The following is a 144,179-nucleotide window of genomic DNA, read 5'->3' on the forward strand; positions in this document are numbered from 1 at the left end:
ATTTTGTCGGCCGAGGATTTATTGATTCTGGTGCGGCCGCAAATGTTGTGAATTTTGAGTTTATTAAGCCCATGTTTCAGTGTCTGAAACTCCTGAGCCACCCTGTACGGGTCTCCGGAATCTACTCCACTCCCCTGTCTGCTGGTATTGTCAGGAGAAGAACTCCGGAGCTTCAGTTCTCGGTGGGGGCGTTACACACCAAGACCTGTTTCTTTTTGGTGATGAAGAATCTTTCTGTAGATGTGCTTCTGGGTCTGCCGGGTCTGGGACTCTATAACCCGCAGATTGACTGGGCTCACTCCGAGTTGGTCCAGTGGGGCTCAACTTGCAAAGATCACCTGGTTTTGGTTCCGGTTCATTCAGTTAGTGAGGAGGTCATGTTACCTAAATATCTTGAGGGTTTTGAGGACGTGTTTTCTAAACAACTGTCTGAAGCGTTACCCCCCCCCCCCCCCCATCAGGAGTAGGATTGCAAGATAGACCTAATTCCCATGAATAGGATTCCCAAGGGGGGAATATATAATGTAACTGTTCCCAAACGAGAGGCTATGAAGAAATACATCACTGAGAGCCTGGCCAAGGGCCATATTCGTCCTTAAGGGTGGCTACCCACTACAGGTTTTTTTCACGCAAAATTGCAATTTACCGCGAAATCGCGATTTTAACATTACAAGTCCCATAGACCCCTGCAGAAAAAAAACGCTGCAAATTTCACTGTGAAAAAAAACTGTAGTGGGTAGTCCCCCTAAGAGTCTCCAGCTGGGGCAGGTTTTTTTTTTCGTGGAAGAAAAGTATGGTGGTCTCCGGCCATGTGTTGATTATAGAGCCCTGAATAAGATTACTATCAAGAACCAGTACTCTCTACCCTTGATCCCGGATCTCCCAAATCAGATTGTGGGGCCCACGTGGTTCTCCAAACTCGACCTCAGGGGAGCCTACAATCTGAGTCGTTTCAGAGAGGTAGACGAATGGAAGACTGCCTTTAATACACTGCTAGGACATTTCGAATGTTTAGTCATGCCGTTCGGGTAATGTAATGCTCCGGCAGTTTTTCAGGGCTTTATGAACACCATTTTTCATGATTTGTTGTGCAGATTCATAGTCATATATCTCAAAGACATTTTGGTCTTTGGTCATTTTTGGAGTCCCATGTCGAGCATTTGTGTACTGTCTTGTCACGTCTCTGGGAACATCATTTGTTTGCTAAGCTGGAGAAATGTCTGTTTGGGGTACAGGAGATCTTGTTTTTAGGTTATGTCATTTCTCCTTCAGCCATACGTATGGATTCAGAGAAGGTTAGGGCCATTACCGAATGGGTGCAGCCCACCAATTTAAAGGCGTTGCAGGACTTTTTGGGCTTTGCTAATTTTTATCAAACATTTATCAAGAATTTTTCGATAGTGGCCAAACCCTTGACCGACCTTACTAAGAAGGGAGCGGAGGTTGACTCCTGGTCTCCGAAGGCTGTAGAGGCTTTCGTATGTCTCAGGAGGGCCTTCTCTTTAGCACCGATTCTGGTTCAGCCTGATCTGAACCGCTCATTCATCATTGAGGTCGATGCCTTGGAATATGGAGTAGGGGTGGTTCTCTCCCAGGAATCATCAGGTCAGGCCGGTCTCTAATCTTGTGCCTTTTTCTCTAAGAAATTTAAACCGGCAGAAGGCAATTACGATATTGGTAATAGAGAATTGTTAGCTATAAAATGGGCCTTCGAAGAATGGAGACACCTCCTGGAGGGGGGCCGGCACCCTATTACGGTCCTTACGGACCATAAGAACTTGGTTTATTTGGAGTCCGCTAAGCGCCTTAATGCCCGGCGGGCACGCTAGGCTCTGTTTTTCAATTTTGTTGTTACTTATCTGCCTGGATCTAAGAATGTGAAGGCAAATGCCTTGTCGTGCAGTTTTGGGGTCCCTGAGGTGGACGATTCCCAGCCAGAGAGTATTTTGCCCCCGGGAGTTGTGGTTGCAGCTCTGACATCTGACTTTTACACTCAACTCCTGGCAGCCCAACAGGCGGTTCCAAAGGATCTCCCAGAAGGGAAGTTGTTCGTTCCTAGTGCACTGTATCTCCTTGTGCTGAAGGAGATCCATTCATCTGTTCTGGCTGGTCATCCAGGGGTCCGAGGGACATTGGAACTGTGTGCCCGGTTGTATTAGTGGCCGCAGATGTCTTGGGTTGTCAAGGAGTTTGTTAGGTCATGCTCCACTTGCGCCCAGGGAAAGAGTGTATGAAGACGGCCTGAGGGGCCGCTTCTCCCTCTTCCTGTTCCAGATAGACCGTGGTCCCATCTGTCGATGGACTTTATTACGGATTTACCCGTGTCTCAGGGCTGTTCAGTTATTCTGGTGGTGGTTGACAGGTTTTCTAAAATGGGCCATTTTATACCGTTGAAGAAGCTTCCCTCAGCACCAGAATTAGCCGTCATATTTATCAAGGAGATTGTGCATCTTCATGGTGTTCCGATTGACATAGTTTCTGACCGAGGAGTTGAATTCGTTGCACGGTTCTGGCAGGCCTTCTGTAAGTGCTTGGGAATCGGGTTGTCTTACTTCTCTGCCTTTCACCCCGAAACCAATGGGCAGACTGAACATATGAACCAGGAGCTTATGCAATATCTCAGAATGTATGTAAGTGACCAGCAGAATCTTTGAGCTGACTATTTGGCGCTGGCAGAGTTTGCCATAAACAATCGCACTAGTTCTGCGTCAGGTGTTTCTTCTTTCTTCTGCAATTATTGGCGCTACCCCTGTTTTTCTGTCTCGTTCCCCACCTCTTCCACCAATCCATCGGCAGACATGCTCTTGCAGAACCTGCAGGAGGTGTGGGGCAAGGTGCGTAGTAACCTGGAGCATTCGTGGGTGGTGATGTAGGGAAGGAGCATGAGCCGACGTGCAGTTTCAGAACCATTTTCCGTGGGCCAGGTGGTGTATCTGTCTTCTAAAAATTTAAAATTAAAGGGGTTGTCCCGCGCCGAAACGGGTTTTTTTTGTTTTCAAACCCACCCCCCGTTCGGCGCGAGACAACCCTGATGCAGGGACCTAAAAGAAAATCCGCACGGCGCTTACCTGAATCGCCGCGCTCCGGTGACTTCTTACTTACCGGCTGAAGATGGCCGCCGGGATCTTCTCCCTCAGTGGACCGCAGGGCTTCTATGCGGTCCATTGCCGATTCCAGCCTCCTGATTGGCTGGAATCGGCACGTGACGGGGCGGAGCTACACGGAGCCGCTCTCCGGCACGAGCGACCCCATTCATAAATCTGGCGATTAGACGCTGAAAATTAGACGGCTCCATGGAAACGAGGACGCTAGCAACGGAACAGGTAAGTGAAAAATTTCTTATAACTTCTGTATGGCTCATAATTAATGCACAATGTACATTACAAAGTGCATTAATATGGCCATACAGAAGTGTATAGACCCACTTGCTTTCGCGGGACAACCCCTTTAAAGGTACCCTCACTAAAGCTAGCTCCTCGGTTCATGGGGCCATTTTCAGTCACCAGAGTCATTAACCCCATGGCATATGAGTTGGCCCTGCCAGACTTGTGTAAGGTCTGTAGGGTTTTCCACTAGTCACTTCTTAAGAGATATGTCCCTCCAGTGGTAACACTCTGTGCCACACAAGGAGTGCTTGCTGGTACTTGCAAATGAAGTTTACATGAAATATACAATTTCAACATTTAAGGCAATCCTCCGGAACTGAACAAAGATGGCCACACCGCTTCTCTGACTACCTGATGCACACTGTGCATTACTATGCAGTGTTAGTCTGAGGGTGTATTCACACATGTGTGTGCAATATCAGTCTTAGGTATTGCCCTGTTTAACCTGTGGTTCTGGCCTGCAACTGCTCCGCCCCCATCCCACCCACTCCCACTGCAAATCGCTCGGAGGGGGAGAGAAGCAGAGAGTCGGTGAGTGGGAGGGACAGTGTATATCGGCTGGGCATGAAAACACGGCCGAATACGCACGTCTGAATAAGCCATAAAGTAGAGATGAGCGAGCACCAAAATGCTCGGGTGCTCGTTACTCGAGACGAACTTTTCGCGATGCTCGAGGGTTCGTTTCGAATAACGAACCCCATTGAAGTCAATGGGCGACCTGAGCATTTTTGTATATCGCCGATGCTCACTAAGGTTTTGGTTTGTGAAAATCTGGGCAATTCAAGAAAGTGATGGGAACGACACAGCAACAGATAGGGCAGGCGAGGGGCTACATGTTGGGCTGCATCTCAAGTTCCCAGGTCCCACTATTAAACCACAATAGCGGCAAGAGTGGGTCCCCCCCCCCCCTCCCAACAATTTTTACTTCTGAAAAGCCCTCATTAGCAATGCATACCTTAGCTAAGCACCACACTACCTCCAACAAAGCACAATCACTGCCTGCATGACACTCCACTGCCACTTCTCCTGGGTTAAATGCTGACCAACCCCCCCCCCCCCCCCACGACCCAGTGTCCACAGCGCACACCAAAGTGTCCCTACGCAGCCTTCAGCTGCACTCATGCCACGCCACACTCATGTTTATTTATAAGTGCGTCTGCCATGAGGAGGAACCGCAGGCACACACTGCAGAGGGCTGGCACGGCTAGGCAGCGACCCTCTTTAAAAGGGGCGGGGCGACAGTCCACAATGCTGTACATAAGCAATGAGAAATCCAATCCTGTGCCACCTTCAACTGCAGCTGCACACGTGGGCATAGCAATGGGGAACCTATGTGCCACACACTATTCATTCTGTCAAGGTGTCTGCATGCCCCAGTCAGACCGCGTTTTTTTATAAACAGTCACAGGCAGGTACAACTCCACAATGGGAATTCCGTGTGCACCCACAGCATGGGTGGCTCCCTGGAACCCACCGGCTGTACATAAATGTATCCCATTGCAGTGCCCTGGACAGCAGAGCTAACGTCAGATTAAATGCAGGTGGGCTTCGGCCCACACTGCATGCCCCAGTCAGACTGGGGTTCTTTAGAAGTGGACAGATGCAGTTACAACTCCGTGTGGACCCACAGCATGGGTGGCTCCCTGGAACCCACCGGCGGTACATAAATATATCCCATTGCATTGCCCATCACAGCTGAGGTAATAATGTCATGTTTAATGCAGGTTGGCTTCGGCCCACACTGCATGCCCCAGTCAGACTGGGATTCTTTAGAAGTGGACACATGCAGTTACAACTCCCTGTGGACCCACAGCATGGGTGGGTGCCAGGATGCCACCGGCGGTACATAAATATATCCCATTGCAGTGCCCAACACAGCTGATGTAACGTCAGCTGTAATGCAGGTGGGCTAAAAATTAATTGGATTACACTGCAGGCGAGGGCCCCCCAAAATTGGTGTACCAACAGTACTAATGTACCTGAGAAAAATTGCCCATGCCCAACCAAGAGGGCAGGTGAAACCCATTAATCGCTTTGGTTAATGTGGCTTAATTGGTAACTAGGCCTGGTGGCAGCCCAGTAAAAAATAAAAATTGGTTGAGGTGAAAGTTTCAACGCTTTAATGAGCATTGAAACGTATAAAAATTGTTTAGAAAAATGATATGACTGAGCCTTGTGGGCCTAAGAAAAATTGCCCGTTCGGCGTGATTATGTGAGGTTTCAGGAGGAGGAGCAGGAGGAGGAGGAGGAATATTGTACACAGATTGATGAAGCAAAAAGGTCCCCGTTTTGGATGGTGATAGAGAACGATGCTTCCATCCGCGGGTGCAGCCTACGTATTGTTTAGGTATCGCTGCTGTCCGCTGGTGGAGAAGAGAAGTCTGGGGAAATCCAGGCTTTGTTCATCTTGATGAGTGTAAGCCTGTCGGCACTGTCGGTTGACAGGTGGGTACGCTTATCCGTGATGATTCCCCCAGCCACACTAAACACACTCTCTGACAAGACGCTAGCCGCAGGACAAGCAAGCACCTCCAGGGCATACAGCGCGAGTTCAGGCCACGTGTCCAGCTTCGACACCCAGTAGTTGTAGGGGGCAGAGGCGTCACCGAGGACGTTCGTGCGATCGGCTACGTACTCCCTCACCATCCTTTTACAGTGCTCCCGCCAACTCAGCCTTGACTGGGGAGCGGTGACACAGTCTTGCTGGGGAGCCAGAAAGCTGGCAAAGGCCTTGGATAATGTTCCCCTGCCTGCACTGTACATGCTGCCTGATCTCTATGCCTCCCCTGCTACCTGGGCCGCGGAGATGCGCCTTCGGCCACTAGCGCTGTCGGATGGGAAGTTTACCATCAGTTTGTCCACCAGCGCCCTGTGGTATAGCATCATTCTCGAACCCCTTTCCTCTTCGGGAATGAGAGTGGAAAGGCTCTCCTTATACCGTGGGTCGAGCATTGTGTACACCCAGTAATCCGTAGTGGCCAGAATGCGTGTAACGCGAGGGTCACGAGAAAGGCATCCTAACATGAAGTCAGCCATGTGTGCCAGGGTACCTGTACGCAACACATGGTTGTCCTCACTCAGAAGATCACTTTCAGGATCCTCCTCCTCCTCCTCCTCCTCCTCTGGCCATACATGCTGAAAGGATGACAGGCAAGCAGCATCTGTACCCTCAGCAGTGGGCCAAGCTGTCTCTTCCCCCTCCTCCTCATGCTCCTCCCCCTCCTCCTCCTCCTCCTCCTCCTCTGGCCATACACGCTGAAAGGATGACAGGCAAGCAGCATCTGTACCCTCAGCACTGGGCCAAGCTGTCTCTTCCCCCTCCTCCTCATGCTCCTCCCCCTCCTCCTCAACGCTCTGAGATATAGACATGAGGGTGCTCTGACTATCCAGCGACATACTGTCTTCCCCCGCCTCCGTTTCCGATTGCAAAGCGTCTGCCTTTATGCTTTGCAGGGAACTTCTCAAGAGGCATAGCAGAGGAATAGTGACGCTAATGATTGCAGCATCCCCGCTCAGCATCTGGGTAGACTCCTCAAAGTTTCCAAGGACCTGGCAGATGGCTGCCAACCAGGCCCACTCTTCTGTAAATAATTGAGGAGGCTGACTCCCACTACGCCGCCCATGTTGGAGTTGGTATTCCGCAATAGCTGTACGCTGCTCATAGAGCCTGGCCAACATGTGGAGCGTAGAGTTCCACTGTGTGGGCACGTCGCACAGCAATCGGTGCACTGGCAGATGAAACCGATGTTCTAGGGTCCGCAGGGTGGCAGCGTCCGTCTTGGAGTTGCGGAAATGTGCGCAGAGCTGGCGCACCTTTCCGAGCAGGTATGACAAGTGTGGGTAGCTTTTCAGAAAGCGCTGAACCACCAAATTAAAGACATGGGCCAGGCATGGCACGTGCGTGAGGCTGCCGAGCTGCAGAGCCGCCACCAGGTTACAGCCGTTGTCACACACGACCATGCCCGGTTGGAGGCTCAGCGGCGCAAGCCAGCGGTCGGTCTGCTCTGTCAAACCTTGCAGCAGTTCGTTGGCCGTCTGACTCTTCTCTCCTAAGCTGAGTAGTTTCAGCACGGCCTGCTGACACTTGCCCACCGCTGTGCTGCCATGCCGCGCGACACTGACTGCTGGCGACGTGCTGCTGCTGACACATCTTGATTGCGAGACAGAGGTTGCGTAGGAGGAGGAGGGTGGTTTAGTGGAGGAAGCATACACCGCCGCAGATACCACCACCGAGCTGGGGCACGCAATTCGGGGGGTGGGTAGGACGTGAGCGGTCCCAGGCTCTGACTCTGTGCCAGCCTGCACTAAATTCACCCAATGTGCCGTCAGGGAGATATAGTGACCCTGCCCGCCTGTGCTTGTCCACGTGTCTGTTGTTAAGTGGACCTTGGCAGTAACCGCGTTGGTGAGGGCGCGTACAATGTTGCGGGAGACGTGGTCGTGCAGGGCTGGGACGGCACATCGGGAAAAGTAGTGGCGACTGGGAACCGAGTAGCGTGGGGCCGCCGCCGCCATCATGCTTTTGAAAGCCTCCGTTTCCACAAGCCTATACGGCAGCATCTCCAGGCTGATCAATTTGGCAATGTGCACGTTTAACGCTTTAGCGTGCGGGTGCGTGGCGGCGTACTTGCGCTCGCGCTCAAACAGTGGCGCTAGCGACGTCTGGACGCTACGCTGAGAGACATTGCTGGATGGGGCCGAGGACAGCGGAGGTGAGGGTGTGGGTGCAGGCCAGGAGACGGTAGTGCCTGTGTCCTCAGAGGGGGGTTGGATCTCAGTGGCAGGTTGGGGCACAGGGGGAGAGGCTGTGGTGCAAACCGGAGGCGGTGAACGGCCTTCGTCCCACCTTGTGGGGTGCTTGGCCATCATATGCCTGCGCATGCTGGTGGTGGTGCCTCCCCAGCTGATCTTGGCGCGACAAAGGTTGCACACCACTGTTCGTCGGTCGTCAGGCGTCTCTGTGAAAAACTGCCACACCGTAGAGCACCTTGACCTCTGCAGGGTGGCATGGCGCGAGGGGGCGCTTTGGAAAACAGTTGGTGGATTATTCGGTCTGGTCCTGCCTCTACCCCTGGCCACCGCACTGGCTCGGCCTGTGCCCACACCCTGACTTGGGCCTCCACGTCCTCTAGGCCTACCCCTACCCCTCAGCATGCTGTATTACCAGTAGTGCAGAAACAGAACGCTGTAATTAAATGTGCCGCTTATTGGCCTGTGGTTGGAGGCTGACTTCGCTTATGGAACGCCAGGAAATAATTTTGTGCAAGCCTGTTGTAACACTTAGCTGGCTGCGTATGAATTTGGAGAACTACTACACCCAGCACAGACCCAGAACACTGAGGACACTCACAGGCAGCCCAAATAGATTTTTTCCCACAAATTTTTTTGCAAAGGCCCACTGCCTATATTCAATCAATAATATGTCTTCTGTCCCTGCCTAAGCACTTCTGGCCCTAGGGTATGTCACAGAACTGAAGAGTGTTGCACTGTGAACTGCAACACAGCGGTGATTTCAGAGCCCTGACAGAGCCAGGAAATAATTTTGCGCAAGCCTGCTGTAACACTTAGCTGGCTGCGTATGAATTTGGAGAACTACTACACCCAGCAGAGACCCAGAACACCGAGGACACTCACAGGCAGCCCAAATAGATTTTTTCCCACAAATTTTTTTGCAAAGGCCCACTGCCTATATTCAATCAATAATATGTCTTCTGTCCCTGCCTAAGCGCTTCTGGCCTAGGGTATGTCACAGAACTGCAGAGTGTTGCACTGTGAACTGCAACACAGCGGTGATTTCAGAGCCCAGACAGAGCCAGGAAAAAATTTTGCGCAAGCCTGCTATAACACTTTGCTGGCTGCGTATGAATTTGGAGAACTACTACACCCAGCAGAGACCCAGAACACTGAGGACACTCACAGGCAGCCCAAATAGATTTTTTCCCACAAATTTTTTTGCAAAGGCCCACTGCCTATATTCAATCAATAATATGTCTTCTGTCCCTGCCTAAGCACTTCTGGCCCTAGGGTATGTCACAGAACTGCAGAGTGTTGCACTGTGAACAGCAACACAGCGATGATTTCAGAGCCCAGACAGAGCCAGGAAATAATTTTGCGCAAGCCTGCTGTAACACTTAGCTGGCTGCGTATGAATTTGGAGAACTACTACACCCAGCACAGACCCAGAACACTGAGGACACTCACAGGCAGCCCAAATAGATTTTTTCCCACAATTTTTTTTGCAAAGGCCCACTGCCTATATTCAATCAATAATATGTCTTCTGTCCCTGCCTAAGCACTTCTGGCCCTGGAGTATTACTGCAGGGCGCAATGCTCTGCACGGCCGATATACCAAAAAAAAAAAAAATGTGCAACACTGCAAAAAGCAGTCTCCACAGTACTGCACACGGTTAGATGTGGCCCTAAGAAGGACCGTTGGGGTTCTTGAAGCCTAAAATACTCCTAACGCTCTCCCTATAGCAGCTCCAACAAGATAGCACTGTCCCTGATCTCTGTCAGAATGCATCTGTGGCTAGCCGCGGGAGGGGCCGATTTTTATACTCGGGTGACACCTGATCTCGCCAGCCACTCACTGCAGGGGGGTGGTATAGGGCTTGAACGTCGCAGGGGGAAGTTGTAATGCCTTCCCTGTCTTTCAATTGGCCAGAAAAGCGCGCTAACGTCTCAGAGATGAAAGTGAAAGTAACCCGAACATCGCGTGGTACTCGTTACGAGTAACGAGCATCTCGAACACGCTAATACTCGAACGAGTATCAAGCTCGGACGAGTACGTTCGCTCATCTCTACATAAAACCCATTTTCCAAACGTACGCTCTACTGGCAGAGAGCCAGCTGAGACTACGTATTGCTGTGTGTGCCCTGCTCATGCGAGTGTATCACAGGCACATGTGCAGTGTAACTCTTTTTACTTTTTATTGTGTATGGACAGCGTTTCATACACAGCCTATACAAAAGTACAGGGCTGATGCCGCATGATACGCTGGGAAATAGAGCATGCTGCAATCTATTTCTCATACGCAGTGTCTACACACACATGTAAGGTGACCAGATTCCCAATGGCCTGTGGTGGCCCCACCTGACCAGCGGCGCTGCACCTGACCAGGCTGCTGGGAGCCGGAAGCCGGGGAGTGCTGACAGCGGGATGCCTTCGGAGGAGGTGAGGGGGAGCGCCACATAGTATGAAATCAGCTGCAGTTGATTTCTAGTCAAAATCCGCACTAATGGTACAGATTTTGACTGTTTTTTTAGATGCAGAATTTGCTGTGGAAATTTCTGCCTCGGACATTCTGCAGCATTTCTGCCATGTGTAAACATCCGCTAAGTCAGCATGAGGCAGGCTGTCATGTGCAGAGTGGCCTCAGTAGTATTATCACTCCCCTATACCAGCCCCAGCAATAATAGTGACCCTCACAGTACCCCAATAGTATAAGCGCTCCCCCATACCAGCCCCAGCAATAATAGTAACCCCCATACTACCCCAGCAGTATTAGTACTCCCTTATAACAGCCCAAGCAATAATAGTGACCCCCCGCAGTAGCCCCAGCCAGCAATAATAGTGACCCCCTATACCAGTCCCAGCAAGAATAGTGACCCTCATAGTACCTCAGTAGTATTAGCACTCCCCTTTACCAGCCCCAGCAATAATAGTAACCCCCACAGTACCCCAGTAGTATTAGCGCCCCGATATACCATCCCCAGCAATAATAGAGATCCCCATAGTAGCCTCAGTAGTATTAGCGCTCCCATATACCAGACCCAGCAATAATAGTGACCCCACCATAGCCCCAGTAGTATTAGCGCCCCTTTATACCAGCCCCAGCAATAATAGTGACCCCCATAGTGTCCCCAGCCAGCTATAATAGTGACCCCGCACAGAAGCTTCAGAAATAATAGTGACCCCCGACAGCAGCCCAAGCAATAATAGTGACCACCCCACAGTAGCCCCAGCAATAATAGTGACCCCCGATGTTAGCCCAAGCAATAATAGTGACCCCCCCCACAGTAGCCCCAGCAATAATAGTGAACCCCCACAATAGTCCCAGCAATAATAGTGCCCCCCCCCCACAAAAGCAAAATAGTATTAGTGCTCCCCCTAAGACCCATATACTTACCTCCTCCTGTTCTTTAGAGCACTGCTGCTCTTCTCAGTGCTGCTGCTGGCATTAGTATGTGCCCACAGCAGCATCTCCTCCCCCTTCTCTTCTCTTGCAGAACCAAAGAGGAAGGGGGTAGGGAGGGGACGAAGATCCTGGATGCACACACTGCCATCAGTGTGTGCATTCGGCCCACAGCACAGCAGAATGATTACCGGCTGGGAAGCTGCGGCACCCCGGCCTGTAATCACTATAATGGTGACCGATGTCAAGGGACAAAAGCAGGACAACTGTCCTGAAAGCAGGACAAATGGCTGTCCCACTGGGGTCCCGGTGGAAAGCGGGACACAGGGTTCCAAAGCGGAACTGTGCCACCTAAATCAGGATGTCTGGTCACCTTACACACGTGCATGGATCAATGAAAATCCATTGACTCCATTCACCGAGTATCACACATCCATACAATGGACGCGTAATACGCGGTGAAAACAGTTGTGGACATGAGCCCATAGACATTAAATGCTGCTACTACTGGCCAGTGGTGCTCACATGGATATCACTGTTCAATCAATCAAAGCAGGTGTGGTGTCTTAGATTAAGGCCTGTTTCACACGGGGGCGACATGATATGGCTGCAAGAAAATCACAGTGATATCTCATCTGTGGTCAGTGCGATATTGCTGCATTTTCTCGCGGTGATACTGCGATTTTGTGGTGCTACAAAGTCACACGACTTTGTAGCACGGTGTTCGAGGATTTTCAGGGGAGGAGGGGGGTGAGCTTGAAATATAAGCCCTAGCCCAAAAATAAGCCCTAGCTGCAGTAAAAAAATAAATAAATAATACATCACCTAAGAGGCGCTGCCATCTCCAGCACATCTTCACCTCTGAAGCTCTCCGGCAGGCTTGCCTGAAGTATTCTGACAGTCCTTCCTGGATTGGAGGATCAAAATCCCTGCCTCCATTAAGGGCTGTCTGTGATTGGTTCATGCGCACTGTGGCTCAGCCAATCAGAGCCGTCGCTTGATAAACCCATCACAGCCATTCATTGAATGGCTGTGACTGGCTCATCGAGTGTTGACTCTGATTGGCTGAGCCATGGCGCTTGTGAACCAATCCCAGCCAGCCTTTCCTGGAGGCGGGGATTTTAATCCTCCAATCCAGAAGGCCTGGCAGAAGAATTCAAGTAAGCCTGCTGGAAAGCTTCAGGGGAGAAGACGTGCCGGAGATGACAGCGCCTCTTAGGTGATGTATTATTTTTTTTGGTTTTTTTCTACAGCTAGGGCTTAGATTAGAGCTTTGACATAATGATGCATAATGATGCACACAATGTGCATCAGGTAGTCAGTGAAGCTGGTGCAACCATCTTTGTTTGTCCAAGACAGAGGGTATCTCCTGCAAGTAAGACCCTTAGGGCATGTTTACCATCTTCACTTGCATACTTGGATATGTTTGTATATTCCTTTTATCTTTTTCCTGAGTTGCCTTTTATCAGACACAAATATGATAACTATAAAGTATTTATTTCTATTTTATATTTTTTTAGTGTCCCCAACATTTCTAATTGATATTAATGACGCATACTCTGCATGCTGGAGACTTTCTGTCAAGCTACACACAGCTGCTACGTAGCAACTATACAGTGGATGGTAAGAAGTAGAATGCAGCTGTTCACAGGAAATTGGACTTTACTGCACACCTCTGTAATGGATTAGTTCAAATGATTCTCATTAAAACTATTCCCTAAGCAGCACATTTTGTAGGAACAGGTGCCTAATTTGTGTGGGCAGCTCAAAACAACACTGGAAGAACTTTGCAATCTTCTGAAGAATTTGAGGACCATAAATAATTTGGACTATTTTAGCAATGTTAATGTACTCTGCATATACTGTACCCATAACAAGGACAAGTATGATGAGAGAACATATGACATGTATAGATTCATAACTCAACTGTGCGTAAAGACTTCCCAAGATTACATTAGAATCTTACCCCAACTAGTGTGCCACTTTCTCTGATGCTCCCAATGGTTTGGGGCTTTAAATGGGTATTCACATCTCTGCTTTTCAAAGCCAAGGTGGGAAAACCTGTCTCTGTTTCTGACCACCTATCAGAAGCAGCGGAGCGCTTTAGCACAGCGCAGTTTGCATAGCGCTTATTGAAGTGAATTAGAGTTCCGGAATTAGAGTTATTTCAACGGGAGCTACGGAAACGGTGCTACACTGAAGCACTCGGCTACTTTTGCAGTTACCGGCTGAGTGGCCGGCAAATGTAGCAATGGTTTCTGATCTCGGCTATAAAAAACTGAGATTGGAATACCTCTTTAAGGGTGATTTCACAGGGCAATAAAATAGCGCGATTTTCACACAATGCGAGAGTGCGTAGAAATGCTGAATTATTAAAACAATGATTTTCAATGATTTCCTTCACATTTGCGATGTTTTCACTCATGCGATGTTGCGATAAAAAAAAAAAAAATCGCAGCATGTTCTATCTTTCTGCGTTTTGAGATTTATTTATTTTTTATCGACCATGTTTCCCTATAGGCCCTCCTGTGGAACAATGCGTTTTTAACATTAGAAAGTCCTATTGACTTTCGCGCTATAAAACTGCGCGAGTTTATCACGGGCAGCAGCGATGCAAGATTATTCTCAAGAAAGAAGCATCACTGACACTCAAATAATGCCTGAACACAATTGCAATTTTGCTGTGATTTACTAGCGGCAAAATCGCGGTCGCTAGTGTGAAGGAGCCCTCACACGGGCATTTTTTTTGCAGTGCGCTAAGCCTCCATTCATTTCAATGGGCTTCTCAGATGAGCGTTTTAGCATGGCGCTTCCAACACACGCTAATACAAACACTCTATTTTCAGGCGTTGCAGCGTGTTTTTGATGCCATGCATCGCCCAGTGAAATGAGTGTACAGCATTTTACAGCATTTTTAACGCTGCTTACTATGTTCTCCTTCAATGGAAGTCTTCAAACAGAGGCAAGACAGATATCTGTCAGGGATGATTTAGTGATCCTGCATTGAGCAGGGGGTTGGACCCGATGATCCTGGAGGTCCCTTCCAACTCTAAACAACCTCAACACAATGTGTATGAACAATCCCTTGAACTCCCACCACCCACTGCCTTGGAGAGCCCACTCTGGGCAAGAGTCAGCCTCATCCTGCTCCCTCTTCTGCTGTTGTAGCTGTCTCTTCTTCCATGTTTCTCCCTGTTCATGCAGTAGCCTCTGAGCACAGAAAGGCAGTTTTGTTTAGCATGCCTACTTTAGGCCTCTCCTATGCAATTGGCGATTTGAGCCATCAGTGGGAAATGGAGAGCAGAAGTTGAGCCGGCACCATCACCACCACCTTCACTGACATTGACATCTACCCCATATTCCCTGTCCCAAGTTAACAGCCCCCATTCCATTGCCCAGCTATGGGAATGTAAAAAAAAAAATACCACTCCAACCATTCATGAGCAAAAAGCCTGAACGCTAGCTAGTGGACACAGACATCTTTTGCAATCTCATGCTCTGTACTAATCCATAGTACGAGATGGCTAGCCACCATTTCTTTGCCCAAAAAGCTGTCCCTGCTCAACAGCACCATGTGAGTGATAACATGTCCCTGGCATTGAAGAAAGCTGTCAGTGGCAGGGTGCACCTGACCATGGACACCTCGTCTAGCAAGCATGGCCAAGAGTATATCCTTCACAGTACACTTGGTCAATGTCCTGCAAATGGGGCATGATGTGGAAAGTGGTTGTCCATGGTACCCCCAAGAGTTGTAGGACATTCATCCTTGTCTGTCCCATCACCCCCCTCCTCCTACTCTTCCTCCACCTCTTCATACCGCCTTTCACATTGACACCATTATTTGTATGTGACCAAATCAGATCTCCATTCAGCAGTGCATGTGCTAAACACCAAAATGCTGTCCTAAAACTCATATGTCTAAGGAAGTGCAGCAACATGGCCATAGAGCTGTTGACAGCTCTACAGGCACAGGCTGACACATGGCTGACCCCGCACAATTTGAAGACAAGCAAGGTGCTGTTTGACAATGGAGTCAACCTGCTGGCAACCCTTCGCCTTGGTAAGCTCACACGCATACCTTGCCTGGCCCATGTAATGAACCTGATAATGCAGTGTTTCCTAAACAATTACCCAGTTTCACATCCAGTGCTGGAAAAGACAAAGAAACTGTGCTCACACTTTTGGCATTCACACCCAGCCACTGCTCATCTTGCAGAGGTGCAGCGACAGTTCGGGCTATCACCCAACCATCTCATCCTTAACAGGCCTACAATGTGGAATTCTACATTGCAGGCGTTACAGAGACTAACGCAGCAGCTGAGAGCGATCCCAGAGTAGGAGATGTTGTATGCCAATTCATCATTACTCAACACTGCAGGGAGAGTGGCTTTGGGCAAGAAATGGGGGCATCTTCTCCAACATGTTTCTCCGCTCATAGGAGACGTAAAAGAGGAAGGGGATAATGTATGTCTAAAGGCAGGGGAGGGTTAGAGTTTTAGGGTTAGGGAACGTTCCTTCCATCCATCACTAACCACAGCTGTTCTATGTGGATGGCATGCCTGCCAGAGAACACTCTTAGCCCTGACTCCCAGGAATGTGGGCCATCTCGCAGTGCTTTTAGAAGGACTTTCGCATAGCCCACATTAAAACCTTAGATTATGAGTGGCCATACACCTTGATCTCCGCTACAAGACCCAAATGACAAATCCTATTCCTGCAATGGAGAGGGATTTCAAAATGCCCAACTATTAGGATAGCCTGTTAAGCAACTTGAGCACAGCATTTCCCCATGGCTACGGGGATCGATGCGCAATGGATCGCAGTTCTGAGGCTCATGGCGGATGGGCGGGAAGCTGCCGCAAAAGCACCACCACTAGCAGTGGAAGTATAATAAAGTTGTGGCATAGTTTTTTAGCCTGTGGCAGCCTACAGAAAAAAAAAAACACAGACTTAAGGCTGAACGTCACAGGCAGCACGATGGTCCAAGAGTATGTCATATCTCAAGTGGATGTACTCAGACGTAGCATTTGACACTGGCATTGACTGTCTAAGCTGTACAAGTGGCTAGAGCTTGCACAACATGCTTTAGAGATGCCTGTCTGCCCCGCTTCCGGTGTGCCATCAGAAAGGGTGTTCAGCACAGCTGGGCGTGTGATAACTGACAGACGCATTTAATGGGAGTCTGAATCAATTGTCCAGATTCTCAATGATTTTCATGAAATTGGCCCAATACCAACGCAAACGAATTATTCCACTAATCGCCCATGACTAATAGTAATCTAACATAGTTAGTTCAGACTTCTGTTCAATGCAATGCATGTATCATCAATGAAAATTAGAATTTTGATTACTAAGTGCACATATGTTTTTGTCTCATTTATTGATACAAATTTTACAACAATTTAAAAATACAAGTACTAATAGAAACAATCATGAAATATACAAGCTTTTTAATTAAGCAATACAATAAATGTTCAGCTACATATTGTAAAAACTAAATCTGTTTCCAAATACATTTTTCAATCTTTTAAGGAATCTATAGATCAAGTAAAGACACTGCTTGCTGTTTGCTAAAAATAAGCTTAAGGGCGCCCACCCACTGGCGTTTGCGATTTTCGTGCGTGAAAAACGCAGCGTTTTCCCCGCGTTTTCCCCGCATTTTTCGCGGCGTTTTTTGCCGCGTTTTCGCGGCTTTTCCATTAATTTCCATTGACTTTCATGGGTGCATTAGGAGAAAAATAAGGACACATATGCAACTGACAGTTCCTATGTTAAAAAACGCAACGCAAAAAAAAAACGCCAGTGGACAGGAGTACATTCAATTCTAATCGCTCTTGAGAAAAAACGCAAAACGCAAAGAAAAAAAAATCGCCAGTGGGTGGGCGCCCTAAAGGGGGAGATTTAGAAGCATTTTCTTTGCGGAAATAAGCCACAGAATTTGGCAAAAAAAAAGTTTCACAGGTACATCACCAAAAAGGGGAGTGGCTTGTCGAGAAGAGGTGTGGCTAACACATTTAAGTATAATTTACACCAGAAACTGGTGTCAATTATACCAGCAGTTTACTGCAGTTCCAAGCTGGTATAGACTTCTGTCTGGATGTATCGAGCAGCCAAGATGTGCCCGAGGCCCAAGGCGTCTTTTACAGGGTTCAAACTCTAGGCTAAAAGCTGTAAACGCCTCAAGGGGGCTTCTTAGACGAGCGTTTAATCACAATTTTTGTGCTCTATTTTATTGCGTTTCAGTGACTTTTAGCGCATCTCATCACCCATTGCAATGATGTGGTGCGTTAAACGCTGTTCGAAAACACTGTAAAATGCTGCGTTTTTACAGACGCCTGTGTGAGAGCAACCTAAAACCAGAAGAGGAGTGTGCCTCTTCATATATTAGGCTCATCATGCACTGATGGGGATAATGTTAAAACTTGCATATGAAACGCCAGTCCTAACGCTTTCCAATCCACTGTCTGACGTCTAAAGACATTATGATTTAAGCCTATACGGCTCTGATGTTGGAAAAAAATCCATCAGGGTTCTCTTACTGTATATTGCCAGTACTGGCTTTAGCCAGCAGATGGCGCCATTGTATAAGAGCAGAAAAAGAGTAAGCCCCCTAGGAAAACCAGGATACAAATTGGATTGGAAAGGGTTAAAAATCTCCTCCAATGTCTTTTTTTTCCAAAGCTCAAAACACCCTTCCAAGCTCCGCACAAAAATGGCCACTGACCTCTTTAGGTGAAGGTGGGGTTCACATGGAACGGAATTGCCGCGCAGACCCTCTGCACGGAAATTCCACTGCATTGACAGTAGCAGCAAAGTGGATGAGATGAAAATCTCGGCCACCAGCTGCGGAACTAACCCGTGAGAAAACTGACTTGCGGAATGGAATTCAAATCCACGGCATGTCAATTATGTCGCTGTGGAATTCATGATGAAACCTGCTTCAAACCCTCCACCGAATGGTGCAGGTTTGGAGGCAGGCATTCAGCAGCTGATCTGCCGCAGAGTGTCCGACCCGTGAGGACGCAGCCTTAAAGACTTGCCAAAGTATAGCAAAACAAATGGCAAATAATGAAATATGCAGCCCATATTCAACAAATCTTAGTTCATTGCACTTTGCATTACGTATTAGATCTGCGAAATACAGCGGTGCTACATATTTCTACTAATATCATGGCTGCAGAAGCAATGTGTCGACCCTGTTAAAATTCCATAGGACTATTTGCATTACACCAAATCCATAACTAACAGAAACAGATGGAACTACTGACACATGCTATCACTAAGGACCCCATGTTGGTCTAAGACGTGTCAGAAGATGCGCTGTACCTACGCTGTTGGGATTTTATTTATTATTATGAGGACCATGTTTGTAATGTATGCTGGGTCAACACATACTGTTAGGTTTTACCACTATAGAACTTTATAACTAATTGGATATGTAAATAAACAATCATGACAATCTTTTTCTGCATTGGTTGCTTTCTTGTTATGATACACATTGAGTCTGTTATGGTATGTTGGATGGAAATCGGTTTGGAGGAGCGTTATACATAATGTTCGTTTTCTCATCAGACTCTTCATTTCATTTGTGAAGTTCATTTTCATTTGTTGTCAGTCCTTACATCTCCAAGCATTGATCTAAGGAAAAGCAGAGGCAGATTTAAGGGATTCAATAAAATCTTTTAAAGCCGTCTTCACGCACAGCAGAAATGCTGTGGGATTTCCACAGTTCGAATAAAAGCGGAAATCCACAGCTTTTACGGTACAAGGCAATACTAAAATCTCCTTCACATGCAACAGAGAATTTAATATAACAAAGCCAAACATGTTTGATAAACGCTGCAGATTCTCAATCTGTATCATGTCTATTTCTGCTGCAGATTTAAACCCTTGAAGGGTTAAAACCCCGTCAACGGTCACACTTGGGCGTATGAGCAAAAATGCTCACATAAGCACAGTGCAGTAAGCACACTTTTGCGCATGTTTTTGTGCATATTACTTTACGTTTTGCGCTTGCAGCGTCATTTTACATGGGTATAACGCACGGCTGCACAATGATTTAAAAGGCTATATAGCCTAGGTAGTTCCAGATGTGTTCTTTTTCCTGCAAAACTGCACAGCATATTACACAATTGTGTGAGTATTGAGTGTGCAAATGGGGCCCTATAGGGCCTTTGGTGGACAAATGCACACAAAAATAGAGCATGTTGCATTTTATTCAATTGTGCAAAAATACTACTATGAACAAGCCCTAAATCTGCACCATTTAGATGTAAATTTGTCCTGTGTATATTTAAAGCATATTTGCTGGGGGTTTTCCACTGTGAAAAGCGTGCAGCAGATATCCTTAGTGTGAAGGTATACCAGGCCTTCTTTCACATGTACTATTTTGGTCTCATTTTTACCCTAAATGAACATGCAAAAAAGGCTACAATTTCTCATGTGTTAGAGGTGTTCGGTACTATTGTATCTTGTCTCCACCGGAAGTATGGGTGGAGACAAGATTTAGGCTGCTTGACAGCCCTGAGTGGATGATTGGCTGATGCAGTTGCTCACTGTCCCCGAACCTGTTCCACTGTGAGCCTGCATCATTGCCCCGCTATCACTCTACTGGGAGCCCTGGGATATTTTCTGTAGGCGGCCACCGTGAGCATTGCTCCGCTGTCACTACCACCAGCCCTATGATCCCCTGGGTCACACAGCGGCTATCAGGGCAGGATGCTGACTTCTGCATGGATGTAGTGCCTGCCGACAGCCTTCAGAAAAAGCGAACAATGGCCCTGCAGAGTAGACCCCAACACAGACTGAGCAAGGGACGGAGCTGTCAGCAGCCACCGCAGCAGAGAGCTGGCGGGTGGAATGCAGCAGTGAGGCACCACAGCAGCAGAGAGCTGGCGTGCAGGAAGGAGCAGTGAGGTTCCACAGCGGCAGAGACACGGAGGGTGGGATGGAGCAGTGAGCCGGCATAGCAGCAGAGACACGGCGGGGGACGGAGCTGTGAGGCACCATCAGTGAAGCACAGTGGCAGACACCCGGCAGGGTGGAATGGAGGTGTGAGGCAACAGTGCGACAGAGACATGGGAGCTGAGAAGGCAGTGCGGCGGCAGTAGCAGAGTCGAGGGTACAGTTAGGGTTATTCTCAGTGTTAGGCTTGCATTATTAGCTGTACATGCTTCCATGTGACAGGGGCGCTCTGAAACGGAAGCATTTACAGCTAAAAGTGTAAGCTTGACACTTAAACTAAGCCTAACCTTCCTCCCAGGGAAACATCCATCTACACGCTGCTAGGACCTTGTGGCAGCCAGCCAATCAGCAGCTTGTGGGCGTACACTGGGTGTATACAGCCCATCACTAGGTCTCCACCCACACTTGTGGTGGAGACAAGATACACCAGTACCAAGGTTTTTCTTTGGGGGGGGGGGGGTAGTTTTTTTTAAATCACACATTGCTTACATGTGTTTTTTTTTCTGCAGATTTTCTTTTCCATAGAAAAGTCTGTGAAAATGTCTGCAAAAAAATATTAACCTACAGCCTTCTGTGATTGCAAAAAAAGCTGCAATTCCAAATAACACAAGTGGAAAAAAAGACAGCACCAAAGAAAATGCCTGAGAAGTAATGTGTTTTATTCCATTTCTTATTAATTTTAATCCTATTCACATCGTAAACTACTGTAGAGACCATTTTATCCTTACAGCTGTGCAGACTGCACACGCTCTTATTTATGTGTCAGTGGAATCTGTGGTTGAAACCTGATGCAGATACATTATAGATTTGTCACCATTTTCTCATCTGGAACTACTGAAATATCTATAATAGTTTACATAAATGCATCAAATATTTCCAATAGAAAAAGATTTGTCACTTCAGTCAAAAAAAAAATTAAAATTCAGCTTTTGGCCAAAGTCCCGGAGTTCTACAAGCCCCCCAAAGTTTCATTTTACCTGAGTGGTGCCATTACAGAAATCCTGTGCTGCCTTATACCAGGCTGCAGCAGAAGCCTTTGCAACAGGAGAGCAGTGTTGTTGTGATTGATTCAAAGTGAATATAGGAAATATACCCAAAGGGCATCTGTTATGTCTGCAAATGACGTGCTGGACCTGCACCTGCGATTATGCACAATAATAGCCCAAAGTGCAGCAACTGAAATAAACACAAAATAAACGGGAAGTCTTCCTAAACACGTGACAACGAAGGAGTGGGCCCTGCCTAACACGTCAGACTGATCGCTTCGATAGATGCGGGCCTGCACTCGTTCCTGGGACCTAAGTAACCCTACTTGGCCAACAAAGTAATGGACAAAGCAAACCCCAAAAGGAAACACAAATGAAACACCACACTTAGCTGGTGGTGAAATCGCAGCACACAGAGCCGTCTTCTGTTCACGTCCCAGCGGAAACCACGCTATCCACGGAAGCCACTTACTACCAGCTCAGACAGCGAGCAACTGGCAATTCACAGCAACCTAGCTCAGTATCCAGCCTAGGTAAATACCCAGCTAATTACCCACAGATGTGACTACATTACGTCACACCTACTGAGCTAGAAGGGGCAGAACCAAATCTAAAACCCACACCAGACTCTGTCAATCTGGCAGCGATCTCAGCACTCTGCAACAGCATCATGTGATTCCAAAGATGACTGCTTGTCTATAAGATTCTAATCAGACACTAGTTATAATGGGGCCTGGAGAATACAATGATGTATTTTTGTTAGCCAAGCTCCATAGCGCATTGTTTGTTGCTGCCATTTTTACTTTTTTCTAGCTAGGGTTAGTTGTGTGCCCCTGACCACTGAGAGCTCATTAAGGAGAGGTAATTAACATACAGGATGCCCTGATTAATTACTGTCCTGGAAAATATTGAGTCAGAGATATAGCAAACAGTTGATGCAACAATGTGGAAAATACGTTGTAACGGCAAAGGATAATAAGCAGAAAGACAACAGGAAAGACTGGAACACGTATAGACACAATGGGGGCATTTGTGAAACTGTTCGCTGTGCTGACTGATTTTTCAGTTTTGACCAGAGTGTTCCTTTAAAGGACTCTGTAATGCAATCAGTTGTTATCAAGTGACAGTTCAACGTGTGTCTTGAAGATAACAAACATGATTCTGCAACAGAAAAACATACTGTAGGAATATGTTCTAAATGCCAGCACTACATATAAAGCCAGGTGACACTAAACCACATAGGTTTTACCACAGATATACCTGTTTTACTTCACCTGTCTAAACAGGATTTATGTTTAGCTTACAATATGTGTATATATATATATATATATATATATATATATATATACTGTATATATATATATATATATATATACATATATATAGAGAGAGAGAGAGAGAGAGGAATTAAAGTATATATATGTATACAGTGGGGGAAAAAAGTATTTAGTCAGATACCAATTGTACAAGTTCTCCCACCTAAAAAGATGAGAGAGGCCTGTAATTGACATCATAGGTAGACCTCAACTATGAGAGACAACATAAGAAAATGCATCCAGAAAATCACATTGTCTGATTTTTAAGGAATTTATTTGCAAATTATAGTGGAAAATAAGTATTTGGTCAGTAATAAAAGTTCATCTCAATACTGTGTTATATATCCTTTTTGGTAATGACAGAGGTCAAACGTTTTCTGTAAGTTCTCACAAGGTTGGCACACACTGTTGCTGGTATGTTGGCCCATTCCTCTATGCAGATCTCCTCAAGAGCAGTGATGTTTTGTGGCTGTCGCTGGGCAATATGGACTTTCAACTCCCTACAAAGGTTTTCTATAGGGTTAAGATCTGTAGACTGGCTAGGCCACTCCAGGACCTTGAAATGCTTCTTACGAAGCCACTCCTTCGTTGCCCTGGCGCTGTGCTTGGGATCATTGTCATGCTGAAAGACCCAGCCACGTTTCATCTTCAGTGCCCTTGCTGATGGAAGGAGGTTTGCACTCAAAATCTCACAATACATGGCTCCATTCATTCTTTCATGTATACGGATCAGTCGTCCTGGTCCCTTTGAAGAGAAACAGCCCCAAAGCATGATGTTGCCACCCCCATGCTTTACAGTAAGTATGGTGTTCTTTGGATGCAACTCCTCCAAACACGACGAGTTGTGTATCTGCCAAACAGTTCTACTTTGGTTTCATCTGACCATATGACATTCTCACAATACTCTTCTGGATCATCCAAATGCTATCTAGCAAACTTCAGTCGGCCCCGGACATGTACTGGCTTAAGCAGAAGGACATGTCTGGCACTGCAGGATCTGAGTCCCTGGCGGCGTAGTGTGTTACTGATGGTAGCCTTTCTTTCGTTGTACCATGTTCTCTGCGGATCATTTACTAGGTTCCCCCGTGTGCTTCTCGGATTTTTGCTCACCGTTCTTGTGATCATTTTGACCCCACAGGTTGAGATCTTGCCTGGAGCCCCAGATCATGGGAGATTATCAGTGGTCTTGTATCTCTTCCATTCTCTAATTATTGCTCCCACAGTTGATTTCTTCACACCAAGCTGCTTGCCTATGGCAGATTCCGTCTTCCCAGTCTGTTGCAGGGCTACAATTTTGTTTCTGGTGTCCTTCGACAGCTCTTTGGTCTTCACCATAGTGGAGTTTGGAGTGTGACTGCTTGAGGTTGTGGACAGGTGTCTTATATACTGATAACAAGTTCAAACAGGTGTCATTACTACAGGTAATGAGTGGAGGGCAGAGGGGCCTCTTAAAGAAGAAGTTACAGGTCTATCTTGCTTTTTTGTAGGTGACCAAATACTTCTTTTCCACCATAATTTGCAAATAAATTAGTTAAAAATTAGGGATGAGTGAGTATACTCGCTAAAGAACTACTCGCTCGAGTAATGTGCTTTAGACGAGTATCTCCCTGCTCGTCCCTGAAGATTCGGGGGAGCTGCGGGGGAGAGCGGAGAGGAACGGAGGGGAGATCTCTCTCTCCCTCTCTCCCCCCTCCCCCCCCCCCCCCCCCCCCCCCCCCTCACCCCCCCCCCCCCCCCCCCGCTCTCCCCTGCTCCCCGCCGCGACTCACCTGTCAGGGACGAGCAGGGAGATACTCGGCTAAAGCACATTACTCGAGTAGTGCTTTAGCGAGTATAATGTGATTGTTCTCAGCAAGAGAAACGACGTAATCTTGTAGATATGATACCTTTTAATGGCTAACACGGTACCAGATCTTTGTTTTCATTAGCGAGTATACTCGCTCATCCCTATTAAAAATCAGACAATGTGACTTTCTGGATGTGTTTTCTCATGTTATCTCTCATAGTTGAGGTCTACCTATGATGTCAATTACAGGCCTCTCTCATCTTTGTACGTGGGAGAACTTGTACAATTGGTATCTGACTAAATACTTTTTTTCCCCACTGTATATATAAAAAAGAGAGAGCGAGAGAGAGGGAAAGGAGTTATAGTATTTCACGTGGTGGAAATCCACGGCGTTATCCCGCAGCTATTAGGATCAATTGAACCTCATAGCTTTTTGCCTTGCAATGTTCACGCTGCGGAATTCTACCGTGGAATTTTGCAGTGTGAAAGAAATCGTGGCATGTTCTAATTGCCGCGAAAAAACGCACGTCCGGCTTCCATTGTAGTTAATAGAAGCAGTCCGTCACACAATATTTCGGCTGTAAGCACAGCAAAAGTATTGCGGGATTACGCGTCACTGCCCACTGCCAGTGTGTCATGCGCTGCACTGCGCACCGGTTCGCTGGACAGGACTCTGTAGAGGTGAGTATTGGGTCTTTGTGGGGTGCTGTATCGGACTCCGATGCAATATTCCACTAGTGGAGTCTGCCAGCGCCGTGGGCAGGAGGCCTTACACTAACAAAAGCAGAAAACTTGCTTTTGCGTGAATGTGATAAGTATAAATAAATAAACATATTAATTAGAGATGAGCGAGCACCAAAATGCTCGGGTGCTCGTTACTCGGGCCGAAATTTTCGCGATGCTCGAGGGTTCATTTCGAGTAACGAACCCCATTGAAGTCAAAGGACGACCCGAGCATTTATGTATATCGCCGATGCTCACTAAGGTTTCCATTTGTGAAAATCTGGGCAATTCAAGAAAGTGATGGGAACGACACAGCAACGGATAGGGCAGGCGAGGGGCTACATGTTGGGCTGCATCTTAAGTTCCCAAGTCCCACTATTAAGCCACAATAGCGGCAAGAGTGGCCCCCCCCCTCCCAACAATTTTTACTTCTGAAAAGCCCTCATTAGCAAGGCATACCTTAGCTAAGCACCACACTACCTCCAACAAAGCACAATCACTGCCTGCATGACACTCCGCTGCCACTTCTCCTGGGTTACATGCTGCCCAACCCCAACCCCCCCCCCCCCCCCGCACGACCCAGTGTCCACAGCGCACACCAAAGTGTCCCTGCCCAGCCTTCAGCTGCCCTCATGCCACGCCACCCTCATGTCTATTTCTAAGTGCGTCTGCCAGACAAACCGCAGGCACACATTGCAGAGGGTTGGCACGGCTAGGCAGCGACCCTCTTTAAAAGGGGCGGGGCGATAGTCCACAATGCTGTACATAAGCAATGAGAAATCCAATCCTGTGCCACCTCCATGTGGAGCTGCACACGTGGGCATAGCAATGGGGAACCTATGTGCCACACGCTATTCTGTCAAGGTGTCTGCATGCCCCAGTCAAACCGCGGTTTTTTATAAATAGTCACAGGCAGGTACAACTCCGCAATGGGAATTCCGTGTGCACCCACAGCATGGGTGGCTCCCTGGAACCCACCGGCTGTACATAAATGTATCCCATTGCAGTGCCCTGGACAGCAGAGCTAACGTCAGATTAAATGCAGGTGGGCTTCGGCCCACACTGCATGCCCCAGTCAGACTGGGGTTCTTTATAAGTAGACACAGGCAGGTACAACTCCCTATTGTGAAGTCCATGTGGACCGACAGCATGGGTGGCTCCCTGGAACCCACTGGCGGTACATAAATATATCCCATTGCAGTGCCCATCACAGCTGAGGTAATGTAATAATAATAATAATCTTTATTTGTATAGCGCCAACTTATTCCGCAGGCTTCGGCCCACACTGCATGCCCCAGTCAGACTGGGGTTCTTTAGAAGTGGACACATGCAGTTACAACTCCGTGTGGACCGACAGCATGGGTGGCTCCCTGGAATCCACCGGCTGTACATAAATGTATCCCATTGCAGTGCACTGGACAGCAGAGCTAACGTCAGATTAAATGCAGGTGGGCTTCGGCCCACACTGCATGCCCCAGTCAGACTGGGGTTCTTTATAAGTAGACACAGGCAGGTACAACTCCCTATTGTGAAGTCCGTGTGGACCGACAGCATGGGAGGGTACCAGGAAGCCACCGGCAGTACATAAATAAATCCCATTGCATTGCCCAGCACAGCTGAGGTAATGTCATGTTTAATGCAGGTGGGCTTCGGCCCACACTGCATGCCCCAGTCAGACTGGGGTTCTTTATAAGTAGACACAGGCAGGTACAACTCCCTATTGTGAAGTCCGTGTGGACCGACAGCATGGGAGGGTCCCAGGAAGCCACAGGCGGTACATAAATAAATCCCATTGCATTGCCCAGCACAGCTGAGGTAATGTCATGTTTAATGCAGGTGGGCTTCGGCCCACACTGCATGCCCCAGTCAGACTGGGGTTCTTTAGAAGTGGACACATGCAGTTACAACTCCGTGTGGACCGACAGCATGGGTGGGTGCCAGGAAGCCACCGGCGGTACATAAATATATCCCATTGCAGTGCCCAGCACAGCTGATGTAACGTCAGCTTTAATGCAGGTGGGCAAAAAATTAATTGGATTACACTGTAGGCGAGGGCCCCAGAAAATTGGTGTACCAACAGTACTAATGTACGTCAGAAAAATTGCCCATTCCCAACCAAGAGGGCAGGTGAAACCCATTAATCGCTTTGGTTATTGTGGCTTAATTTGTAACTAGGCCTGGAGGCAGCCCAGTTAAAATAAAAATTGGTTCAGGTGCAAGTTTCAACGCTTTAATGAGCATTGAAAACTATAAAAATTGTTTGCAAAAATTATATGACTGAGCCTTGTGGGCCTAAGAAAAATTGCCCGTTCAGCGTGATTACGTCAGGTTTCAGGAGGAGGAGCAGGAGGAGGAGGATGAATATTATACACAGATTGATGAAGCTAAAAGGTCCCCGTTTTTGATGGTGATAGAGAACAATGCTTCCCTCCGAAGGTGCAGCCTACGTATTGTTTAGGTATCGCTGCTGTCCGCTGGTGGAGAAGAGAAGTCTGGGGAAATCCAGGCTTTGTTCATCTTGATGAGTGTAAGCCTATCGGCACTGTCGGTTGACAGGCGGGTACGCTTATCTGTGATGATTCCCCCAGCCGCACTAAACACCCTCTCTGAGAAGACGCTAGCCGCCTGACAAGCAAGCACCTCCAGGGCATACAGCGCGAGTTCAGGCCACGTGTCCAGCTTCGACACCCAGTAGTTGTAGGGGGCAGAGGCGTCACCGAGGACGGTGCTGCAATCGGCTACGTACTCCCTCACCATCCTTTTACAGTGCTCCCGCCGACTCAGCCTTGACTGGGGACCGGTGACACAGTCTTGCTGGGGAGCCAGAAAGCTGTCAAAGGCCTTAGACAGTGTTCCCCTGCCTGTGCTGTACATGCTGCCTGATCTCCGTGCCTCCCCTGCTACCTGGCCCTCGAAACTGCGCCTTCTCCCACTAGCGCTGTCGGATGGGAATTTTACCATCAGCTTGTCCGCCAGGGTCCTGTGGTATAGCATCACTCTCGAACCCCTTTCCTCTTCGGGTATGAGAGTGGAAAGATTCTCCTTATACCGTGGGTCGAGCAGTGTGTACACCCAGTAATCTGTAGTGGCCAGAATGCGTGTAACGCGAGGGTCACGAGAAAGGCATCCTAACATGAAGTCAGCCATGTGTGCCAGGGTACCTGTACGCAACACATGGCTGTCCTCACTAGGAAGATCACTTTCAGGATCCTCCTCCTCCTCCTCCTCAGGCCATACACGCTGAAAGGATGACAGGCAAGCAGCATGGGTACCCTCAGCAGTGGGCCAAGCTGTCTCTTCCCCCTCCTCCTCATCCTCCTCATGCTCCTCCTCCTCCTCCTCAACACGCTGAGATAGGAGGGTGCTCTGACTATCCAGCGACATACTGTCTTCCCCCGCCTCTGTTTCCGAGCGCAAAGCGTCTGCCTTTATGCTTTGCAGGGAACTTCTCAAGAGGCATAGCAGAGGAATGGTGACGCTAATGATTGCAGCATCACCGCTCACCATCTGGGTAGACTCCTCAAAGTTTCCAAGGACCTGGCAGATGTCTGCCTACCAGGCCCACTCTTCTGTAAAGAATTGAGGAGGCTGACTCCCACTGTGCCGCCCATGTTGGAGTTGGTATTCCACTATAGCTCTACGCTGCTCATAGAGCCTGGCCAACATGTGGAGCGTAGAGTTCCACCGTGTGGGCACGTCGCACAGCAGTCGGTGCACTGGCAGATTAAACCGATGTTGCAGGGTGCGCAGGGTGGCAGCGTCCGTGTGGGACTTGCGGAAATGTGAGCAGAGCCGGCGCACCTTTCCGAGCAGGTCTGACAAGCGTGGGTAGCTTTTCAGAAAGCGCTGAACCACCAAATTAAAGACGTGGGCCAGGCATGGCACGTGCGTGAGGCTGCCGAGCTGCAGAGCCGCCACCAGGTTACGGCCGTTGTCACACACGACCATGCCCGGTTGGAGGCTCAGCGGCGCAAGCCAGCGGTCGGTCTGCTCTGTCAGACCCTGCAGCAGTTCGTGGGCCGTGTGCCTCTTCTCTCCTAAGCTGAGTAGTTTCAGCACGGCCTGCTGACGCTTGCCCACCGCTGTGCTGCCGTGCCGCCCGACACCGACTGCTGGCGACGTGCTGCTGCTGACACATCTTGATTGCGAGACAGAGGTTGCGTAGGAGGAGGAGGAGAAGGTTGGTTTAGTGGAGGAAGCATACACCGCCGCAGATACCACCACCGAGCTGGGGCCCGCAATTCTGGGGGTGGGTAGGACGTGAGCATTCCCAGGCTCTGACTCTGTCCCAGCCTCCACTAAATTCACCCAATGTGCCGTCAGGGAAATATAGTGGCCCTGCTCGCCTGTGCTTGTCCACGTGTCCGTTGTAAAGTGGACCTTGGCAGTAACCGCGTTGGTGAGGGCGCGTACAATGTTGCGGGAGACGTGGTCGTGCAGGGCTGGGACGGCACATCGGGAAAAGTAGTGGCGACTGGGAACTGAGTAGCGCGGGGCCGCCGCCGCCATCATACCTTTGAAAGCCTCCGTTTCCACAACCCTATACGGCAGCATCTCCAGGCTGATAAATTTGGCTATCTGCACGTTTAACGCTTGAGCGGTCGGGCGCGTGGCGGCGTACTTGCGCTTGCGCTCCAACACTTGCGCTAGCGACGGCTGGACGGTGCGCTGAGAGACATTGGTGGATGGGGCCGAGGACAGCGGAGGTGAGGGTGTGGGTGCAGGCCAGGAGACGGTAGTGCCTGTGTCCTGACAGGGGGGTTGGATCTCAGTGGCAGGTTGGGGCACAGGGGGAGAGGCAGCGGTGCAAACCGGAGGCGGTGAACGGCCTTCGTCCCACCTTGTGGGGTGCTTGGCCATCATATGTCTGCGCATGCTGGTGGTGGTGAGGCTGGTGGTGGTGGCTCCCCGGCTGATCTTGGTGCGACAAAGGTTGCACACCACTGTTCATCGGTCGTCTGCACTCTCAGTGAAAAACTGCCAGACCTTTGAGCACCTCGGCCTCTGCAGGGTGGCATGGCGCGAGGGGGCGCTTTGGGAAACAGTTGGTGGATTATTCGGTCTGGCCCTGCCTCTACCCCTGGCCACTGCACTGCCTCTTCCAACCTGCCCTGCTGCTGCACTTGCCTCCCCCTCTGAAGACCTGTCCTCAGTAGGCGTAGCAAACCAGGTGGGGTCAGTCACCTCATCGTCCTGCTGCTCTTCCTCCGAATCCTCTGTGCGCTCCTCCCTCGGACTTACTCCAATTACTACTACCTGAGTGATAGACAACTGTGTCTCATCGTCATCGTCCTCCACCTACTGAAAGCTCTTGAGACAGTTGCCGGAAGTCCTCAGCCTCATCCCCCGGACCCCGGGAACTTTCCAAAGGTTGGGCATCGGTCACGACAAACTCCTCCAGTGGGAGAGGATTCAGAACCATTGCTGCCCATTCTGGGCAGGGGCCCGAGAACAGTTCCTGGGAGTCTGCCTGCTTCTCAGAATGTGTCATTGTAATGGAGTGAGGAGGCTGGGAGGAAGGAGGAGCAGCAGCCAGAGGATTCAGAGTTGCAGCAGTGGACGGCGCAGAACTCTGGGTGGTCGAAAGATTGCTGGATGCACTTTCTGCCATCCACGACAGGACCTGCTCACACTGCTCATTTTCTAATAAAGGTCTACCGCGTGGACCCATTAATTGTGAGATGAATGTGGGGACGCCAGAAACGTGCCTCTCTCCTAATCCCGCAGCAGTCGGCTGCGATACACCTGGATCAGGAGCTCGGCCTGTGCCCACACCCTGACTTGGGCCTCCGCGTCCTCGCCCGCATCCTCGTCCTCTAGGCCTACCCCTACCCCTCAGCATGCTGTATTGCCAGTACTGCAGAAACAGAACGCTGTAATTAAATGTGCCGCTTATTGGCCTGTGGTTGGAGGCTGACTTCGCTTACGGAACGCACAGCAGAGTCAGGAAAGAATTTTGCGCAAGCCTGCTGTAACACTTAGCTGGCTGCGTATGAATTAGGACAACTACCCCCAGCAGAGACGCAGTACACTGAGGACGGTCACAGGCAGCCCAAATAGATTTTTTTTCCCAAATTTTTTTGGAAAAGCCCACTGCCTATATAGACTGGATATGTCTTTCACTGTCCCTGCCTCACCACCACTACTGGCCCTGGACTATGTAAAATTACTGCAGACTGTTTCACTCTGGACAGGATGACAGCGGTGATGTAAGAGGCAACGCAGAGCCAGGAAAGAATTTTGCGCAAGCCTGCTGTAACACTTAGCTGGCTGCGTATGAATTAGCACAACTACCCCCAGCAGAGACGCAGTACAGTCAGGACGGTCACAGGTAGCCCAAATAGATTTTTTTTTCCCAAATTTTTTCGGAAAAGCCCATTGCCTATATAGACTGTATATGTCTTTCACTGTCCCTGCCTCACCACCACTACTGGCCCTGGACTATGTAAAATTACTGCAGACTGTTTCACTCTGGACAGGATGACAGCGGTGATGTAAGAGGCAACGCAGAGCCAGGAAAGAATTTTGCGCAAGCCTGCTGTAACACTTAGCTGGCTGCGTATGAATTAGCACAACTACCCCCAGCAGAGACGCAGTACAGTCAGGACGGTCACAGGTAGCCCAAATAGATTTTTTTTTCCCAAATTTTTTCGGAAAAGCCCATTGCCTATATAGACTGTATATGTCTTTCACTGTCCCTGCCTCACCACCACTACTGGCCCTGGACTATGTAAAATTACTGCAGACTGTTTCACTCTGGACAGGATGACAGCGGTGATGTAAGAGGCAACGCAGAGCCAGGAAAGAATTTTGCGCAAGCCTGCTGTAACACTTAGCTGGCTGCGTATGAATTAGGACAACTACCCCCAGCAGAGACGCAGTACAGTCAGGACGGTCACAGGCAGCCCAAATAGATTTTTTTTCCCAAATTGTTTTGGAAAAGCCCACTGCCTATATAGACTGTATATGTCTTTCACTGTCCCTGCCTCACCACCACTACTGGCCCTGGACTATGTAAAATTACTGCAGGACGCAATGCTCTGGACGCAATTCTCTGCACGGCCGATATACAAAAAAAAAAAAAATGTGCAACACTGCAAAAAGCAGCCTCAACAGTACTGCACACGGTCAGATGTGGCCCTAAGAAGGACCGTTGGGGTTCTTGAAGCCTAAAATCAATCCTAACACTCTCCCTATAGCAGCTCCGGCATCAGCAGCACTTTCCCTGATCTCTGTCAGAATGCATCTGTGGCGAGCCGCGGGAGGGGCCGATTTATATACTCGGGTGACACCTGATCTCGCCAGCCACTCACTGCAGGGGGGTGGTATAGGGCTTGAACGTCGCAGGGGGAAGTTGTAATGCCTTCCCTGTCTTACTATTGGCCAGAAAAGCGCGATTTTTTTCCCCAAATTTTTTTGGAAAAGCCCACTGCCTATATAGACTGCATATGTCTTTCACTGTCCCTGCCTCACCACCACTACTGGCCCTGGACTATGTAAAATTACTGCAGACTGTTTCACTCTGGACAGGATGACAGCGGTGATGTAAGAGGCAACACAGAGCCAGGAAAGAATTTTGCGCAAGCCTGCTGTAACACTTAGCTGACTGCGTATGAATTAGGACAACCACCCCCAGCAGAGACGCAGTACAGTCAGGACGGTCACAGGCAGCCCAAATAGATTTTTTTTCCCAAATTTTTTTGGAAAAGCCCACTGCCTATATAGACTGCATATGTCTTTCACTGTCCCTGCCTCACCACCACTACTGGCCCTGGACTATGTAAAATTACTGCAGACTGTTTCACTCTGGACAGGATGACAGCGGTGATGTAAGAGGCAACGCAGAGCCAGGAAAGAATTTTGCGCAAGCCTGCTGTAACACTTAGCTGGCTGCGTATGAATTAGGACAACTACCCCCAGCAGAGACGCAGTACAGTCAGGACAGTCACAGGCAGCCCAAATAGATTTTTTTTCCCAAATTGTTTTGGAAAAGCCCACTGCCTATATAGACTGTATATGTCTTTCACTGTCCCTGCCTCACCACCACTACTGGCCCTGGACTATGTAAAATTACTGCAGGACGCAATGCTCTGGACGCAATTCTCTGCACGGCCGATATACAAAAAAAAAAAAAATGTGCAACACTGCAAAAAGCAGCCTCAACAGTACTGCACACGGTCAGATGTGGCCCTAAGAAGGACCGTTGGGGTTCTTGAAGCCTAAAATCAATCCTAACACTCTCCCTATAGCAGCTCCGGCATCAGCAGCACTTTCCCTGATCTCTGTCAGAATGCATCTGTGGCGAGCCGCGGGAGGGGCCGATTTATATACTCGGGTGACACCTGATCTCGCCAGCCACTCACTGCAGGGGGGTGGTATAGGGCTTGAACGTCGCAGGGGGAAGTTGTAATGCCTTCCCTGTCTTACTATTGGCCAGAAAAGCGCGCTAACGTCTCAGAGATGAAAGTGAAAGTAACTCGAACATCGTGTGGTGCTCGCCTCTAGTAACGAGCATCTCGAACACGCTAATACTCGAACGAGTATCAAGCTCGGACGAGTACGTTCGCTCATCTCTAATATTAATCTCTTCAGCTCTAAGGTTCTCCTTTATGCGTTGTTCTCTGTTAAAAACATAAACAGGTGGACTGAGGCTTTAATTTGCATCCATTGTTAGTTGCAATGACCTATCCTGTCTTAAGGCCCTTTTACATGGAAAGATTATTTTGTTCAAAAAAATCATTAAAATAAATCATAATCTCGCAGTGCAAACGCAGTCAACAATCGAATGACAAATGAAAAATAGTTCGCTTTTCATTCAGTGTTTGTGTTATGCAGGGCTAAAAATCATTGTTTTCTCGTTTACTAATCGTTGGGTTTAAATACTGTTCACTCAGTCATTCACTTATACAGCAAATGTGAACGACTGAAGCACTTCTCGTTTGAACAAGCCAACGATGTATCTGCCTGTATGAATAGGCTGCCTGGGGAAAAGAGTGAACTCTGACATTGTTGGCTCGTTCAAACAACAAAAAGGTTATGCAAATCTCTAATATATGTTGTTTCCATTTCTTTATATGTTACCTGTGTATGACTGAGGCTGAATATAGGCTAGAATATATTAGTGTAGGTAGAGTGTATTAGGCACCACATTCATTTGCTCTCAGAGGGTTGCCTAAACTGGGTACAGCTGCATAAACCCTCAGAAGTACAATACATCCTCTCAAATTTGCAGTGAGAAATATATTTTTTTTAAGTTTAAATAAAGGCAGAAAGGACTGAGGTATTGCCCCCTGCTGGAATATTGCAGACACTTTTTGATGCAAGCACAAAGAGGCTCAACACTCTTACATAGTAACATAGTATGTACGGCCGAATGCAGACAATGTCCATCTAGTTCAGCCTGTTATCCTCCTGTGTTGTTGATCCAGAAGAAAGCAAAAAACCCCAAGAGCAGAAGCCAATTAGCCCTTTTGGGGGGGAAATTTCTCCCCCACTCCCAAATGGCAATCAGACTAATCCCTGGATCAACCCCTAATAGTTCCTAGTTCCATTTATTAGTTTAGTTACCCTTCTTTGAACCCCCTCCAGCACTGTTACATCTTTCCTGAGCACCGGTGATCAGAACTGTACGCAGTATTCCATGTGAGGCCTGACAAGTGCCTTATATAGTGGAAGGATAATGTTCTCGTCCCTCGCCCCTATACTTCTTTTAATGCACCCCAAGACTTTATTAGCTTTTGCAGCAGCTGACTGGCATTGGTTACTCTAGTTTAGTCTACAATCCACTAGTACCCCCAGGTCTTTTTCCATATCACTTTTCCCTAGCTGTACCCTATTAAGTGTATATTGGTGATATCCGTTTTTGCTGCCCATGTGCATAAGCTTACATTTTTCAACATTGAACTTCATTTGCCATTTTTCTGCCCAAGCCCCCAGTTTATCTAAGTCCTAAGAGTGAGTATTCTAAAGGGTGGAAAGCTTCAAGACCCTTTTACACAGGCTGATCATTGGGAACAAACATTTGTTCACCCAATACAAAAACTGATTGTCAGACACAGATGTAAATTCACCCTCACTTCTTCCAATCACAGCACATGGTCACACATTCTATTCTCCGTGGTTGGCGCGAGTGGTCTTTGCATGTGCAAAACCGCCTGTCTGCAGAAGCCCCAATTAGAAAAGATACAATGTAAAATACGTAGAATATTAGATGTTCTCTTACTTATGCTTTAACATTGTTCAGTGGAATTCCTGCTTCATCTGGAGATTTATTTGGAGGTTCAAAGGAATAACTCTGAAAAGAAAGCAATGCATTCATAAACATGTTTGTATAATTTATAATGAATTCACTAGATGCCCTTTTACAGAGGCCAATTATTGTGAATAATAGTGAAGAATTGCCAAGTCTAAACAGGGCAGCAATCAGCCCACAAACGCTGGCTTGCTGGCTGATCAGATATTTTCTGTTACCGTAAAAAGCATTGGGGGGATCTCTCTCTCCCTCTCTCCCGCCCGCTCCCCCCCGCAACTCACCTGTCAACCGCACCGGCCCCTGAATCTTTAGAGACGAGCGGGGAGATACTCAGCTAAGGCACTACTCGATCGAGTAATGTGCCTTAGCGAGTATACTCGCTCATCTCTAATCACTAACCCTTGTGGATCAGGTGAACAGAGCAAAACTGAGCTGGGCATTTCTGTCCCTTTGATCCAGCAGTCAGTGGGACCTGACAGAACCTGAATATGATGCCTATCTAACACTGTGAAGTGCCGTACACATTGTCTGCTTGGAGTTATGTAACTTACATTTAGTTTCTTCTTTCTCAGTATGGTTATCAAAGCGAAGATGATCAGTATGATGAAGAGCCCCACAAAACATCCAATTATGATACCTGCAAAATAAAATAGCATACAGTATAAGCAAATTAGCAAAATCCAAGTTTTGAGTGGCTTCACTCCTGTGTCGGGGGCTCTGCTTTCCTGCTCTGTTCCGTCGCAGGATGGGACTCAACAGCTCCAGGCGGACCCTGTTGATTATAACAAGGTCAATTCGGTTTCCACTTAGTTGCCCGGCTTTTAAATGGAAGAAAAGGTTCTACAAAGAACGACTTTTCTTCTGGTATTTTCAGCCGGATCTGCGACGGAACCTCTGACCAATGTGAAACCGGCCTTGGACATTGTTATGTAATAAGGTGTCCAAAAATATTTTTGCTTCTGCATTGAATAATCTTTTTACTGTACTTTGGGCACTTCTTTATGTTGGGAGGCCCATTTACACTGGCATGTAAGCAATCAATTTTTAAGAATAGTTAGCTAGTGTAATAAAGGGCAGTAATTAGTTCTGTCTTTGAACTTTAGTCTTCATGTGTCCATAACAATCGTAATTAGTAGAAGCACAATCAGTACTTGGAAACGATGCACATAGTAACATTAACAAGTGGAAAAGCCATTGTTGCCTAGTACACAAGAGCCACCACTAGACGACAATGCTGCCTTTTGCCCAGCAAGGGGGACTTTGGTAGTTTATAAATTAATTTGGTGTAAAAAAAAGTCTTAAGTGATATATATTTAACCCTATGTTAATGATCTTGGTTACCTAAGTCATTTTTAAAAAAATCTATGAACTCTCGTGTATGTTGGTCAGATACAAACTTCCAAAAATACTTTTCATCTATTATACAGTAAAATCACCAGAACTGAGAACTGAAATTGATAATTATAATATCTGTGTTGCCACTACTTAACGGTAGATATCATTGCTTAATAAGATTCCTGGTGTATTGCATCCTATTTTGTATAAGACAATTATTTATTGAAGGTTAATGACTTACCTGTGGCATTCATGGAAGAATTTTCATGATGTTCTACAAATAATTAGAAATAAGTAAATTAATTGATTCATGTTATACCATCATTATATATGTACTGATACATTTTACATTAAGGCCTTGTACTTATAAGTGTACATTTTTCAGATCAACCTAAGGGTGGGGTCGAGCATGTACGAGCAAAAACACTCGTGTATGCCGCTGCGTGCTTGTTTGCAATGGAGCTGCGGCTGCTGCTGGCGGCTCCATTGAAAAAATGCTCTGCACCCCTGCATTCTTTTTCAGGGAAGGGCTTAACATATAAGCCCTTCCCTGAAAAAGAAACATTTTAGTGTAAAAAAACCCAACAACTTACTTTTCCGCCACTGCCGTGACCCCCGCGGGCATAAAGGACACATCTGCCGCATGTGGCAGATGTTTCCTTCACCCCCACTAGTTAAAAGAATTCCCTGCTGCTACATCTGCCTCATCTGTGGCAGATGCAGCAGAGGAATTCTTCAATTCTCAGCCACAGCTGTCACACATGACAGCTGCGGTAGAGAATCCTGCTGCCGGCATCCCCGTCAATGGTTTTGAGGGAAGGGCTTCATAAGCCCCTCCCTGAAAATCTATTTAAAAGTAGTGTACAAAAATAAATAAATAAATACTCACCGCGACTTCTAACGCTGTCCCCAGCTCTGTAGTTCTGAGCCATCAGCAGCCGTGGATTTAAAATCCCCGCCTGCTGGTCAGCTCTGATTGTGATTGGCTGAGCGCTTCAGCCAATCACAATCAGAGCTACCAGCAGGCAGGGATTTTAAATACCTGCCTGCTGATAGCTCAGCAGCGCTACAGAGCTGGGGACAGCGGCAGAAGTTGCTGCTGAGCCCCGGGAACCGTCAATGGCTTTTCAGGGAAGAGCTTCATAAGCCCTTCCCTAAAAAGCCATTTAAAATAGTGTGTGCATTCCCAATGGTGCACGCATGTCCTATCTTTGCAGGCACGCACCTGCAAAGTACAGACATGTGCACACACCATAGGGAATGCAATGTTGCAAATACAAGCGCTTGTGTGACCCCCACCCTTACAGTCTGATTTATTCAGTGGCATAATTATACACTGTTGGTAGTAGAACCAGACCACCCTCTGCCACAGATAAGAACATTAGGGCTTATTTACTATTCAAAATTAGTTTTTTGGTGGAAATTACGCCAGATTACCTGTCCTGTTGACGGACCATCTGTAGTTTACAACTGGACCACGCCATTTTAGAATGTGCCTAAATTTGTCCTTCAGGATGCAGCATATTTTCTATCCTAAGTTTTTTCTACTTTTCTTACTGGATGTGTGAGGCCCCATTTCTTTCTTTTTGGAGTGTTTTTTATTTTAATTTTTCAGCACATAAAAATTTAAGTGTTAATTGATACTAATTTTCCAAGGTGGAGTATGGATAATTCAGTTCTCCACTATTTTTTTCATTCTCTGAACAACCTACTGTACATTATGTTTTCAATTTATTTACCCAGACATATATAAATATGAGGTTAGAATATGATTTTGATTTTATAACCTACATTTTTTTGCATGTATGTTAAAAATATGAAAATTTCCTGGCAGCAAAAGAGTTCATGGCTAAACATATGCCCAAATTAAAAAGCTGCGGAATAAGTTGGCGCTATACAAATAAAGATGATTATTATTAACGGTGTCATTTTAGCATACATTTACTATATCTAGTATGTTTAGGAATCCTGCAGCCCTAGCTCTATTGAAAATTCCAATTGACTATGTTTTTTTTTAAATACAACTGTATATAATTATAGAACTGTGCATATGTCTGGGGATATGTTGAGAGAGACTGGATTTAGCCTTATGAAGAGTCCTTTATTTGAACTTTGCACTTACTAGTTTCAATAGTTGCAGTCATTATGGTGGTTTGCTTCTCTGGTTCTGAAGACAAACAAAAGAATAACAACATATTATGATGATAGGTTAAATATATTGTAGCTCAATCACTAAGGCTGAGTTCACACTAGCGGTTTTTGGCAGATCCGGTATTACAAAAAATGCTAAATAGTGAAAAAATAGTGTTGCAACTCAGGTAGAAAATGGAAAATGAAATTTGGGACAATGCCGTCTTTTTAGAGGGTAGCAGGCTAGAAAATGTTTATAGAAATGATGGAAAAGCGTCCCTATACACAGTAGGTGCAGCCGACTCCAAGTCCTGTTATACAGTATTGTTGTACCTTGTCGACACCGGAAGTGCTGGGTGCCGACAAGGATAAGGCTGTTTGACAGCCAGGTGATGCCCCCAGTTCCTGATTGGCTGCAGGGCTGGCTCCCATCCAGGTCCTGGCACTCCCATCATTCGTCGACCTCTACGGTCCTGCCACTCATCCCCCCCCCCCCATCCCCGGTCTCCCTTCTCCGTTCGCAGCTCCTGTGGTGCTGGAGGGGAGTTGCGGCAAGCTCCTAGCAGCATGGGGAATGAGTTATGGCTAGGATAGAGGGTTAGGGTTAGTTTCAGTGTTACAGTTACATTATTAGCTGATAATGCTTCCATGTTACTGCATACTGATTGGTCACAGCCCTGAATGACAGCTGAGAGCTGCCCCTGATTGGTCCCTGCGCTGAGCCAATCAGAGGCAGCACTCACTCACCCATTCATGAATTCATGAATGGGTGAGTGAGAGCTGCCTCTGATTGGTGAGGGCTGTGACCAATCAGAGGCAGCTCATTCAGCAGGCGGGGATTTTAAATCCCCGGCTGCTGAATACTACTCACAGCCGGCCGCGGCTGAACTCTGTCTGCCGGGACAAGGTGAGTATATAGATCTTTTTACTTTTTACACAGTTTTTTTATATTTTTAAGCCCTTCCCGAAAATTCATCCTGAGATCGCCTGCAGCCCATTGCTTTCAATGGAGCCGGCTGTATTGCCGGCTCCATTGAATTCAATGGGCAAACATCATTCTTCTCTTCCACAGCTGTTACAGCTGTGGCAGAGGAGAATGATTTGTCCAGTATATGTTCTCAATGGGGTCGGTGCTTCTGCAGCCGGCCCCATTGAGCGCATATAGAGAAGAACAGGAATCGCCTGTCGCAGATAGGCGTGATCCGCGATTTCTGTTCTATAACAAATCGGACAAGCGCATAAAAAGCGCTCATGTGTCCCATACCATTGCAAAGCAATGGTTCTATAAAAACGGCGATCGCATGCGCATCTGCAGATCGCACCAAAAATCGCCCGTCTGACCAAGGCCTAACACTGAAACTAATCCTAACCCTCCATCCCAGGCAAAAATAAATGCCCACACTGCTAGGACGTTGCTAAAGGCAACCAATCACTTGTTTGTGGGCGTACAGTGGACGGATACAACCCATCACTAGGTCTCCACCCATTCTGGTGGTGGAGACAAGATACAATAGTATCCTGTTATATCTACTGGGTAAGCATTTAAACCACAAATTCCAAAATGGTAAAAAATATTTTTGGGTATGTGGCACAACCTACAGGCGTAATATAATTACATAAGATGATTATTTGCCAAACTTCTCTGTTTATTTATAAAACCAGCATGTATACACGTTTCAAGGTCAGTAGACCTCTTCTTCAGTACTTGCTGGGGACATGCTATACATAGTAAAGTGAAGAGCAATATAGACAGGAATAGAGTTATGGATAAAAAAAGGTAGAATACAAATCCAGAAGGATAGTCATATGTAGAAGTCAGCAGAACAATAAAAAAGGAAAAGAAAAAAAATGTTTGTACAAACTTTTATAATAAATAAATACTTAAAGGGGTTGTCCCGCGCCGAAGCGTTTTTTTTTTTTTTTCAATAGGCCCCCCGTTCGGCGCGAGACAAACCCAATGCATGTGTTAAAAAAAAAAAACGTTTAGTACTTACCCGAATCCCCGCGCTGCGGCGACTTCTTCCTTACCTTACTAAGATGGCCGCCGGGATCTTCACCCACGATGCACCGCGGGTCTTCTCCCATGGTGCACCGTGGGCTCTGTGCGGTCCATTTCCGATTCCAGCCTCTTGATTGGCTGGAATCGGCACACGTGACGGGGCGGAGCTACGAGGACCAGCTCTCCGGCACGAGCGGCCCCATTCACCAGGGAGAAGACCGGACTGCGCAAGCGCGTCTAATCGGGCGATTAGACGGCACCATGGCGACAGGGACGCTAGCAACGGAGCAGGTAAGTTAATAACTTCTGTATGGCTCATAATTAATGCACGATGTACATTACAAAGTGCATTAATATGGCCATACAGAAGTGCTGAACCCCACTTGCTTTCGCGGGACAACCCCTTTAACACCTGTTGGGCAGACCATACATTAGTTGCATTGCCATTGTACATAAATGGATGATATACCTGTGTTATGGAAGTCGGGGTGGATTGATTTAAGTTGTTAAATGCCAATTTTTCAGGTGAAATATCATTGCACTAGCATGTTACAGTAATGCATAATAAAGAAAATGATGATGTATATAACATATATATCCAGAATGGAAATCAGAACAACGAATTCCTAAGTTACCTTATAGAGAATTGGTAAATTAATAAAATTACTTTTAATTGTTTTTAAAACGGTTGGCTTAAAAAGGTATATAAATATTATATTAACTGACAGGTTAAAAATATATCATTATAAACATCATATATAACAGAATGACGCACCTCTTCTTATAAGTAATGTGGAGTGCAATGAATGTGCATGGCAAGCAAAAATATTATAAATGCCCTAACATTGCAAAAGAAAATTTGCAAAAAATGTCACTTATTTAATGTTTGAAGTTGAAATTTGTAACAGCACGATTTTAAAATCCAGATACGGTATATTAATGCAGATCTGTCACCTGAAGAAGCATGTTATAAATTGACCAGGCCTGGACAACACAAAGATGGCAGCACCGTTTCTCGGACTATCTGATGCAGACTGTGCACTAGTATGCATCTTTAGTATAAGACACTGCATGCTGCTTTGATTGGCCGGTACTGGCCATATGAGCAGCACTGACAAGTCCTATACTAAAGATGCATACTAATACACTGTGTGCATCAGATAGTCCGAGAAACAGTGCGGACATCTTTGTTTGTCCAGGCTCAGAGCGCTGCTGTACGTACATGTCTCCTATATGGTGTCTCTGACAAATGGAACAAAGAATATTCAGTATTTTAATATCAAATCAGACGAAATGTATCAGATGTCTATGATTCCACTGCATTCATGAGATTGTTTTCACTCCACCTTTCCTTGCTCTTGCACCCTTCTCATTTCCATACTTGGCAACAGTCCCGTTTTTTGTTGGTTTGATTCGTGAACCAGACACAAAAGGAGTAGAGTTTAAGAAAATTTAAAATGAGGTTTTGTGGGGTTTTACCAGACAGAACTATGATAAGCCTTACAATTGTCCCGTTATTGGGGTTTAAATGTTGTTTCCATGTACTAGTTTTGTTCATCTTGCGATCAGAGAGAACTTGCGTGGGCGAATCGCCCATGAAAATGCAGCCTGAAATGTAGGAAAAACTAGAAGCAATAGGATAAAACTGAAAGGGAGGAGACATAGATTAGAGAAAACTTTCTGACAGGGAGGGTGATCAATGAGTGGAACAGGTTGCCACGGGTTGTTCTCCCATTTAATTCAATGGAGCCGGCAATACAGCCGGCCACATTGAAAGCAATGGGCTGCTGGCCAGCGCTGCAGTGATTTTTGGGGAAGGGCTTAAAATATAAGCCCTTCCCTGAAAACCATCCTAAAATCCCCGCCTGCTGAATGGGCAGCCTTTGATTGGCTGAGCAAAGTAACCAATCAGACGCAGCTCTCAGCTATTGAATGACAGCTGAGAGCTGCCTCTGATTGGTCGTTGCGCTCAGCCAATCAGAGGCAACACTCACCCATTCATGAGTACAGCTACAGCTGTAGCAGAGGATCGCGATGTTCTCTGTATGTCAATGGGACCGCCGCAGCTGCCGCGGGCCCCACTGACCACAGGTAAAACCCCTGGATGTGACAGCATCCAGGGGTTTCACATACAAGGAATCGCCTTCTCAGCTGTCACAGCCGCAGCAGGGGATAGCGGGCCACAGTCTTTTTGAGCAGATAAACGCTGCTAGCAGCATTTTTTCCGCTCTGACGCCCGATTCGGTCACGCAAATTTTTGATTGCATAACTGTTGCGTTCAAAAATTCATGCGTCAAAACGCCCGTGTGACTGAGCCCTAACTCTATGATTCTGATTCATTCTAGTTTATACTGAATAATCTATTGCATATGTAATGGCCAATGACCACAGAGAAGACCTCTATTAAATATTCAGATTAAGTTTTCCTTTATGCGACATATCTGCTGTTAGCATGTTAAATCCATAGTAAGGTTCATAGTCTGCTTGGTAGTGCTTTGGGCTGTCACATGAAAGAACGGATGCTATATAGTGCAGTGCCTAATACATACCAGAGTGTAATAACGTATCTCTATACAGTTGTTACATTGTTACATCTTTCATTAGTTATACATTTACCATCAGTGACTGGCAACTCAGTGTGCCCATTTCCATGTTTGATAGTTGATAAATGTTGTTTGATAGTTCCTGGTGGATCTGTCATACCCGCTGTGTGAAATAGAAATATACAAAGTTTATCATTTGCATTTAGCAAAAAAGACATAAAAATGCAGTATATTTTCAACTGGTAACTGCATCACATATAAGCAATGAGACCTCCATTGTGAGTAAGAGGAGCTCTAAATCCTCTGCTCCTTATAGATAGACTTAAATAACGGAATTCTATCTGTCTGCAGCTAGAGGGGGCGCACTACATCCCAGGGCGCCAGATTTTCTTAATTTAACCCCTTTCCATCTACATAACGTAAATGTGTGTCATGTAGTCAGGAAGGGTGTATGGAGCTGAATTTGCTCCATACCCGGCAGCTATCCGCTGATTCTGACAGCCACTGGTAACTGCTGCGATTAAACTGTCTAGATGCTTCTGTCAAAGCTCGCCATGTGCCTAAACAGTCAACGAGAGTGGGGGACTCCTTTCCATATTCCATTGACACCACTCGCAGTGCGATCGGGGTGTACAATGGCCAGTATGACAGCCCAGAGTCCATAGAAGACTTCACGGCAGAACTTTTTAGGCAACATAAAAAATTGGTACAAGCAACCGAGTAATTGCAAGTTCAAGTCCCCTGTGGGGTTTAAATAAAAGTGTGAAAAAAGATTTGATACATTTTTTAATAGTAAAAAAAAAATTAAAAACATTAAGACCTGAAAATAAAACCTTTTCCCGTTTTTCCTATTAAAAAAATTTAAACAGTTATAAAAATGCACATATTTGGTATCCTTGTGTTCAGAAGCCTTCAAACTAAAAAAATATCATAATATTTATCCCATACAGTGAAGGCCATAAAAAAAGAACAGAATGTCAGAATTACATTTTTCTTTTAATTCCAGATGCCAAAGAATTTAAATAAAAAGTAATCGAAAATACATGTTTTCAAAGGTGTTACGAATAAAAACTATGGCTCACCCTGAAAAAAATGAGCCCTCACACGGCCCAATTGACAAAAAAAAAAAGTTATGGGTCTCAGAATATGGTGCTGTAGAGCAATTTTGGGCTCAGTGACACGGGCTATCGGCACCCATACACCGGCAACGATACGCCCGTGTGACTGAGCCGTTACTGCAGAAAGAAGACGGCCGTACCTGAAGATGGACGTCTCTCTGCAGCCCTGATGAAAGAACACATGACCGGCAATGAAGCCGGTCACATGTTCTTTCCTCCGGCGCTGCGGAGAGACGTCCGTCTTCATGTACGGCCGTCTGCTACCTGCAGTAACACAGGCGCCAATGCGCCAGTGTGACTAAGCCCTAAAAAAAATGTTATTTACTTTTCAAAGGTACAAAAACATTTGACATTTTTTTTAATTTGCTTTCACCATAATCGTATAGACCCATAGACCAAAGTTCACATGTTTTATATTGGATTTTCCTGTGAACCAGACCACAAAAGGAGTAAGGGGGAAGGTTACCCAATAGAACTATGTTAGGGCTTACAATTGTGCTACTATTGGGATTTAAATGTTGAAAAATATCATTTAAAATTAGGGGCTAAAAGACTCTATTTATAATTATCTAGATATTTTATGCTTAATCTAGCCAGGATACCTCTCCGGATAAATTCATTCTGTCACTGTTAGGCCGAGCTCACACGGGCGGATTCCAATTGCGGAATGTGCAATCGGCGCCTGTGGCAAAGCCTGGACGTTGAAAAGCATGTAAATTTGCTTTTTCGCTCACACTCGTGGATATGAATTGCGTATTCTGCGAACTGAGTAAAAAAATCGCAGCATGCTCTATTTTGCTGCGGATTCCACATAGACGGCCTCCATTGAAGTCAATGGAAGCCGCCCAACCCGCAGCCCATATGCAATTAACATCAAAAATCAAAGAAGTAGGATTGAGGGGTTCTGATTTGACAGCCTGAAATCGAGTCCACAGGCAGCAAAGAAAGCAAGTAGGATGCTCGGCTGCATAGCTAGATGTATAACCAGTAGAAAGATAGAGATTGTGATCCCACTGTATAGAGCTCTGGTGAGACCAGATCTGGAATACTGTGTTCAGTTCTGGAGACCTCACCTACAGAAAGGCATTGATAAAAAAAGAGCAAGTCCAAAGACAGGCTACAAAAATGGTGGAAGGTCTCAAGGACAAAACTAATCCCGAAAGACTTAGGCTGCACTCACACACGTTCAGATTTTGCGTGGCATTGTCAAACACATGTTACAGCGCTTGACAGTGTTTTTTGATGCACCCGATCACTGTGATGGGGTGCGTTAAAAAGTGCTAAAATAGAGAATTTAGAAACACCCCCTTCGAGTGCTGGAATGAGGGATCCCATTGGAAATAAGGACGGCGTTGTACCACAGTTAGCGCGGCGTTCAGGGAGCTGAGCTATCCGCGGTAAAAAGCATCCAGTGTGAGAGCGACCTTAAAGAACTTAACTTGTATAGCCTGAAGGAGTGAAGGGAAAGGGGAGGGGGTGGGGAGGTGAGATTGAAATCATTAAATATATCAAAGGTATAAATAAGGTTCAGGAAGGAAGTGTTTTTATTAGGTAGTTAAGAACAAGGGGCACAATCTGAGATCAGTTGGGGGGGGGGAATCAAAAGCAACATCAGAAAATTTCAAAAATGTATAAAAAAATGATATGAGATAAAAAGGTCAACTTCTCACACATACATGTTTTAAAGCGTAGGGCTCCGTGTTCACTGCACATTGAGTGGTGCGTACTAGTTCTGTCCATCTTGCAGTTGGAGAGAACTTGTGTGTGATTATCGCCCATGTAAATACAGCCTGATTCTGAGTATTCCTTGTAGTCTACATTGAACAACCTACTGCATATGTTACTGCCAGTAACCACAGAGCAGATCTCTACTAAATGCTCAGATTAAAGGGGTTGTCCCGCGGCAGCAAGTGGGTCTATACACTTCTGTATGGTCATATTAATGCACTTTGTAATGTACATTGTGCATTAATTATGAGCCATACAGAAGTTATCAAAAGTTTTATACTTACCTGCTCCGTTGCTGGCGTCCTCGTCTCCATGGTGCCGACTAATTTTCGGCCTCCGATGGCCAAATTAGCCGCGCTTGCGCAGTCCGGGTCTTCTGCTGTCTTCAATGGGGCTCATGCAGAATGCCGGCTCCGTGTAGCTCCGCCCCGTCACGTGCCGATTCCAGCCAATCAGGAGGCTGGAATCGGCAATGGACCGCACAGAAGAGCTGCGGTCCACGGAGGGAGCAGACCCCGGCGGCCATCTTCAGCAGGTGAGTATGAAGACGCCGGACCGCCGGGATTCAGGTAAGCACTCTCCGGTTTGTTTTTTTAACCCCTGCATCGGGGTTGTCTCGCGCCGAACGGGGGGGGGGGGGTTAAAAAAAAATAAATAACCGTTTCGGCGCGGGACAACCCCTTTAAGCTTTCCTTCATGTGACTTCATGTGATATATCTGCCGTTAGTCTGCTGGTAGCGATCTGGACTGTCACATGCTAGGAAGGATGCAATATAGTGCAGTGCCTAATACGTACCAGAGTGTAATAATGTATCATTACAGTTGTTACATATTCTTTTATTAGTTATAAATTTACCATTAGTGGCTGACACCTCCAAATGCCCATTTCCATGTTTGGTAGTTGTTAAATGTTGTTCGGTAATTCCTTGTGGGTCTTTCTTACCTGCCATGTGAAATACAAATATACAATGTTTAGCATTTGCATTTAAAAAAGACAAAAATGCAATTCGCCACATATCAGAAATGAGACCTCCATGGTAAGTAAAAGGAGCTCTAAATCCTCTGCTCCTTATATATAGACTTAAATAATGGAATGCTATCTGTCGGCAGCTAGAGGGGGCGCACTACATCCCAGGGGGGCAGATTTTCATAATTTAACCACTTCCCAACTACATAACATAAACATATGTCATGCGGCCAAGAAGGGTCTAACGGAGCTGAGTCTACTCCATAGCCATCATGTGCCTCAACAGTCAGCGGGAGAGGGACTCCTTTCCACATTCCATCAACACCACTCACAATGTGATCTGGGTAAGCTGATGTCCTAGCATGGCACCCCAAAGCCCATGGAAGGCTCTGTGGCAGGGCTTTTTAGGCAACATCAAAAATCAGTACATATATGTAGTACGAATAGAGATGAGCGAACGTACTCGTCCGAGCTTGATACTCGTTCGAGTATTAGCGTGTTCGAGATGCTCATTACTAGAGGCGAGCACCACGCGATGTTCGAGTTACTTTCACTTTCAGCTCTGAAACGTTAGCGCGCTTTTCTGGCCAATAGAAAGACAGGAAAGGCATTACAACTTCCCCCTGCGACGTTCAAGCCCTATACCACCCCCCTGCAGTGAGTGGCTGGTGAGATCACGTGTCACCCGAGTATATAAATCGGCCCCTCCCGCGGCTCGCCACAGATGCATTCTGACATAGCTCAGGGAAAGTGCTGTTTTGCTGGAGTTGCTATAGGGAGAGTGTTAGGAGTTATTTTAGGCTTCAAAAACCCCAACGGTCCTTCTTAGGGCCACATCTGACCGTGTGCAGTACTGTTGAGGCTGCTTTTTGCAGTGTTGCACTTTTTTTTTTGTATATCGGCCGTGCAGAGCATTGCGTCCTCAGTCTACAGTAATTTTACATAGTATAGGGCCAGTAGTGCTGAGGCAAGGACAGTGAAAAAGGTGAAAGACGTATACTGTCTATATAGGCAGTGGGCTTTTCCAAAAAAATTTGGGAAAAAACATTCTATTTGGGCTGCCTGTGACCGTCCTGAGTGTACTGCGTCTCTGCTGGGGGTAGTAGTCCTAATTAATACGCAGCCAGCTAAGTGTTACAGCAGGCTTGCACAAAATTCTTTCCTGGCTCTGCGTTGGCCGTTACATCACCGCTGTCATCCTGTCCAGAGGGAAACAGTCTGCAGTAATTTTACATAGTCCAGGGCCAGTAGTGGTGAGGCAGGGACAGTGAAAGAGATATACTGTCTATATAGGCAGTGGGCTTTTCCAAAAAAATTTGGGAAAAAACATTCTATTTGGGCTGCCTGTGACCATCCTGAGTGTACTGCGTCTCTGCTGGGGGTAGTAGTCCTAATTAATACGCAGCCAGCTAAGTGTTACAGCAGGCTTGCGCAAAATTCTTTCCTGGCTCTGCGTTGGCCATTACATCAACGCTGTATTCCTGTCCAGAGGGAAACAGTCTGCAGTAACTTTACATAGTATAGGGCCAGTAGTGCTGAGGCAGGGACTGTGAAAAAGGTGAAAGACGTATACTGTCTATATAGGCAGTGGGCTTTTCCAAAAAAATTTGGGACAAAAAAATATATTTGGGCTGCCTGTGACCGTCCTGACTGTACTGCGTCTCTGCTGGGGGTAGTAGTCCTAATTAATACGCAGCCAGCTAAGTGTTACAGCAATCTTGCGCAAAATTCTTTCCTGGCTCTGCTGTGCGTTCCGTAAGCGAAGTCAGCCTCCAACCACAGGCCAATAAGCGGCACATTTAATTACAGCGTTCTGTTTCTGCACTACTGGTAATACACCATGCTGAAGAGTAGGGGTAGGCCTAGAGGACGAGGACGTGGACGCGGGCGAGGACGCGGAGGCCCAAGCCAGGATGTGGGCACAGGCCGAGCTCCTGATCCAGGTGTATCGCAGCCGACTGCTGCGGGATTAGGAGAGAGGCACGTTTCTGGCGTCCCCACATTCATCTCACAATTAATGGGTCCACGCGGTAGACCTTTATTAGAAAATGAGCAGTGTGAGCAGGTCCTGTCGTGGATGGCAGAAAGTGCATCCAGCAATCTATTGACCATCCAGAGTTCTGCGCCGTCCACTGCTGCAACTCTGAATCCTCTGGCTGCTGCTCCTCCTTCCTCCCAGCCTCCTCACTCCATTACAATGACACATTCTGAGGAGCAGGCAGACTCCCAGGAACTGTTCCCGGGCCCCTGCCCAGAATGGCCAGCAATGGTTCCGAATCCTCTCCCACTGGAGGAGTTTGTAGTGACGGATGCCCAACTTTTGGAAAGTTCCCGGGGTCCGGGGGATGAGGCTGGGGACTTCCGGCAACTGTCTCAAGAGCTTTCAGTGGGTGAGGAGGACGATGACGATGAGACACAGTTGTCTATCACTCAGGTAGTAGTAATTGGAGTAAGTCCGAGGGAGGAGCGCACAGAGGATTCAGAGGAAGAGCAGCAGGACGATGAGGTGACTGACCCCACCTGGTTTGCTAAGCCTACTGAGGACAGGTCTTCAGAGGGGAAGGCAAGTGCAGCAGCAGGGCAGGTTGGAAGAGCCAGTGCGGTGGCCAGGGGTAGAGGCAGGGCCAGACCGAATAATCCACCAACTGTTTCCCAAAGCGCCCCCTCGCGCCATGCCACCCTGCAGAGGCCGAGGTGCTCAAAGGTCTGGCAGTTTTTCACTAAGAGTGCAGACGACCGACGAACAGTGGTGTGCAACCTTTGTCACGCCAAGATCAGCCAGGGAGCCACCACCACCAGCCTCACCACCACCAGCATGCGCAGACATATGATGGCCAAGCACCCCACAAGGTGGGACGAAGGCCGTTCACCGCCTCCGGTTTGCACCACTGCCTCTCCCCCTGTGCCCCAACCTGCCACTGAGATCCAACCCCCGTCTCAGGACACAGGCACTACTGTCTCCTGGCCTGCACCCACACCCTCACCTCCGCTGTCCTCGGCCCCATCCACCAATGTCTCTCAGCGCACCGTCCAGCCGTTGCTAGCGCAAGTATTTGAGCGCAAGCGCAAGTACGCCGCCACGCACCCGCACGCTCAAGCGTTAAACGTGCACATTGCCAAATTTATCAGCCTGGAGATGCTGCCGTATAGGCTTGTGGAAATGGAGGCTTTCAAAAGCATGATGGCGGCGGCGGCCCCGCGCTACTCAGTTCCCAGTCGCCACTACTTTTCCCGATGTGCCGTCCCAGCCCTGCACGACCACGTCTCCCGCAACATTGTACGCGCCCTCACCAACACGGTTCCTGCAAAGTCCACTTAACAACGGAAACGTGGACAAGCACAGGCGGGCAGGGCCACTATATCTCCCTGACGGCACATTGGGTGAATTTAGTGGAGGCTGGGACAGAGTCAGAGCCTGGGACCGCTAACGTCCTACCCACCCCCAGAATTGCGGGCCCCAGCTGGGTGCTGGTATCTGCTGCGGTGTATGCTTCCTCCACTAAACCACCCTCCTCCTCCTCCTCCTCCTCCTACGCAACCTCTATCTCGCAATCAAGATGTGTCAGCAGCAGCACGTCGCAAGCAGTCGGTGTCGCGCGGCGTGGCAGCACAGCGTTGGGCAAGCGTCAGCAGGCCGTGCTGAAACTACTCAGCTTAGGAGAGAAGAGGCACACGGCCCACGAACTGCTGCAGGGTCTGACAGAGCAGACCGACCGCTGGCTTGCGCCACTGAGCCTCCAACCGGGCATGGTCCTGTGTGACAACGGCCGTAACCTGGTGGCGGCTCTGCAGCTCGGCAGCCTCACGCACGTGCCATGCCTGGCCCACGTCTTTAATTTGGTGGTTCAGCGCTTTCTGAAAAGATACCCACACTTGTCAGACCTGCTCGGAAAGGTGTGCCGGCTCTGCGCACATTTCCGCAAGTCCCACACGGACGCTGCCACTCTGCGCACCCTGCAACATCGGTTTAATCTGCCAGTGCACCAACTGCTGTGCGACGTGCCCACACGGTGGAACTCTACGCTCCACATGTTGGCCAGGCTCTATGAGCAGCGTAGAGCTATAGTGGAATACCAACTCCAACATGGGCGGTGCAGTGGGAGTCAGCCTCCTCAATTCTTTACAGAAGAGTGGGCCTGGTTGGCAGACATCTGCCAGGTCCTTGGAAACTTTGAGGAGTCTACCCAGATGGTGAGCGGCGATGCTGCAATCATTAGCGTCACCATTCCTCTGCTATGCCTCTTGAGAAGTTCCCTGCAAAGCATAAAGGCAGACGCTTTGCGCTCGGAAACGGAGGCGGGGGAAGACAGTATGTCGCTGGATAGTCAGAGCACCCTCATGTCTATATCGCGTTTTGGAGGAGGAGGAGGGGGAGGGGGAAGAGACATCTTGGCCCACTGCTGAGGGTACCCATGCTGCTTGCCTGTCATTCTTTCAGCGTGTATGGCTTGAGGAGAAGGAGGAGGAGGAGGAGGATCCTGAAAGTGATCTTCCTAGTGAGGACAGCTATGTGTTGCGTACAGGTACCCTGGCACACATGGCTGACTTCATGTTAGGAGGCCTTTCTCGTGACCCTTGCGTTACACGCATTCTGGCCACTACGGATTACTGGGTGTACACACTGCTCGACCCACGGTATAAGGAGAACCTTTTCACTCTCATACCCGAAGAGGAAAGGGGTTTGAGAGTGATGCTATACCACAGGACCCTGGCAGACAAACTGATGGTAAAATTCCCATCCGACAGCACTAGTGGCCGAAGGCGCCGTTCCGAGGGCCAGGTAGCAGGGGAGGCGCGGAGATCAGGCAGCATGTACAGCACAGGCAGGGGAACACTCTCTAAGGCCTTTGCCAGCTTTATGGCTCCCCAGCAAGACTGTGTCACCGCTCCCCAGTCAAGGCTGAGTCGGCGGGAGCACTGTAAAAGGATGGTGAGGGAGTACGTAGCCGATCGCACGACCGTCCTATGTGACGCCTCTGCTCCGTACAACTACTGGGTGTCGAAGCTGGACACGTGGCCTGAACTCGCGCTGTATGCCCTGGAGGTGCTTGCTTGCCCTGCGGCTAGCGTCTTGTCAGAGAGGGTGTTTAGTGCGGCTGGGGGAATCATCACGGATAAGCGTACCCACCTGTCAACTGACAGTGCCGACAGGCTTACACTCATAAAGATGAACAAAGCCTGGATTTCCCCAGACTTCTCTTCTCCACCAGCGGACAGCAGTGGAACCTAAACAATACATAGGCTGCACCTGCGGATGGAAGCATCGTTCTCTATCACCATAAAAAACGGGGACCTTTTAGCTTCATCAATCTGTGTATTATATTCATCCTCCTCCTCCTGAAACCTCACGTAATCACGCCGAACGGGCAATTTTTCTTAGGCCCACAAGGCTCAGTCATATTACTTTTGTAAACAATGTTTATACGTTTCAATTCTCATTAAAGCGTTGAAACTTGCACCTGAACAAATTTTTATTTTAACTGGGCTGCCTCCAGGCCTAGTTACAAATTAAGCCACAGTAACCAAAGTGATTAATGGGTTTCACCTGCCCTCTTGGTTGGGCATGGGCAATTTTTCTGAGATACATTTAGTACTGTTGGTACACCAATTTTTTGGGGCCCTCGCCTACAGTGTAATCCTAGTAATTTTTATGGGCTTCGCCTGCACTCATGGTACAGCAAGGTGTGTGGGGTTGGCCTACACTTTTGCTACATAAATGTAACTGGGGCCTTGTCTATACTGCAACTACTGAAATGTGAAAGAGACTGTTATCTCCCTAAACTGCTGCAACAGGAATGTTACTGTGGCCTGTCTTGACTGCTACTACTACTGAAATGGAACTAATACTGTGCTCGCCCTATACTGCTGCTTCGGAATTGTTACTGGGGCCTGTCTTGACTGCTACTATTACTGAAATTGAACTGAGACTGTGCTCCCCCTATACTGCTGCTAGTGATATGTTACTGGGGCCTGTCTTGACTGCTACTACTACTGAAATGGAACTAATACTGTGCTCCCCCTATACTGCTGCTTTGGAATTGTTACTGGGGCCTGTCTTGACTGCTGCTATTACTGAAATGGAACTAATACTGTGCTCCCCCTATACTGCTGCTTTGGAATTGTTACTGGGGCCTGACTTGACTGCTACTATTACTGAAATGGAACTAATACTGTGATCCCCCTATACTGCTGCTAGTGATATGTTACTGGGGCCTGTCTTGACTGCTACTACTACTGAAATGGAACCAATACTGTGCTCCCCCTATACTGCTGCTTCAGAATTGTTACTGGGGCCTGTCTTGACTGCTGCTATTACTGAAATGGAACTAATACTGTGCTCCCCCTATACTGCTGCTTTGGAATTGTTACTGGGGCCTGACTTGACTGCTACTATTACTGAAATGGAACTAATACTGTGATCCCCCTATACTGCTGCTAGTGATATGTTACTGGGGCCTGTCTTGACTGCTACTACTACTGAAATGGAACTAATACTGTGCTCCCCCTATACTGCTGCTTCGGAATTGTTACTGGGGTCGTCTTGACTGCTACTATTACTGAAATGGAACTAAGACTGTGCTCCCCCTATACTGCTGCTAGTGATATGTTACTGGGGCCTGTCTAGACTGCAACTACTACTGAAATGGAACTAATACTGTGCTCCCCCTATACTGCTGCTTTGGAATTGTTACTGGGGCCTGTCTTGACTGCTACTATTACTGAAATGGGCGGTTGGGCAGCATGTTACCCAGGAGAAGTGCCAGCGGAGTGTCATGCAGGCAGTGATTGTGCTTTGCTGGAGGTAGTGTGGTGCTTAGCTAAGGTATGCCTTGCTAATGAGGGTTTTTCAGAAGTAAAAATTGTTGGGGGGGGGGCCACTCTTGCCGCTATTGTGGCTTAATAGTTAACTTGAGGCTTAATCTTAACTTGAGATGCAGCCCAACATGTAGCCCCTCACCTGCACTATCCATTTCTGTGTCGTTCCCATCACTTTCTTGAATTTTCTAGATTTTCACAAATGAAAACCTTAGCGGAGCATAGGTCCCATACAAAAATGCTCGGGTCGCCCATTGACTTCAATGGGGTTCGTTACTCGAAACGAACCCTCGAGCATCGCGGGAAGTTCAACTCGAGTAACGAGCACCCGAGCATTTTGGTGCTCGCTCATCTCTAATTGCAATTACATTTTGATGGTCCATATTCTTATTATTGAGATCTATTGGTAGAAATCTATATATATAAAATTGAATGTATGTCTGTCTGCGTGCGTGCGTGCGTGTCTGTGTGCGTGTCTGTTTGTCCTTTATGCGCTACTACACCATTCATCCGATCGCCATGAAACTTTGGGAAGTTGTTAAGTACACTCCTGGGAAGATTATAGGCATAGTACAAATATCCTACGATAAATGGCGCGCGAGCTTCGTCGAAAGTTACGCCCCCCCCCCCCCACGTAGATCGAATAAGTAAGCCACCTGCTATTGTGATGTCATCACTGATGTCATCAACATCGGACGCCCTTGAACATGCCCCAACATGTTCTATAAAGCTGCATTGTGATGTCATTAAGGCTGTCAGTTCTATGGCGACATGTAAAGAAATTGACTTTGAAAACCAATATGCGTGTTCAACTACAAAATGATGCATCCGCCGAACGCTTCGCAAAACAATTGCTGGATATTGGAAATGGGAAAATGCCTATCGACAGATCTACACAATGTATCACATTGCCAACAAACTTTGGAAAGATGACATCAACCAAAGACGAATTGATCCAAAAGGTGTTCCCAAATATTGCGCGGAATTACCAAAATCATCAGTGGCTCAGCGCATGTGCTATATTAGCAGCTACCAACAACGATGTCAATGCCATCAATTTCAGCATTCAAAACGGAATACCAGGCGAAGCGACAACATATAAGTCCATCGATACTGTGATGAATCAAGATGAAGCTGTCAATTACCCAATGGAATTCTTGAATTCACTCGATTTTCCAGGTATGCCACCGCATATTTTAACATTGAAAATAGGCGTGCCTATCATTCTTCTCCGAAACATCCATCCACCAGACTTTGCAACGGTACAAGACTTTCAGTGAAAAAGATGATGAACAATGTCACCGAAGCTACAATTCTGAATGGGAAATTCAAGGGGAAGATGTTCTGTTGCCACGGATTCCAATCATCCCAACAGATATGCCATTTGAATTCAAACGTTTACCGTTTCCGGTGCGACTCGCTTTTGCAATGACCATCAACAGAGCACAAGGACAATCGCTGCAAGTGTGTGGGCTAGATTTGGAGAGTCTTCGCAGCAACGCGCGACGGGTACGCTATTATGACACGTACAGCTTGGAACCACTAGAGCACGCCAGCCAATTACCATTGGAGTTGGAAGTGGGTAAACAAGTACTAGGATATCTTCCTAAGAAGCCACAGTAGCTGGATAAATTGGATGTTCCACCCAATGGCTATTTTATTCAGCCCGCAAGGGGGAAGCAGCGGCCTACAAAATCTCATTCAGGTAGGTAGGTTCAGTTCTTGGAGGTTGGGGAATGCTTATGGGCAAGGCCTTATGTCTCATCCCAACTCGATTATTCAATTCTAAGCGCAAAAGAATTAGCATCCAAATTTTATGTACGGAATTTAATTCTCTCATTTCCTGATGTCATAGATAGATAGATAGATAGATAGATAGATAGATAGATAGATAGATAGATAGATAGATAGATAGACTGTATGCAATAACCCTGATAGATAGATAGATAGATAGATAGATAGATAGATAGATAGATAGATAGATAGACTGTATGCAATAACCCAGATAGATAGATAGATAGATAGATAGATAGATAGATAGATAGATAGATAGATAGACTGTATGCAATAACCCTGATAGATAGATAGATAGATAGATAGACTGTATGCAATAACCCTGATAGATAAATAGATAGATAGATAGATAGATAGATAGATAGATAGATAGATAGATAGACTGTATGCAATAACCCTGATAGATAGATAGATAGATAGATAGATAGATAGATAGATAGATAGATAGATAGATAGATAGACTGTATGCAATAACCCAGACAGATAGATAGATAGATAGACTGTATGCAATAACCCTGATAGATAGATAGATAGATAGATAGATAGATAGATAGATAGATAGATAGATAGATAGATAGATAGATAGATAGATAGACTGTATGCAATAACCCTGATAGATAGATAGATAGATAGATAGATAGATAGATAGATAGATAGATAGACTGTATGCAATGACACGTACAGCTTGGAACCATAAATACTAGAGCACGCCAGCCATTTACAGTCAGTCTCCATTGGAGTTGGAAGTGGGCAAACATGTACTAGGCTATCTTCCCAAGAAGCCACAGCAGCCGGATAAATTGGATGTTCCACACAACGGCTATTTTATTCAGCCTGCAAGGGGGAAGCAGCGGCCTACAAAACCTCAGTGGTCGCTGCTGCCGTCATCTAGATATATAAAAACGAATGTATGTATGTATGTCTGTCTTCGCAGCAACGCGCGACGGGTACGCTAGTCTAGATATATAAAAACGAATGTATGTATGTATGTCTGTCTTCGCAGCAACGCGCGACGGGTACGCTAGTATGATATAAAATGCCACCTATATGTTGCCCACTTGAGAAAAAATTTGCTGAAAAAACTTCACAAATGTGACAAAAACATGTTTTAACCTGGCCCAGACATTATGTATTATTGGATAATGAAATGCTAAAAATATTTTTCACAAACTTACTTGTGTCAGGTTTCTTAGTAAATGCTACCACGGTAGCGGCAGCAGTGGTTTCTATGTGATCTAACATGAGAAATGTAGAATACAAAATAAAGCACATCAAAATTGAAGTACATTTTAAAGAGAACAGAGTCCACATCTTACAAACCAGTCACATTTTGGACAATTCATTCAAACTGCTGAAAATGAGCGATAATTCGGTTATGCATATAAATGTGAGCATTTGTGCACTTTTCGATCACTAGTCGTTTAGTGTTGGTTTTTAACCGGCATAAAAACCATTGCTTGATCACTCAAAATTTGTTCCATTTGAATTTAATTCGTTCAGTCTTTTAAGTGATCAAAGGATAGTTTTGTTTGACTTTCATACACAATGAGTACACTGTTTATGCAAGGCAAACAAATGCCTGGAGGAGACAATGGACTCCTGCTGGGCAGATAAACATCACATAAACACACGCCCAGCTGAGAAAACAACTTGTGAAGGAAATGCAGATGATTAAAAGACATTATCTGTACCTGTAATATTATTTAAAAATGTAGTTAAATTATCCAGTCCTGCTATCTCTTCCAGTTTCCTTCCCCCATATACATGCACACTCAACTCAGCCGAATGTGCATGTCTCTTGTATGAAGTGAGGGGAGAAAGCCACTGTGACAGCTCTGGCAGTGGCTTATATCCCAAGAGGAACCTCCCGACTCGCTGCTGGTGGCAAGTCGGGAGGTTGCCACACACATTAGATGATCATCTGGTTCCATTATCTAATGCCATCGACTTATCCTCATATAATGTATATGGTCACCCTAAGATTATGTGAATATTACGACAGACACTATGACAAGGACGTACTGATAAGTCTCTGTTTTTCCCACTTTCCCCTACTTTTAGACTAATAATGCTTTCATCAAAACATACATTTTTGTTATGAGTCTGCCCAAAACTGCATAGTTGAGGCATGGCTTTGAAAGGAGTCTTGCTTCTGCAAGATAATACTGCTCCTCAAGGTGGACATACATTCCAGAACTTGGCAAATCTTCACTCTGAAGCATTTGGCCTACTTGCCTCATCGCCAATTTCTGGTTACCCTTTGATTCCTTTCAAAGCTTACCTCAATGCTTGGAAACCATGTCTACTTATCATCTGCAAACAACATTAAAAATTAGGCTACAACTATGAAATTTAGGCTAGACACATAAATATACAACAAATGTTGATGTAATAAAAGTATTATTAATCTCAGAGTAGATGAAACTGGAAAAGCCAAAAAATTTTCAACACTCCCTCATATATGTTCAATAGGACTGTTACTAAATATGGGAAATGTGGGAATCAGACATGTAAATGGCCTTATAGGCTCTTATGGGGCCATATGCTCTCTGTGTAAAACATGAAGAGCACTTGCCCCGAATATACAGCCATGTGAATGGACCCTTATGGACATTTTTAAAGGAACCTATTTCAGGGCCTATTTTATGATGAGTACCAATTGATGATATAACAAGTCGATTGTTGCTGCTTATACAAAGTGCAAAGTTTAAAGGGGATCAAGATACACTTTCCTATGAATGGTTATTTGGTTGACTATCTTCCCATGCAAAGGGGCCTTTAGTCATTACATAGTTATTATATAACATATACATATATGTTGGAAAGCATGGAATAGTCCATTCCTTTTGGCAAAGATTACAGATTTGCAATGTGCAGAATCGAGAAATACTTGGACAATAAGAGTACTGTAACAAAGTAAAATCAGGGGCCTGTCTTGACTGCTACTATTACTGTAATGGAACTGTGCTCCCCCTATACTGCTGCTAGTGATATGTTACTGGGGCCTGTCTAGACTGCTACTACTACTGAAATGGAACTAATACTGTGCTCCCCCTATACTGCTGCTTTGGAATTGTTACTGGGGCCTGTCTTGACTGCTACTATTACTGAAATGGAACTAATACTGTGCTCCCCCTATACTGCTGCTAGTGATATGTTACTGGGGCCTGTCTTGACTGCTACTACTACTGAAATGGAACTAATACTGTGCTCCCCCTATACTGCTGCTTCGGAATTGTTACTGGGGCCTGTCTTGACTGCTACTATTACTGAAATGGAACTAAGACTGTGCTCCCCCTATACTGCTGCTAGTGATATGTTACTGGGGCCTGTCTAGACTGCAACTACTACTGAAATGCAACTAATACTGTGCTCCCCCTATACTGCTGCTTTGGAATTGTTACTGGGGCCTGTCTTGACTGCTACTATTACTGAAATGGGCGGTTGGGCAGCATGTTACCCAGGAGAAGTGCCAGCGGAGTGTCATGCAGGCAGTGATTGTGCTTTGTTGGAGGTAGTGTGGTGCTTAGCTAAGGTATGCCTTGCTAATGAGGGTTTTTCAGAAGTAAAAATTGTTGGGGGGGGTCTCACTCTTGCCGCTATTGTGGCTTAATAGTTAACTTGAGGCTTAATCTTAACTTGAGATGCAGCTCAACGTGTAGCCCCTCGCCTGCCCTATCCATTTCTGTGTCGTTCCCATCACTTTCTTGAATTTCCCAGATTTTCACAAATGAAAACCTTAGCGGAGCATAGGTCCCATACAAAAATGCTCGGGTCGCCCATTGACTTCAATGGGGTTCGTTACTCGAAACGAACCCTCGAGCATCGCGGGAAGTTCGACTCGAGTAACGAGCACCCGAGCATTTTGGTGCTCGCTCATTTCTAATTGCAATTACATTTTGATGGTCCATATTCTTATTATTGAGATCTATTGGTAGAAATATGATATAAAATGCCACCTATATGTTGCCCACTTGAGAAAAAATGTGCTGAAAAAACTTCACAAATGTGACAAAAATATGTTTAAACTGGCGCAGACATTATGTATTAAAAATATATGGGATAATGAAATGCTAAAAATATTTTTCACAAACTTACTTGTGTCAGGTTTCTTAGTAAATGCTACCACGGTAGCAGCAGCAGTGGTTTCTACGTGATCTAACATGAGAAATGTAGAATACAAAAGAAAACACATCAAAATTGAAGTACATTTTAAAGAGAACAGAGTCCACATCTTACAAACCAGTCACATTTTGGACAATTCATTCAAACTGCTGAAAATGAGCGATAATTCGGTTATGCATATAAATGTGAGCATTTGTGCACTTTTCGTTCACTTGTCGTTTAGCGCTGGTTTTTAACCGGCATAAAAACTATTGCTTGATCACTCAAAATTTGTTCCATTTGAATTTAATTCGTCCAGTCTTTTAAGTGATCAAAGGATAGTTTTGTTTGACTTTCAAACACAATGAGTACACTGCTTATTAAAGGCAAACGAATGCCTGGAGGAGACAATGGACTCCTGCTGGGCAGATAAACATCACATAAACACACGCCCAGCTGAGAAAACAACTTGTGAAGGAAATGCAGATGATTAAAAGACATTATCTGTACCTGTAATATTATTCAAAAATGTAGTTAAATTATCCAGTCCTGCTATCTCTACCAATTTCCTTCCCCCATATACATGCACACTCAACTCAGCCGAATGTGCATGTGTCTTGTATGAAGTGAGGGGAGAAAGTCACGGTGACAGCTCTGGCAGTGGCTTATATCCCAAGAGGAACCTCCCGACTCGCTGCTGGTGGCAAGTCGGGAGGTTGCCACACACATTAGATGATCATCTGGTTCCATCATCTAATGCCATCGACTTATCCTCATTTAATGTATATGGTCACCCTAAGTTTATGTGAATATTATGACAGACACTATGACAAGGATGTACTGATAAGTCTCTGTTTTTCCCACTTTCCCCTACTTTTAGACTAATAATGCTTTCATCAAAACATACATTTTTGTTATGAGTCTGCCCAAAACTGCCTAGTTGAGGCATGGCTTTGAAAGGAGTCTTGTTTCTGCAAGATAATACTGCTCCTCAAGGTGGACATACATTCAAGAACTTGGCAAATCTTCACTCTGAAGCATTTGGCACACTTGCCTCATCTGCCAATTTCTGGTTGCCCTTTGATTCCTTACAAAGCTTACCTCAATGCTTGGAAACCATGTCTACTTATCATCTGCAAACAACATTAAAAATTAGGCTACAACTATGAAATTTAGGCTAGACACATAAATATACAACAAATGTAGATGTAATAAAAGTATTATTAATCTAAGATTAGATGAAATTGGAAAAGCCAAAAAATTTTCAACACTCCCTCATATATGTTCAATAGGACTGTTACTAGAGATGAGCGAACGTACTCGTCCGAGTATTAGCGTGTTCGAGATGCTCGTTACTAGAGGCGAGCACCACGCGATGTTCGAGTTACTTTCACTTTCATCTCTGAGACATTGCGCGCTTTTCTGGCCAATAGAAAGACAGGGAAGGCATTACAACTTCCCCCTGCGACGTTCAAGCCCTATACCACCCCCCTGCAGTGAGTGCCTGGCGAGATCAGGTGTCACCCGAGTATATAAATCAGCCACTCCCGCGGCTCGCCACAGAGCATTCTGACAGAGATCAGGGAAAGTGCTGCTGGTGCCGGAGCTGCTATAGGGAGAGCGTTAGGAGTGATTTTAGGCTTCAAGAACCCCAACGGTCCTTCTTAGGGCTACATCTGACCATGTGCAGTACTGTTGAGGCTGCTTTTAGCAGTGTTGCACAATTTTTTTTTTGTATATCGGGCGTGCAGAGCATTGCGTCCGCAGTCTGCAGTCATTGTACAGAGTATAGGGCCAGTACTGGTGAGGCAGAGAAAGAGATATTCAGGCTATATAGGCAGTGGGCTTTTTCCAAAAAATTGCGGAAAATACTACATTTGGGCTGCCTGTGACCGTCTTCAGTTTACTGCGTGTCTGCTGGGGGTAGTAGTCCTAATTAATACACAGCTAAGCGTTACAGCAGGCTTGCGCAAAATTGTTTCCTGGATCTGCTGTCTCTGTTACATCAGCGCCGTCATCCCGCTAGAGGGAAACAGTATACATAATATTATACGCTGCCTACAGTATCTATCTGCTGGGGATAGTAGTCCTAATTAATATGCAGCTAAGCGTTACAGCAGGCTTGCGCAAAATTGTTTCCTGGATCTGCTGTCTCTGTTACATCAGCGCCGTCATCCCGCTAGAGGGAAACAGTATACATAATATTATACGCTGCCTACAGTATCTATCTGCTGGGGATAGTAGTCCTAATTAATATGCAGCTAAGCGTTACAGCAGGCTTGCGCAAAATTGTTTCCTGGATCTGCTGTCTCTGTTACATCAGCGCCGTCCTCCCGCCAGAGGGAAACAGTATACATAATATTATACGCTGCCTACAGTATCTGTCTGCTGTATCAGCTCAGCATTTTAAAAAAATAGAAGTAAAATACTTAAGGCCTACTACTGGCCTTTGGCCACTTGACTGCTTCTGCGCTGTGAATTCCACTAGCTCAGTCATACGCACCTACGTCTCACTACAGGCGTGCGCAAAATTGTTTCCTGGCTCTGCTGTGCGTTCCGTAAGGGAAGTCAGCCTCCAACCACAGGCCAATAAGCCGCACATTTAATTACAGCGTTCTGTTTCTGCACTACTGGTAATACACCATGCTGAGGGGTAGGGGTAGGCCTAGAGGACGTGGACGCGGGCGAGGACACGGAGGCCCAAGTCAGGGTGTGGGCACAGGCCGAGCTCCTGATCCAGGTGTATCGCAGCCGACTGCTGCGGGATTAGGAGAGAGGCACGTTTCTGGCGTCCCCACATTCATCTCACAATTAATGGGTCCACGCGGTAGACCTTTATTAGAAACTGAGCAGTGTGAGCAGGTCCTATCGTGGATGGCAGAAAGTGTATCCAGCAATCTATCGACCACCCAGAATTATGCGCCGTCCACTGCTGCAACTCTGAATCCTCTGGCTGCTGCTCCTCCTTCCTTCCAGCCTCCTCACTCCATTACAATGACACATTCTGAGGAGCAGGCAGACTCCCAGGAACTGTTCCCGGGCCCCTGCCCAGAATGGCCAGCAATGGTTCCTCTCCCACCGGATGAGTTTGTCGTGACCGATGCCCAACCTTTGGAAAGTTCCCGGGGAACGGGGGATGAGGCTGGGGACTTCCGGCAACTGTCTCAAGAGCTTTCAGTGGGTGAGGAGGACGATGACGATGAGACACAGTTGTCTATCACTCAGGTAGTAGTAATTGGAGTAAGTCTGAGGGAGGAGCGCACAGAGGATTCGGAGGAAGAGCAGCAGGACGATGAGGTGACTGACCCCACCTGGTTTGCTACGCCTACTGAGGACAGGTCTTCAGAGGGGGAGGCAAGTGCAGCAGCAGGGAAGGTTGGAAGAGGCAGTGCGGTGGCCAGGGGTAGAGGCAGGGCCAGACCGAATAATCCACCAACTGTTTCCCAAAGCGCCCCCTCACGCCATGCCACCCTGCAGAGGCCGAGGTGCTCAAAGGTCTGGCAGTTTTTCACTGAGAGTGCAGACGACCGACGAACAGTTGTGTGCAACCTTTGTCGCGCCAAGATCAGCCGGGGAGCCACCACCACCAGCATGCGCAGACATATGATGGCCAAGCACCCCACAAGGTGGGACGAAGGCCGTTCACCGCCTCCGGTTTGCACCGCTGCCTCTCCCCCTGTGCCCCAACCTGCCACTGAGATCCAACCCCCCTCTCAGGACACAGGCACTACCGTCTCCTGGCCTGCACCCACACCCTCACCTCTGCTGTCCTCGGCCCCATCCACCAATGTCTCTCAGCGCACCGTCCAGCCGTCGCTAGCGCAAGTGTTGGAGCGCAAGCGCAAGTACGCCGCCACGCACCTGCACGCTCAAGCGTTAAACGTGCACATAGCCAAATTTATCAGCCTGGAGATGCTGCCATATAGGGTTGTGGAAACGGAGGCTTTCAAAGGTATGATGGCGGTCGCGGCCCCGCGCTACTCGGTTCCCAGTCGCCACTACTTTTCCCAATGTGCCGTCCCAGCCCTGCACGACCACGTCTCCCGCAACATTGTACGCGCCCTCACCAACGCGGTTACTGGCAAGGTCCACTTAACAACGGACACGTGGACAAGCACAGGCGGGCAGGGCCACTATATCTCCCTGACAGCACATTGGGTGAATTTAGTGGAGGCTGGGACAGAGTCAGAGACTGGGACCGCTCACGTCCTACCCACCCCCAGAATTGCGGGCCCCAGCTCGGTGGTGGTATCTGCGGCGGTGTATGCTTCCTCCACTAAACCACCCTCCTCCTCCTCCTCCTATGCAACCTCTGTCTCGCAATCAAGATGTGTCAGCAGCAGCACGTCGCCAGTAGTCGCTGTCGCGCGGCGTGGCAGCACAGCGGTGGGCAAGCGTCAGCAGGCCGTGCTGAAACTACTCAGCTTAGGAGAGAAGAGGCACACAGCCCACGAACTGCTGCAGGGTCTGACAGAGCAGACCGAACGCTGGCTTGCGCCGCTGAGCCTCCAACCAGGCATGGTTGTGTGTGACAACGGCCGTAACCTGGTGGCGGCTCTGCAGCTCGGCAGCCTCACGCACGTGCCATGCCTGGCCCACGTCTTTAATTTCGTGGTTCAGCGCTTTCTGAAAAGCTACCCACGCTTGTCATACCTGCTCGGAAAGGTGCGCCGGCTCTGCGCACATTTCCGCAAGTCCCACACGGACGCTGCCACCCTGCGCACCCTGCAACATCGGTTTCATCTGCCAGTGCACCGACTGCTGTGTGACGTGCCCACACGGTGGAACTCTACGCTCCACATGTTGGCCAGGCTCTATGAGCAGCGTAGAGCTATAGTGGAATACCAACTCCAACATAGGCGGCGCAGTGGGAGTCAGCCTCCTCAATTCTTTACAGAAGAGTGGGCCTGGTTGGCAGACATCTGCCAGGTCCTTGGAAACTTTGATGAGTCTACCCAGATGGTGAGCGGCGATGCTGCAATCATTAGCATCACCATTCCCCTGCTATGCCTGTTGAGAAGTTCCCTGCAAAGCATAAAGGCAGACGCTTTGCGCTCGGAAACAGAGGCGGGGGGAGACAGTATGTCGCTGGATAGTCAGAGCACCCTCCTGTCTATATCTCAGCGCGTTGAGGAGGAGGAGGAGCATGAGGAGGATGAGGAGGAGGGGGAAAAGACAGATTGGCCCACTGCTGAGGGTACCCATGCTGCTTGCCTGTCATCCTTTCAGCGTGTATGGCCTGAGGAGGAGGTGGAGGAGGATCCTGAAAGTGATCTTCCTAGTGAGGAAAGCCATGTCTTGCGTACAGGTACCCTGGCACACATGGCTGACTTCATGTTAGGATGCCTTTCTCATGACCCTCGCGTTACACGCATTCTGGCCACTACGGATTACTGGGTGTACACATTGCTCGACCCACGGTATAAGGAGAACCTTTCCACTCTCATACGTGAAGAGGAAAGGGGTTCGAGAGTGATGCTATACCACAGGACCCTGGCGGACAAACTGATGGTAAAATTCCTATCCGACAGCGCTAGTGGCCGAAGGCGCAGTTCCGAGGGCCAGGTAGCACGGGAGGCGCAGAGATCAGGCAGCATGTACAGTACAGGCAGGGGAACACTCTCTAAGGCCTTTGACAGCTTTCTGGCTCCCCAGCAAGACTGTGTCACCGCTCCCCAGTCAAGGCTGAGTCGGCGGGAGCACTGTAAAAGGATGGTGAGGGAGTACGTAGCCGATCGCACGACCGTCCTCGGTGACGCCTCTGCCCCCTACAACTACTGGGTGTCGAAGCTGGACAAATGGCCTGAACTCGCGCTGTATGCCCTGGAGGTGCTTGCTTGTCCTGTGGCTAGCGTCTTGTCAGAGAGGGTGTTTAGTGCGGCTGGGGGAATCATCACAGATAAGCGTACCCGCCTGTAAACCGACAGTGCCGACAGGCTTACACTCATCAAGATGAACAAAGCCTGGATTTCCCCAGACTTCTCTTTTCCACCAGCGGACAGCAGCGATACCTAAACAATACGTAGGCTGCACCCGCGGATGGAAGCATTGTTCTCTATCACCATCAAAAACGTGGACCTTTTAGCTTCATCAATCTGTGTATAATATTCATCCTCCTCCTCCTGCTCCTCCTCATGAAACCTGACGTAATCACGCCGAACGGGCAATTTTTCTTAGGCCCACAAGGCTCAGTCATATTACTTTTGTAAACAATTTTTATACGTTTCAATGCTCATTAAAGCGTTGAAACTTGCACCTGAACCAATTTTTATTTTAACTGGGCTGCCTCCAGGCCTAGTTACAAATTAAGCCACATTAACCAAAGCGATTAATGGGTTTCACCTGCCCTCTTGGTTGGGCATGGGCAATTTTTCTGAGGTACATTAGTACTGTTGGTACACCAATTTTTTGGGGCCCTCGCCTACAGTGTAATCCAATTAATTTTTTGCCCACCTGCATTAAAGCTGACGTTACATCAGCTGTGCTGGGCACTGCAATGGGATATATTTATGTACCGCCGGTGGCTTCCTGGCACCCACCCATGCTGTCGGTCCACACGGAGTTGTAACTGCATGTGTCCACTTCTAAAGAACCCCAGTCTGACTGGGGCATGCAGTGTGGGCCGAAGCCCACCTGCATTAAACATGACATTACCTCAGCTGTGCTGGGCACTGCAATGGGATATATTTATGTACCGTCGGTGGGTTCCAAGGAGCCACCCATGCTGTGGGTCCACACGGAGTTGTAACTGTATGTGTCCACTTCTAAAGAACCCCAGTCTGACTGGGGCATGCAGTGTGGGCCGAAGCCCACCTGCATTAAACATGACATTACCTCAGCTGTGATGGGCAATGCAATGGGATATATTTATGTATCGCCGGTGGCTTCCTGGCACCCATCCATGCTGTCGGTCCACAGGGACTTCACAATAGGAAGTTGTACCTGCCTGTGTCTATGAATTAAAAACCCCGGTCAGGTTGAGGCATGCAGTGTGGGCCAAAGCCCAACTGTATTTAATCTGATGTTAGCTCTGCTGTCCAGGGCACTGCAATGGGATACATTTATATACAGCCGGTGGGTTCCAGAGAGCCACCCATGCTGTGGGTGCACACGGAATTCCCATTGCGGAGTTGTACCTGCCTGTGACTATTTATAAAAAAACGCGGTCTGACTGGGGCATGCAGACACCTTGACAGAATGAATAGTGTGTGGCACATAGGTTCCCCATTGCTATGCCCACGTTTGCAGCTCCTGATGGAGTTGGCACAGGATTGGAGTTCTCATTGCTTCTGTACAGCATTGTGGGCTATCGCCCCGCCCCTTTTAAAGAGGGTCTCTGCCTAGCCGTGCCAACCCTCTGCAGTGTGTGCCTGCAGTTCCTCCTCATGGCAGACGCACTTATAAATAGACATGAGGGTGGTGTGGCTATGAGGCCAGCGTGTGGCATGAGTGCAGCTGAAGGCTGCGCAGGGACACTTTGCTGTGCGCTGTGGACACTGCGTCGTGCGGGGGGGGGGGGGGGTTGGGCAGCATGTAACCCAGGAGAAGTGGCAGCGGAGTGTCATGCAGGCAGTGATTGTGCTTTGTTGGAGGTAGTGTGGTGCTTAACTAAGGTATGCATTGCTAATGAGGGCTTTTCAGAAGTAAAAGTTGCTGGGAGGGGGGGGGCACTCTTGCCGCTATTGTGGCTTAATAGTGGGACCTGTGAACTTGAGATGCAGCCCAACATGTAGCCCCTCGCCTGCCCTATCCGTTGCTGTGTCGTTCCCATCACTTTCTTGAATTGCCCAGATTTTCACAAATGGAAACCTTAGCGAGCATCGGCGATATACAAAAATGCTCCCGTCGCCCATTGACTTCAATGGGGTTCGTTACTCGAAACGAACCCTCGAGCATCGCGAAAATTTCGTCCCGAGTAACGAGCACCCGAGCATTTTGGTGCTCGCTCATCTCTATCTGTTACTAAATATGGGAACTGTGGGAATCAGACATGTAAATGGCCTTATATGGGACCATATGCTCGCTGTGTAAAACATGAAGAGCACTTGCCCCGAATATACAGCCATGTGAATGGACCCTTATGGACATTTTTAAAGGAACCTATTTCAGGGCCTATTTTATGATGAGTACCAATTGATGATATAACAAGTCGATTGTTGCTGCTTATACAAAGTGCAAAGTTTAAAGGGGATCAAGATACACTTTCCTATGAACGGTTATTTGGTTGACTATCTTCCCATGCAAAGGAGCCTTTAGTCATTACATAGATATCATATAACATATACATATCTGTTGGAAAGCATGGAATAGTCCATTCCTTTGCAGGAATCGAGAAATACTTGGATAATAAGAGTACTGTAACAAAGTAAAATCAGTTGAATTTACTTTTACTTCTTCTTACCTTGCGTAGGTTTGATTTTACTGTCGGCTACAGAATCATTTGTTGTAATGTGCGTTGTATTTGCATCCTCGAGTACTGGTAATGTTGATGCATTTGAAATATCTGAGATTCCAAGAAGATTTAAGGAAAGCAAAAACAACTAATTAAATTAAAGAATAAGGCAACAAATTTAAAAAAAAACTGAACCATTAAGGGGGTTGTCCAAATTAATGAATAAAAATGGGCTCCCCATGAGCAAACATAATAGAGAAATACAAAGTGAAATCAATGGGAGCAGAGTCTACAATTAGCAACCCAGGCCACTGCAATGCAGATGGAGCTGTCAGCTTCCGGTTCCATCTACACTTATAGCAGGCCCAATATCAACTGATTGCTGGGGGTCCCGAGCAGCAGACCCCATGGTCAACTATTGATGGCCTCTCCTGAGGATAGATCATCAATAGTAAAGACCTGGACAACCTGTTCAAAGTATAGTTTCTGAAAACATATATAGCTGTAGTCGTAAGTGTGGCTAGCTAAGTAAAAGTAAGTCTGCAGTAAATCTTATCTCTCCTGCTAGTGTGAACACACCCGGTCACCCCGTGCCTCGTCAGTACTGATAAAACTGAATGCCAAGCATGCTAAATAGTACATAGAAATAGAATATATGTAAGAACATTACATATAGTATTTTCTACACGGGGTTCATGTCGGGCCATAAGATAGAGTAGCGAGGAGCTGCACCTGCTGCCGAAAGTGTCCTACAAGCTATCTGGAGGGAATACAGCACTGACTCTAATCTACAGCAACATATATCAGACAGTGCCCATCCGTCAGACACAACATAAAAACCGTCCCTGCGTATGCAAAAAAGCACAGTACAGTGCGCATGCACTCGGTCAAAAGCACCTCATTCATAGTGCAAATATGTTGCACTGAAGTGTACGCATTTGTGCATATGCCTGTGTGAAGCTGCCCTTTGACTGCATCTCAACTGCACCATATGAATACACCCTTAGGACTCTTTCACAAGGGTGTTGCAAAACTTGCCGACAACCGCATGTACAAGAGAAAGCCCCAACCAGGTGCCGGCTAAATCTTCCATTTTTTCTGTAAAACACAGCTGCAGCCCAGAATTCCATGGGCCGGGGGGAGAGACCATAGCGCTGCTAAAGTCTCTCCCCCCTCTCCTGCCCAGCTTATGGCAGCAATAGAAGCTCCCATAAAAGCCTATGGGAGCTGCTGGCAAGGGGAGGGGGGTGGACTTTAGCAGCACTTGCCACGTTAAATTCCCTCCTACTTCCTCCCCAGCCTATGGGAGCTGTCGGCACGGGGAGGGACTTCAGCAATGCGAGTCACTGCTAAACTCCCTCCACTTCCCTTTTCAGATGGCTTTTATAGGCTCCCATAGGAGTCTATGGCAACGGCCGGAGTATTCCAGCAAAAGATGGGACAATTCCTATCTTTTCCGATGGTGCGTAAAAGTGGCCGTCCGGAATGCGCACCATGTGCTTTATCTTCTCCGGATGGCTGATTTTACGCAACAGATGCATTGGAATCTAACGCTTCAGATGGTCCCAACTTGCTTGTGTGAAAAAGGGCTTAAGGGAGTGTGCACAGGTAGTGGATTTTGTCACAATGATGTCTACTACAAATCCAAATCAAAATTTGCAACATTACAGATTTTGTCGCAGATTTTGGTACAGAAATTCTGCAGCAGGAAATCTGCACCAATTCCACTGCTTGTGAACATATCCAAGAGATAAACATTCAGCAAAGAAGGGATAACTTGCTGGTTGCAAACTATCAAATGCATAAGAAAATGGAGAAAGTCCAGTGTTGGGTTAAAAACCTTTAGTCTGGGGTCATGTGGTTTTGTTCCAAGCACCCCATTGGCTATTCACTGTGATATATGTGATACTCACATGTGCCTCCTTCACATGGGCGACACAGCATCAACACAAGAAAACTGCAGTGATATCGCATCGCTGTTCCGTGCAATATCGCAGCGATTTTGTAGCGCTCCAAAGTTTTTTTCATTTTTGGGGGGGGGGAGGAGGGGGGGAGTGGTCTGGAAATATAAGCCCTACCACGAAAATAAGCCCTAGCTGCAGAAAAAAAAAACATCACCTTAGAAGAGCTGTCCGGGGCTCAGCTGCATCTTCCTCCCAGTCCCGGAAGTGTTCTTCATCTCTTCTGGTCGGGGATTGAAAAATCCCTGCCTCCTGGAAGCGCTGCCTCTGATTGGAAGATGCTTAGCCAATCAGAGCCAGCACTCAAACCAATCACAGCCATTTATCAAGTGCTGGCTCTCATTGGTTAAGTGTTAGCCAATCAGAGGCAGTGCTTCCAGGGACAGTGGATTTTTCAGTCCTCAGCTAGACAAGATGAAGAAAAACAGTGTCGGGGACCGGGAAAAAGATGCAGCCGAACCGGACAGCACCAGAGAGGGGATGTATTCTTTTGATTATTATTTTTCCCTACAGCTAGGGCTTAGTTTATGGCTTTGACAGAAGGATTTCCTACTGTCAAAGTTGCATCGCACGAAAATCGCGTTTTTGTGTGATGCGATGCAACAGAGAGAAAGGTTCCATAGTGAAACATGGGCTACAAAACCTCGCTTGTCGCGTGCATATCGCGCAACCAGCAAGGTTTTGGACTAGCAATGTTGCATGCTACAAAACATCGCAAATGTGAAGAAACCCATTAGAAAGCTTGGGCTTCACATACATGCAATTTGTAGCATTGTCACAACACAAAAATATTGTGCGACTTTGTCGCCTGTGTGAAGGAGGCCTTAATGTCTATGATTAGGTGCAACATGCTTGCCTGAAACATGTACGACGGCACATGTCCTTTTGTTCCTCCATGTCTGTTTGGATCATCTAATAAAAACCAAAAGCTTTTAACCCAACCCTGGACTTTCTCCATTTTCCTGTGCATCAGTTGTGGTTTCCAGCCACTCCGTGCATGGGAGCGTCTGCAGAGGAGCTGGTTTGTGGTTTGCATTTTAAACTATCAAATAGGACCTTGTGTTCAGGATAACAACTGGAACATTTTTTTAGAACCTGTAGTAAAATGCATTTCAGCACTGTTCATGGTGTCCAATTCAGAAGAAACTGTACGCCATTTCTTTTTTAAATTGTTTGTTTGAGTGTACTGTCAAAGTTAAAATGTTTTTGTGCGTACATAGGTGCATACATAGCTGTACATTTGTGTACGCGCAAAAACACACGTGTATGAAGGTCTGTGCATTGCCTTCAATGGAGCCGCGGCTGCTGCTGGCGGCTCCATTGAAGGCAATGGTCGTCGGCACCCCTAAATTGCTTTTCAGGGAAGGGCTTTACATATAAGCCCTTACCTGAAAAACAAGAATTTAGTGCAAAATAAAAAAAATGCTTACCCCTGTGTCCCCGCAGGGATGAAGAACACATCTGCCGCATGCGGCACATGTTTCCTTCATCCCCGAAAGGAAAAAAAAATCCCTGCTGCACCTGCCACATCTGTGACAGATGCAGCAAAGGAATTCTTCATCCTTGAGGGGAATAAAGAATTCCCTACCACAGCTGTCACAGATGACAGCTGCGGTAGGGGATCCAGCTACCGGCATCCAGTAATTGTTTTTCAGGGAAGGGCTTTAAACATAAGGCCTTCCCTGAAAAAAAGGAAAAGTGGTGTTAAAAATTTTAAAAAAACATACTCGCCTTCCTTCCTCTGCCGGGGCTCAGCCGCGTCCTCTCAGCGCTGTCCCTGGCTCTCCAATGCAGTGCCTTCAGCAGGCAGGGATTTAAAATCCCCGCCTGCTGAAAGAGCTGCTTGTGATTGGCTGAGGAGCAAGTTTATGCAGCATGGTGAATGCTGTAAAAACAAAATTGATGTTTTTTCATCTTATTCACCCAAAATATTTAGTGCAAAACATACCTTACTCAATGACAATAAGGAACCCCTCATAACGTACTGGAAAAATCCTCCATTTGTAGTCAAGCATGCCTGAACCTGACGCTCCATACTGGTGAATGTTCTGCTAAGAATGTCGGGAGGAACTGCAGCAATTTCTAGCATGATGTTCCTTTTCATTTCCTGGATAGTTTGTGGCTTATTCCAGTAAATTTTCACCTTCAAGATGCTCTACAAGAAAAAGCCTGGCCACTGTGTTTACCTGAGGAAATTCTTTTAGTAATGATTCAATCCCCAGAAAATTCTCAAATCTCGGGAGCGTTTGCATTGGAGGTGTTGCAGGTTGACCCATCCTGGTGAAAGTAGCCGGTGCTAATTTCTTCATTGTCCAATTGATTTATGAATGCATGGAAAATCTCCACATGCACTGCACTGGTCCCAATACTGTCAAAAAAATGGGGCCAATTATATTTGTTGCCGTGATATCATGAGCCATAAGACAATTTTTACAGGAAGAAGCAGGGTCTTGTGGATTTCGTTAGGATTTTCAGCTGCCCACATCCAGGTATTTATGAAAATGCACCTTGTTTGTAAACTATCAAAAATATTTGGATTGTCAGTGACAAATGCTTCAAACCAATGGTAGTACATAAGGGGTTTGTCTTTATTGGGGGCCTTTCAAATCATGCACCACAGTCACTCAATGCGCATGAAGACGAGTTCTCTTTGCAGCTCTTTGGCACATGAATATTCCATTTGCTGAGCCAATTTGCAGAAAAACTTTCTTGGAGAAACCAATAATCTGTCTTCAATGTACTGCACTATTTTTGCGGCATTTTCGGACTACCTCCACCCTGCAAGTCTAACAATGATGCTGTTGTGTCCAGTTACTGTACCAATTTCTGAACACACGACTTTTGGCGGTAGCTTTCTGACTTCAAATTCCTTCACAGATCCAGTTTGACAGGATTTAATGGGTCCTTGTTTCCAATAGATACGCACAATGAACACATGATCTTGCACAGTATAATGAAACATGAGTAGTACAGGCTCCGATTGACTACATGACTGAAGAATAATATGGCTGTCGGGTTGGCATGGTGTGCTAAGCAAGACAGCCAGGCTAGCCATTCCATCTCCCTTGCTGGTGACGGCCACCATGTGGATGGCAACAGTCGGATTAAGGAGGACCCACTGAACATGTTATGAGGGGTTCTTGATTCACAATGGGTTAGGTATGTTTTGATCATATTTCACTGAAATGTGTTTATTAGTCTTGGAGTTATAGCTTGTTTATCCAGGCCTCCAGTGAGTGGGACATAGTAACATAGTAACATAGTATGTAAGGCCGAATGAAGACATTGTCCATCTAGTCCAGCCTGTCTATCCTACTGTGTTGATCCAGAGGAAGGCAAAAAACCCCAAGGCCAGAAGCCAATTAGCCCTTTTGGGGGAAAAATTCCTTCCCGACTCCCTAATGGCAATCAGACTGTTCCCTGGATCAACCCCTAATAGTTCCTACCTGCCTGTATACCAGGATTGACACTTAACCTAATATTTATATCCTGTAATATACTTCTTCTCCAGAAAGACATCAAGTCCCCTTTTAAACTCCTCTATCGATTTTGCCATCACTACTTCCTCCGGTAGAGAGTTCCACAGTCTAACTGCTCTTACAGTAAAGAACCCCTTTCTATGTTGGTGATGAAACCTACTTTCCTCTAATCGTAGCGGATGTCCTCTTGTTACCTTTGTGGTCCTGGGTGTAAACAGATCACGGGAGAGATCCATGTGTTATCCCCTCATGTACTTATACATGGTTATTTGGTCGCCTCTTAACCTTCTTTTTTCTAGAGTAAATAGTCCCAATTTGGATAGCCTCTCTGGGTATTCCAGTCCCGTCATTCCATGTATTAGTTTAGTTGCCCTTCTTTGAACCCCTTCAAGCACTTGTACAATGCATTATAAGTATCTCAAAATGGTCCCAATAAAAACTACAACTCACCACACAACGAACAAGCCGCCATATGGCTATGTTGATGGGAAAAATTGAGATAGGAAAATCCTGCCACATCCATAAGTACCAAACTAAGCCAAGTCCTTTAGGCCATTAAAGAATGTTGTCTGATTACAACCTCGCTTTAATAGGGTTGACAGGGTTAAAATAATAAACTGAAACATACTTACCCCTCCGTGACCGCCAGAATCCAGCGCAGTTATGGTCTTGTTGTTTCTTGTGATTGCTGGAGTCACATGAACTCAGGTGACCACTGGAGCTAATAAGAGACTGTAGGGTCACCTCTAATTCTCCTGTCATCCGTGCTCACATCCTGAGTGCCATGATGCCAGGAATTCAGGAACGTGATGCTGCAGCCTTACTGCACAACAACCAGCAAGACCACAGCGGTCCTGCAGCATTGGATCCTGGCGGCCATGGAGGGGTGAGTACAGTATGCTTTAGTTTATTATTTTAACTTCTTCAGCCCTATTGAAGCAGGGTTGTCCACTGAGCGGGCATCCCTTGTAAGCATATATTCACAGATGGCAGATTTTGAAAATTCACAGCAAATCCATAGCAGTAAATCCACACCAAATGGTGCTGATTTTTAAGTAGATTTTGGGGTTGATTCACTGTGTATTTTACCCCTGCAATTGAAGGGGTGAAATCTGCATCAATTCCACACAGTTTGGTGCAGACTTGCCACTACAAAAAATCTGCAGCAAAATCCACCATCTTGGAACATGCCTTTTAATGTCTAGACCTGCCTTTGAGCATATGAGCTGTGAGTACCTTCTTTCTATAAGAAAGAAGGATATATTTAATGGTGGCTTCACACCTGCATCAGGAGTTCTGGTTTCCTGCTTCTTTCGGAGGAGCAGGAAATGGTAATCCCTGTGGCTCTGTTTTAGGAAAGAACTGAGCAGCACCAAACTGACCCCACCTCCTATATATTTGTCCATGTCTGTTCGTTTGTTCGAGCATCTTGCACAAACTGTACGACTGGTTGACATAAAATTTTGCACATAGTATAATCTCGACCCGGAGAAGGTTATAGGCTAAAAAAAATTCAGAAATGTGGTCAAAATCTAACAGTAAATCAACAAACAGTACAAAAAACAGTTTTTGGTGCCCATAGCAACCAATCACAGACCAGCTTTCGTTTTACCTTAGCACTATGGATTAAATAGTGTTGCCAATAGCAACCAATCACAGAGTAGCTTTCATTTTATCTCAGCACTGAGAATTGAAAACTGTTGCCCATAGCAACCAATCACAGCCCAACTTTCATTTTAACTCAGCACAAAGAAGATTAAAAGCTGTTGCCTATAGCAACCAATCACAGCACAGCTTTCATTTTACCTCAGCAGTATAATATATAGCAACTAGAGATGAGCGAGCGTACTCGGTAAAGCAAATTATTGCCTTTTTCGAGTACATGCCCGCTCATCTCAAAAGATTCGGGTGCCGGTGGGGGTGAGCGGTGAGTTGCGGGAGTGAGCAGGGAAGAGCGGGGGGGGGGGAGAGATTTTCCCCCCCGTTCCTCCCCACTCTCCCCAGCCGGCACCCGAATCTTTTGAGATGAGCGGGCATGTTCTCGAAAATGGCAATACTCGCTCGAGTAATTTGCCTTAGCGAGTACGGTTGCTCATCTCTAATAGCAACCAATGACAGCGCAGCTTTCATTTTAACTCAGCAGAACAACGAATGAAAGCTGAGCTATGACTGGTTGCTTGTGGCAACAAAAAATGCCAAATTTTACTTAAATCGGACCAGAACTGGGGATTTGTATATGACACAAACAAACAGATTTTGTGTTTTAGATATAAGATGTCAAGCAAGCGAAGGACGTGTTTGGGCAAAAGGACAACAGCCGCACTTAAAGTAGCAGCTGCTCAAGTAGTTGCAGTGTCGGAGCAAACTAACACCCGACTCAAGAATCAACACACTCGACAAGCCATCGCTCGACTAGCTGAGATGCCGGAACAAACTAACGGCCAACTCCAGAATCAACGCGAGCGACAAGACGCGCTCTAATTGTAGAAATTGACAAAGCGAAGCATGCCCGACATTCTTCAGACTGAGAGAGACACTGAATTTTGAGAAGAACAGCCTGGAAATTCTTGGAGGGGGGAGCTTTTAGATACAATGCAAACAATAACTCTGAGTGTCATTCCCAGCTTTCTATTGGACGAATGAACAAACCATGTTCATATTGCAATGCTCTAATGTGGCCCAAGGAGACCCCTGGACTATGTTGCTGTGGTGGAAAGGTTTTACTATCAAAGCTTAGAACTCCTCCTAAATCACTAGAGACTCTTATGTCAGGGTCATCTTCCGGATCTAAGACAATACATTAACATAGCATTAATCAGCGTAGGTGTCCTTCGACGTTCTGATATCATCTTTTCTTACTTAAAATGTCACGTTTTGTATTGCACGCGTTCTGTATCCGGTACCCAGGCTACTTGACTATAATGGGGTTTGTTCCATTTCTGTTTAACTACCCTAGCCCTGCATTGTCCTGGATGAAAATTATTCTGTGCCGAATCTGCGACAGAATCTTAGACCAGATATTACCGCTATCAAACACATTGGTAAACATGGAACAGTCCCTTTACTGTTACCTTTGCAAAGATTAAGGGGATATATGGGGAAACTATTTTTTTCCCAAACTGGCTCAGCCTGCTTTAGTAACATAACAGAAGACAATGGAGTAGCTTCTACGGATTTCGGAAGTCACTGTTGACCCCTAAGGCAGAGGGGCCCAAATCCCCGCCTTGACGCTGTAGCAGCCAAGGCTGTCATCACTGTGCCCCTCCGCCTGTGACTGCACACCCCCACTGCAACTCTGGTCCATATCTGCACCGACAGCTTCACGCACATCGCTGCTGCCTGAGTGACCCAACTTCTTTCCTGGCTCCTCCTGCACTGAGAACAGAAGACATGGGGGAGCAGTCAGGGTGCTTAGGTAGCAGCAGTGTCAGTGAAGTTACCTCTTCCCCACAAACACTATAACTGTGCGTTGGGGCATCACAGGAGGGCACACTGTAACTGTGTGTGGATCAGAAAGGAAGACACTATATAACAATATGGGTGGTGGTCACAAGGGGAGGCACTCTAACCATAGGGGGGGTGGAGGGTTGCAAAGGGGAGGCACTATAACTGTCGTAGTCACAAAAAGAGGCACTATGTGTGTAGGGAGCACTGAGAAGATGGTGAGCTTGTCTTCAGAGAAGAGTAGTGGTTAAAAGTTCGAAGTCTTCATGTTGGTCTGAACTTCGGAGGGAATAATGCATGCATTTTGGAGCTTGTGCCCCTAATCTTTCAAGACTTTTTAGTAATGTTCCTCACTGCTAGTGCTGCACCACTAAAGAGAGCCAGATATGCAGTGGAGAGTTCCTGGCGGACCACAGCCAGCAACCATGAAAAGCAGTATGGCGGGGACCAAAGCTAAATTTTTACACCAGGGCCAATGAGCATTTAGTTATGTTCTTGACAGAAGACATGCTTATTTTCTGCTTCCCTACAGCTTTTGTTCCACTGCTGCTCTGTCCCTGCTGATCTTCTTCACTTCTGGGTGGAGAGTGATGAAGACACAAAACCAGGTCATTTGACTCTGCTGCCATTCACCAGCTGAAGGTAGATTGTGATTGGTTGGAACCGTCATATGACCCTGGTGTTGGGGTATACTTTCCTGCTTCCTCCACCTGGAAGTGAAAACTAGCAGGGGAGCAAGGAAGGTGAGCATATCTTCTGTTATGTTACTACAGTAGGTTGAGCCAGTTTGTGGAAAAAGAGTGCTTCTCTGGATAACCCCTTTAAAGATTTGTAGTGTGCAGTATCTAAGGATACTTGGACCATAGGAGTATTGTAACAAAATACTTTTACTTACCTTGTGCTTTAGTTTCAAGGTCAGTGTGAGCTAAAGAGATACTGTGCACAGTACTTGTGTCCACGGGTGCTGATGATGTTCCTACATGTGAGATATCTAAAAATCCAAGAAGAAGAAGACCTATGGAAAGCAAAAACAAGAAGTTACATTGAAAGAGTACAAAATAAATTGAAAAATCCTACACCATTAACGTAGGAGTCAAAGATCTAATTTACCTGCACTACATTATCACAACACTCATTCTACTATTATGTTTGACATTTTTCAATCTCCAAAATACAAGTATGCAGAAGTCAAAAACAGAGAATCAAAAAGATGTTTTTGACCAGTGATTTACTGTTTAAAACGTGAGTTGTTTCCAAACTTCTGGAAGTTCCTGTATTTCTAGTGGACGTGACCAGAAGAATCGTTGGCATGCTGGCAATGGCAGCAGTCCACATAAGTGCTATCGCCCTATGGATTCCCCCCCCCCCCCCCCCCAATCTTGATAGCTTACACTTCTGCTAGTCTGGATGCCTGACTCCTTCCCCTGCCTTACTATACCGAGAATAGGAGATGGAAAGGAGTTGGGCTCTGCACTGCATGGACTGTGGTGTCTTTACAAGCAATAGTGTGTACTATCAAGATTTCCAGCAGCTGGGGGATAAAGGCTGCTGGGGGCACCTTAACTTTGTGGGGCCAAATAGCACTACTATCACTTTGTGGGGGCATTGAATGGAAAATATTTCTTTGTTATTATTATATTATTATTTTGTGGGGTCAGAAATGGGGTACTATAACTATATGGGGCCATAGAGGGGGCACTATCACTTTGTGGCACCGGAGATAGGGGGCTATTACTTTCTGGGTTAACAGAGGAGGCACCAGTACTATGGTGGGGGTGCTGAGAGGGGCATTAAGCATATTTGCGCAGGCACCACTCATTCACACTGCTGTGTTGGTGATCACGGGTATGTGCTGCATTTAGCACATACATGCGCAGGCAGATGTGTGTGTTTGCGCACCTCCCATAGACCTCTATGAGGCTCTTTGGTGCATAAACACATACAAAATAGAGCAGGTCCTATTTTTGCGCTCGTTGTTTATTATTTTGAGGTATTGTACATTCTAGAGCTAAACCGCTGTATCTAAGCCCACTGTTATAAAAGCTGTCTTGTAGATATGGTGCCTGTAAGATGACAGATCCAAGAAGACCATATACCATATCGAGGGGTTGGGGCTGCAAGCTGAACTTTTGCACCCAGACTTTTGAGCCTTTAGCTACACCCCTGCCCTTCTGTTACTTATATTATCCATAAATCTACAACCAGAGATTCATCATTTACTTTGCTAAAGTACAGCTTCCGAAAACATACAGCACATGAGCTTAGTAGTAAGTACTGTTAAAGAAGAAAAAGTCGTCAGTACATCTTATCTTGCCTTGTCAGTGTGAACACACCCTGTGCCTCCTCAGTACTGATAAAAATGACTGACAACTTTTAAGCTTGTTGGTTCGGGATACGGAGTACAGGGATATATTTACACTCTTGGTGGAAAATATCCTAGAGATGTGTTTGACATAGAGTATATATATATATATATATATATTCATTCTCATGACTAATATCAAATGCTGCAACGTTAGTATGTTTTTGAAAAATAGAAGGGTTTAATAGTTTATGTTTGTCACTCAGCAAAATGCTAAGTGAATGAACAAAAAAATATTTGGTGTGACCAGCCTTTGTCTTGACAACATCAATTCTTTTAGGTACACTTGCAGACAGTTTTAAAAGGAACTCGGCAGGGAGGTTGTTAGAAACATCTTGGAGAACTTCTGGTCTTCTGGAAATCTTCTGTGGATTTAGCCTTGCTTATATCTTTCTGTCTCTTCATGTAATCCCAGATAGACTCATAATGCTAGGCTCTGTGGGGCCATCTCAACATTTTGTAGGACATCTTGTTCTTTTTTATGCTGAAGAAAGTTGTTAATGACATTGGTTGTGTGTTTGGGGTTATTGTCCTGCTGTAGAATAAATTTAGCGTCAATCAGATGCCTTCTATTTTTGAAAAAAATTCCTACTTTGCAGCAATTTTTCCACACCTGCCTAAACTTTTACACAGTACTGTATATATAAGGTTTATAATGTCATTTCCAAACAATTTGGATTCCATCATTCTACAGTGAGAAAGCTTATTTCCAAGTGGAAAACATTCAAGACAGTTGATAATCTTTCCAGAAGTGGAAATTCACCAAATTCACCTTGAGGTCAGAAAATGCAATGTTTAGAATGAGTTCAAAAAAGCCCAAGAGCCAAATCTAGGACTCTAAAGGTTTCATGTGAAATGTTCAAGTTAATCAAGGTACAATTAGAAAAGGACTGAACAAGTATGACTTATTTGGAAGGGCTGTCGGGTGAAAGCCTCTTTTTTCCAAAAAGAACACGACAGATCGGCTAAAGTTTACAAAAGTTACATCTGAACAAACCACAAGATTTCTGGAACAATGAGCTCTGGACAGATGAAGCCAAAGTGGAGATGTTTGGACATAATCCCCAGCGCTATGTTGGGAGGAAACCAAATTACAGCATACCAGCACAAACACCTCATAGTAACTCCCAAGCATGATGGTGGAAGGGTGATGATTTGGGCTTGGGCACCTTGCAGTCATTGAGTCAACCATGAACTCCTCTTTATACCAAAGTATTCTAATGTCAAATGTGAGGCAATCAATCCAAAAGCTAAAACTTGGCTGAAACTGGGTCATGCAACTGTACAATGAACCCAAGCACACCAGCAAATCAACATCAGAATGGCTGAAAAAGAAAAGAATCAAGATATTGCAACGGCCTAGTCAAAGTCCAGACCTCAACCCAGTTGAAATACTGTGGCAGGAACAAAAAGTTGCTGTGCATAAATGAATGCCCATAAACCTCAATGAACGGAAGCAACGTTAGAAAGAAGAATAGGCCAAAATTCCTCCAGAGATTGATCAAGTCATACAGAAAACATTTGCTTCAATTTATTGCTGCTGAAGGTTCTACAAGCTATTGGTTCTTGGGATGTAGTTAATTTTTCACACACTGGTTCTGCATTTTGTCCTAGTTTTTGTTATATAATTAAAAGGTATAATTTGTCAGGTGGTGTTGTTCGTCTAGAGTTGTATTTATCTAATTTTAAGACTTCTAAAGGCCAGATGTTTTTTATTGTCTTGACATGTAAAACAAATAGAATTCACAGAGGGTGTACTTAGTTTTTCTCTGATTCTGTAAATATGCGTGAGGCTACATTGAATCTCATGCAAGTTTTGTGCGTTGTGAATATGAACTCCATTGTTTTGAATGAAGTAATACACATGAGCGATTTCTTTTCCCCCTGACAACAATGCTGCCAGGTAAAAAAAAAAATAGGAAACACTTGCTGATCCTACAACGTGCAAGAAACAGGCGCCAGAGGATCAGAATTTCAGAGAAGCGATGTAAGGCATTTTTGCGTGAAAAACTCCTTGTATCCTCAGGTAAAAAGGACTTTGACGAAGCGCGATATCTGGCTGGGTTTCTCAGCCTCATATCACGCTCACCTGTGTGTAGGTAGGCTGACAGGAACGAATAGTGTCTTTAGGCTCCGCCTTCACCGATGGCCCTCACTCTATTCCCCCTTGGTCTAGAGTTGCATTCACCTTTCCTAGGCTGGGTTCCCCTAGGCTACATGGACAATGCCATTTTGTTGAATTCCTGTGCGACCCCTTCAATCACAGTTACTGTATGCCTAGACGACTTGCTGTCTGAGACATATCTCAAGTGCCAATAATTTTTCCCTAGGGATACACAGCAACCTACTATACTGGAGTCTTCCATACAACAGCCTATATCGATGGCTTCTCCTAACTGTATACAGACAGCATTAGAAGGCATCTTATTGAGCCTATAAGCCTCTTGTACCGTAACAGATGAAAACTTCAGCCCTTAAGGTCAGTTTAATTCTGAAACTGTTTATATAGGGTATTCAAGATGGCATACTGATTCTTTGCAGGGTAGGACTGACCCTAAGTAAAACCCTCCAGTAATGAGCCTCTTATGCAATAGGGCCCAAATGTTTTCACAGAAGACAATGCTAGTTGGAGCTGATTTGGGGACCAATTAGTTGTTCCTTTGGGTGGGTTTATGAGCAAATTCACTAAAAAAACTAATTAGACTTTATCGATAATGTGCAAAATTAACAAAGATTACAATATATTAGAAGGAACAGGTTTTGTATAGGCTTCACATTCAGTGCTTTGGGTGGGCTCAAGGAAGCATAGCTGAGGCTAAAGTGCCAAGCAGTCTTTTGAGCGATAATCATTGTGTCTAAACGCGTGGCCATCGTGCAATTTTTTTTAACAATTCTGCTCATCGTTGTCTTTCAGCTAGCTGAAAGACAACGATGAGCCTTAATGGGGTCGCGCTGAGTTCTCAACGGGATACCACTGATACTATTGTTTCAGCTAGTATCCCGCTCGGAGAACACAGCAGAAGTATGCAGAAGACAGCGCTCTGGCTGTCTTCTGCATACCTCGCTTGGAATGCTCAGCGGGATACCAGCTGAGCGCTCTGAGAACACATCAGCTGTATACAGAAGACAGCGCTCCAGCTGTCTTCTGTATACAGTAGGATCCTTCATTTACACACTAATAAACTCCTAAGTAGCTTTTTTAGCTACTAAAGAGCTTATGCAAAGTGAACGCTCAAAACTGTCACTCAAACTGCCATTTGAGCGAATTTTGGGCGCTCATTTTACCGTGTGAATGCACGCAATGATTATAGCCCAAAAGATTGCCTTTGAGTGAATTTTTAACGATAATCGTTGTGTCTAAACGGGCCTTTATTCTCTGTCTCCAATCTCACTATTTACAATTTACAAAACTACAGTTTCTAGTGTATATACAGGTTACAATTCTCAATTTGAAAATGTCTGGAAACAAACCACCATATTGAGTCAGACTGCTGTATATTGTGCCCACCAGTGGAAATCATTTTGAGGGCCCACCCTCCATCGTTACCAAACATTACAGATTTAGTTTTAGTTTTGCATTATCCTTTTCTCACATAAACCCCAATGTTTCCTGAAGAGCTGCGCTTGTTCTATGCTGCTTGATGCCCCACCCAAAATCAGCCTTCCTACTATAAGTTTCATTTTAATTCTTATATTTGGAACACTGACAAAATATATTTTCAAACTGGTCAAAATCAAAAAATTGAATTAAGACTAGGATTAATAGATTGGATGGAATTTATGAAGAGGGGAGGAAGGAATATGGACAATAGATGTGTTTCTATCATCACCCTATGGCATGTCCAATACGTAGATAAGGTAGATCAGTAGTTTCCTAGAACATCTGTATGGCGCTTGCATATTCTCCCCTCCAGATGCTCCACTTCACATATTCTGAGAATATCATGATAGGATAATGGCTTCCTATGAAATTGGCTCTAGTGTGTGTGTGACAGAGAGAGATAAGGAAATGAGATTGTGAGGCCAACGGAGGACGAAGGCTAGGGAATCTCCACAGAAAGCTGTGGAATATGTTGCTATTATATAAGCAACAAGTATTGAATAGTGATTACATATAGAATATATTTAGATACATATAGTCCCTACCTTCCTTCAAATGGTGCAACTCCTAGGGATCCTTCACACAAGAGTATGCACATTTGCATGCACCTCAGCGCTGCGTTTTTGCGAACGGTGTCTTTTTGTGCGAGTATCCTGGACATTTCACAGTACTTTTTCTGCCCACAAGGCATGTTCAAACAAGATGCATCACCTGAAATGGCTAATTGGTTCCAGATGTGGTCTTTTTCCATCAGACTTATGCAGCATATCACACATCTTCTTGCGTATTGTGCATGCATTTGCGCACCCCACATTTGACTTCTATGGGGACCTTTACAAATTTTCTGGAAATGCACAGAAAATTAGAGTATGTTGCATACTCTGCCTCTGTGGTACAATAGTTCTTTATGGTGGCTTCAGAAAGACGTATTTGCGCAAGTTTTTGTACATGCAATATTGCATGTGCAAAACAGAGAATAAATAGAACCCATTGATTTCAATGGATTAGTTCTCATTTCTTTTTTCTGCAAACACATTTCTTGCACATGCAAAAATAGGACATGCTGTATTTTCCTGCATATTTGTGCACCAAGAGTCCCCAAAGTCTAAGGGAGGTAAGCAAATGCACACATAATACGCAAGGGGATGCATGAAACACTGCGCAAAACTGCAGGAATAAGAACACATCTGGACATAATTAGGCTAAATAGCCTTTTAAATCAGGGCAGAAGTGTGTCACACGCACATATGAACAGGCCCTGCATGCGCAAAAAAGTAGAGTTTTATGCACAGACACGTGCACAAATCAACCTCATTCACTGTGCAAATGCATTGCGTTGAGGCCAGCATAATTGCGCATATCTGAAGCCACCCTTAGGTAGGATTATCCATAAGGGCAGAATGTATATGCATGCATTCCACATCTATTAATGAGAATATGCAAATAATCACTGACCCCTTTAATTAGCGGGAATGAATGTTTTAACAGAACATTATATTACACAGTAAGAGCCCTACAATATAGGTATATACACTGAGAACTATATAACGCCTTTACACTAATATCACTTGAAACATAAAGACTGCATATCTTACTATAAACTCACATCAAGGAATCCATACAAGTCTTTGTATTAATAAAACATTTCATAAGGCTGCTTTCACACATGATCCGTTTTTTCCGTTTTATTTCAGTTCCTCTCCTCCAAAAGTGGAGCAAAAAGATGGAAACCCTGAACTGACCCTAATGCGGGTGTGAAAGTAGTCTAACAAACACCAAACTTCTAGTCCTACACAACTCTTATTTACAAACAGTTTACAGTTATGATACAAAGTGAGGTTTCTGGTGCTTACCTGAGTACAAACAGGAAATAGAGATAATTTGTGTCATCTTGAGAATCATTCTATGTCTAAGCGAACAAAAAGCAAAGCCACTGAACGTCTTTTACCAAGATCACCGAATGCTGGAGCCTAAAACTCTCTCTCTTTCTTTTTCTAACTTTACAGCAACCTGTCAACCAATGACACGTAGTTTCTTGATCAGCATCAGAGAGGCGGGGATGAAAACTGAGCAGCAGGGTACAGGATGATTAGCCACAGGAAAGATAAAGTCATTATTTTACCACAGCTTTGACTTCAAACATGGCACTTTTTTGGCAGTGCCTATGTAATTTTCAAACGGAAGAGATTAAGGTAGGTAAATGCATGAAATATAGATAGGCCTTCTTAAAATGTGACAGTAAACAGAAATAATAAGGACCTGTAACATCTATATCCTTATTGACTGTACTACATCCAACCCCATATATTCTTAGTAATCATCAGAAGCGTAATTATAGGGGATGCAGGCTACACCCGGGCCCATGAACCATAGGGGGCTCATAAGGCCTCTCTTCTCCATATACAGAGCCTAGTAGTATGAATAAAGCATTATTGTTGGGAGGCCCTATTACAGATTCTACATTGGGGCTCCGAATCTTCAAGTTACGCCTCTGAACTGTATATCATGTTATTTCCAAAATGTTTAAATATTTTTTACTGTCCTTGTGCGGATGAGCAGGTTGTTCAGAACCATGCAGGAATAAGGCACATGAAGGTAAAGTTCATTTGCAGCAGATTTAAACTTTACTGAACGATGAGGAGTCTTTGGCACACTACTCATGGAGGTTACTGTCAAAACAAATTTACAAAGTCCATATGCCAAATGGTTTTGGTCTCTCAATATGAGGTTACAATACTTGTGTTACAGACACATTGTCAGAGGCTCTGACAGCTGAAAACATGTCTCACTTCCATTTTACTCAGCCCAGATGTTGGTCGGTAGTTTACTTCACCTCGACTTTTCAAGACCCTCACTTGGTCACAGTGTTACTCTGACCCCTGTTCCCCACCAGCAGTTCCTGAGGGGTTAAGGCATACAGCAAGTATGCACATCCACGGTGGCTATGTCAATCACTGTCCCACTTTTTGGACTCCCAGCGTTAGTTGTCTTGCTTCCTGCACACCAGGGCCATGATTACGGTGTGATGCACTAATCACATCACTGGCTACATCGTCAAGGGGGAGGGGAATCAACTCCCTCCCACTTGTACTTTCTTGAGGGGGCAGCATTTCTCTGCTCCCATACACACTGTATGAATGTAGTCTTTCCTGCAAAGAATGGAGGTTATTGCTGTCACTGCTATTTCCATTAACAAAAATATATCATTTGGTTATTCAACAATGGCCTCTGGCCTGCACTTAGTAGGTTTAGCTGAATGATCTTTGTATTGGACTTGTATTGATTTTAGCGTGATCACTAAAAAGGGTTCCTTCAAAAAGGGAATGATATTATTGTTTCTGCATCGTACAGCAGAGGAGATGATGGGGGACAGGGAGGGATCGGGCTGTAAAATGGTGCACTGGAGAAAACCCAACCAGTTGTACTCTGTGTTATCCTTAAGGAAGATATAAAATGCTCCATAAAAATTAACTGCTAGAAATGCAATTAATTGTTTGTGGTTCACATTCTTTTCAGTACATGAGGATGTACATATGTAGCCCCATGTGCATTTATAACAGGGATTAAAGTGATTCTCCAGTTTCTGTCCTGGGACCAGGTGGGAGAGGGGTATATTATCTGCAGGTGTTCTTGTAGTGGCCCAGTGGGTTCTGCAGAACATTCACAGCAACACTTGTCCTGTCCCACCTGTCTATATGCTGTCCATGGACATAGAAGGTGCTGTCTGTAGGAGAGACCCTGTCTCTCCCCTTCCTCTTCTAAGCCTAAAGCTTAGTCCTGATGTCAGCTGGTGCCCTATTGGCTGATAGTCAGCTTCAAAGTCAGTGGTGCAGAGGCCCAGGGTGGGAAAGCAACCACACAAGTTCCTATGCAGAGTGGGAGGAGGTGAGAAAGTGCGGGAAGGAGAAGAGTAGATAAAAGGAGGAGTCAGTGAACAGTTAGGGAGATGCAGCCAGGAGTGAGAGAGGAGGGGTTGTAGTCAAGTCGTGTCGGAGAAGGAGGAGGTACTCGTACAGGAGAAAGCAAACAGTATCAGCACATTCTTCCCAGGGTCGAGCGAGGTCTCATCTCGCTCCCTTGGTGATCCACAGCAAATAGGAAGAGGACCTTTCAGAGGTTGGTCTTTCATCAAAATAGTGAGTCTGAAATCTACCTGGTGAATTTAAAGCCAAGATTAGTTCAACATCCATGTTACACTCTGCTTCATCTACATTTTAACCAGTTCACTCATCCCTTCAGTTACAGCAACTAGTGAGGAATTGTCTTTCTGAATCAGTTTCAGTTCAGTGTCAGAGAAATAAAAAAAAGGAAAAGGAGGGAGAGCATTGAAGTCGGTTTCTCCGCAACTAAAAATTGCTGTATTCTATAACATGTTCACTCTGCATACTGCTGTATATCTCTGTACCACTACCAAGTACTGTATTGGAGATTTTACATTGTTCAATTGCTTCGAACTTCCGCTTAGTAAATCTGTGTACTCCAAGATTACTACCACAAGCTACCAGAATCGTCTTATTTATTTCATCTGCATTCCATCCCAAGAGTTCCAGTTGGAGTACTGGCGTCACGAGTGACAAAACAGGTCTTACTGTAAGTGTACTACGGTACATTCTTTGGGATGCTGCACAGCCCCCGAGTACCTTTGGTGCCACTGTCTGGAGGGACATAGAGCCATCTGTTACAACCCTTCGGCAACCCTTGTGGTCTCCCTCACTTTGGCATGCTTTGCTCGGCTGTTGCATTCTTTTCTGCTGTCCCTTTGATCTGCTGGTATCAGGTCCTGTTTTCAGTTATTCATGATGGCCAACAAAATCTTCAGACTACTTAGTCCCATTGATAGTGTTATGGCCCTTTTACACACAACGATTATTGCTCAGAATTCACACAAAAGCCTTCTTTTGAGTGATAACCATTGTGTGTAAATGTGTGCACATCGTGCACTTACTGTGCACTTTTCGTCCATCGCTGACTTCAGGTCCGCATGAAATCCTTGTCACTTAGGACGATAAGATAAGACGGACTGCATGCTGTGTTCTCCGTGGGCAGCGCTGATAACATTCTTTAACAGCTGTTAACAGCTGCTGTCCCGGTGAAGAACAAAAGTGATGTATTTAGAAAACAGACCACACGCTGTTCTCTAAATACATGCAATGAGGTACTAAAGGGCTAGATTAGCCGATTAGTACCTATACAAAATGATCATTGAAAACTGTCAGTTTCTGACAAATTTTGAGCAATCATCTGTGTGTGTAAATGCACCTTTAGGACTACCAATGTTCTATACCTACTCTCTGATTAGTCAGAGCTGCTCATGTGACTGGCACTGGCCAATCAAAGAGCACTGCACAGGGTTCATTAGCTAAATATTAAATTGCTTCAAGCATCTTAGATTTTAGATCAGATTTATTTCTCTAAAGATCTATCTATCTAGTTTCCCCATCTAATAATAGTATGATATAGCCCTTTCGCTTATTCCTTGCATGATGTCGCTCTTTGCCACCTGCTGTGCAGAGAAAATTTGTGAAAGACAAGCAGTACTGAGTCAGCGCTGCAGTTCTTTGCTTATAAGGAGAAGTAGGGGTCCTGGCAGTCAAATCCCAACTAATCCATAAATGATAGCAAATAATAGTAGTATGTCATCACCTAGTGTTGTGGGAAAACACCATTAGCTCCTTGGCATTACACAGCTGATTACTTTGATCCCAGCCATTTATCCCCTATGCTGACAGCAATATCTAAGTGGTTAGACAGAGGGAGGGGGCTTATTCTGCCCGCTCCACCCTGCCCCAACATGATTACAGGGTGCCATTCACATTCGTTGTGGCTGGAAGCCTAGTGAAGGCCTCCAGGCCATCATTCTACTGGCATAATAAAGGTATAAAATAGCAGCCAAGGCATAATACACTGCAATGCAGAAGCATTGCAGTGTATTGAAAAAACAATTAAGAGACCATATGTTCAAGTCCTGCAAGCAAAACTAAAGAAGAAGTTGGATTTTTTTTAAATTAAATATATGTGTGTATATATCTATCCAGAATCTCCACTGCCAAGAAAAATGAAAAAAAAAATCTAAACGTTATATACACCCCAAAATGATACCAATAAAAATTATAACTCACTCCATAAAAAATACCCCTCACACAGCTTCATTAATGGAAAAGTGAAATAGTCGACTTTATAAAATGGCACTCTGGTCTGGTTAATAGAGGTTAGACCTCCATATTCCACATAACATATGGGCAGGGGCTGTCTTGATGAGATACTGAACCTGCTCATTAGAATAGGATTTGTACATTGGCAATCAAAATTGAACATGGGCAAGAAAATCAATAGAACTATACATATAGTTGTAAATTGCTTCAGACTTTAGGCTTCTTTCACACGGGCGACAGCGATATTGGCACAAGAAAATCGCAGTGCTATCACAGCTGTGCTCTGTGTGATATTGAGATTTTGTTGCACTACAAAGTCGCGCAACTTTGTAGCGCTCTTTTGCCAGTATTTTCGGGGGAAGGGGGGGGCTTGAAATATAAGCCTCATCCTGAAAATAAGGCATGGCTACATAAAGAAAAAATACAATACATGACAGGCGCTGTCTGCTCCATTGCACTTCTCCTCTGCAGGTCCCCAGCACTTGTCTGCAGTCTTCAGCGAGCACTTCAAAAACCCTGCCTCCAAGAAATGCAGGCTCTGATTGGTTCTCGAGCACCGCGGCTCAGCCAATCACTGCAGCGCTCGATGATCCAACCACAGCCATTCAATACGATGGCTGTGATTGGTTCATCGAGCACTGTAGTGATTGGCTGAGCCGGGGTGCTCAAGAATCAATAAGAGCCTGCACTTCTTGGAGGCAGGGTTTTTGAAGTGCTGGCTAAAGACTGCAGACAAGTGCCGGGGACCTGCAGAGGAGAAGTGTGGCGGAGCAGACAGCACCTGTTAGGTGATGTATTGTTTTAGATTAGCTTAGCTCCACCCCCATCCTGCTCCCTCCCATCGCAAAAAGCCGGAGGGGAGGAGAGAGGAGGTGAACCTGTGAGGGGGAGGGAAGGGGGAGACAGCTTAGCAGAGCTAAACTGTCTCCCCACGCCCACAAGCATTGCGGCCTCAGCGTATATGTGCCGTGCCCGAGCCATCTGAATGAGCGCACATGTGTTACACTTGTGCGCCAGTTCACCAATTTTTACGGTGCCGACAGGCACACAGAAAAACAGCTACGGCCATGTGCAAGAGGCCTTATGGATATACATAGAAAATTATATATTAGCAATCACTGTATATGAACAAAAGCTTGGAGCAAGTTCATCTAATTCTGTGAGAATGTAACCCTCATTTCCCTCTCACCCTCTAGCCCTACCTGCTACCCCCAAACTCTGTGCATGTTACTGCCGGACCTGCCCCTATGTGCTGCTCGGCACACCACCTCCAAATACTGTACTTTAAAAATAATGTTGTTATAATTATTGCCCCCCCCCCCCAAAAAAAAAACAAACAACTAAAATACTGCCATACAATGTAGGACAGAGTCAACGGCTTCCTTGTCTACCATGGGTTTGAACTGTATTGGCATCCTGCTGACTGACTGATATACTGAGTGTATACATGAATTGCTACTGTACCAAAGGCAAATTCTAGATTTGGAATTGACTTCAGACATCCGCTATAAAATAATGACAGAAAAGGCAATACTATACTATGAAACTGCTTATCAATCAACTGCATTATTCCTTTTGAGCCTGTGAAAATGGAGGAAATATGTTAAAAATGCATCTAATTCTTCAATGGCTGTAATGCAGTATTTTTGTTAAACCCCTTTAATAAAATCTGAATGTCTAGACTTCATTCATATATTAATGGTTTTGTTTCAAATCCATTCTGGAGGTGTTTAAAGGCTAAATGATGAAAATTCTGTCAACAGTATACACGTTTACAGCATATGAATAAATATGTACCTGCAACCAATTTTCTTATATTCTCACTATTGTAGTGCGTTTGTGTATATATATATATATATATATATATGTTCTACAATACAACATGTACGCATTGTATGGCTACTGCTTATTAGAACCCCATGTAAATCTGCCATGCATGAGTACAGGTTTGTCACACCATGGCAGACTTTGTTTGCTATGGGGTAAAATGACAAATATTAAATCAACTGCACATGATCAGAAATATCAGTTATGTTGCAATAAGATATTCCTTATATAACTGTATGTGGTTGAAAAGTTGCAAAATAGCCCCTGTGCTAGGCTTGTAACAGTAACCAAATCCAGTACCCAATAATAAACGTCTTCCTGTTCATGACTGGAGCCTACTGCTGCCTTTTAAGAAACTGTTTGGTTTCCTGTATTTCTCAAAATCTAAAAGTCATAAAACATGCTGGCACCTTACTTACTTTCATCTGTAGATAAGCCATACTTACAAAGAACATCTGCGCCCTACAAAGAAGGTTGAAGCGTTCATTCTGTTAAATCCACGTTGCTTTGCACAGTTTTTTCTAAATAAATTCTGCTTCTCTTTTCAAAAAAACACCTTGTCATGTATTCTGTCTATCTCATTGCCTGTCCTGTAAAGTTACAAAGTATTCCTTCTAGTCAATACTAACCTTTTTAAGGACTAAAGACCTTTGAAGCCTTCGTGACCAATTGATTTTCAAACCTGACCATACTCCAAAGTCCTTAATTGAGGCCATGAGTGGATCTAAAGAGGTAGTTACATTGCCAAGAAATAGTAACATGTCATCTGCATAGAAAGAGACACTCTCCTCCATTACGCAACATCTGAATCATCTAATACTAGGTGATTGCCTAATAAGGCATGCAGGAGGCTCCACCGCAACAAAAATCTTGGTAAAAATTGTAATGATTGCAAGATTATGTATATGTTGACCACTATCCACACAGCAGTCTGTCTTTGATAGAGAAAAGCTAGTCTACATCACTGATTACAATAAATTCATGGGAGCAGTGCATTTATCCCATCAGGCTTTATATCCACACCTGGTATAGAGAAAAACCTTTAAAAAGGAAGAAATCCACATGATACAGGTGGATGGCCAGAGGCAGGGCCTGTTGGAATATCAGTAGAGATGAGCGAGCGCACTCGTCCGAGCTTGATACTCGTTCGAGCATTAGGGTGTTCGAGATGCTCGTTACTCGAGACGAGCACCACGCGGCACTCGACTCCATTACATTTCCTTCCCTGAGAAATATGCGCCCTTTTCTGGCCAATAGAAACACAGGGAAGGCATTACAACTTCCTCCTGTGACGTTCCAGCCCTATCCCACCCCCCTGAAGTGAGTGGCTGGCGAGATCAAGTGACCCCCAAGTATTTAAATCAGCCCCGCCCGCGGCTCGCCACACTTACACACTAAAAGAGATCAGGGAAAGTGCTGCTGCTGCTATAGGGACAGTGTTAGCGCCTTCAAGAACCACAACGGCCCTTCTTAGGGCCACAGCTCACCTAGTGCATTACTGTTGTGGCTGCTGTGAGCAGTTTTGCACAAATTTTTTTTTAATGTATATCGGGCGTGCAGGCTGTAGCGTTCTCAGGCTGCAGTCTGTACTTCAGTATAGGGGCACTATTGGTCAGGCAGGGACAGTGGTAGTGTAGAATCCTGTCTACAAGTACCCCAATGGTTCTTCTTAGGGCAACCTGTGACACTGTGCATTGAACTTCGTGGTTGCTGGGAGTTGTAGTACCTGTAGTTGGTGCTGTGATCACTTTTGCACCAATTTTTTTTTTATGTATATCGGGCGTGCAGGCTGTAGCGTTCTCAGGCTGCAGTCTGTACTTCAGTATAGGGGCACTATTGGTCAGGCAGGGACAGTGGTAGTGTAGAATCCTGTCTACAAGTAACCCAATGGTTCTACTTAGGGCAACCTGCGACCGTGTGCATTGAACTCCGTGGTTGCTGGGAGTTGTAGTACCTCTTCATTGCACAGCCTAGCCTGCGTGCAGCCTTCATTTAGAAATATTTTTCTGTCCGCACTTCGCGTAGCCTCACTGCAGTGTGCCTCTAAGTGTACGCCAAGAAACCGCACATTTTCTACAACGCTCTGTTATACGTGTGCTGTCTCAGACGTTCACGGTCTGCCCGACGCCCATAGATTGAAAGTGCAATACACACTGCCTAGCCTCAGCCTGCATTGCAGAGTAAAATAAGGAGATTTTTTTTTTAATTCCTTTTTACGGCTAGCGGTTACCCAGTGCCTGTGCCTGCGTGGCCTGTGGGACTGCACGTCCATCCAAACTGCATAGTTCACAGCCTAGTCTGCTGCTTCAGACGTTGGAAAAGAGAGTAACAGCAGCACTCCAAGTTGAAAAACACCACTGGTGCAAGGCGTCTCTATGCAAAGCCTGGATCCGGGACCTGACTCCAAAGGTCCACCATAAAGTACAGATGAGGAAATATAAGTCATCCAGGCAGCATCCGTTTAAAAGATTGCTTCTTTATTCAGTGCATAACATCACAGGTGAGGCAAGCAGCAGCTACGTATCGACCCTATGCATGGGTCTTTCTCAGCTTGAGAAAGACCTATGCATAGGGTCAATACGTAGCTGCTGCTTGCCTCACCTGTGATGTTATGCACTGAATAAAGAAGCAATCTTTTAAATGGATGCTGCCTGGATGACTTCTATTTCTTCATCTGTCTCAGATGTTCACGGTCTGCCCGACACCAATAGATTGAAAGTGCAATACACACTGCCTAGCCTCAGGCTGCATTGCAGGGTAAAATAAGGAGATTTTTTTTTAAATTCCTTTTTATGGCTAACGGTTACCCAGTGCCTGTGCCTGCGTGGCCTGTGGGACTTTACGTCCATCCAAACTGCATAGTTCACAGCCTAGCCTGCGTGCAGCCTTCCTTATAATTTATCTCTGGCTTCATTTAGTGTTATATTACCGCTGGCAGCCACCAACTGCGCGGCAATAATTCACAAACATTTTTACACCGCTCTGTCTCTGCTCGATTCTTAATCCAGCATGCTGAGGGGTAGAGGTAGGGGCAGAGGACGTGGACGCGGTCGAGGACGCGGAGTCCCAAGTGAGGGTGTGGGCATAGGTCGAGTTCCTGGTCCCGGTGAATCGCAGCCGGCTGCTGCGGGAGTAGGAGAGAGGACAGTTTCTGGGGTCCCCAGCTTCATATCGCAATTTTTGGGTCCACGTGGTAGACCTTTATTAAAAAATGAGCAGTGTGAGCAGGTCCTGTCGTGGATGGCAGAAAGTGCATCCAGCAATCTATTGACCACCCAGTCTTCTACGCCGTCCACTGCTGCAACTCTGAATCCTCTGACTGCTGCTCCTCCTTCCTCCCAGCCTCCTCACTCCATGAAAATAACACATTCTGAGGAGCAGGCAGACTCCCAGAAACTGTTCTCGGGCCCCTGCCCAGATTGGGCAGCTATGGTTCCTCTCCCACCGGAGGAGTTTGTCGGGACCGATGCCCAACCTTTGGAAAGTTCCCGGGGTCCGGGGGATGAGGCTGGGGACTTCCGGCAACTGTCTCAAGAGCTTTCAGTGGGTAAGGAGAACGATGACTATGAGACACAGTTGTCTATCAGTGAGGTAGTGTGAGGGTATATGTATATATTGCCATATGTTTTTTATGCTTTTATACCTGTATGCAAGTTCTATTCAAAGTTAAAATGAGAAAAACTTATATGTCGCCTTACATCAGATATTTCAAAAGTTTGCAAGGCTGAGAGAGATGTTTCCAGAAATTCAGAGATGATACAGAACCAGACACGAAGGCCGCATACTTGGCTGTTTTCCCAGAAGCGCCATATCAAGATAACGACTGTTCAACTACGTATATAACTTTCACTGTCTCAGGCCGGAAATCCGGACTTCGCATATATGGTTATGCGGTGAATTTGAGCCAATGAGCCCATCACCCATTCCTAGTGATGAGAGCAAAGGGTATAAGATCCCATGTAATCTGTAATAAAGTGCGCAGTCATGTCCCCGTGTGAGGAACTATACCAGACCTCCGTGTGTGGTGTCTCTTCTTTACCGCCGGCAGCGGGGCATTGGGGTGGGCCTGATTGGTGCTGTACGCAGAATTTTCCCTGACAATGGCGCCCAACGTAAGTGGGATGGTAAAACCGGAGCCTGCAGCGCAGTCCACCCGGATCCACGCCACGGGGAAGCCGTCCTGCTGCAAACCGAGCCTGATCAACTCACAGAACTCCAGGTAAGACCAGCATATATTTATGTTGTGTTTTACACTGCGAGTCTTGCAGCGGGAGGGACTATCTGTGTTTTGTGACCGGACGGGTTGGGTTAAGAGTTCTACACGGTAACTCGTGGGCTTCGGGTTTGCCATCACGGACCACTGACCGTGATATGCGCACCAATCGCTCACCCAGGAACTAGTCTGTAGTCTATTTGTACTCTGAAGTCCATAGCGTTTTAGCAATAGTGAATGTTGTTTGTTGTATCTGCAGAATTTTTTTTTCTCTTTTTCTTTTCATTTGGTCTCACAGAAGAAGGAACCCTCGGTTGTTTTAGTTGTTAATGGTTTAGCTTAGGAGAGGGATGCACTCTGTGAGACAGGTCCCATAGACGAAGGAACCCTCAGTTTTAGTTTAGTTAGTTATTGATGGTTTAGCAGAGAGGGATACACTCTGTGAGATAGGTCCCACAGAAGAAGAGACCCTCGGTTTTAGTTTAGTTGTTGATGGTTTAGCTGAGGAGAGGGATGCACTCTATGGGACTGGTTCCATAGAAGAAGATGCCTTCGGTTGTTTTGCCATATATAAGGGGCTGACAATTCGGGTCAGAAGGATGCACTCTATGGAGCGTGTTATTATTATTATTGTTGTTGTTGTTCTAATATGCGTAAGACCTTATTAAAGAAGACAGAGCCCCTCAAGGGCTGCCGCCGTGCGGATCAATTGGTGGAGGAGAGACGAGTTCCAATCTGTAAAATGTAAGAAAACTTATGAAAATGTGTAACAAGGACCCGCATGGTAGATTACAGCATGGTGACTGGGAGGAGGTCCTTAGGACCAAGAAGGGCGCCTTGAAAGACCAAGGTTTACTAGAAAGTGCTGAAGTGAGAAGCAGAGAGACAGTCAGAGAAAGTTAAGTATGTACACATTATTTGATTAAGAAAGTATCTGTAAGTGAAATGTTGGAAAGTACAGTAAGTAATCCAGAGGGTGTCGGGAGAGTGTCTATTGAAGGTTACATTGGCAGTTAGGTAGGGAGAGAAGTATGGGGAACAAGCAAAGTCAAGAAGAAGGTTACAATGCATGTGATTTGTTGGCAAAGAGAGAGGAAAATGTGTATAATACTAGATAGATAATATATATAGATGTATGTGTATGTGTATATATGTATATATGTGTGCAAATGGTTAACTGAGCTTGCTTTTAGTGAGAGAAGGGTTGTTTACTTGAAGCTGCAGTGTCTTAGTCTAGCTTCTCAAGGCTTATTTTGCAAAGGTGGGGGCTTTCAGCTCAGGGTCAAATACAGAGAAAGAAAGACAAGGGGGGCTGAGAGATACCCACGCATTCTAAAATACTTCAGCGTTTAATACAGCATATAATAGTTTAAGTAGATAAGAAAGATAGAATGTCTCAGCAAACTTTTTCCCATAATTTGTCAAAAATAGCGCTCATTCACAATCTCATCTCAATAGAATCATGTACTTTATAACATTATAGCAATCACCTCAATGTTTTTCAACTGATGTATGTTTGTTTGTCACACTTTTTGTCTGTGCATCTGTATGTGCTGGTGCACCTTCAATGGGGGGTGACGGGGCAGACTTGAGCGCATGGATGGATGAGAGTTAATGCCCAGTGTTCAGGCTGTGGTGAATGTAAAATGTGTGATGCAGGTATTGACTGGGAATAAAAGTCCCCCCCATGCATAAGACTTTACTTGGTTGTGATGTGGATGCTTAGACTGTAGAGCTTAAATGAAACTGTGAAAAAAGACGCAAGCGACCAGTGTCGAAGGGGTGGAGCTAGATGATGTAAAGGACGTAATGTTTCATCCCTCTTGTCCACAAGGGAGGGGGTGAGGATCTTGAGCAGCTAGTAAAAGTTTTTTGTTTTTTTTTTCTCTCTCAAATTTGATAAGACATTGCAGGCAGGATCAGATTAATAATGAATTTGCTTAAAGGATATCACATTTCCAATATTAATAGATGTTTGTAGATTATTCTGCCCTGATGTAACTCATGTCTCTGTCATTGGTGCTAACATCTTACAGGCCTTATCTGCATCCATCAAATCTTTTTCCAATGTTATAATACCTTAAACCCGGCTACTCTTCTTACAATTGAGTACCCTGGTTCAAAGGGGGGGGGGAGGAGAGGGCATAGGTGATCTAGGTGTTGCAAATCAGCCATTTTAAAAATTTTTTGCAACAAGATTCTGATCTTTTTGAAATAGAATATCAGCCTGATTGTCTAGCAGTGATGTTAGAAGCAAAAGTTACTGAAAGCCCTTGTTAACAATGCATATTTTGAGGTTTTTTTTATAGATGGTACCAGGGTGATTGACGACTCCACACTGGATATGCAGTGGTCACACAACAAGATGTCCTAAAAGCAGAATGCCTCCGCATGTCGCAGCACAAGAAGCAGAACTAAAGGCACTCACTGAGGCGTGTAGAGTGGTAGAAGGTAAGACGGCAAACATTTACACTGATTCCCGGTATGCATTTGGCATAGCTCATGATTACGGCCCAACATGGAAGGCCAGACAGTTTTTTACCTCAGCAGGACAGCCAATTGAGAATGATGCAGTGGTGCAGAGTCTCACGGAGGCCCTACTTCTACCTAACAAAGTGAAGAGCTCACACCAATTCCTACACCAAAGAAGCAAGAGGCAACGCCATAACAGACCACACAGCAAAAGCAGCGGCCCTGAAGCCGTGGAAGAAAAGAAGAAAAGAAGAATTTAACAATAACTTTGGACTTTGACTAAACTTTGGACTTTGACAAAAACTTGGACTTTGATAAAAACTTTGGACTTTGATATGCTAAAGACTTTACAGTTACAAGCCAACAAGAAAGAAAAAGACAAATGGACTAAATATGGGAGCAGCAGAAACAGGACGGTGTATGGTGAACAGTCAACAGCACTTGCCTACCATGGTCCCTATGCCCCATGATGGCCCAGCTGATGCACGGAAAGACGCACCTCTCAAAGCAGCAATGATGTCGAAGCTTGAACAAGGACGGGTGGCTCCTGGGTTTTCTGTAGCTGCTGCATCATTTGTCCAATTTTGCATGATCTTTGCCGTAAGCAACAGGGCAGAAGTAAATTTGCCACATCACACTTGCCTAGACCACTCTACCCATTTCAGGGATTGCAAATTGGCTACACTCAGCTCCCACTTGTTGGGAAGCATGAATATGTGCTTGTTGTTGTTGATGTTTTTCAGGTTGGAGACCTACTCTGTTACCAAAGTAAATAAGCAGGTAACCGCACAGAAGCTCATGAATGACGGGGTACCGGAAGTGATTGACTCAAACAAAGGTACACACTTCACAGGTGAAATAATGCAACACATCATGTCTGCTTTGGGTATATTCCAGGCTTTGCACACACCCTACCATCTACGGAGTAGTGGGAAAGTAGATACAAAAGGCAATGAAGGAAATGGGCAAATCTTGAATTGAGTGTCTTCTATTAGTTTTTCTTTTTCTCCGGAGGGTACATGCCACAGTATCAGAGTTTGGGGAATGATTTTCTTGTTAATTTTGTCATAGGCCTCTCCAAGGAATTGTCAATAATGCATTCTGCAGTCTCTGCTTTTCTCCCAGGTCCTACAGATGAGTGTCACAATCTGAAACCAGGTGACAGGGTGTATGTAAAAAAGTTTGAAAGAGAAACCCGGTTTAAAGGTCCTTACCAGATGTTGCTCACCACCCCAACTGCAGTCAAGCTCGAAGGAAAGCCCACTTGGATCCACACTTCGCACTGAAAAAACTCATGATCCTGCATATCCTTTACATGCTATGGGCAGGGTGGGGACCTGGGCGGAAGTGGCTGTCACAGTGACATTGTGGTACAATTCCTCTAACACACACCTTTGACTACTGTACACTAGCCACCTGTATCAGGGATCAGAACAAATTAATACAATCAAATGTGCAATATGTAGAGTACACTGAAGGTGAGAATCCAACACCACATCGTGCTAAGAGAGAAGTTGACGCTCCAGGTGGTAACTTTGATGCACATGTATACATAGATGCAATAGGAGTGCCAAGGGGGGTGCCAGATTAATTTAATTCTAGAGATCAGGTTAAAGCAGGTTTTGAGTCCTTATTTGCTATTGTCACTGTTAATAATAATGTAGATTGGATGAATTATATCTATTATAATCAGCAGAGGTTTGTAAACTACACCAGGGATGCTTTGAAAGTGTTAGCTGACCAGTTAGGGCCCAGTGCATCCATGATGTTCCAAAATAGAGTGGCCCTGGATATGATTTTAGCAGAAAGCGGTGGGGTATGTAGCTTCCTGTACGTGTATTATCCCTTTGATCAAAAAGAGTATGAGTAAGGGACTGGACAATGTGACACCAACATTTCCCTTGTTTGAAAAAGATGAAGAGCCAGTTCCGATAGTGCCAACCACGTACGTTACCAGAAGAATGGAGAAATGTACTAGTACTGCGCCTGTCCCAATCTCCTAAGATGGACTGTCAGTGGACTTCACATTTGCCTAGGGATAGTGCAGAAGACCTTAGGTTCCGGCGAGGGCACACCCTGTGGGGTGTTAACTTGTACAGCTAGAGGGTATGGATGCCCGGAAATGAGCCCAGGGAATCCATGGCCTCCTTCTGAGGTGAGGTAGGGATCCCCCCTCCTAGGAGTAGGGACTTACGGGCAGTGGAGAAACCCTGACGCAAGGGAGAGGCGACCGAGGAAGAGTGCAAGGTCTGGTGCTTGATCTCCATATAAGTTTTTAGGGGGGTTTGTGAAGGTATATGTATATATTGCCATATGTTTTTTATGCTTTTATACCTGTATGCAAGTTCTATTCAAAGTTAAAATGAGAAAAACTTATAAGTCGCCTTACATCAGATATTCCAAAAGTTTGCAAGGCTGAGAGAGATGTTTCCAGAAATTCAGAGATGATACAGAACCAGAAGCGAAGGCCGCGTACTTGGCTGTTTTCCCAGAAGCGCCATATCTAGATAACGACTGTTCAACTACGTATATAACTTTCACTGTCTCAGGCCGGAAATCCGGACTTCCCATATATGGTTATGCAGTGAATTTGAGCCAATGAGCCCATCACCCATTCCTAGTGATGAGAGCAAAGGGTATAAGATCCCATGTAATCTGTAATAAAGTGCGCAGTCATGTCCCCGTGTGAGGAACTATACCAGACCTCCGTGTGTGGTGTCTCTTCTTTACCGCCGGCAGCGGGGCATTGGGGTGTGCCTGATTGGTGCTGTACGCAGAATTTTCCCTGACAGTAGTAGTAAGGGCAGTAAGTCCGAGGGAGGAGCGCATAGAGGATTCGGAGGAAGAGCCGCTGGACGATGAGGTGACTGACCCCACCTGGTGTGATAAGCCAACTGAGGACCGGTCTTCAGAGGGGGAGGCAATTGCAGCCGCAGGACAGGTTGGAAGAGGCAGTGGGGTGGCCAGGGGTAGAGGCAGGGCATGAGCGAATAATCCACCAGCTGTTTCCCAAAGCACCCCCTCGCGCCAAGCCGCCGTGCAGAGGCCAAGGTGCTCTAAGGTGTGGCAGTTTTTCACGGAGATGCCGGCCAACCGACAAACAGTGGTGTGCAACCTTTGTCGCGCCAAGATCAGCCGGGGAGCCACCACCACCAGCCTCACCAGCATGTGCAGGCATATGATGGCCAAGCACCCCACAAGGTGGGACAAAGGCCGTTCACCTCCTCCAGCTTGCGCCACTGCCTCTCCCCCTGGGCCCCAACCTGCCACTGAGATCCAACCCCCCTCTCAGGACACAGACACGATCGTCTCCTGGCCTGGACACACACCCTCACCTCCGCTGTCCTCGGCCCCATCCAGCAATGTCTCTCAATGCAGCGTCCAGCTGTCGCTAAGAGAATCGTTGGAGCGAAAGCGCAAATACGCCACCACGCACCCGCACGCTCAAGCTTTAAATGTCCACATAGCCAAATTGATCAGCCCGGAGATGCTCCCCTACAGGCTGGTGGAAACGGAGGCGTTCAAAAACATTATGGCGGCGGCAGCCCCACGCTACTCTGTCCCCAGTTGCCACTATTTTTCACGGTGTGCCGTCCCAGCCCTGCACGACCACGTCTCACGCAACATCGTACGCGCCCTCACCAACTCGGTTACTGCCAAGGTCCACTTAACAACGGACACGTGGACAAGCACAGGCGGGCAGGGCCACTATATCTCCCTGACGGCACATTGGGTGAATTTAGTGGAGGCTGGGACCGAGTCAGAGCCTGGGACCGCTCATGTACTACCCACCCCCAGAATTGCGGGCCCCAGCTCGGTGGTGGTATCTGCGGCGGTGTATGCCACCTCCACTAAACCTTCCTCCTCCTCCAACGCAACCTCTGTCTCGCAATCAAGACTTGTCAGCAGCAGCACGTCGCCACCAGTCGGTGTCGCGCGACGCGGCAGCACAGCGGTGGGCAAGCGTCAGCAGGCCGTGCTGAAGCTACTCAGCTTAGGAGAGAAGAGGCACACAGCCCACAAACTGTTGCACGGTCTGACAGAGCAGACCGACTGCTGGCTTTCGCCACTGAGCCTCCAACCGGGCATGGTCGTGTGTGACAACAGCCGTAACCTGGTGGCGGCTCTACAGCTCGACAGCCTCACGCACATGCCATGCCTGGCCCACGTCTTTAATTTGGTGGTATAGCGGTTTCTGAAAGGCTACCCACACTTGTCAGACCTGCTCGGCAAGGTGCGCTGGGTCAGAGCACATTTCCGCAAGTCCAACACGGACGCTGCCACCCTGCGCACCCTGCAACATCGGTTTCATCTGCCAGTGCACCGACTGCTTTGTGACGTGCCCACACAGTGGAACTCTACGCTTTACATGTTGTCCCGGCTGTATGAGCAGCGTAGAGCTATAGTGGAATACCAACTCCAACATGGGCGGCGAAGTGGGAGTCAGCCTCCTCAATTCTTTACAGAGGAGTGGGCCTGGATGGCAGATATCTGCCAGGTCCTTGGAAACTTTGAGGAGTCCACCCTGATGGTGAGCGGCGATGCTGCAATCATTAGCGTCACCATTCCCCTGCTAAGCCTGTTGAGAAGTTCCCTGCAAAGCATAAACGCTGATGCTTTGCGGGCGGAAACGGTGGCGGGGGAAGACAGTATGTCGCTGGATAGTCAGGGCACCCTCATGTCTATATCTCAGCACATGGAGGAGGAGAAGGAAGAGGAGGGGGAGGAGCCTGAGGAGGAAATGACAGCTGGGCCCACTGCAGAGGGTGCCCATGCAGCTTGCCTCTCATCCATTCAGCGTGTATGGCCTGAGGAGGAGGAGGAGGATACCCAAAGTGATCGTCCTAGTGAGGACAGCCATATGTTGCGTACAGGTACCCTGGCACACATGGCTGATTTTATGTTAGCATGCCTTTTCTCGTGACCCTTGTGTTAGACGCATTATTGGCACTACGGATTACTGGGTGTACACACTGCTTGACCCACGGTATAAGGAGAACCTTTCCACTCTCATTCCCGAAGAGGAAAGGGGTTTGAGAGTGATGCAATACCACAGGGCCCTGGTGGACAAACTGATGGTAAACTTCCCATCTGACAGCGCTAGTGGCAGAAGGTGCAGTTCCGAGGGCCACGTAGAAGGGGAGGCGCGGAGATCAGGCAGCATGTTCAGCGCAGGCAGGGGAACACTCTCCAATGCCTTTGCCAGCTTTATGGCTCCCCTGCAAGACTGTCTCACACCTCCCCAGTCAAGGCTGAGTCGGAGGGAGCACTGTAAGAAGATGGTGAGGGAGTACGCAGCCGATCGTACCACCGTCCTCCGTGACGCCTCTGCTCCGTACAACTACTGGGTGTCAAAGCTGGACACGTGGCCCGAACTCGCGCTGTATGCCCTGGAGGTGTTGGCGTGCCCTGCGGCTAGCGTCTTGTCAGAGAGGGTGTTTAGTGCAGCTGGGGGAATCATCATGGACAAGCATACCCGCCTGTCAACTGACAGCGCCGACAGGCTTACACTCATAAAGATGAACAAAGCCTGGATTTCCCCAGACTTCTCTTCTCCACCAGCGGACAGCAGCGCTACATAAAGAACTTGGTCAATCTGTGTATGGTATTCGTCCTCCTCCTCCGGCTCCTCCTCCTGAAACCTCTCGTAATCACCGCGAATGGGCAATTTTTCTGTAGGCCAAAAGGCTCATATAACTTTTCTAAATAATATTTATCTGTTTCAATTCTCATTAAAGCATTGAAACTCCCACCTGAACCAATTGTTTTTTAGACTGGGCTGTCTCCAGGCCTAGTTAAAAATTAAGCCACAGTACGCTAAGCGATTAATGGGTTTCACCTGCCCTCTGGGTTGGGCATGGGCAATTTTTCTGGGGTACATTTGTACTGTCGGTACAACAATTTTTCGGGCCCTCGCCTACAATGTAATCCAAGTAATTTTTATGGGCTTCGCCTGCACTCATGGTACACCACTGTGTCTGGGGTTGGCCTACACTTTTGCTACAGAAATGTAACTCTGTTCTGCCTACCTATACTTCTGCCACAGTAATGCTACAGGGGTCTGACTATACTTCAGCAACAGAAATGTTACTTCGGTCTGCCGATACTTCTGCTCCTGAAATGTTACCTTGGTTGGTGTATACTGTTACTACTGTAATTTTACTAATACTGGGCTCTGCCCATAATGCTTCAACGGAAATGTTACTGGGGCAGGTCTATACTGCTATAACAGAAATGTAACTAATAGTGGGCTTTGCCCATACTGCTTCTACATTAATGTTACTGGGGCCTGTCTATACTCCTACTCTGGACGCGACCGATGCTGCCAACTACCGACCCATCTCAAACCTCCCCTTCATCTCCAAACTATTAGAACGCCTGGTTTACTCCCGCCTTGTAAGCTATTTATCAGAGAACTCTCTCCTAGACCCCCTACAGTCTGGCTTCCGACCTCAACGCTCGACAGAATCTGCCCTTACTAGGGTATCCAATGACCTACTGACAGCCAAATCAAGGGGCGATTACTCCCTACTGATCCTCCTCGACCTTTCTGCAGCGTTTGACACTGTTGACCACAAACTCCTCCTCAGTATGCTTCGCTCCATCGGCCTAAATGACATTGCCCTCTCCTGGTTCTCCTCCTACCTATCTGACCGCTCTTTCAGTGTCTCCTTTGCTGGCTCTACCTCCCCTCCTCTTCCCCTTGCTGTTGGGGTCCCCCAGGGCTCGGTCCTCGGCCCCCTTCTCTTCTCTATCTACACAGCCCCTATTGGACAAACCATCAGGAGTTTTGGCCTCCAATACCACCTGTACGCTGACGACACCCAGCTATACACCTCTGCCCGTGACATCTCTGCACCCTTCCTCCAAAACCGTCTGTCCGCTGTCTCTAACACTATGTCCTCTCTCTACCTAAAATTAAACCTCTCTAAAACTGACTTACTGGTATTTCCACCCTCCACTAACCGACCTCATCCTGACATCTCCATCTCAGTGTGTGGCGCCACCATAACTCATAGACAACACGCCCGCTGCCTTGGGGTCATATTTGAGTCTGATCTCTCTTTTACCCCCTACATCCAATCTCTGGCCCGAACATGTCAGCTGCACCTCAAGAACATCGCAAGAATCCGCTCTTTTCTCACTGTGGAGTCGTTAAAAACGCTTACTGTCGCCCTCATCCACTCCCGGCTCGATTATTGCAACTCCTATTACCCTCTCCAATCCATCCTGAATGCGGCAGCCAGGCTCATCTTCCTGTCCAGCCGCTACTCGGACGCCTCTGCCCTGTGCCAGTCACTGCACTGGCTGCCCGTTAAATACAGAATTCAATTCAAACTCGCCACCTTCATCCACAAAGCCCTCCACAGCGCAGCCACCCTATATCGCCTCCCTCATCTCAATCCATCAACCAGCCTGGGCTCTCCGCTCTGCTAATGAAACCAGACTGAGTGCCCCTTTCATTCGAACTTCTCATTCCCGCCTCCAAGACTTCTCTAGAGCAGCACCTGTCCTCTGGAACGCACTACCAAAGGCTATTCAAGCAATCCAGGACTCACAGAACTTCAGGCATGCTCTAAAAATGCACCTCTTCAGGGAGGCATGCCGCATTTCCTAAACAAACCCCTCTGTACTCCGCCTGATAACATGCTCTCTGCCCTAGTGACTGCAATCCCTGCTAGCCATCATAAACCGCTCCTGCAGTCACACCGTTTCTGCCGTCACACGGCTAAATGTCTGACCATTGTCTATGTGTATAACATCGCTCACTCTTCCACTTCGCCATACCGTGCATATCTCCAGCCCCTTTACCTTCTGTATCACCCCACCATTCGTAGAATGTAAGCTCATTGGAGCAGGACCCTCACCCCTATTGTTTCCATCAACTGATTACTATATGTAACCGTGGTTCTGTAATGTTTGTATTTTGTCTTTCTGTATTCCCCCCTGTCTATGTAAGCGCTGCGCAATATGTTGGCGCTATACAAATTAAGTTTATTATTATTATTATTACTGAAATCGTACCAATACTATGCTCTCCCTACACTGCTGCCAGGGAAATGTGAATCTGCTGCTTTGTCCCTACTGCTTCTACGTTACTGTTGCTGGGGCCTGACTATACTCCTACTACTGAAATCTTACCAATACTATGCTCTCCCTACACTGCTGCCAGGGAAATGTGAATCTGCTGCTTTGTCCATACTGCTTCTACGTTACTGTTGCTGGGGCCTGACTATACTCCTACTACTGAAATCGTACCAATACTATGCTCTCCCTACACTGCTGCCAGGGAAATGTGAATCTGCTGCTTTGCCAATACTGCTTCTACGTTACTGTTGCTGGGGCCTGACTATATTCCTACTACTGAAATCTTACCAATACTATGCTCTCCCTACACTGTTGCCAGGGAAATGTGAATCTGCTGCTTTGCCCATACTGCTTCTACGTTACTGTTGCTGGGGCCTGACTATACTCCTACTACTGAAATAGTACTAATACTATGCTCTCCCTACACTGCTGCCAGGGAAATGTGAATCTGCTGCTTTGCCCATACTGCTTCTACGTTACTGTTGCTGGGGCCTGACTATACTCCTACTACTGAAATAGTACTAATACTATGCTCTCCCTACACTGCTGCCAGGGAAATGTGAATCTGCTGCTTTGCCCATACTGCTTCTACGTTACTGTTGCTGGGGCCTGACTATACTCCTACTACTGAAATCGTACCAATACTATGCTCTCCCTACACTACTGCCAGGGAAATGTTTTTCTGCTGCTTTGCTCATACTGCTTTTCCGTTACTGTTTCTGGGGCCTGTCTATACTCCTACTACTGAAATCTTACCAATACTATGCTCTCCCTACACTGTTGCCAGGGAAATGTGAATCTGCTGCTTTGTCCCTACTGCTTCTACGTTACTGTTGCTGGGGTCTGACTATACTGCTACTACTGAAATGTTACAAATGCTGTGCTCTCCCTACAATGCTGCCAGGGAAATGTGAATCTGCTGCTTTGCCCATACTGCTTCTACGTTACTGTTACTGGGGTCTGTCTATACTGATACTACTGAAATGTTACTGGGGTCTGTGTACACTGCTGCAAATGAAATGTTAGTGAGGTCTGTCCTCACTGCTGCCAATGAAATGTTACAGGGGTTTGTGCATACACTTACCGCTGAAATGTTACTAATTCTCGGCTCTGCCTATGCTGCTGCTACTGCAATGTTACAGTGTAGTGGAAACGGAGGCTTCCCAAAGACATGATGGTGGCGAGGCCACGCTACTAGGTTCCACAGGCGCGACAACTTTTCAGCGATGCGGTCACTGGGAAGGTGCATATAACCACGGACACAGGTACAGGACACGTACTGCCTCAAAAACGTTCCCGTCCTCCTCCAACTATGAAAACATTCTTGGCCGAAGCCCACCTGCATTTAATCAGACGTTACCTCAGCTGTGCTGGGCACTGCAATGGGATATATTTATGTACCGCCAGTGGGTTCCAGGGAGCCACCCATGCTGTGGGTCCACAGGGACTTCACATAGGGGATTTGTACCTGCCTGTGTCTATGTATTAAAAACCCCGGTCAGGTTGGGGCATGCAGTGTGGGCCGAAGCCCACCTGCATTTAATCTGACGTTACCTCAGCTGTGCTGGGCAATGCAATGGGATTTATTTATGTACCGCTGGTGGCTTCCTGGGACCCACCCATGCTGTCGGTCCACACGGAGTTGTAACTGCATGTGTCTAGTTATAAAAAACCCCAGTCTGACTGGGGCATGCAGCGTGGGCCGAAGCCTACCTGTATTTAATCAGACGTTAGCTCTGCTGTCCAGGGCACTGCAATGGGATATATTTTTGTACCACCGGTGGGTTCCAGGGAGCCACCCATGCTGTCGGTCCACACGGACTTCATATTAGTGAGTTGTACCTGCCTGTGTCTATGTATTAAAAACCCCGGTCAGGTTGGGGCATGCAGTGTGGGCCGAAGCCCACCTGCATTTAATCTGACGTTACCTCAGCTGTGCTGGGCATTGCAATGGGATATATTTATGTACCGCCGGTGGCTTCCTGGGACCCACCCATGCTGTCGGTCCACACGGAGTTGTAACTGCATGTGTCTACCTATAAAGAACCCCAGTCTGACTGGGGCATGCAGTGTGGGCCGAAGCCAAACTGCATTAAATCTGACGTTACCTCAGCTGTGCTGGGCACTGCAATGGGATATATTTATGTACCACCGGTGGGTTCCAGGGAGCCACCCATGCTGTGGGTCCACAGGGACTTCACATAGGGGATTTGTACCTGCCTGTGCCTATGTATTAAAAACCCCGGTCAGGTTGGGCATGCAGTGTGGGCCGAAGCCCACCTGCATTTAATCTGACGTTACCTCAGCTGTGCTGGGCAATGCAATGGGATGTATTTATGTACCGCCGGTGGCTTCCTAGGACCCTCCCATGCTGTCGGTCCACACGGACTTCACAATAGGGAGTTGTACCTGCCTGTGTCTACTTATAAAAAACCCCAGTCTGACTGGGGCATGCAGTGTGGGCCGAAGCCCACCTGCATTTAATCTGACGTTAGCTCTACTATCCGGGGCACTGCATTGGGACAAACTACAGGAGCAATACAGCGCTAATGAGACGTGCACAGCTACGCTAGCATAGGAGTCTGCTGTAGGCCCGCGATTGCTGAGGGTTTGTGCAGAGGCCTATGTCCTTGGTGCAGTGAAAGTCCGCTTCCTACCTAGGATTGCTGAAGCTGTGGGCCGAGGCCTATGTCGTGGGCGTGGTGCAAGTCTGCCATGTTTGGCCGCTCAGATCAATTTTTTGTTCATGTCTTGGGCTTCCTAGGCACCCCCCCCCCCCCCCCATGCTGTTTGTGCAAACTTAGTTCCCATCACGGTGTTTGACCTGTCTGGCACAAAGACACTGACTGACTTGGGTAGAGGGCAGAGCGCAGATGGCTTTCCCCTTGCAGTGTGGATTGAGCTATGCAACACCTCGACAGAATGAATACTGTGTGGCACATGGATTCCCCATTGCTATGCCCACGTTTGCAGCTCCTGACGGAGGTGGCACAGGATTGGATTTCTCATTGCTTCTGTACAGCATTGTGGGCTATCGCCCACCCCTTTTAAAGAGGGTCGCTGCCTGGCCCTGCCGACCCTCTGCAGTGTGTGCCTCCGGTTCCTCCTCATGGCTGACACACTTATAAATAGACATGAGGGTGGTGTGGCTATGAGGCCAGCGTGTGGCATGAGGGCAGCTGAAGGCTGCGCAGGGACACTTTGGTGTGCGCTGTGGACACTGTGTCGTGCGGGGGGGGGGGGGGGGGGTTGGGCAGCATGTAACCCAGGAGAAGAGGCAGGGGTATGTCCCGCAGGCAGTGCTTGTGCTTAGTTGGAGGTAGTGTGGTGCTTAGCTAAGGTGTGGCTTACTAATGAGGGTTTGTCCGAAGTAAAAATTGGTAGGGGGGGGGCCACTCTTGCCGCTATTGTGGCTGAATAGTGGGACCTGGGAACCTGAAATGCAGCCCAGCATGTTGCCCCTCGCCTGCCCTATCCGTTTCTGTGTCGTTTCCAGCACTTTCTTGGGTTTTGCAGATTTTCACCAATGAAAACCTTAGCGGAGCATGGCTGATATACAAAAATGCTCGAGTCGCCCATTGACTTCAATGGGGTTCGTTACTCGAAACGAACCCTCGAGCATCGTGGAAAGTTCGACTCGAGCAACGAGCACCCAAGCATTTTGGTGCTCGCTCATCTCTAAATATCAGTCAATGTAAAATTGACAGGCATAATATACTGCAATACATAAGCACCAGTGACCATGAGATTGGATGTTTAAGTCTCCTAACTGCACAAAAATAAAGTTAAATCAACAGTAACTTTTCACACAACGTATGCTCATCTAACAGCCTATGTGTGTATCATCAGTATTGTTATTGCTTTATCACTGAATATCAAGTTTAAAGTGGTTGCCACTAGGGGTCTACCTTTCAGCACCTTTGCAATCCACTGCCTGTCGCTGGGCATTTGGCTTCTCTAGTAACAGGGACATGGTAATACTGCTAGTTAGTACATGAAACAGCCGACTATGCAAGGCACCAGGGGAAGTTTGGAAGAGAAAGTCCTGGCCAGTACAGTACTGGCAGAATAGCTGCTTAGGAAATGAATCCCAGCTGTAAGTGGATTGCAAACAGCAGGAAAATAGGAAATTATACATGGGAAATTGAATTGATAGAGCTGAACCTTGGTACAAACAGCTGCAAAGTCGTGGCCAATGAGTACCTAGGCTGCTTTTGAAATTTTTTTGAATACTCAGGAACAATTTAAATAAAAATATATAGAAAAATAGAATAAATTGAGGGAAACAAACAAAAATCTACTTTTTTCCTTAACTAGTCCTTTATTATTAAAAAAAGACTGCACATCAAAGGCAGGGTGTGCCAGGAAGGAAGGGGGGGGGGGGCAGATTGGTAGATACGCCCTGAGCTGTATCCCTGGCAAGTGTTTGGGGCCACCCAGTGTCTGCAGCCCTTTCCTTCTGCCAGCATCCTGACTTGCACTGTAGCCAAAGCACAAGTTAGAGTGACACGCATTCCTACTACCGTGTTTCCCTGAAAATAAGACCCTATCTTATATTAGTTTTTGCTCCAAAAGAGGCGCTAAGTCTTATTTTCATTGGAATTCTTATTATACTTACTTAGCAGGCGTGTTCTGGGTCCCTCATGCTGTTCCTTGGAGTTTCGGCATGCTTGCTTGCAGTCCTCAGCCGCCAACAGTAAATTGCTTCCTGGTAACGGGGTTCGTAAACCCCACCTCCAGGAAGCGATGGCTCTGATTGGTTCTCGAACGCTGGGGCTTATCCAATCAATACAGTGCTAGAAGAATCAATCACAGCCATTGCATTGGTTCATCGAGCACTGTAATGATTCGCTAAGCAGCGGCGCTCGAGAACCAATCAGAGCTAATGCTTCCTGGAGGTGAGGTTTACGAACCCCGTTACCAGGAAGCGATCTTCTGTCAGCAGCTGAGGATTGCAAGCAAGCATGCCGGAACTCCGGAGACCTTATATTTCAAGCCCCTCTTCTCCCTCGCCCTCATCCCGAAAATCAAGGTAGGACTTATTTGCGGGTAGGTCCTATTTTCGGGGAAACACGGTACCTACAGACGCTCACATGCTGACACTGGGATATACAGCGTCGAACATCCCTTTGCACTGCTGGAACTCCCAGCAATCATGAAAACAGGGTCCCTTTTTCCTCACTTCCCATAGCTTCTGCATCGTAGTTCTTCCTGGAGTGACATCACTCGGAATGAAGTGCATGTGTTCTGGCGCTCCACTTATCTTAATGTGATCTGATGGAAATAGCTGAGTGTGCATAGCTAGGCTATTTCCATCAGCCCCACCAAAATCAAAGGAGTTGCAGCACGGCCACCACTTAAACCACTGGAACCACCACAGATCAGCTACTTATCACCTATCCTGTGGAGAATGGATAACATCTTGTTAGTGGAATAATCTTAATGTTAAGAGGGAACTATCACTTTGTAAGGGTCACTACAGTGACCATTATTACTACATGAGGGAACAAAAGGGGTATTATTACTGTGTGAGAGCACAAAGGGGAAATATTACTGTTTGGGGTACTAAGAGGGGCACCATTAGTGTTTGGATTATAAATATGTGGCATTTTTACAGTATGGTGTACCATTACCATTTGTGGGACAATGTGGGGCGCTATCTGTTTGGCACTATCTGACACTAATTTTTTTAGGGATGCTGCCTTTGTGGAACTATTTTGGGGTAATTATAACAATATGATTTCGGAAGTACAGCATTTGTAGGCACTATGCCACACAGCAGGTACATTAATCATACGAATAGAGCAACAGGCATATAGCTGGATAAGCAGCAGATTTTGTGTAGGTCAGGAAAGCAATATTGAGCTGCTAGAAAACCGAGGACCCAAAGATGTCTGTGCTGCGGACATTACAGAGACAAGTCATGACTGTCTGGCCAGGAAACAAAAATACGCTTTTTATGCGATTGGCCATACAGTGAAGGAATATAGTTCTTGGTTCTGGTGCTGTATTTATGTGGTGAGCTTGGTTATGGTGTGATATTTATGTTTTGATCTTGGTTCTGGTAATGTATGTATATTATGAGATTAGTTCTGGTACCAAGTTCGTTAAATGGACAAACAGGTTAAGAGTATCCCCAGTTTGCCCCTCTGAAGGCTGTATATCTATTTCTCAGCTGCTGCAACAGCTGTGTCTCTTTCCCTCCTCCTCTCCACTCTTTTCTCCATAGACTTCTATGGTAGGCATGAGTCATAATGCTCATCTACTTCCTGCGTTCCATCCCCTTATTTCTGTTACTTAAGATAGACTTCACTTGACAGCAGGAGAGCAAATTAAAAGAAGGGAAGACCCTTAGTGGCCAGTTTTTAGGTCTTGGTCCCATTGGAGCTGGAGCCTCAGTTAGAACCTATGGCACAAATCCTGAATACTGTGCTATTTTGCCTGGGTGAATGCCGGAGAGTTGAAGAGAAGCCAGACAGACCCCAGTTTAGTCAATGGGGTCCTTTGTGTGTTGTTTGGCTCTAACATATGCCAGATTGCATGCTTCCATTTTTTACCTTGTTCAGCTCCTATTATAAAAGTCAAACAACGAAAAATAAAAGGGCAAGTGTGAAAGTGGCAATAGAGGGATTTTTCAGCACATTTTAGGTAAATAAAGCAATTTGCACTTTTGCTAGTTATCACATTGACTATCATATTAACACAGGTTGTTTCAAAGTCCAGTGACCATCACTCTCAGTGCCTATTTTATTCTGCCGACCGGTTGCACAGTTCACAATGGCCAGATGTCAGCTCAAGAGATGAACAATTTTCAGGGGATGGAATTCCCTAAAGCTAGATGGGGATTCCAGGTCAAGTTGGTGCTGGTGGGTGTCTTCAGTTGTGATACATCACATGTCTTTCATATATTAATAATTATAAAGAACACAAGTAGCTGATTATTCAAGGCCAAGACACAACTTCCTTTACTTCCGTCTCATACACACAAATGTTCTCGCCATCAAATGACTCATTAATATATAAAAAAGTAAATGTGCCAAAAAAATGACTCACCTGAAACTACCAATGAATCACAGCGACAAAGTGTTGATTTTCATGTATTTATATAGATCACCCACACAAATCTTTAGGCCCGTTTTTGGTTTGTACTTGTGTAGGGGAAAGTCCAAATCTGAAGCACTGGTTTCCTCTCAACACTAAGAAAAGAACAAACACAAGTTAGAGGCACAATGAGCAGTGCGCATCATAAGCTTCCAAGGATGTGGGCTGTCATGTGCTCTTTCTTTCTTCTGCATCTCATCTCTCCAAATCAGTACTACAGTATCATGCGAAAGATTAAGGTAGGTGGGGAAAAAATGCTGCAGAGTAAGAATGCTTTCAAAAATAGTGTTAATAGTTTATTTTTGTCAATTAGCAAAATGAAAAGTGAATGAACAAAAGAAAAATCTAAATAAAATCAATACTTGGTGTGACTACCCTTTGCATTTAAAACAGCATCAGTTCTTCTAGGTACACAGTTTTCAAAGGAACTCGGCAGGGAGGCTGTTCCAAACATCTTGGAGAACTAACTAGAGATCTTCTGTGGATGTACAGCAGGCTTGCTCAAATCATTCTGTCTGTTCTTATAATCGCAGATAGACTCGAGGATGGGGGAACCATATCAACACTTCCAGGACTCCTTGTTATTCTTTACGCTGGCAATAGTTGTTAAAGGGGTTGTCTCGCGGCAGCAAGTGGGGTTAAGCACTTCTGTATGGCCATATTAATGCACTTTGTAATGTACATCGTGCATTAAATATGAGCCACACAGAAGTTATTCACTTACCCACTCCGTTGCTGGCGTCCCCGTCTCCATGGCTCTGTCTAATTTCAGCGTCTAATCGCCCGATTAGACGCTCTTGCGCAGAAGAGTCTTCTCCCTTCTGGTCGGTCCGGGCACGAGCGGCGTTCTGGCTCCGCCCCTTCTAAGCGTCATCGCGTAGCTCCGCCCCATCACGTGTGCCGATTCCAGCCAATCAGGAGGCTGGAATCGGCAATGGACCGCACAGAGCCCACGGTGCACCATGGGAGAAGACCCGCGGTGCATCATGGGTGAAGATCCCGGTGGCCATCTTGGAGGAAAAGAAGGAAGAAGTTGCAGAGAGGGCATTCGGGTAAGTAAATTTTTTTTTTTTAATTTCAACACATCCCTTGGGTTTGTCCTGCGCTGAATGAGGGGCCTATGCAAAAAAACCCGTTTTGGCGCGGGACAACCCCTTTAATGACATTGACAGGATGTTTGGGGTTGTTGTCCTGCTGCAGAATAAATGTATTTCTCAGCATTGGGAACAACCATTAAACCTGACCAAATCCCTAACTCTGCTTAAATGTAGCCCCAAACTTGCCAGGAGCCTCCACCGTGCTTCACAGTTGCCTGCAGACACTCATAATTACATGGCTCTCCAGGCCTTTGGTCAACAAGCTACCACCAGTTACAGCCAAATATTTCAAATTTTGACACATCAGCCCAGAGCACCTGCTGGCATTTTTCTGCACCATGGTTCCTATGTTTTCAGCGTGTCTTTTTGTTTCTACGTTTTAAGAGTAGCTTGGCCTTGTTACTATGTGGAAGGTAGGGCTTTTAGGCTGCAATTCTTCCACGAAGACCTTCTGAACAATAGATAGATGTACCAACTGGTTTCTGCTAGTTCTGAGCTGATGTCACTGCTGGACCTCTTCTGATTTCTAGTAAGCATGGTTTGTCTTTCATCTGCTGCATTATGTTTCCTTGGTCAACCAATGCATCTACGGTCCTCAACATTGTCTGTTTCTTTGTGCTTCTTCACAAAAGCATGAACAGCACATCTTGAAACCCCAGTCTGCTGTGAAATCTTAATCTGGGAGAGACCTTGAAGATGCAGTAAAACTACCTTGTGTTTTGTTGCCTTGCTCAGTCTTGCTATGATGTATGACCTCTTCCACAAACACACCTTTGTAGCAGACTTTAAAGACTCATACACAGCTGTTGCTGTTTTATTTAAGGACAGCTTCAATCTACATATGAAATTGATGATCATTATCACCTGTTTGGTTTAATTGGTTAATCATACACCTGACTGTAATCCTACCAAATCCCTGTGTCACATTCAGTGCAGGATTTATCTAGGCATGCCTGCATGAACGTGCATATGGCATCCAAAATGGACCGTCTATTACAACCATGCAGTACAACTGCCTTCAGTCTGTATTGAAGTAACCCATTAATATCCCAAATAGGAGAATAAGTATCTGGACATACAAAGACAAGACTTAGATATACAAAGCACCTGATCATCTTATTAGACAAGACAAGAATACAAAATACAAATATATCATCATACAAATGGCAAGGACATAGCTGACCAAGGAATATATAGAAAGATGAAACCTGCCTATAAGCAGAGTAATCGTCCTGACAAGGACGGCACCACGTCAAGAACCTAGGACCGAACTGACTCTTTGTACAAGATAGCAGTGGCACAGATGACACATAATATAAACTCCAGTTAATGGTGCAACATGAACCAGAAATGCAGAAAAACCCCAAGATCAGAGAACAAATCCAAAGTCAGACTAGACGGATGCCTCAGATGCAAACGAGACTGAAACCTCTGCAGACAGGACATAATTCAGACAAGACTAATACCTCAGAGATGAACAAGACTGAAAACCACCACCAGAGAGAGGACACAGACGAAACCAGATAGTTAGGGTCATCTGCCCACCAATGGATTTGTAGATACAAACAGAACTCAGGCATTCGAACCATAAGGAAGTGTGACAGACTTAAACCAAACAGGACTTTGACAAAACGTGCAGAACTACATGCATGCAGACTATGAATCAGATGGACAAAACTCGACACAAATGAACAAACAAAGATCTACACCACATGTATTCTATCACCAGAGTTCAGTAAGGAGATAATGACCAACACCCTCTAGTACAGGGGTGTCAGACCCATTTTCACCAAGGGCCACATCAGCTTTATGGCTGCCTTTAAAGGGCTGATTGTAATTGTCAGGCCTTAGTCACACGGGCGTTTTTTGCCGCGATTTGCGGATCGCATGACGGATGCGCATCCGCAAATCGCGTGACTGAGGCCGAAAAATCGCCCGAAAAAACTGCTCCTAGCCGCGTTTCAATAGAAACGGGCTGGAGCTGTCCAGCGCATTGAATTCAATGGAGCCGGCAATACAGCCAGCTCCATTGAAAGCAAAGCGCTGCGGGCGATCTCACGATGAATTGTCGGTAAGGGCTTAAATATATAAGCCCTTCCCTGCAATTCATCCCGCAATGTGTAAAAAAAAAATATATATATATACTCACCTTGTCCCGGCAGACGGAGTTCAGCGCGGCCGGCTGGTAGTGGGTGTGAGTGGGTGTGAGTGAGAGCTGCCCCTGATTGGTCCCTGCACTGAGCCAATCAGAGGCAGCACTCACTCACACCCATTCATGAATTCATGTGTAAAAATAAAAAAAATTTATATACTCACCTTGTCCCGGCAGACGGAGTTCAGCGCGGCCGGCTGGCAGTGGGTGTGAGTGGCTGTGAGTGAGAGCTGCCCCTGATTGGCTCAGCGCAGGGACCAATCAGGGGCAGCTCTCACTCACACCCATTCATGAATTCATGAATGGGTGTGAGTGAGAGCTGCCTCTGATTGGCTTAGCGCAGGGACCAATCAGGGGCAGCTCTCACTCACACCCACTACCAGCCGGCCACGCTGAACTCCGTCTGCCGGGACAAGGTGAGTATATATATATATTTTTTTTACACATTTCTGGATGAATTGCAAGGAAGGGCTTATATATTTAAGCCCTTCCCGACAATTCATCCCGCGATCGCCGGCAGCCCATTGCTTTCAATGGAGCCGGCTGTATTGCCGGCTCCATTGAGTTCAATGGGCAAACATCGTTCTTCTCTGCCACAGCTGTTACAGCTGTGGCAGAGAAGAATGATTTGTCTAGTATATGCTCTCAATGGGGTCGGTGCTGCTGCCGCCGGCCCCGTTGAGCGCATATAGAGAAGAGAACGGGAATTGCAGATCGCAGATAGGTGCGATCTGCGATTTCTGTTCTATAATTTATCGGACGAGCGCATAAAAAGCGCTCATGTGTCCGATACCATTGCAAAGCAATGGTTTTATAAAATCGCCGTACGCATGCGCATGCGCAAATCACGCGAAAAAACGCCCGTCTGACTAAGGCCTTACACTGTAGAGTAATAGTGACCCCCATAGTGTCTGCGGTAGTAATAGTGCCCCCCATAGTGACTGTAGTATTAATATTGACCCCCATAGTGGATAAAGTAGTAATAGGGTCACCCATAGTGGACCCAGTAGTAATAGTGCACCTGGCAGTGCATAGCACCATTAGATGTGGGAAACTGTGAACACTATTTTTGAAAGCATTGTTACTTCGCTGCATTTTTCCATACCTTTATAAAACTTTTGCACAAAACTCTATCCATCCATCTTAATCCAGGAAGATCAAGTTGTTAACAATAAATCACTTGCAAGAAGATGGTTCTCTTAACATATCAAATCTGCACCCCAGAGTAAAATATAAGACATTGTACGTTGGCCTAAAAAATGCAAATATTCCATATAATGTTGCTTGTCGTGATTGGCCAGGCAATTAAATAGGACCAATTTTTGCTAAATCTAATCTGGTCATCCTGACCCAATTGTAACTAATAATTGCTACAAAATCCTTTTACAGATAAAAGGTAGAGGTGGGTGTTTGATTTCTTCTATGAATATGGCTCGGTTGCCTTTTAGTGCTTGGGGTGCTATGCTAAAATCTCATCAAGGATAATATCTGTATAGACTTTGAAAAGTCACTGTTTCGCAGTGCTGGAGTTGAAGGTCCAAATTTGACCAAAGGCAAAAAGGTTTTTATTATTATTTTTATTACTGTTCTTTCCCTCCTGTGAAGCAAAGCAGAGAAGTGTGGCAGCTCAATTGCTGCTTTGCTGTAGTGGAGTTGGAGGTTCAACTCTGACCAAGGGTGAAAACTGGATGGGTGTTTATTCTTGTTGTTCTTCTCCCATGCTGAAGTGTGGTGGCTCAGTTGTTAACACTGCTACTTTGCAGGTTCAAATTTGACCACGGGCAACATCTGGATAGAGTTTTTAAATCCATGCAGATGTTATCTTTGGAGAGATTTGAACCCAGGACCCCAGCACTGAAAGGCAACAGTGCTAATAGCTGAGCCACATTCATGTAAAACACACATATATACGTTAGCGAAGCCGATTTATACTATCAAAGCGGGTCAGAATCTGTTATTTCAATGAACGATTATTTTTTAAAAATTGGGTCGGGCACTTTTGACCTGAATATTAAAATGATCACTCAACACTAATTCCCTAGGCCGGGTCTCCCTAGTGATTGTAAGTTGATTTAGCAAAGGGTTATACCAAAATGGGCCAAAAATGAACATTTCTGTTTACAGTCTTAGACCTCAATCACATGAGCGTTGTGCTATTGTCGCTGGAGGATAGCTGCGTTTGAGTCCCACGATTAATTAGCATTTTCTCGTCGATTAGCACAGGCATATCACTGGAAAAAATCGCTGCAGTGGGGAATTCCATCGGTCGACAGAAATCCTCGTAACGACTTCTAATGCTTAAACAGAGCCAGCTGTCTTCTTTTCTGAGCGCCTGATGCAGATAAACTCCCTCCCCTTCTCTTTTTTTATGCGAGCCTCCAGTGTTTTTCGTCAATAGGTAGGTCAAGCGTGAAAAATCAGCGACTGAAAACGGTTGGTGATTCGACGTTGGTGAGATTTTATTCACGCGGCCGAAAAAACGCCCATGTGAATGAATTAATTGGAATCCAATGCTTCACATGGTAGGGATTTTACGCCGATGTTTTATCGCAACAAACTAGCCGTATAAAGACGCCCGTGTGAATGAGGCCTTAATATGAACTATGCATCTGATATAAAATGGATTCAGGGTATTCCTTCCATTAAGACCCCATTCACACGGACATATACGTTTTTGCCCACGCGTCAGTACAATATATTTGCACTATGTACGAGGATTTTTTGTGCAATTATCGGCGCATTTTACTGTACTTTTTGCGCACGTAGGGCATATTCATTCGCGCACAGGATACGAACAGGCCCTGCTTTAAATGGCTATTGAGCCTAATGATCTCTGGATGTGTTCCTTTTTTCCACGGAATTCTGCAGTGTATTACACATCCTGTAGCGAGTTGCACGCAGATTTACGCAACCACCATAGACTTCTATGAGGACCTTCTGGTGTTTCAAATGTGCACACAATAGAGCAGGTCTGATTTTCTTTTATGCGCAAATGAGAAATGCACACAAAATCCAGAAGTGAGAACTAACTAAATCAAATCCACACTGAGAAATGGTTGTGAATACTGGGGGGCAAACGAGCAGCAGGACAAGCTAGAACTGTTCCACTGATTTTCAGAACATTTTACGCTAATTTTTTGAATATAACTTAGGCTTCTTTCACTTCGGGTTCAGATCCACGTCCAGCTTTCCCTTTGGGGGTTTCTATCTGAAATGCTGAAAATGGAATTTAGGCAGAACCCTGGACTGCTCCATTGACTGTCATTACTGAAATGGTGACCAAAGTTGCAAGCTGTGGTCTTTGTTTCAGTAGGTTTCCATTTGTTGCTAGGATGTTAGCCGGAGAGAATAAGCATAGTTGCCTCCGCTAGCATTGTACCTTCTGCTTTTAGTTTAGTTATGGGACGTTTTAGAACAATAATCATATTTGACGTATAAAATCATTGGACTTGTTTAACACAAACATATCTAAACAATTGTAATCACATTTGTACAATTAAAAAGAAAACATGTTTCACAATTAGACATAACAAAGTCGAAGTAGAGTCTATACAGATAGTAAATGAAAGCAGCTCCGCACCAGGAACAGTTCCAGCATATCCAAGGTTGACCTATTTGAGGACAAGCTAAAAAATTTCTGGACAAATCCGAAGTGTAAATACGAAGCAAATTCCTTGGTAGCGATGTCTTGTCAGCTGTCTTATCCTTTAACAAGAAGGAAAATGCATTCCAGGGTTGGCATGTGTGTTCACAAGTGTGAACTGTTTGGATGTACACTAGGTGGCGGTATGAACTAGTTCAACGCATAGCACAAATTTTCTCAACTCAAGTACCCCCAATGGATCATGATTTTAGGATATCCCATTGAGAGAACAAATGTGACAATGTCTGAAATGCTAATACAAATTATTATATGTGGAATTCTAAGGAAATTCTGATACCATAAGCTGCTGGGGTACTTGAGGAGATAAATATGTAGATTAAATGTATTTCCCCACCCAATCTTTAGATTTTGGCTTTTCCTATATGTTTGGAAATTTTTCCTACACTTCTTTTGAGATCAAGACTATCCAACATCGATAAGCGCCAACTTATTCCGCAGCATGATTGGTTTATTACCACACAGCAAGCAGAAGGATGAGTTGGCTACTTGAACCACGTGGAGATTGAACCTGCAACCTTCAGGTCATGAGCAGGAGCTTAGGACTGCAAACTGCTACCTTATGTGCGAATTTTGAACGCAGCCAAGTGCGTTTTTTTCAGCATGATGCCTGCTCCGGTCACGCGAATTTTTGTGCACATGCGTTTTGCGCAAAAAAAAAACGCCCATCTGATTGTGCCCTTATGGAGATTGTCTGAGATATTTAAAATGTTTCCAATTGCCAAAAATTGAGATAAAAAAGAAGCTATATGGCACAAGACTCCTGAGGCCAGTGATTGACCTCACCATTCCCATGGGGTATACAGGTTGCAGCTCAATAAACAAAGACCGCGCCAGGAGCAGCGGTGCTGAAATGGCAGCTGATTGAATGGATTCCATATGAACAGAAAATTGCACTACAAATACACGATTTGTGAACTCCTAAAACAGCAGTGAAGCCTAAGGACCATAGCTTTTACCCCTAATAAAACAAAAAAAAGGTCTGTGAAAAAAAGATATAAAAAATAAGGGCTTATTTACACGATTGTATATCAGCCGGAGTTTTAACGTCCGGCCGATATACGCTTTCATCTAAGCAGTTCCCCCCTTCCCTCCCCCTCACTGGCTCTCTGCCTCTTTCCTCTAGTCCGGCGTTTGCAATGGGAGAAGGCGGGACAGGGCGGAGCTAAGCTCCGCTCTCTCCCGCCCACTCCCATTGCTGGCTATGGACAAGCGGCGGGATGAGGGAGGGAGCTTAGCTCCACCCTCATCCTGCCCACTCCCATTGCAAACCGCTCAGAAGGAGGGGACTGCGCAGATGAAAGTGTATTTCGGCTGGCCGTGAAAGCACGGCAGATATATACGCTCGTGTAAATAAGCCCTAAATGGCATGGGGGAAAAAAACGCAACAAATAATTTTGGTAGCAGAATAAAAAAAATAAGACAGTAAAATCACCACACTGGTAAAATCCCTAAAAAGTGTCTGGTCCTGTGTGACCAAAACACCCTGGTCCAAATTTTAGCTATCTTGCCTCAGGAAGCAAACAGCTCCGTACGCTGTGTGGTGGCCCACGTTGCTATGAGACTCAGCCTGTAGTACCAACCCGGCCTCTGCACAATGCATGGAGCTGTTTAAATCCCGCAGCATAGAACTAGATGAAGGACAAGACCTTTATGGGCTGAGTCACATCAGCGTTAGAGCGTCTGTTCAGAACCTCCATCGCTGAATCCCATTTAAAAAGAGAATCGCTGAATTCCATTTAAAGACGACGTAAAGCAGCATGCTCTATCAAATGCAGGAGAAATAAACACAGTGCAGAGATTTCGGAAACTGTCTCTCTTACCCATACGAACCAACCAGAGCGCAGCTTTTATCTTGTATTTTGTGCTGGTAAAATGAAAGCTGTGCTCTGATTGGTTGATGCAGAATTGAAATAACTTACTACAGTTTGTAAATACGCATGAAAATCCAAAATGGAATTAGGTGTGGAACGCAGAATAATTCTGCCCCGTGTGAAAACATCCTTAGGGTATGTTCACACAGCAGAATCGTCTTGGAATTTTCAGCTGCATTATACTTACCCCAGAGGCGTAACCTAAAGCTCCTGGGCCCCAATGCAGAATCTTTAATAGGGCCCCCAACTATAATGCTTTATTCATAGTACTCGGCTCCCTATATGAAGAAGAGAGGCCTAATGGGCCCCCTTAGGCTCCTGGGCATGGGTGCAACCGCATCCCCTGCATCCCTTATAGTTACGCCCCTGCTTACTCGTATTGCTCCTCCCACTCCCGGCCACACTGTTCATCCTCTGAGTTCCAGGCAGAGTGATCATGTGACACATCACATGATTGCTCTACGTGTAGCTGAATGAATGAACAGCGTGAGTGTGGGCATGGACTACAGAGGCCGGGAGCGACATGGGTGAGTGTAACTTTTTCTTTCTTGCTATATATATGCCGCTACTTAGTGCAGGAGGGTGGTTGGGGACTATAAATGGCAACATCATTGAGTGGGGGCTGAGGCTTTTATCTGGCATTATTACTGAGTAGAGGCCTTAGAGGGGCATTATTACTGAGTGGGGCCTGTATGGGGCATTATTACTGAGTAGGTGCCTCTGAGGGGCATTATTAGCAACTGGGATCTGTTTGAGGCATTATTACTGATTGAGGGTGTATATCAAGCATTATTACTGAGTGGGGTCCTGTGAGGGGCATTATTACAGAGCTGGGGCCTGTAAGGTACATTATTACTGAATGAGGGCCTATGAGGGGTATTATTTCTAAGTGAGATCCATACTGAGTGGGGGCCTATATAGGGCTTTATTACTGAGTGAGTGTCTAAATGGTACATTTTTACTGAGTGGGAGCCTATATGGGTCATTATTATTGAGTGGGGGCTTATATGGAGCATTGTTTCTGCATGGGGGCATACATGGAGATTTTTCACTGAGTGAGGGCCTATATGCAGCATTATTATTTGGAGCCTTTGTGGAGAATTATTGCTGAATGGAAGCCTATATGGGGCATTATTACTGTGTGGGAGTGTATATGAAGCAAAATACAAACTACAAAAAGTAGCAATTCCTTTGTGTGGGCTACAGGGAGCACAAAAAGTGGATGCTACTACTATGTGGGTCACCTCAGGTGGCATTACTACTATCCAGGGCACAATGGATGGAAAGATTATATAGAAGTTTGGAAAACAAAGCTAGGTGGTTGAAAAATGTAAATTCTGCAGAGACAAGTTGTGACTTGGAAATGTCATCATGACGGTCTGAGCCAGAAGACTAAAAAGAGAAAATGAACAATTCCAGTTCGAGAGAACATCACCTGTGATCACTGGATATAATAGTACTGTAATCATTTATACGGTCTGCAAAGTGCCTGTGTAGATGTAATATATACTGAAATATGGTCATTGTACGGGGATGTAATATTTGTCCTTGCATAGTGTTTTTTTCAGTAACACTATGATGGTATTATGTGGATTTGGTCTGGGAGTATTATTTGCATCTCATATAGTGTTATAATTGGTAGTATTGATCTTTGCAGTGGTGTTTATTCAGTGACAGTATGTTGGTATAAATCACTATGCGGTGGTAATATGTGATCATGGCGTGTATTTGCCCCTTATATAGTGTTATTATTGGTGATGTTGGTCTTGATGTAGTGGGTTTTGTTGAGTGACAGTATGGAGGTAATTATATGGGCCATGAGATTACAGTGATACTGTGTGTGGTTTATTTTACTTCACTTCTGCAAAATATATATTTTAATAAACTTTATTAACATTTTTATTTCATTATTTATTAAGACCCATTAGGGGCGTCACAATGGTTTACTCTGTACAGCAAAGAATTATTTAATGTGAGTCTAAAACAGGTAGCCAATCTATTAGGTGGTGCTGAAAGGTCAACCTAATAGTCATACAGCTGTGTCATGCCTGAGGGTCTTTCCTAGGTGACCTGGTTAACCAGGTTAACCATCGGCATTCAACGATTGCATTTGTGGTTGGCCGACAGGGTCAGAGGGAGCTCCTTCCCTCTGTGTAATCACTTAGATACTATGGTCACTATTGACCGTGGCATCTAGGGAGTTAAATGATTGGGATCAGAGTCTTTCTGATCCTGGCCATTACAGCAAGAGCTTGGCTGTCAGTCAGCATAGGTATCATAAACGCTAAAGACAAGCCAGTCTGTGATATTCATTCACATCATGGAGGCTTAAGAGGTTAGAAATAGGCAGCACCTTAATGTATACCTCAAGTCCTGACATATTCTATTCTTCAAAGTAAATTTGCTCCGGTGAGCCATACACACTGCATAGGCTCCCCCCCCCCCCCCCCTCCTATCACCTTTGTTCCTGCAGATGGCAATTTGCTGACATCTACCCACTTGCATTCACCCCACTTGCTACTAGTTTTGGCTCACCTACAACATTGGGCAATTTTTAAAATGTTTTCCAATCCACCTCTGTCATCGGGTCAGTGACCAAGATAAATGTATACTATTATATTGCCCACTACTTGACCTGAATGACATATCTGAATTGCTATATTCCATAACCATGTATATTTATACATCATTTGAGGTTTGCTGGAAGGTATGTGACAACTCTTATGGATACCTTAAGTATGTATCACTAGGATACTATGAGATCAGTGCTAACTCGCAATGAAAGCATATGAAGTAATGCCTGCTATAGCTGGAGAGGAAGCAGCAAGTGTGCTGCAAGCTGCAATGCAAAACATTCACTTCTACTTTTCATGGCATGGTATAAAAGTCCTCAGTGAAATATCAGGTTACGTAAATTAATAGACCACTGTGAAGCAGCTGAATCCATCTTGACATGGTAAATATCACTTTTAGAAAACACCTGTCTTTATTAGTGACAACTGGTTTTTATCTGGACCTCTGAAGACATTTTTAGCTCTTCGTTGGAGCCTGAAAGTAGCTCTAGTGCAGTGTTTCTTGACGTTCCTAAGCTAAGGACCCCTTACTCAACAAATGTCCTAATATGATCTAAACATAATGCATGGTGTAGCCAAAAAGACTGAGTCTTCGCTATACTCGTAAGTATCTCACTACTGGTGTCCTATACTGAAATGACAATAGCTTATTTGAATAGGAAGGCATGGAAGTGTTACACAATGGTATGGTCCACTGGTTCCTGGGGGCTCCAGAACATGGATTTTCAATTTTGTGCTGTGCCCCCTTTAAGAGATAGACAGTAAAACCCAATGGCAAAGTTGAAGAGTAGCACGTGAGAAGCAGAAATCCACCTACTGCATTGTGTGAATCCAGCCTTCATCTCGTCTTATCATCTAATAAGAGTGTTGCTTAGGCAGAAACCCAGAGGATTAGTCTCCATATCATATACTCACCTCATCCAATCCAAATTTGCTGGTGTGTGTCTAAGCATTGAGGACAAATGGAAAGATGTCATTCCCCCATTTACTAATGAGGATTGGGGTAATGCTATTGAATCTTACTTGACGGTTTCTCTTGCAGCAGATAACCAATTTACCTAATTGTACATTTTGCAGCAATGTTACCGCAGACCTGCAAGACACTATATGATGGGTATACACCCTACCCCACAATGCCAACGTGTCTAACAGACATTACTGACTTTATCAAACTTTCTCGTCTGAGATAATAGATCTGCTTAGTCAGAAGGCTGGAAACTAGTACTGAACACCCCTGGTCCCTGCTTGCTGGACCTTCATGATGAGGAGCAATGCAACGCCATATCCAGATTCTACTTCCTGAAATGCTTCTTGAACACAAGGCTGTAGCACTGAGATGGATGGATAGACAACCCCTAACTGCATCTCACTGGCACAATATGGGTGACACCATTGTCCTCTACATGATAATAGAACTTAAAAATAAGAGATTCCTTGTTAAGTTCCATAAGTTGTTCGACATGTGGTGCAACGTACCTGTCACTGTCTTCACACAAAATGCATATCAACAGTTTCTAGATCTAATACGTTCCAGGGACAATATTGACTACAATATTAGGCTTCATTCACACAAGCGTATATTGCCCCCGTTTTCACTGCTGGCCGATATATGCTACCCATCTGATGCATTGGTTTACAATACATCAGTTCAGATGGGCGTATTCCTATGGGAGTCTGTGGGAGCTGCCGGAGAAGGGAGGTGGGAGGGAGTTTAGCAGCGTGTCTATTAAACTCCCTCCTCCTCCTCTCCCCACCCCTTGTTGGCTATTTGCAATGACAGGGGGTGGGATGGGGCAGGAGCTAGTTGCTCCCTAGCTCCTCCCCTGTCCCACCCCCTTCCCTTGCCAAGAGTCGGTGAGGGGGCAGAAAGGGGGAGGCAGTTTAGAAGAGCTAAACTGCCTCCACCCGGCCTGATGGTATTCTGGGTTCGGCATATACTCGCCGGACCCGCGCCGTCTGAACAAATGGGCGCAAAAATGGGAAATGCAGCCGTGACTTGGTCATGGCTGCTTCTTGTTCAAGCAATTTTTGCTCGGGCTGTGGCCGTGACATGCCCGACCGAAAATCACCTGCACTCGTGTGAAAGAGCCCTTAGGCCTCATGTCCACGGGCAAAAGAAGAATTAAAATCCGCAGCAGATTTTAACTCTTCTCCTGCCCGCGGATCCGCATCCCATAGGGATGCATTGACCACCCGCGGGTAGATAAATACCTGCGGATGGTCAATAAAAGTGATTTTAAAAAAAATGGAGCATAAAAAAATCTGGATCATGCTCCATTTTCGTGCGGGTCTCCCGCGGGGACGGCTCCCGCGGGCTTCCATTGAAGCCTATGGAAGCCGTCCGGATCCGCAGGAGACAAAAATCGGAATTTACTCACCCACTCCGTTTCTTCTCTTCGCAGCAGCGCCATCTTCTCTCCGTCGCGGCCGGATCTTTTTTCTTCGGTCCGGCGCATGCGCGGGGCACGTCACCGACGTCATCCTGCGCATCCGCCGGGCAGAAGAAAGAAGATCCGGCCGCGACGCAGAGAAGATGACGCCGCAGCGAAGGAAGGATCCGGAGCGGGCGAAAGGTAAGTTTATTCTTATTTATTCTTATTTTCAGCGCTCATGTCCGTGGGGCAGGAGGGACCCGCTACGGATTCTCCATGGAGAATCCGGAGCGGGCCTGATTTTCCCCATGGACATGAGGCCTTAGCCTGTGTGAGCTGTTGCAAAGTGTAAATGAGAAATAATAACTTTTTTTTGCCATTACATTTAAGAAATAGACACTTTCAATGTTATGTAGAACCAAAACCATAAAACAGGTAAATTTAGTAGCATAGATTTAGGATGAAAGTTCTTGTCTGCAGCTTTCCATGATGTCAGCATCACGTGAGCCCCATGGAGCAGAGAATTTCACAACACTGGTTGTTTATGTGAAAAAAAAAAAGTTTGGGGAGACTCCTGTAGCAGAGAAACAAGTGGATTGTGGTCGTGAAAAGGCTCACAAATAGAACATGTGTCATACAAACTTAAAGGGGTTGTCTCGCGAAAGCAAGTGGGGTTAAGCACTTCTGTATGGCCATATTAATGCACTTTGTAATATACATCGTGCATTAAATATGAGCCATACAGAAGTTATTCACTTACCTTCCCTGCGCTGGCGTCCCCGTCTCCATGGCTCCGTCTAACTTCAGTGTCTAATCGCCCGATTAGACGCGCTTGCGCAGAAGGGTCTTCTGCCATCGGGTCTGTTCGGCAGCGGCGGCGTTCTGGCTCCGCCCCTTCTACGCGTCATCGCGTAGCTCCGCCCCGTCACTTGTGCCGATTCCAGCCTCCTGATTCCTTATTTTCGTCTTTGTCTAATCTTCAATGGTGTGTACATACACTCATTATCAAAAAAAGATCAAGCACCAAGAAGGAGTTGTTGGAATTGAATGGAACTTTCTCTGTGTGATTGAGACATTGTAATAAGTGATTACAATATCAGATCAAAAGGATAAATTATTGTGGAAAATTGAACACTTGAAGAGAGGCTCTAGTACCCTGTTGCACCGCCTCTAGCTTGGATTCAAGATGTGATATGGGCAGGCATGGAGGCTCTAGTACCCTGTTGTACCGCCTCTAGCTTGCATACAAGATGTGATATGGGCAGGCATGGAGGCTCTAGTACCCTGTTGTACCGCCTCTAGCTTGCATACAAGATGTGACACAGGCAGGTATGAAGGCTCTAGTACCCTGTTGTACTGCCTCTAGCTTGGATACAAGCTATGATATGGGTGGGCCTGGAGGCTCTAGTACCCTGTTGGGCTGCCTCTAGCTTGTATACAAGATGTGATATGGGTGGGCATGGAGGTTCTAGTACCCTGTTGGGCTGCCTCTAGCTTGTATACAAGATGTAATATGGGTGGGCATGGAGGTTCTGGTACCCTGTTGTACCGCCTCTAGCTTGGATGCTGCAAAATGTGATATGGGTGGGCATGGAGCTTCTAGTACCCTGTTGTACCGCCTCTAGCTTGCATACAAGATGTGACACAGGCAGGTATGAAGGCTCTAGTACCCTGTTGTACTGCCTCTAGCTTGGATACAAGCTATGATATGGGTGGGCCTGGAGGCTCTAGTACCCTGTTGGGCTGCCTCTAGCTTGTATACAAGATGTGATATGGGTGGGCATGGAGGTTCTAGTACCCTGTTGGGCTGCCTCTAGCTTGTATACAAGATGTAATATGGGTGGGCATGGAGGTTCTGGTACCCTGTTGTACCGCCTCTAGCTTGGATGCTGCAAAATGTGATATGGGTGGGCATGGAGCTTCTTGTACCCTGTTGTACCACCTCTAGCTTGGATACAAGATGTGATACAGGTGGGCATGGAGGCTCTACTACCCTGTTGTACCGCCTCTAGTTTGGATACAAGATTTGATACAGGTGGGCATGGAGGCTCTAGTACCCTGCTGTACCACCTCTAGCTTGGTTGCAAGATGTGATATGGGCAGGTATGGAGGTTCTAGTACCCGGTTGTACCGCCTCTAGCTTGCATACAAGATGTGACACAGGCAGGTAAGGAGGCTCTAGTACCCTGTTGTACTGCCTCTAGCTTGGATACAAGATATGATATGGGTGGGCCTGGAGGCTCTAGTACCCTGTTGGGCTGCCTCTAGCTTGGATACAAGATGTGATACGGGTGAACATGGAGGAATACAGGTTCCATATTGCATTCTGCTGCATATTGATCCACATTTGCTACAACTGATACACGTGGGCATGGAGGCTCTACTACCCTGTTGTACCGCCTCTAGCTCGGATGCAAGATGTGATATGGGTGGGCATGGAGGTTCTAGTACCCTGTGGTACCACCTCCAGCTTGGATACAAGATGTGATATGGGCAGGCATGGAGGCTCTACTACCCTGTTGTACCGCCTCTAGCTTGGATACAAGATGTGATACAGGTGGGCATGCAGGCTCTAGTACCCTGTTGTACCACCTCTAGCTTGGATGCAAGATGTGATATGGGCAAGTATGGAGGTTCTAGTACCCTGCTGTACCACCTCTAGCTTGGATACAAGATGTGATACAGGCAGGCATAGAGTCTAGTTCCCTGTTGTACCGACTCTAGCTTGGATACAAGATGTGACACAGGCAGGTATGGAGGCTCTAGAACCCTGTTGTACTGCCTCTAGCTTGGATACAAGATATGATATGGGTGGGCATGGAGGCTCTAGTACCCTGTTGTACCACCTCCAGCTTGGATACAAGATGTGATACGGGTGGGCATGGAGGCTCTAGTACCCTGTTGGGTTGCCTCTAGGTTGGATACAAGATGTGATACGGATGAACATGGAGGACTACAGGTTCCATATTGCATCCTGCTGCATATTGATCCACATTTGCTGTAACTGAGCCTTTGGATCATGCAAAGTCATAGGCTGTCAATGTTGGCGTCCTAAATTGTGAGTGTCCTGCGTGAATTATGAAAGAATATTGACAAGGGAGTTTAGTAACACTAATGTTGTTAGCATCTGTGAGGATATTGTAATCACCCATAATAACAGAAAGCATATTAGTAGACAGGAATTGAAGACAACACCCAGAGAAGTAATCAAATTAAAGAGTGAAAAATCCGACCAGGAGGTTAATACATTTCTACAATTTCTAGTTGACAGGGAAAGTAGACCCTGACGTAGTAAACTTCAAAGCATGGCAGAGAGCTTGAGAAATGGGAAGTAATTGCAGAGAAAAAACAAGCCCGGGTTGGTTCTCTGATTACATGAGTGACTGAATAGCATGTCTCTCATGAGACCAAAGTGACACCACGTCAGGAGAAAGGAGAAAGCCAAGTTTTTGGATGTGGGAAAGTTTGGTGTGTAGTGCATGAGCATTGTAAAGTGCACACAATATAGAAATAAAATGGGTAAAACATTAATAATTTGTCATTGTAAAATGATTGGACAGTGCCTGCTAGGGACAGTTAAAGGGGCACTAAATTATCAGACAACTGCTCATCTACTAGCTTGTGCTATGCCAGCTGCACAAGGGCGAGTCTAATTCCGCCTGTGGAATCCAACCCTGTGCCCAGTGGGCGTCCGCGCATATCTACCTTTCTTCTACTGCAAACCGTCAGACATGTGCAGTACAGATTTTTTCTTTAAAAAAACCCTGCTTTTCCCATGTCATCGCCTAGCGATGACGCCGAATCCGCGACCTTTCCGCAATGTCATTGCAGAAGGGCCGTGGATTGGGTGGCTTCCATTGACTTAAATGGAAGCTGTCTACACAGAATCCACACATAAATAGAACATGCTGCGACTTTTCCTCCACGAGGGGAAAATTGCAATTGGTTTCCGCTTGTGTACATTATTGCCCGTTTACTAACCATTTGGCTAGAATGTCTCTAAATGATGATTCTTGATGGGAAAATAGAGGCAGCGGGCATTCGGATACTGCCTCCCTGCTGATTGAACCAGAGATTGTACAATGCAGCAGGGGAAGAAAGGGCAAGGAAGTCAGGACAGTGAACTACTGGCATAACAGTAGGATTGCTACACACTCCCTCCCTGAATCGCAATTGTAAAGAGCAGAGCAACAGAAATATGGGGAAGAACACCTGAAAATCAGAGCTTAGAGACATGAAATGGGGTGCAATAGGCAGCAAATGAGTGCGTAAGGAGAACTTGGTAAATTTTAGAAAACTTGTTGAAAACTCAGATATGCTTTGAGATTGAAAAAGATATAACCAGCAATTAGAAGAATGAGAAAAGGCTTCTGATAAGTGACTACTGATAGTAGAAAGAGGTTGAAAAGACAAGATGAATATAGAAGAATTTACCATTTTCAGGACAAACTGTTTGATTCTAGAACTGGCCAAGTTCTTGTTGCAGAATGGTAGCGATGAGTGTAGCTAATGCTACCATTTAAGTTGTATTACCATTTAAGTTGTATTAGTCTCTAGTGTGAAAACATTAATGCCTTTGGAGAGACTGGTCTCTACTTATAGGTGGTAGACATGTTTCACAGACCTCCAGCATTCATAGTCAGTAGCTGATTTGCTGATAGGACTCAGGCACTGCATCCTCTTTTAGTGGTGGTTCTGGCTATGCATGCTCCACTGCCAACAGTTCCTTTCACTGGATGCCACAGACCTATGTACTCTTATTTTTTTTTAGAGTCTTGTGTTCCACACACGGGGAGAACCTTGAGTTTTATTGTCAGTACTCCTTTGCTACATTACACCATTCTCCCACTCAACCATGTGTCTCCCCCCACAGTTTTTTTTTCTTTCTTGCAGGACCTTTTTAACACATGACTCCAAGCAGCCAATAGCAGCACTTGTTGTAGGAGGTAATATCTCAGTGCAATTATAGAAGCTGGCCACTAGAGGTCATTACACTACCAAGTTTCTCATTTCATAAGATTACAAGTTGTGGGTGATATCTGCATTTTCTTCATATATTCCCACAGTGTGGGTTTGAAATCTAATATGCACTTAAAAATTTATCATTTTAAATGTGAAGCACACAACTGGTGTTCCTATGTTGACATATAAAGTGACTGAGGTGTAAGAAATAGTCCTATATATTTGCTTTTTGTAAGACCAATGAGCTATAAATGAGCTAACATATTATTCCCTGGTAAGAAGCTCTAATATAAATAAGTAAACTTGGTAATAAATAAAAATGACACTTGGACAAAGCACAGATGGGACATGGTGTGCTAATACAAATTCTGCTATGGCTGCAGTAGAGGATATTTCAGGGATGAGGAAAAGTTATAGGGGCCACTGCACAAATTTAGTGCCTTAAAAGGTATAGAGAAAGGGAAATTGGTGATACATCAATTAACCCCTTGAGTGGCGGGTTTCCTACCACCCTGTCGTGCCCACCAGGGCAGGTTTTTTAAAATGGTCTAATCATTGAATTTCAACTAGTTTTGCAGTTGCGTCTCAAGAGCCATAACTTTTTCATTTTTCCATTGACATGGCCATATAAGGGCTTGTTTTTTGCGGGACAAGTTGTGATTTTTTAAACAGGGGGGAGGAAAAAAAGAAATGGGGAAAAAAGAAAAAAAGGGGCCATGTCATTAAGGGGTTAAATAATGTATTGACTTCCTTCTCTGGGTCATTACGACGCACGGATACCACCTGTGTGATTGTATTTTTGATTTTTTACAAAGTAAAGGGAGACAAGTGTTTTTTTTATTTTTTTAATAATTTTTTTACTTTTTTTTTTTTTAATTTTTTTTTAATTTTTTTTTTTTTTTTGTCTCTTTAGGGGACTTCCACAGGGACCCATCAGGACCCCCTGATCACATTCCGGGGGTCCGATGGTGACAGCCCTTTACATGCTGCAGTGACAGCCCTTTACATGCTGCAGTCACATAGACTGCAGCATGTAAAGGGTTAACACAGCAGAGATCGGAGGTTTTCTCTGATCTCTGCTGTAAGAGCTAGTACCTAGCTGTCCTCTCACAGCTAACAACCAGCTCTCCCTGCCACAGAGACCATCGGCTTGCTTCTGACAAGCCGACGGTCTCTATGGCAACTTGTAAACAAAGCAGGACATTGCCGACATGTCGGCAATATCTTCTGCTGGTTTTTCAAAGCCCTTGCACTGCTCTGTGTGGGTCTGTGCAGGCAGAGCACAATGTCACAGCTTGTGGCATTGTGCTCTGCAGCTCCCATAGTGATACATAGCCCGGAAATCTTCCGGGCAGTATCGCTATGAGCAGTGGAGCTCGTCCCGGAAAATTTCCGGGCGTGCCACTCAAGGGGTTAAAGCAAATTTAGGACTCAGGATTGTCAGATTGAGGCCACAGAACCTGTCATCCTCAACGCCACGGCCGCGCAATGCTCACATGTGCAATACACTTTGATCGGACTAGCATTATTACTTATTTCAAAGTGTCATTAATTCCTGGCCCTATATAAATGAAAAATAGTGGTTTCACTACAAATAAACTACATATGCTACTACATTTATAACCACTTTGAGGGCTCAGTCACACGGGTGTTTTCTTGCCCGATTTGCAGATGCGCTTGTGATCTGCAGATATATATACCCAATGGTTTGCAATGGGATCGGTCACATGTCCGCTTTTTATGCAGATGTGCCGAGAATTATATGACACAACGATTCACAGAATGCATACAACTGCGTTCTGCGCAAATCGTTGTTCTTGTATATGCGCTCAATGGGGCCGACGGCAGCAGCGCTGACCCCATTGAGAACATATACTAAAGATTGTTCTCCCATTGAGTTTAATGGAGCCGGCAATACTACCGGCTCCATTAAAAGCAATGGGCTGCCGGCAAGCACTGTCTTAATTTTCGGAAAAGGGCTTGAAATATAAGCCCTTCCCTGAAAACCATCCAAAAAAGTGTAAAAAATAAAAAATATATATATAGTCACCTTTTTACAGCTGCCGGGGCTCAGCCGCGTCCAGCTGGCTCTTCTCCTGAATTGCTTTCTGTAGTATTCAGCAGGCGGGGATTTAAAATCCACGCCTGCTGAATGGGTTGCCTCTGATTGGTCACAGCCCTCAGCCAATCAGAGGCAGCTCTCACCCATTCATGAATTCATGCCCTCCAGTATGACATGCAAATATACTGTTTCTGCCATTGATGAATGTAAGCAATGTTTCTAACAAATGTACTGTGACTAGGCATTGAATTTACAGTATTTTACTAATATTCCTTTTAAAACAATAATAAAGAGGCTTCATGCACAGACTGCTGGGAATCACCCTCCTACTTCTAGTAGAAGCTACTTATCTCAACAGGCTGTGTACCACACAGCCCTAAGGAAAGAGAGCTCTTTACAGTGCAAACACGATCCATGAGGGTAAGTACAAAATACTTCATTTCCAACACGGCAGTTGGAAATGTGGCGACTCTTCTGATGAAGAGGAGAATTTCAAAAGGAGGACCAGCACACTGGATAACCTTACTTAGAAAATTCTTCTTTTATTCCCCAGTAAAAAAGCATAAAAAGACTGCGACGTTTCGACCTCACATACTAGGTCTTTATCAAGCATGCAGTACTAGGGCAATAAGTACTGCATGCTTGATAAAGACCTAGTATGTGAGGTCGAAACGTCGCAGTCTTTTTATGCTTTTTTACTGGGGAATAAAAGAAGAATTTTCTAAGTAAAGTTATCCAGTGTGCTGGTCCTCCTTTTGAAATTCTCCTGCTTGGTTTGAGGATCTACGAGTCCGGATCCATTGCTGAGGAACGTGCACCAAGAGTATATCCACACTTCTTCACTAACAAGGTTGTGCTGCATTCCACGTTTTTCTGTTCTTCTGATGAAGAGGTCAGTGCGGCCTCATTCTGTGATCTTGCTGTGCTGAAAATAAAGTGTTTTAGGACAGCCTCAGCATACTTCCGTGCAACACATTTGCTCTATGAATGAGTTTGATTTGGATGCGTATCAGCGCATACTTCTGTACGTTTTTCACATGCAGGCGCAATACACTTTCAACCTGACTTAAAAGGCAATGTTCTGTTTTTTCACATAATTGCGAAGCATATTGCCCGTTTGCGCACCTCTGATAGACTTCTATGGGGTCTTTGTTGTATAATACATAGAAAGATAGACCAGGTCCTTTTTTTTTTTTTGCGTGCGCAAAAAACGTTATTGGGAATGAACTCCTTGACATCAATGGATGCTATTCTCTGTGCATTGCGCGTGTATATTTTACGCACAGTCTTCTGATGAAGCCCTTATAATTACCCATTGGAACTGATTGCATTATGCAGAGCTTCCTCTTCTTCTTAGCTTTAATGTACATAATACATGTGAAGACTGTATGGAAACGTTGATAGCCTAACAGTATCCCGCTTTCCTGGCCCGCCACACATTCTCTAGGTAACAATTAACCCTGCCGGAGGCTGACGGCGATTACTGATTTTATAGCTGGGAAGTCTTCCCACACTGAGGAAATTGGAGGTTTCAGCAGGCAGATGTGGTGACAGAGTAACGAAAAACTGCAGTTCCAGGTGGATAACAGAAGTTCTTTTCAATTAAGCGGCACTTTGGCTATGGAGACAATTTGTAGCCCTTCTTATATTGTTTTAAAACAGTTTTTCTATATAATAACTGCAACTGTATCATCACAGAGGAACCATCTGCTTTCACGCACCTGTGAGATTATTATAAAAGACTTTTCTTTGCAGTCTCAAGATTACTTGTCCTTTAATCATTATTAAGTTAAATATGCCTCCCAGAAACAGCAAAGTTTCACAGAACCCTTCGGGGTCTTTCACACGAGTGGAATTTTCCGCATCAAGCGCCGCAAGTTGCGGTAAATATTGCACAAAAATTCACATGGCTGTGTCGATTTTGAGGCAAAATAAAAATGGCTTAAATCAGCCTGTGATTTTGCCTCAAAATCCAGTTAGGTGTCACGGAGCTAGGGTCCGGATACTGGAAGTTCCTGAAACTGCCCATAATCCCTGTCCCTACCTACTTGCCCTCCTAGGCTAAGCCCCAGGGCGACAACTGGGCGACAGTCCCTAGACTCTCTAGGGATGAGGGGCTAGGAGTCAGACTACAAACAAACACAGAGGCTGGTCAAGTAATCCGGGTCGGCAATAGGAGGGTATGCAGTACAAGGAGTCAAGCGGAGGCGACGTCGGGTCGAAGCTAGTAGTCAAACAGGAGTCAGTCAAATCCAAGGAACCTGAGTGCAGCAGAAGACCTAATGTACACTGGCAACAACTGACAGGAATAGAGACATTTAAATGCTGTCAGAACTCCCACCCCAGCAGCTGATTGGGGCGGGAAGCCTGACAGCAGCAGGAGTCACTCACAGAGGGCTGGAAAACCTGCCCCCAGCACTAGCTGGGGGGGCGGAGACAGAGGACGTGCGCCCGGCTGCCATGGCAACAGGGTCACGGCGCTCGCCGCGTCCCTAGCAATCGGCGGGGTACAGGACTACGGCGGCCAGGGGAGGTCACCAACACTGGGATTCCCCTGCGCCTCACCCCAGCTGCCTGGGTGATAGGGCCGGTCCTGACATTAGGTTTGTAGACTTTGATGCAGAATTTCACGGTGGCAAATTCTGCTGCTCCCCGGCAGAAATATTCTGGCCATGTGAAAAGCCACTTATGGAGCATGGCGTTTGTATTTTCACAGCATGAAAGACTGAAAACTGCTCTTAGTTTGGTGACAATATATACTACAATATCTGTAGTCTGGTGTCCTAGATACCAGCATAGCGGTGAATAAGAAAAGAACACAAACTACTGGATGATGTTCTAAACCGATTTATCAGATTCTGGGAATAACTCATGGTTTAATGGATACTACCATGTAAGGGTCAGGATAATTCAGATTTCCAATATTGTATGGAGCTTCATAAGGATGTACCATGACAGCCATAGATACACGATCCTTAAACTATATCTTACTATTGCCTACCTAACCATCTCAATGGCCACAAATCTCAAGGACTTGGGATCTCCATTGTAAAGTGACCACACATGTCTAGCTAGGGGGGTATCTCTTTAATGCCAAATGTCCCTCAGATGGTCTTCAATTCTCCTCCTTAGCTTCCTTGCACAGTCTAATGAACAGGGACAAATATAATTGACACCCATTGCTTTACAATCGTAAAAGTCACATATGTACAACTCACTGCCAACACGTGTCATCGTGCAGCCCTAGACTTATGGATAAAGAATACATAAGACCTTTCACTAGATAAGAACAAAATTATCAACATCAACAACCCCAAAAGTACAGCTAAAATGCCATAATACTCCATTTCAATACTATATTTGCCTCTAGTGTGATAAACAGACCATGGTGGAATATTCCTATAACTTGGCTAATTAATATAACAGAAGGCATCCAGACAGTGAGATTGGAAATCTCCATGATAAAATAGATTTCTAGGCAACTGTATTATTTCTTGTATTACATAAGTGTCTCCTCTATAAGACATCCAAATGGTGCTTGCATGTATAGCTTGTATGTACTAACAAGTTTCATCTTTAGAACTTTGCTCAGGATGTGGATCTTTGTCATTTTTAATGAATCTGGGATGAAGTTTTTCAAAGTGTTGAAAGTAATGAAAATTGTTACGTCTCCCCTTCCCACAAATATTTCTGGCATGTAGCATCACTGATACCCGAATCAAAATGTTTAGATAAGACTTCTAATACTTCAACACATTTTCTCTAAATCCCCATAGCTCAAGAAAGTGAAGAATAAATTATGAATAATGTATAAATTAACCCTTTTACGACCCAAAATTACCAGGAATGTGGACATTAACCTTTCACGACCCCATGACTCCAGCCATTAATCACCCTGTACCTCTTCAGATTGTCAAAGAACTCGCCGGTTAGACAAAATGATGGCAGGCATTCGCATAACTATTTGCCAGTTAAAAGAAGCTGTATTTGATAGACGAAAATGGTAAGAGTTGAGTTATAGGGTGACCCAGTTGAGTCAGCAACAGCTGAATGGTTAATCATAATCATCAAGAAATAACATGTAAAAACACTTAGAATTTTTAAATCTTGTCAGTTCACAAAGTGCCTAATGAATGACGAGGTGCATGTCTCTTCATACTTTAGGTACACCTCAGGCCAATTGTGTCTCAAAAAAGAAATTTACTCCAGCTATCAGACAGAGTAGCTTTTTTGTATAATTTACATCGAAGTGATTCAGTGATTAGCTGCAGTTGTCACATGTCCTTGGAGTTGATGATGTCATCGGTTGAGGGGAGTGCAGTTTCTTTTATGTGTGTGCTGCACTTAAAGTTGTTTCCAAAAAAATGTTCTCTGCACAACACAGTACTGCATATCACATAAAATAAAAATCATGAGGCGCCACTTTAAGCAAGTTTATTTGTAGCTTTGTAGTATTTAGGGGGTTGTCCAGTTTCAGCCAAAAACAAGACGGCAGTTGCGGCAATTCTGGGATCTGTTCCTTTCTAGTAATCTGGTTCAGGTCTTGTATTTGGTTCTCTGAATCTTCTGGGTCTGGTGGTAGTGGTTTTAGGTGAGATTTGCTTGGTTTCACCTGTGGGTAATTTGGAAGGGCCATTTTACCTGACCTTGTGCTTAGCTCATTCCTGTTGAATTCAGTCTTCCTCTGACTGTGGTGGAAGTTAGAGTTTGGTGTTGGATCTCCTGTTTTCCTAATTCTTCACTAAGCTGAGTACTGAAGTTACTATTATTGATATCTTGTTCTTTGTGGTTTTCTGCTCTCCCCCATAGGGTCTGCTAGTGGCCAAGGTATGTGGTCAGGTTCGCCCATGTTAGGACGGGTTATCTACGTATAGGCAGGTCCCTTTCCTGGGCAAAGGGTTTATAGGGACAGTGTTTTCCAGGTGTCTGTTTTCTTTATTATTTACCATTTGTGTGCAATTGTGGTCTGTTTGTTCACAGATAGTGAATCTTTCAGGTCTTTGGACCCAGCCTGTCCGGACAGCAGTTTTGAAAAATTGCATAAAATAAGCCTAACCAATCTAGGCTAGCCGAATTAGCCTATTAGATTCAGAAATACTGCTTCAGTTCTTCAATCAAGCCTTATTTACCTAATTGCAGCGATGACATCATCAACAACACATGATCACAGCAGCCAATCACTGGCCTTAGCAGTGCAACACTGATGGACATTTTGGATCTGTCAGAGATCAGGTTGACATATAGATTTCTTTTAGTTGATTCATTATTTTCACTCAAAAAGCTTTTTAAAAAAGACAGCCCATAAGCCGTGCTTCTCCAGCCCCTTTATGTGCACTTATCAGCTGGACTCATAGGCTTTTTCTATAAGCCCTGGCAACATTAAGGGCGAGCACCCACTGGCGTTTGCGTTCTCCGCGGGGAAAAAAACGCAGCGTTTTCGCCGCGTTTCTCGCGTTTTTTCCGCGCGTTTTTCGCCGCGTTTTTCGCGGCGTTTTCGCGGCGTTTTGCGTTAATTTCCATTGACATTCATGGGTGCATTAGGAGAAAAATAGGGACACATATGCAACTGACAGTTCCTATGTTAAAAACGCAAACGCAACGCAAAAAAAACGCCAGTGGACAGGAACACATGTTATCTCTATGCCTGTGCAGGAAAAACGCAAAACGCAGGTAAAAAAACGCCAGTGGGTGCTCGCCCTTAAACAGGTTTTTATTGCCTGTGGAAAACCAAAGCATATCATAGACAATTATTCAGCAGCGAGTTTAACAATTGTTTTGTACTACTCTTTTGCTGCTTCTATATTCTTTTGTTTCCTCTCTATTCTCATTCAGTTGTTCTGAGCCATGTCTGAAGAGTATAATGTGGGAATGGCTTAATAGTATATAAATGTTATTTGATTCTAAAACAAACTGATTTAATTTCCTTTTTCCCCTTGTCTTGCCTCACCTAGCGTTCTAGATCATTAATTTTATATTTTCCTGCACTTATTTTCTCAAACTGGCCTTAAGCTCAGGAAACCCAAAATCTTATACAAAGCTAAATGTGCTTATGAATTAGTAGATCTGCTGATAAATGTTTATGTTGTAGATTAATTCCCATTTAATAGTTTAGGTCAACATTCTTGTAGGATGTAGGAAAAGCACAGGGATATGTACCAGCTAGATGCATACCTATCCAGACTTGTATATCTAAGAAATAGTGCAAATGTAAGCATTAAAGGGGTTGTCTCATCAGGGTGTTAGCTTATAAAGGTTCTTTTTAGTGGGGTAAACCCATCTATGATGTCAATATTCCTCAATAAGTTATATGCAAAGGGGTTTTAGGCCCTTCTCCCTTGAACCCCAATAACTCCCATTACTTTTGGAGCCCGATAGTAGTAGTGACTAGAGATGAGCGAGCATACTCGCTAAGGACAATTACTCGATCGAGCATTGTCCTTAGCGAGTACCTGCCAGCTTGGAAGAAAAGATTCGGCTACCGGCGCGGGTGAGAGGTGAGTTATGGCAGTGAGCAGGGGGGAGCGGGGAGCGGGGGGGGAAAGAGGGAGAGAGAGATCTCCCCTCCGTTCCTCCCCACTCTCCCCTGTCGCTCTCCACCCGCCGTCGGCAGCTAAACCTTTTCTTCCAAGCGGGCAGGTACTCGCTAAGGGCAATGCTCGATTGAGTAATTGCCCTTAGCGAGTATGCTCGCTCATCTCTAGTAGTGACCTTTGTAAGTGATGGGAGCCTTTGTGGGTGAACAAGGTAAGCTAGAAAAAAAATACAAATATCGGAGGAATCAGTAAGGACCTGGTTGTAAAAGTATGCAACCCCTTCTATTTGTTAGAGGACATGAATGCAAAAGGAACATTCATTATACTAACTGGTTGTCTGCAGAACTGATACAGTGAGCATGCCTGGATAATTAAGAGCACATACCAACCCAATAATTCTGTGCTAATATTACACTTTTAGAGCTACGTGGTTTTGTAGTGTCTTCTGCACATCTGCTTGAGAATGGTTACACAGCAAAGACGTTACACAGCAAAACAGCCATAAGTGAAGTACAAAAAAGAAAATATTTGAAGTTGTAGCATTTTTAGTCCAGAAAGAGAAAAGCAAGAACCATATTACATGCAACCAGCAGGTAACTGACTGTTCAAGTGCTTTGCCTTCAATGGAAATATTGTGCTCAGCTCTGCAGGTTATCAATGGAATAGTTCAGATTGCATGTGCATGTCATTTAAGGACCAGAGTGTTTCAGTCCTAAAGGACCAGATACATTTTAGAGATTTTACGCATTACATTTTTTTTTCTTTGGCTGCCAAAATTATTTTTGCTGTGTTTTTTTCATGACATGTATGGCTATTTTTCCATACTTTTTTACAGAAGTTTTTTTAAAATTTGTTTTATTAGAGATAATGTGTACAAAAAGTAAAAAAAATAATAATTTATAGTTCAGAATTTTTTTAATTATTATATTTACACTAAAATAATGTGCAGAAATGGGTTTGCCATTTTGTTTTAGACATAGTGTTATATAATTTGCATAGTCTCAGATTACAGGGTGGACATAGCGATGGTTGGCATGGGTAGTGGGTAGCTTATTGTGTGTGTGTGTATATATATATATATATATATATATATATTTATGATATTCATTATCTATTTTTTTATTTATATATATTTTTTTAACTATGTCCCCCATGACATCATATAAGACCTCTGGAGGACATTCGCGCTGTCTTTTATTTTTCATTCACAGTTTTGTAACTGGGACATCCATAGGAGCCCCAGTCACAGGGGAAAATATCCTCTGTAGTGACAGTAGTCACTGTGAGATATGAGTTGGGGTCTGCAAAGACACTGTAGCTCTGACATGACCTGATTGCAAGGTCCCATAGAGGAAACAACACAGCAACTTCTTATATTCTGAGCACTTCTGTCTTCCCCACTGACGGCCGAGCCCCGACCTGCTCCTACTAGGTTGCATTAACACGAGCTTTAATCTTGCATCATATTTTTACTATGCACGGGTTTAAAGCCCAGGACCAAGTGCTATATATTTACAGTGATTGGTCCTTTATGGCTTAATATGGTTTATGGACAGGGATTGGTTGACATGATATTCACATGGGACAAATACATTAAAATTCTCTGCTGTATCATACTATGCATTAAACAAACATATTGAACATTTCTTGATTCTATTCTGGTTGTCTCTTATGGGACAGAAGTGACATGGGATGTCACGTTAGCAGGTATGCCAGCACTGAAGAGGAAGTGTATAACAAGAGAGCACTGGAAGGAAATAGACAATGGTGATGCAAAATATCTTGCATAGAGGTTTCAGTTGTGATATTAATGAATAAATCAATGCAGTGTGAGTTTCTGAATTGGAAGTGTAGTCTTACTAAGCCATGCCCATTTCCTGTAGCTGTCATTTAGTTAATGCGGCCCATAGCTTTATTAAAAAAATCACTGCGGTTTTAATTTCTTTTATCTCAGGTGAAGCTGAAATGAATTCACTTTCTCAGTCATCTGTGCACCCAAGCATGAAGTCTGAGCCAGAGACAAGATGATTTCCGGAGATATTCTATCTTAATCCAATGACTGATTCCACTAAATGGTGCACAGCTGTGAGCATTCAAGTTCTAGGTATCAATTAAAACAGTATGCATTCTTTAGTAGGCATATTATACATTTTGCTAATTATGGAAGAAAGAATGTCAACTATATCCCACAACTCATGAAGTCATACATGTTACTAATTTATTCATTATGTGAAGTTAATAGAATACAAAAAATAGTAGCATTAAACCTAAAATACCCACTTAATAAAGGTACTACTGCTGTTGTCAATCAAGAGTATGTAGGTATATCTTTCTCTAAAAATTAGAGGCATATGAAAAAAAGAAAGGCGCCAAGAATTTTTCAGGAGTTCATGTCAGTAATTCAAAAATCGCTTGTGGTGCCAATATATAAAAAGGTCTCAAAGGTGAACCTGGAAACTACAGGCCGGTAAGTCTAACTTTTATTGTGGGTAAAATCTTTGAAGAGTTTCTAAGAGATGATATACTGAAGTACCTCAAGGAAAATGGCTGTATAACTCCATATCGGCATGGGTTTATGAGAGATCACTCCTATCAAATCAACCTGATCAGCTTCTACGAGGAGGTAAGTTCTAGACTGGATCAGGGAGAGTAACTAGATCTTGTGTATCTGGACTTTTCCAAAGTGTTTGATACTGTGCAGCAAAACTTAAAGTATCCCAGACGGTCCACCGACTCTTGTTGATTCTGAAACTAGGAGAAGCCTTCTTAGCTGAGACATAAGCTACATAAATCCATCAAAGTTTATTTACATTCTCCCAATGTCCTATCAGGCACCAACTCAGAATTAACATGTTCCTCTAAATTTGATATTCCCAATGATCAAAATTGGGATTATTCACCATGGAAAAAGACAGTTATTTGGTCGCCCCTTAACTATGTATAAATACATTATAGGACAATACAAGGATCTCTCCCATGATCTGTTTATAGCCAGGATTGCGACAGTAACAAGAGGGCATCCTCTACAGTTAGAGGATAGAAGGTTCCATCGCCAACACAGAAGGGGGTTCTTTACTGTAAGAGCAGTGAGACTGTGGAACTCTCTGCCTGAGGAAGTGGTGATGGCAAAATCGACAGAGGAGTTTGAGGGCACACTGTGTGCGTCCAAAAAAAATTGCACCTACAAAAGATAGAACATATGGGTGGCAATGGACGTGGTCACATTTTTTTTTACGCGTGCAGGGTGAACGTTTTTACACGCGTAAAAATGTCCGTGTGACTGAGCCCTAAGAGGGGACTACATGGCTTTTTAGAGCACTACGGCATTACAAGATATAGAAATTAAATAACCAGTGGGGTTGTTAATCTTGGAGTCAAATATTTTTGCCTTCTTGCTGATGCTGTTCCCTATGGGCCAGCGGTCACCTAACCAGACACTGTTCCTAAACTGAACACCAGTCCCTGTCTATAATTCTATCTAGTAGTGTCAAAAAATCACAGAGGTGAGAAAAAATGGTCAAAGACATAACTCACAGAAAAAGAAGCCAGATACACGATATATACTGCAGGAAAAGCTCAATCGCCGTTTAACCTGGTAGCATGCAGCAAGCGAGATTGCTATATAGAGGAGAAAAAAATGTTCATGTGCAGACCAACTGAGCAACCACTCAACTCAACCCAGGGTGGGGGAGGGGTAACTGCCAACAGACCCAGTCTAC

The 144,179-nt window shown here is 45.6% G+C and overlaps 1 protein-coding gene across 2 annotated transcripts; it reads right to left on the reverse strand.

The window, feature by feature from the left end:
- Positions 1–16,884: 16,884 nt before the first annotated feature.
- Positions 16,885–85,316, reverse strand: LOC136572793 (uncharacterized). 2 transcript variants are annotated; one of them, XM_066573694.1, is made up of 12 exons: positions 85,175–85,316; positions 78,254–78,373; positions 68,484–68,585; positions 60,077–60,136; positions 57,154–57,213; positions 47,258–47,344; positions 43,629–43,718; positions 39,006–39,050; positions 37,125–37,157; positions 36,100–36,185; positions 35,519–35,590; positions 16,885–19,159 (listed from the first exon to the last, which is right to left on the reverse strand). In XM_066573694.1, exons 1-11 carry the CDS (start codon positions 85,221–85,223, stop codon positions 35,519–35,521), a joined length of 804 nt encoding a protein of 267 aa, XP_066429791.1. In that variant the 5' UTR covers positions 85,224–85,316; the 3' UTR covers positions 16,885–19,159. The 2 variants fall into 2 exon arrangements, with proteins under 2 accessions (XP_066429791.1, XP_066429790.1); XM_066573693.1 differs by lacking the exon at positions 85,175–85,316 and adding an exon at positions 84,033–84,087.
- Positions 85,317–144,179: the final 58,863 nt, after the last annotated feature.

Source organism: Eleutherodactylus coqui, chromosome 7 (assembly GCF_035609145.1).
Source record: "Eleutherodactylus coqui strain aEleCoq1 chromosome 7, aEleCoq1.hap1, whole genome shotgun sequence".
Taxonomy (NCBI): domain Eukaryota; kingdom Metazoa; phylum Chordata; class Amphibia; order Anura; family Eleutherodactylidae; genus Eleutherodactylus; species Eleutherodactylus coqui.

Excerpts from the sequence above, each read along its gene's own strand:
- LOC136572793 (XM_066573694.1), bottom strand. The coding sequence starts at position 85,223 with ATGATTCTCAAGATGACACAAATTATCTCTATTTCCTGTTTGTACTCA. Across the intron at positions 78,374-85,174 it reads TATTTCCTGTTTGTACTCAG|GTCTTCTTCTTCTTGGATTT; the intron begins GTAAGCACCAGA and ends TGCTTTCCATAG. Across the intron at positions 47,345-57,153 it reads TACTAAGAAACCTGACACAA|GTAAGAAAGACCCACAAGGA; the intron begins GTAAGTTTGTGA and ends TTCACATGGCAG.